At 34.1% G+C, this 109,307-nt stretch overlaps 9 protein-coding genes and 2 long non-coding RNA genes across 15 annotated transcripts; 5 read left to right on the top strand and 6 right to left on the bottom strand.

Annotated features, from left to right (window-relative positions):
* Positions 1-1,849: 1,849 nt before the first annotated feature.
* Positions 1,850-7,599, bottom strand: LOC106381619 (poly [ADP-ribose] polymerase 2). 2 transcript variants are annotated; one of them, XR_007319719.1, is made up of 16 exons: positions 5,285-7,599; positions 5,120-5,201; positions 4,803-5,038; positions 4,534-4,660; positions 4,385-4,440; positions 4,229-4,302; positions 4,114-4,160; positions 3,984-4,033; positions 3,812-3,874; positions 3,183-3,263; positions 2,984-3,094; positions 2,812-2,887; positions 2,588-2,687; positions 2,442-2,515; positions 2,235-2,340; positions 1,850-2,158 (listed from the first exon to the last, which is right to left on the bottom strand). XR_007319719.1 is itself a non-coding variant. In XM_013821542.3 (16 exons), the coding sequence occupies exons 1-16, from the start codon at positions 5,711-5,713 to the stop codon at positions 2,069-2,071; spliced, it is 1,845 nt and encodes a 614-aa protein (XP_013676996.1). In that variant the 5' UTR covers positions 5,714-7,599; the 3' UTR covers positions 1,850-2,068. The 2 variants fall into 2 exon arrangements, 1 of the variants encoding a protein (XP_013676996.1); XM_013821542.3 differs by having other exon boundaries at positions 2,588-2,730.
* LOC111202622 lies at positions 6,923-8,877 on the top strand. Its single transcript, XR_007319720.1, has 3 exons — positions 6,923-7,038; positions 7,234-7,296; positions 8,776-8,877. It is a non-coding gene; the product is annotated as an uncharacterized LOC111202622 (long non-coding RNA).
* A 6,933-nt stretch (positions 8,878-15,810) lies between these two features.
* Positions 15,811-16,736, bottom strand: LOC106381620. Its single transcript, XM_048748986.1, has 3 exons — positions 16,391-16,736; positions 16,153-16,290; positions 15,811-15,944 (listed from the first exon to the last, which is right to left on the bottom strand). Exons 1-3 carry the CDS (start codon positions 16,734-16,736, stop codon positions 15,811-15,813), a joined length of 618 nt encoding a protein of 205 aa, XP_048604943.1.
* A 495-nt stretch (positions 16,737-17,231) lies between these two features.
* On the top strand, positions 17,232-19,556 carry LOC106379593 (protein SENESCENCE-ASSOCIATED GENE 21, mitochondrial). Its single transcript, XM_013819513.3, has 2 exons — positions 17,232-17,468; positions 17,542-19,556. The coding sequence occupies exons 1-2, from the start codon at positions 17,395-17,397 to the stop codon at positions 17,747-17,749; spliced, it is 282 nt and encodes a 93-aa protein (XP_013674967.1). The 5' UTR covers positions 17,232-17,394; the 3' UTR covers positions 17,750-19,556.
* Positions 19,557-19,755: 199 nt separating this feature from the next.
* On the bottom strand, positions 19,756-20,635 carry BNAC02G28130D. Its single transcript, XM_013821541.3, has one exon. It carries the CDS (start codon positions 20,419-20,421, stop codon positions 19,921-19,923), a length of 501 nt encoding a protein of 166 aa, XP_013676995.1. The 5' UTR covers positions 20,422-20,635; the 3' UTR covers positions 19,756-19,920.
* A 482-nt stretch (positions 20,636-21,117) lies between these two features.
* On the bottom strand, positions 21,118-23,711 carry LOC106381617 (exocyst complex component SEC15B). The gene has a single exon (XM_013821540.3). The coding sequence runs from the start codon at positions 23,631-23,633 to the stop codon at positions 21,249-21,251; it is 2,385 nt and encodes a 794-aa protein (XP_013676994.2). The 5' UTR covers positions 23,634-23,711; the 3' UTR covers positions 21,118-21,248.
* A 1,125-nt stretch (positions 23,712-24,836) lies between these two features.
* Positions 24,837-40,415, top strand: LOC125581931. Its single transcript, XR_007319718.1, has 2 exons — positions 24,837-31,729; positions 31,821-40,415. It is a non-coding gene; the product is annotated as an uncharacterized LOC125581931 (long non-coding RNA).
* An 8,307-nt stretch (positions 40,416-48,722) lies between these two features.
* Positions 48,723-51,632, top strand: LOC106381615 (endoglucanase 17-like). The gene is made up of 7 exons (XM_013821539.3): positions 48,723-49,173; positions 49,488-49,895; positions 49,968-50,060; positions 50,147-50,308; positions 50,396-50,507; positions 50,806-50,969; positions 51,059-51,632. The coding sequence occupies exons 1-7, from the start codon at positions 48,901-48,903 to the stop codon at positions 51,389-51,391; spliced, it is 1,545 nt and encodes a 514-aa protein (XP_013676993.1). The 5' UTR covers positions 48,723-48,900; the 3' UTR covers positions 51,392-51,632.
* Positions 51,633-63,393: 11,761 nt separating this feature from the next.
* On the bottom strand, positions 63,394-63,849 carry LOC106378324. The gene has a single exon (XM_013818472.1). The coding sequence runs from the start codon at positions 63,847-63,849 to the stop codon at positions 63,394-63,396; it is 456 nt and encodes a 151-aa protein (XP_013673926.1).
* An 18,558-nt stretch (positions 63,850-82,407) lies between these two features.
* On the top strand, positions 82,408-84,142 carry LOC106379592 (protein SEED AND ROOT HAIR PROTECTIVE PROTEIN). The gene is made up of 2 exons (XM_013819512.3): positions 82,408-82,642; positions 83,657-84,142. The coding sequence occupies exons 1-2, from the start codon at positions 82,468-82,470 to the stop codon at positions 83,977-83,979; spliced, it is 498 nt and encodes a 165-aa protein (XP_013674966.1). The 5' UTR covers positions 82,408-82,467; the 3' UTR covers positions 83,980-84,142.
* Positions 84,143-89,495: 5,353 nt separating this feature from the next.
* Positions 89,496-95,150, bottom strand: LOC106381614 (putative GTP diphosphokinase RSH1, chloroplastic). Of its 4 annotated transcripts, none has more exons than XM_013821535.3 (24): positions 94,894-95,150; positions 94,490-94,668; positions 94,225-94,407; positions 94,081-94,146; positions 93,844-93,936; positions 93,628-93,759; positions 93,404-93,505; positions 93,252-93,329; positions 93,086-93,157; positions 92,820-92,927; positions 92,543-92,640; positions 92,395-92,455; positions 92,217-92,282; positions 92,065-92,121; positions 91,883-91,984; positions 91,600-91,758; positions 91,371-91,502; positions 91,203-91,289; positions 91,009-91,080; positions 90,775-90,861; positions 90,248-90,695; positions 90,094-90,155; positions 89,949-90,017; positions 89,496-89,847 (listed from the first exon to the last, which is right to left on the bottom strand). In XM_013821535.3, exons 1-24 carry the CDS (start codon positions 94,913-94,915, stop codon positions 89,743-89,745), a joined length of 2,640 nt encoding a protein of 879 aa, XP_013676989.1. In that variant the 5' UTR covers positions 94,916-95,150; the 3' UTR covers positions 89,496-89,742. The 4 variants fall into 4 exon arrangements, with proteins under 4 accessions (XP_013676989.1, XP_013676990.1, XP_013676991.1 ...); XM_013821536.3 differs by having other exon boundaries at positions 92,217-92,279; XM_013821537.3 differs by having other exon boundaries at positions 94,225-94,395.
* Positions 95,151-109,307: the final 14,157 nt, after the last annotated feature.

The raw sequence follows: 109,307 nt of genomic DNA, 5'->3' as shown, positions 1-109,307 counted from the left end.
CAGAGATATAAATATTTTATATCATTCATTAAAATTGAAGGTAAAAGTGATGTAGACATGAAAAGTATTAATATGAACGTGATATAAAAATTGTTTAGAAAAAGTGGTACTGGTCTGGCTTTTAAAAAAATTGTTTAGAAAATTTGTTTCATTTTAGGACTTATTTTCGTCTAATCGAACACTTAGAAGCCACCTAAAATGATTTTAGAACATTGGCTAAGAGTTATAAGCTTCAGTCATAATACTGGTTGAAGTAACCAATCCATTGGTTTATAAAGTTTTAGTTCTAAATTTATATAAATTTAAAATAAAATGCATTAAAAATATATAAAATATATTTTTAGAAAAAAAATTTTCTAAAAGATGGATCATTTCAAAACTGAGGTAATAATTTTATCGTAAAGTAGAATATATTATTACATAATTTAATTAGGTAATAATAGTAAATTGTAAATTTTGAAAAAATTAATTATGTTTAATTTTTAAATTTTGATTAGTTAAAATTTGTGGAAAATAGTTAGGGAAAATTTGGAAAAATAGATTTATATAAGATTATAATTTGAAAATTACACCATGATTTATTTATTTTGAAAACTACACTTTTGTATATGGAAATTGACCAAATTATCCAATATCAATATTTAATATAACACTATTAACATTATGTTTTTCAAAATTCAGAAAATGTGCACTAATTCTCACAAATTTCTTTATCTCGATTTTTTATTTGGTTCTGTTATGATTATAGAATATGAATTTGGTTCTCTCATGGTTTTAAAATTAGATTTACCTATTCTAATTGTGCTTGTTGTTTTGTTATCAAGATAGTTCTGCTTTTGTGTTTTTAGGAAATACTAAGCAAAGAGAAAGTGAGTGTCTTAAAGAAGGAGACTTGTCACAAGTAATGATATATTGTTCCTTTCCAGAAACTACATGTCCTTCTATTGAATGGTTTGCCTGAGCTGAATAACATATACTGAAATTCTCTGCCTTTTCAACGTCGGACAGATCTTTATACATAATATAGTTTAAGATCTTTACATTTAGGCAATTGTGAGAATCTGAGAAAGCTTCCTTTGGATTCTAAGAGTGTCTTGAAGGTGAAAATTTTCTTACTTAGACGAAGAATGGATGGAAAGAGTTGAATGGGAGGATGAAGCCACCAAAACCGTTTCTTACCTCACTTAATCACTTCTACTTGCTTTTGGTGTCTTTCACATGGCGTGGAAGGCTTGAAGTTAATCATAGTGTGGTTGGATTTCTCTCTCTTGAAAATGAATAATATATAAGTTCCTCAGGAGATCAATTTCATGAAGCGTATGCCTGACATTGTAGCTCAGGGTTTTGTTACGATAGTTCTTCTCTCGGCATTGGTTCTTGACTCAGGAGTTGGCTCTTGTTCTCTTATGTATAGATAGAAAGGCACAACCAAAATGTTCATCTAACGCAAGTTTCAATTTGATTTGATAGAAGTACACTCTGAATGTTCTTGTTACTATTTGTTAATTGAATTGTGTTAAGCGCCAACACAAAGAGTATGGACAAATTCATGAGTGTTCAAGGCTTCAACGGAATCCACGCAAAAACCTCCATTACAAGATAATTCTAAAAGGAGATGATGATACTTTGTTTGTCAATGTCACATTCATACATGTTCGGGTAACCGGTAAATAAACTCTGAATCAATATGCTTTCTCCTTTTTGATACCGTCTCTTTATTAACATATCTAATTTGGAGAAAAATGTCTTTTAACAGCTAACAAAGTGTAGTTTTCAAAAACTAAAATAAGGAATGCACTTTTTAAAATTTAAACTATAAACAGGTTATTTTTCAAATTGTCCCAAATAGTTAATCATAATCATAACAATTTTAATATATATATTGTTAATATATATGAAAACTAAAAATAATCATTATTTTGAAACAAATGAAGTATTTAAGAAGTAAAATCCAAATTCAGGCGAGATGAAAGCGCACAATACAAAAGCAAGTCGATTAAGCACCACATTGTTGAAATGAAGTGGTTGGTTCATGATCATTAGTTAATAACCAAAAAACTAATGATCATTACTTGTAGTTGAATTTGACTTGGATAACATAACGCATCTTGATTTGTTCCGTGTTGTAGACAATATATTCGTTGTACAATAACATCCCCTGCAAAAAAAAAAAACAATTTATAAATTTGACTTCTTTGTGGACACTGGTTTTGTGAAATGTGTTAAAATAAAACCATGGTGCTTGAATGATCCTCTGGTTTGCCAAGTGGGACAACAACACCCTCTTCTAGTGTCTTAGCCTCTGAACTGTTTGGTGCTGTTTTCCCCACACCTTTTGTGCTGCAACCATCACTTACAAGTTAGGAATCAAGGTTCACATAGTAGAAAACCCATTATTCATAAAGAACTAGTGTGGAATATGACTGAGATTATCTATGTACCTTAGCTTCCCCGTGGGCAAATTATCCGCCTCATAATCCGGATATATAAGCTCATTCACGTCTCCCAATGCAACCTAAGAGTAGTAACATTAAGAAAACATAAAAAGGCAGCTTATGTTCAATGCTAAAGAAAAAGAGAGTATTACCTCGCAGAGGAGCAGAACGCCGTCATTGGAACCACTGTTAGCATAGCAGTAGTTCGCACTCTTGGAGAACATATCGGCAAAGTAAACCCCTTTTCCGAACCTGTAACCAGTTAGAGGCGCTTCACGAGGAGCTATCTGAAGACCTGTTTGGTTGTCTCATAGCACTTCTCTTCACTATGCAAAGAGACCAAAAAAATAATGATAATAACAGAGAAATCTGTTACCTTGAGATAAAATACGAACCCAGTTAGTAAGACGTGATCCATGCCACAGTAGCATCCTGTTTTTCGAACTTGAAAACTACCACAGAAAATTTAAAAGTTTCATAGAGCCAAAATGAGCAATAACTGAGAATGGTAAGTAGTCTAAGGACAAGCTTGAAACACAATAACATACTTGTTGGAATCTATCAGCTTCAACAGCTCTCGAAGCTCTAAACAGTTGAATAATTTCAACTGTGTATCCCGAATCCGCTTTTGCATGAGTGTTCTCCATGTATTTGGCAACCTAGTTTAGGGATAAGGAGAAGACAGCAAAAGATATAAACAATACAGACATGTTTGAGAAACTCTAGTTAGCAAAACCAAAAATATACCATAGAAAACTCTTCTGAATCAGCTCCTACTGGTGTCAATTCACAGTTAAGTTGCTGGTAGTGATAATATAAAGGATCATCCTACAGCCATTGCCAAAAAATAATGCAGATTCGGGTTTAATTACGAGCTTCCAACTTAAAACCAATCGGTGATTAGTGGATTGACCCTAACCCTTTATATATTATTTAATGTCCCTTAGAATTCCCGATGTGTGATATATATCCCTAATACCCCTCTTCGAGATGATGGCTCTTATCGGCCAGAAATCTCGGAACTTTAGGACATTTATACTCGGTCGAGCGAGTTTAACACAGCCTTTATACCCAGTTGGAAGGGTTAATCACGACCTTTATACCCGGTCAGAAGGGTTAATTTTAATTTTAATTAGGAGTTTAGGGTATTTAGGATCTGCGCTCTGATATCATGTTAGATTCAGGTTTAATTATGAGCTTCCAACTTAAAACCAATTAGTGATTAGTGGATTGGTTCTAACCCTTTATATATTACTTAATGTCCCTTAGAATTCCCGATGTGGGATATATATCCCTAATACATAACATTAGAGAACTATACAAAGAAGTTATTTGATGCCTTAAACCCACATAGACACAACACCGACTTCACTTACCTTCAATCCATGATCGATGGACAACAACTTCGTCGCGAATTCGATTTCACCTAATGCTTCAACCTTACATTATATATTGATGTGTTAAAACTTACACATAACATGTAGCACCATACTATGAATTTTCTGAAGGCCAAAACTAGTCAAGTAGTAAACAGTAGAAAGAAATTACCATTTCTATTTTCTGTTTCAACTTTTGGGGAGTGTCTATAACAAACTGACCTTTTACAACTCGCAATTCAGAATTTTTAGTGAATGTTTATTCAATGTTTAGCACATATGTAAAAGGCATATGAGCTTACTCATTTTCTTGAAACCAAAATCATGGGGTATCACAGTATAGAATTCTCTGCATCAATAATGCTACAAAGTTAGACTAAACGCGACACTTAGTCTAGCAATTAACGAGATACATACCCACTCAGTTCCTCAAGCCTTGCTCTATCATACCGCTCAATCATCTCCGATATTCTCTGCAACACTTCATAACCCTAAAGAGATCCAAGAGGAGTTACTATCAGATATCACAACAACATATAATGAGACCAAACAGACCATTTAATAATTTTTTACCTTTGATATTGTGGACTTGCTTAGCTTCTTAAGTGGTAATTCTTTGGCGTTGTATCCTTCAAAGTTCAAATATCGAGAAAATATATGAGAAGCACTACGACAATCTGCCTATGCATGCCCTCACTTAGTGAACTAAGAAAGAGACCAACCTAGTTCCGTCATTTGCTGTGCCATCATGCTTACATTGCATATAAGAGAGATGAATTTGGCAACCTGGGGATCTAGTTTTAATTCATCACGTTTAACTTTAGAAGATGATTTGGTAATATCATTTACCTAAGAGAAAAAAACATTGCAAACTTAGAGAAAGTGTATTTCAACAATGAGAAATCTTGCTAAAAAATGATCTTTAAAGTTGCGATAAATCCAAAATGTATTCTAATATAGAGGCATCAGTCAGGATTCCAAAAAAACTCACAACTGAATCATTTTCTTCTTTGCCATAGTCCACTTCAAGCCATGCATAGGACTTGGGATGAAGGATAAACTCCTTTCTGTCAGACCAATCATTCCTTGTCTTGTCATAGAACTTGTTGCTGAATATTTCTATTGCAGGATCACATGAGTCATAAGGCCCATCTAGTTTACTCTGTCCTTTCACACCAACTCTTCCCCATCTGAAGTGGACCATATATGTTTTCTTGTTATCAGACACTGTCCACAGAAAGATTCATGATATAGAAAGAGATAACAGGCGTCATCTTACTAATCATAATCTGGCCAAGAGGAACCGACCTAGCACTTGTAGGACAAAGAATTTGTTATTATTATCCCTGACATTTGTCTGGTTCAACATGGCATCATAAACATCATCACCCTACAACATTCAACAAAAGAAAAACTCAAGTCAAATGGGCACATTCATGAACACAATAAGATGAAAGAAAAAAAAAAACTTGCCCTTTGTAGAACATGGTACTCGCTCTTTACGTGATCAGGAATCCATTGATCCAATACCGCTGCTCCCTTCTTTGTTGATTTCTCTTCTTCGAGACCATTCTTGTCATCTTGAGCTTCATCATGGCAGAGCCTCTGGAGAAGTTCCTTCTTGGTACCCGTTGTAGCTAAGCCACTCTTGCTAGCTTCCTTCCGCAACTCCTTCACATTCATCGCACGAAACTCGCCGATTGCAATCAACTTGTTCGAGTCATGAGTACTATCCGAAGAGTCTCTGTTTCTTTTCCTCCTGCTCTTCGATTTTACCTTCTTTGCGTCTTGTGCGATAGCCTCTTCAAGCCTCTCCACCAGAACGGGTTTGAGTCCGGTGGTAACAAGTCCACGCTCGGCGAGCTTTGCACGGAGTTCGTTGACTTTGAGCTTCTTCGCCATTTAACCGTCTTCTTCGTGGCCGGAGAGGGTATTATTAGAAAAGGTTGGTTTTTTTATGGTTGACTTGAGAATAGAGTTCGCGCGAGCATTTTTAAAAGTCTTCTCCTGTATCACTGTCTTCCTTTTATAAATTCAGAATTAATTTAGAAAATGATGATTTTTGTGGATATTGCCCAAGTAACTCTCGTTTTTCTTGTAACTTGATTGCCCAAGTAACTTTACATGCTCGAAATGACCCCACACTTTAGGTTAGATTCCTGAATCAACCCCTGACTTTCTTAAATGAATTCAGTATATCCAGTATTTCTTTCCTAATTTCCTACCATTTGTTAATCCATAGTGAACATAATAAAATCATGAAATATATTTTGTGAAAAGAGTTAATTTTTTGTAGATAGATTTTAATTTTTTTAAGACAAATTAAGTTGAAATCTATAATCACACGTGAAATTACTAGTCTAAAACAAAGACGAAAAATACATTTTTTTTAATATCTAAATTTTGATGGATTTAAAATGAAAATAAATTGATACAAATAGTATTTTCGTGCTTAGAGCAGGTTTATTGCAGTGGCTTAAATGAATTGCTTAAGACTAATTGTAATTAAAATAAATGATAAAAGGAAAAAAAGAGAAAAGGTGTTGCTTAATTTGGCACGGGAAGCGTCGTTGCTTCTTTGCCAGGTGTCGCACCGGGACAGGCTGGAGAAAAGGTGACCCTAGCGTCCTTCGCATTTTTTCTTTTCCTTCATTTCTTTCTCTCTTTTTCTTTCCTCGCTACGGCGAAAGGCGAAATCCGATGCGATCGATGGGACTGTTCGACGCCACGGCTGCGTCTCAGTGGGTGGCTGTCGTCGACGACGGCTAACGACGGCCTCTCTATCTGTTGCTCTCCTCCACCAAGGAAAATGGTGACATCTCTCTCTGTTTCCTTCCTCTCCTCGGCGAAAGGGGAGATCTTTCCCGATCGGTGGTTCTGTTGGACGATCAGGCGACGTCTCCGTCGGTGGCTGTCGTCGAGGAAGGGCCACGGCGATCTCCCTATCTGTCTCTTTCCTCTCCTCGGCGGAACTCCTCGGCGGAATCGTTGCGAGCTCTATCTCAGGCGAATCGAAGGTAAAGATTTGTTAATATGATGCATGTATTTGATTTTGATTATGCATGTATTTGATTTAGATTTTCTCGAACAGATCAAGAATTTTAATATGAGGAACATGATAAATTTGGATTTGATTTTTTTTCTGTCATGTTCTTGTCAGATGGAATGATCAAGAGCCAGACGATTCTTCATTCAAAAGGCAGAAGATCAAGGGTTACATGTTAAAGGTAAGCCTTTGTCTTTGGTCGGTTCAATTTGATAAAACCTTTTGTATTTGGTCTGGTGAATTGGATGAAGCATTGTTAATAACATTTGGTGGTTTGTGGTTTGTTATTGTTGTTTTTTATTCTCTAGCGAGCTCGTGTACATATATATAAATCTTTGTTTTGGTTGTGATTTGTTCCTTTCCTCTCTGTCTTTAGGTTGGTTGATCAAGATGCAATGGCAAGGTTCGTGAGATAAAAGCCCTACGCTTGTTGATAGAGGTAAACCCCTCTCTTTGCTATTGTGAATATGATAAAGCATTGTGTGGTAGTGTAAATGTAAATGTTGATGGTTGGGTTAGGTGAACACTGCAATAAATGTGATGGTTAGGTTATGGTTGTGTTAAGATAATAAGTGTAGTTATGGATTGATACATATCGATGGTCTTGTGTGTTAATTGCGGTAGATATATGTCCTCTCGAACTGGTTGTGATCAATGCTTCTCTTCCTCCATTTAAACTCTGTCCTTGGCCTCTCTCTTGAGTCTCATCTCTTCTTTCTCATCTTCGCATCTCTCTTGAGTCTTATCTCTTCTTTCTCATCTTCGCATCTCTTTTGAGTCTTATCTCTTCTTTCTCATCTTGAAGTATGGATTCCTATCCATATAGGCAGAATCCAAAGTTTGTTGACTTACTCAATAGTCAACAAGACATTGGATTTGGATCCTATGAAGATAGTGTAGAGCTATCTTCAACCCAAGTTCCTTTTCTTGCCACTCAAGGTACCGCTGATTCAGCCTTCGACGGCGACACTCCTGCTGGCCATCGTGAACGAAGAACTTGGACACCAGCGGACGATGTGGTGCTGATCAGCTCGTGGTTAAACATGAGCAAAGATCCAGTTGTTAGCACCGAGCAAAAGTCAGGCGCTTTCTGGACAAGAATAGCAGCCTACTTTGCTGCAAGTCATCAAGATGGTGGCTCCGAACAGAGAGGGGCTAGTCATTGCAAGCACCGTTGGCAGAAGATCAATGATCTCGTTTGCAAATTCTGTGGAGCTTATGAAGCTGCAAGGAGAGAGAAGACATCAGGTCAAAACGAAAACGATGTGCTCAAACTTGCTCATCAAATATTTTTCAACAACCATAAGAAGAAATTCCTCCTTGAACACGCGTGGAAGGAACTGAGGCACGACCAGAAGTGGTGTGAGCTTTCATCTGCTAAGAATGAAGGAACCTCTAAAAAAAGAAAGGCTGAGGATGGTGGTGATTCTTCAACATCTCAAGCAGATTTTAAGAAGCGTCCACCAGGTGTTAAAGCCTCAAAGGCGAGTGGTAAGAAGACGTTTGATCCAGACAAGCAAGTAGAGGAGTTTGAGAGGATTTGGAAAATCAAGCAGAAGGAAATTGATGCTAAGGAACGCATGTCTAAGATGAGCATGCTTGATAGTCTTATTGGAAAAAAAGAACCTTTGCTTGAGTATGAAGAATCCCTTAAGAAAAAGCTAATCAATGACTTATTCTGATTGTAGTTCTTGTTCTGTTTGTTGTTTTGTTTGTTGTTGTCTTTCAGTTTCTCGTTTCACCGGATGTTGTTGTTCTGTTTAATTTCTTGTAATGCTACAATGTTAATTTAATCAAGTAACCTTGTAATGCTCTTGTTCTATGTTTTATTGGTTCTGTTGATATAGTTGTTGTTGTTGTTCTTGTTGTCACTTGTTCTATAACACTGATGTTCCTGTTTTATTGTTTTGTACTCTAGTATCACGGGAGTGGCGAGTGGGACAAGAACAGGAGAGAGTGGAGAGTGGAGAGGCAGACAAGACCACACGAGAGTGGAAAATTGTATCACGGGACTTGTTCTGTTTGTATTGTCTTGTTCCTGTTTTGTATTATCTTGTTCCTGTTGTGCATTTGGTCACGGAACTTGTACTAATGCATTGATATGTATTTGGTCACGGGTCTTTGTAAGACTTATAAAATGTATATATCTATCACTTTCTCATTATCACCATTCTTGCAAGTTATAAACAATACACTCTCTTGCTTCATTCTCTCAATTCTCTTCATCAAAACAATCCATTCTCACTCTCAATTCTCTTGATTCAACAATCCGTTCTCACTCTCGTTGATTCAACAATCCATTCTCACTCTCAATTCTCTTGATTCAACAATCCGTTTCTCAAGTTATAAACAATCAATTCCCTTTATCTCATGGCATCTTCCTCTCATAACAATTTCGAAGACTCTACTTATGAAGCGTTCGATCAATATTTTGATCATCAATTCAATGAAGCATTTGAGAATTTGTGCAATACTTTTGGTGATTAAACAGAAGAAAAGAAGACAAGAAAAAAAAGAGTTTTTATCGAAAGAAACCGTGAAGAAGGTCATCTCCGATTATGGAATGATTATTTTAGTGACGCTCCAACGTATCCAGAAAACCTATTACGGCGACGATTTCGTATGAACAAACCATTGTTTATACATATTGTTGATCGTCTCTCAAATGAAGTTCAATTCTTTCGTCAGAAGAAGGACGGTCTCGGAAGGCTTGGTATCTCTACACTTTAGAAGTGTACGGCAGCTATTCGTGTGTTGGCATATGGTTCTGCCCTTGATGCGGTCGACGAATACCTCAGGCTCGGTGCAACCACTACTCGGTTATGTGTGGAAAATTTTGTGGAAGCAATAATAGATTTGTTCGGAGATCAGTACCTAAGAAGACCAACACAAGATGATCTTCAACGTCTACTTCATATTGGAGAGCTTCGTGGGTTTCCCGGGATGATAGGAAGCATCGATTGTATGCATTGGGAGTGGAAGAATTGTCCCACCGCTTGGAAAGGAAAATATTCTCGTGGTTCTGGAAAACCGACTATCGTTTTAGAAGCGGTTGCTTCATATGATCTTTGGATATGACATGCGTTTTTTGGACCTCCAGGTACCTTAAATGATATCAATGTTCTTGATCGCTCACCTGTTTTTGATGACATAATAAATGGTCAAGCTCCGCAAGTGAATTTCACGGCCAACGGAAGAGATTATCATTTGGCTTACTATCTCACCGATGACATTTATCCGAAATGGGCAACTTTTATCCAATCTATTTCAATTCCACAAGGGCCTAAAGCAGTTTTATTTGCTCAACGTCAAGAAGCTGCCCGAAAAGATGTCGAACGTGCTTTTGGAGTCTTGCAAGCTCGATTTGCAATTGTTAAAAATCCGGCACTTTGTTGGAATAAAGTCAAGATTGGAAAGATTATGAGAGCATGTATCATACTCCATAATATGATAGTAGAAAATGAACGAGATGACTACACTCAATACGATGTTTCTGATTTTCAACAAGGAGAAGGAAGCGGAAGTTCACATGTCGATCTCACATATTCAACAGATATCCCTACAAATATCGCCAATCAGATGGGTGTTCGAACAAGAATTCGTGATAGACAAGCACATCAACAACTGAAAGGTGATTTGGTTGAACATATTTGGCGTAAATTTGGACGTGATCAAGATACCAACTGAGTTTGGATGTCTCGTTCAAATTATTATCGTTTATTTTAATAATCTTTGTTTCCATGCTTTTATGTTTGTATTTTAAAATTTATGTTTAAAATGTTATGTTTAACTATATTTTATTTACTTAATAAATTTTATCTTTTATAAAAAAATTATGTTTAAAAATAAATTTAAATTTTTTTATTGTTAAGCACCCTAAGTTAAGCAACTACCAATAAACCAATATCATTAAGTGTTTCTTAATTTGTTGCTTAGTTTTATTTTAATACTAAAAAAATCATTAACAACCACTTAAGCAACACTAAAGGTTGTTAGCAATAAACATGCTCTTAAAGTTTGCCACTATTCACTTACTTTCCACGGTCGTGCCTAGAAATTGCCGTCAACGGATAAAATACTACCGAGTAGCTAACCATTTGATCACAATTCATTTTTCATTAACACAGATAATATTAATCATCTTGAAAAAAACTTTTTTTTTTATGAAATAGTTCAAAGCTGTTGTGTTTTTTATAATTCAGTTTTAGAATTGTGTATAAACGAATTTTGTATAAACCTGACTTTAGCTTCTTCTTTTTAACAGTCTACCCAACCACGATTTAACAAGCTTTAGCTGTACATCGAAGACGGAGACATCGAACCACAATTTACAACAGGATCAAAGATGAGCTTGATCTTGTACGTCAAGACTATAATGAGAATGAAGAAGACGTGGTCTTATTGCGCATGAAGTAAGAGGTTTATAAGCCAAAATTTGTTGCCAAACATACTTGGGAACAGATAAGATCGATGATCAAGTCTAAAGTGTCTTGAGCAAAGGGTATATGGTTCAGTCGTGACACTCTAAAGTTCGCGTTCAACGCATGGGTGACAATTCTCGACAGACTCAAATGTATAAATATATTTATTTTCATTTTTATTTCTGAACAAAAAGGTATTTCTTTAATACTATTGAAATGGTATTGTTTTATTACACAAGTTTAATTATTTTCAAAATGTTATGCAAGAACATATATTTTCATAGACATTGTGAATAATAAAAATTACCTTATCACAAATAAGATATCAAATAAAATCCAAAGGGTATCATTTATTCGGTAATTCAAAACATAGAATCTAGACAACTAATATATAATCATTTCAATTATTGTTGCGATTTCAATTATAAACTAGGCGGTTGCTCGCGAATTCGCGGGGAAAAAGTTATAAAATTTAATTTAATATAATTTTTATGTTTTTGGCATGCTATAATATATATTTTCAAAATTAAATGTGAATCATTTGGTAGATATTTTTTAAATAAACAAATTTTCTATTTTTATTTTTTTTTATTATTTGATTACTTTTTAAAAGTATAAGTATGATATTTTGTAATATTTAATTGGATTTTTTTATCAACAATCATATGTAGCCGATTAAAATTTTTGTCCATTAAAAATTAAATCCTCATTTTTAACATTCCGTCCATAACACATATATATATATAGTTTAATAGGTTTGTAGATCAAATTTTTTCGTATAAATTGTTTTATATTAAAATCCAAAAACATGAATTCATGTGACGAATAAATCCACGATTACAACTAAAGTATAAACACACAAAAATTACTAAGAAGGAAAAAACTGTATATATGTATGGGACCTTGTGGTCAAGTGGTAAAGAAAAGGATTTGGAACGGCAACACGTTTCAGGTTCGATCCATCTGTTGCGTTAAAATAAGTCACATTACTCCTAGACATCCACATGGATATGAGCCATTGGTTTCGATCTATTTGAATACCGGGATAAAGAATCAATCTGCATCTTTCCAGCCTCGACCCATCCATATGCTCTATATTTTGAATGTTCAATAAACGTAAAATATTCGAACGCTTCTTTTTAAATCAGATGTTTCAAATTAAAATTTTATTATTGAATGTGTTTGAGAACAAATTTGTCATAAAATTAAAGATATATTTTTATTCATAATATTTTTTGGTTATTTGGCAACTGATGTAAGTTGGTTTGTGGCTCTTTGCCATTGATTCTGATTTTATAACATATTTATATTTGTTTTTTTTTTGTAACGTAAACTGATATAAAAAGTTCCATTTATGTAAATTTTAATGTATTTGTTTGCAATAATCTAGTCATTTCTTAAAAAAAATGATTTAATTTTCTATAATCAGAAAATAGTCAGATATATTAAACTTTTTTACTTTGTGTTTGAAATGATATATTTTGGCTCTAAGTTTTGAATGTCAAAAAATGTAACATATTTGAACGCTCTTTTTAAACCAGATATTTCAAGTTAAACTTTTATTATTGAATGTATTTGACAACAAATCTGTCATAAATTTAAACATATATTTATATTTATAATATTGTTTTGATGGTTTGACAACTGATGTAAATTGGTTTTAATTATTTTCCTTTTAAATAAAACTAGAATGATCTTTTTTATTTTTGAGATTTTTGGAAAAAGTTTTTGAAAGTGATGAATTTGTGAAAAATAATATTTTGTGATTAATCCTTATTTTATAACATCTTTATAACTTATTATAAAGTAATTTATACGTTTATAAAATAACTTACAAAACTTTTACAAATTTTAAATCTTATAAATAATATCACAGAAAATTAATATAGCCGTATTTTTTTCTCGTAAATGTAAATGACATTTCAGTAGAATAGCTATAGTTGAAAGGCAAATCTCATAAAATATTTTTTTTTTCAGTTTTTGTCAGAAATATTGCAATCAAAAAGAAAACTCTACAAAATATATATTTATTAATCAGTAAAACACTAAATTATCCTACATCTTAAACTCTAAACTCTGATATGTTTGTGTCTTAGCATACAATATAGATATATAGGTTCCCGATGTCTTACCGAGATTACTATCCCCTAAAACTAAACCCTAAACCCAAATGTATAAATATTTTTTTTCATTTTTTTATTTCTAAACAACAAGGTATTTCTTTAATATTATTGAAATGTTATTGTTTTATTACTTAAGCTTAACTATTTTCTTTCCTTTTCCCGAATAAGTTTAATTATTTTCTAAGTGTTATGCAAGAACATATATTTTCATAGACAGTGTGAATAATAAAAATTATCATAGCACAAAGAAGATATCAAATAAAATCCAAAGGGTATTAGTCAATAATTCAAAACATAGAATCTAGACAATTGATACATAATGATGTCAATTATTGTTACGATTTCAATTGTAAATATCTACAAATACCTTTTTTACTAAAGGGACTGCAAACACTTTTAACAGCAAGAATGGATGTTTTTTAATATCAAACCAATATGATCATTAGATTACATTTACCTATCCAGGCCGGCTCATTAGGGGGGACAAGCGGTGCGACCTTTTCGGGTCCAAACCCGTGTCCCCTATATAATACTCCATCTGTTCCTAAAAGATTCATATTCTAGTTTTTTCACATATTTTAATAAAACACATTAAATTTGCATATTTTTTGTGTTTCTTTTTTTCCCATAATTTTAAGCCAATAAGAAATCAATTAGTGCAATTAATTTTTTTGAAGTTTGCAATTAGTTAATAAAACATGTATTGAAAATGTAAAAAATGGATTTTTTTGAAACAAATTTTTTCTCTAGAATATGCATCTTTAAGGAACGGAGGTAGTAATAATTAAGGGGTCCAATTTTTTTATAAATCTATATTTTTATATATATAAAGTTTAAAAATATAATAAATAAAATTGAAAAAAATCTAAAATTATTTGATATGTATATAATTTTATTTTCATTACAAAATATTAATGATTAAAATTTTAAACATTATCTGCATATAAATTTTATTGAACAAATTTTTTTTTTTTTTGTCAAACAGTGTTGAACGGCCCTGTACCTATCATATCGGAATACGTATATAGAAATACATATCTCGAAAATGCCAACATAAAGTTATACGGAAAACAAGATGCCAAAACCAGACAACGACCAAGGAAATTACGAAACAAGATGGGTTGTATATGAAGCTGGGGGCGATACTACGAAGCAGATAAACATTTCACGATGCAAGTGGTCGTCACCAGAACCAATAACGAGGAATATCACCGCCCTCAAAATAGAGATATTAGAGAGGTAAATATCGTAATAGTATTGTGTTATTCTGTACTCTATCTTTTACAAGTAGAAACTTCCACCGATGGCATCTTGACACATGTCTACTTACCGACTAGGTCAATCATTTAGATTCCGTGTTATAGTTTTTTATTATTTTCTAGAAGATTTTCTTTTATTATTAGAAAATATAATTGGATTATATTCGAAATATAATTATGATAGTAATAAATCTGAATTTTTTTTTCTATAAGCTAAACATAATTTTCTATCTGTTTTTTGATTTACATGTTTTACCAGTTAAACAATTTGTCAGTAAGACTATTTTTCAATGTAAAATTACTGTTTTATTTTCGAATTTATAGCTTTGGTTAAATTGGACAAACTGTGGAAATTTTAAACTAAATCTCATGAAATCCCAACCAATAGTTAAACACTATTTTAATTAGTATATATCACACGTTTAAAAACTAATTAAAGATGTTTATTATGCTTTTTTTTGTCAAACCTCGAAATGCTAATTTTGACTTGATAAACCAAAAAATAAAGCAAAAGCTAATAATGGGTCAACGGCCATAATTGACGTAGTCGTTTTTGGAGAGTGAATGACAATTTCTGAGAGCATGTCCAATTGGTTAGAAAACCATTAGTTTAATTATTAAGTGTGTACTTTATGAAGTTAAGAACCCTTGTTAATATAATTAGTTTTGTGAAGGTCCAATGGGACAACTCCTTTGAGGTTTTTAAAAACTAATTTTTTTTTTTAGAAGTTCAATTATCAAATTTAAATGTTTCGGAAACAGAGATGAGCAAAAGTCAATCAAACAACATTTTGATCGTAGGTGCTGCAACATTCAAACGAACATGGCCTATGTTTCACAAACACTAATAATCAAGCACAATGTTTTGTTTCGACAACAAAGTTCCAGAGACAGAGACAGGAAGTCTCCGCCGGCGTCTGGTCTCAATTCCTTCTTAAACCGTCTCAGGGCTAGTGGACATAGATTCTCTTGAAACTAGAACAAAAAAAAGAACATTACCTGGAGTGGGTGCAAGCCATGTTTGCGATGTCCAACTCCCTCAATGGATATTACATGCATTCCTTCTACGGAATAGAGAGGTGCTAAACAAGCGTTAACAGCATAGTGCATGCAATTCAAAGTTATCAACAAGAATCTAAAACTAAGGCAATCAAGAACTAAGATACAGAGCGAGAGAGACGCACACGCATTTGTTTGATGTTCTGTCATAATTAGAGACCATCACCGTGCAAGCCCCACAACCACCTTCACCGCACCCCAGCTTTGTCCCGGTCAGTCCTAAACCTAAAGGAAACAAGAAATTCTTTAGCAAGTTATAAAAAAAAACTTTATATAGTCTTACTGAGATGCATACAATTCATCTTTAAAACTAAGAGACATCTCTAAAGTTGATTTGAAAAATGAACTTGTTGAGTACTTTTAATCATTCCCAAACACTAGAACTTTATCAGAAACCAAATACAAGAGTAAAGTGATCATGTAATATACCCACCTCTGAGGTATTCAAGAAGTGTCATATGAGCCAGGCCATCAGGTAACACTTTGCGAACGCCATTGACATACAATATCGCCTCCATAAACTCGTCTCCCATCTGCTCCATCTCTCCTTCCTTCTTCAATGAACCCATGACTCAATGATTATCTTTAAACTTAAGACATGACTAAGAAAAGCAAGAAGCTGGAGAAACTGATCATGATTAAGTTTAAGTCAAAGATTCAAGCTAACTTACGTTTGAGGTAAGCATCGAAGATAACCTTAACCTCCTTTCTCACTTCTTCAACAGCAACGTTATGATCAGTAGATAACGTTGCAGCACCGCGATCGAATACTCTCCGCCGGCGTGTGGTCTCAACGTTAGAAGCTTCGGGTCCACCATGGCCGTCGTAGAATCCGACGTAAGTAGCGGAGGAGACTTGCAGCACCGCGATCGAATACTCTCCGCCGGCATGTAGTCTCAATTCCGATTGCCAGAGTAAAGCATCGCCGCTCCCTCTGCTTCCTGAACACCACCAAGTACCACAGACACCGTCGACGAGGCCGTTAATCCGATCACCGGTGATACATCCAGCTTCCATAACTTCTTCAGCAACACCAGACCTCCGATTCCGCCTCCGGCCACTAGAACTCTCGGTTTCTTCTTCTCGGTTACTGTCTCATGCTTCTCCTCATCCATTAACAAAGTCGCCGCCTTTACTCCGACCAAAGCTCGACGCTTTCTTAACTCCGACCAAAGACCAACCGACTACGAAAGAGAAAGAGAAAGACACGACTTTTTTCCCTTTCGTATAAAATGAACTAACCAATACCCTTCTGCCACGTCTGGGGTTTTTACCGATCTCAAACTCATCTAATTAAAGACCGGTTCTGCCTAATAACACTATTTTTGATTTAATTTTTTCTCTTTATTATTTTAGAACCTCCTCTTCAGCCTACCCATGGAGGTGGTCTAAGTTACTTCTTTCTCACCCTTCGTCCTTCCTTCTATATAAACCTTCCTCTCCTCGTCCTCTTTTCTCATCTCCTCTAGCCATTTCAAAATCAAATCTAGTTTGAGAGAGATAACACAGACGAAACCAAGCTTCTTTCCATCTCGTTGCCGCAGATCAAACTTTCCTATTCCTCGGATAAACCTCTCCTTCTGAGGCGGCGAAACAGAGGAACAAACCTCACAAACCAACAAAAAAGTTTCAACCTTTATCTTGTCTGTTCTATCTCTCTCTCTCTCTTCCAAGAATGGCTCGTTCTCTCTCTAACGTTAAGTTCGTATCTGCTTTCGTCTCTCAAGAACTCTCAAATGCAATCTTCCGGTAAGTTCGCCTCTGTTTTTCTCTTAACAATTTGTTTTCTAAACGGTGCCGTTTTGTAAATCTTGTTTAACAGACGTGGTTATGCGGCTACGGCGGCGCAGTCGAGCACTGGAAAAGGTAGAGCCGTTGTTTCGGCGGTGATGAAGAAGGGAGTGGAAGAATCGAACAAGAAGATTTCCTGGATTCCTGATCCCAAAACCGGTTATTACAGACCGGAAACCGGTTCCAACGAGATTGACCCAGCGGAGCTACGAGCAGCTCTCTTAGACAAAAAACAGTGATTGATTAATTTAGAAGATGGTCTTTTTGATTAATTATTTGATGTTTATTTTAATGTCTTGAGGGGAGATTAGAGGAAGAGAATAAGATATGATGCGGTGAAACCTATTTTCATCTGCTACGTGCGATTCTGTAATAAATGTATAGAGAAGCCTTTTGGTTTCTTAACATATGGATCGTTGGATGTATGATGTATCCAATATATTTTTCTAAAAATCATCCATTTATCATCAATTTTGCAACTCCTTAATCTAACTTAACATAAAAATGCATCACTTCTTTTTAAAGAATTAATACGTAAGCATATAGAATTATAATGTAAGCCAAACACTCTAAAAATAGACTAAAAGAAAAAAGTTACTCTATATTTAGTGTATTAGAAACTCCACTGCAAAATTTACTGCAAAATGAAGTGGATTATGTAGTTCTGAACAAGAAAAAAATGCATTATTCCATATGCTCTTACTGTTCAGTTTTCTATATTTGGTGCAACATATAGCGCACAATTGAAGTCACTTTTATTCTATATTTTTTCGTTTAGAGGAAAAAATAGAGTACCATTAGAAATATTTTTAGTAGTTTTTTTCTTATTGTAATAAGTGGCCTGCCACAATAAAGTAAACTCAGAAAATTTGTATAAAACTTAATATTTGCACCAAAAAGAAACAATTTAGACTTTCAAATTTGTTAAACTTCAAAAAATAAGAAAAGAACAATTTGGCTCGAGACTTTTGATTTTTTTTAAACTTTTTTTTATACTAACTTCTTCTTCTTTATTCCTTCCCAGAAGGGGTACTGTTTTGAATACAAGAAACTGAAGCAACTTAATTAAACGACAACCACAATGGATGGCTAAAATATAATATAAGAAACACATGTGAAGCTATGATCTGGCGATCATGAATTCCATGGAGCAGACTTTCGCTATGAGTCAGAAATGGCGAAACCAGAGAAGAAGGTATGTTTCCCAATGAGATGAAGAATGCTGCAATCGCCGAGGCCTAGAAGAACCTCTTATCCGATCCAATCCAAACAACTTTGCCTTAACAAGAACCTTGACCTCTTTGACCAGAATATGGGATGGTTTACTAGGGCAGAGTGACATGAGACGTGTCCTGTCGTCTTTTGAAGAGTCAACTATGCTCAAAGGCTCGAGACTTAAGAACGACTTATTGGTAGAGGCAACTTGGTACATGGAATCTATCAGCATTGAATCTTCACTTGACTATAAAAAAGTTGAGTCACCACTTTTGTTGCATGTTCTTTTATTCTTTCGAGTTGTTTGCTAATCCGCATCAAATCATTTTATTTTAATATAGTCATAATTTCATACGACTGCATGCTTTGGATGTTTAAAAATTATTATAGTTCAGCAAAAGTATACGATCATATAGTAATACTAAGGTTGATATGCCTAACAATTGTTCAGCAAAATTATTTTAGCTGGTCAAGAGTTATGGGCCTAACATTTTCTGAAACTTTTATTTTTGTCGTCTATAACTCGCCCACTTTCTCAGATTTGAACTGTGAAATGACACAACAGTAACTTTAGTACAAACCAAAGCAATAGGCTGTAACATAAGCCTTTGTCTAAATCTCCCCGGTTTTGGGAAGAAAGGACCTCTCAACATATTCCCTACTATTAGACTATGTAGAAGCATCTCTAACCTCAAACAAAAGGCAATGCACTGATACAACTAACTCAGTGGTAATGAATCTATTAATTCATTGATCATCAACATAATGGTGTGTAGTAAAGAAACCAATGTAGGTCTCTGAAGAACCATGTCCCCCTGATTCATCCCCAAACCAGTTACCTACCAAAAAGCATCTTAACTAACAATCTCAAATATGTACAGGCAAACTATCTTTCCACCAAAATCGATTCAAACCATCACATTAACTTGATGGATCTTAAATCTAAAAACTGCATCTCAACTGTATCTCTCTGCTCATTCAAACCAAACCATCAAAGAATACAAACAAAAGGAACACACGCAAAGAAAGAGAGAGAGCAAACTCCATCCAGGAACATATATATAAGTTTTGATTCCTCGACCAATGGCAATAAGAGATATACATTCAGAAACTATGATCTTATTGGACAAGAGAGTGAAACATATATATATAAAGACACGATCTTTTCAAAAGGGCACTCATCAAAAGTACCTTTTCAAGAAGAAGAAACAAAAGGTAAGCTTGTGTCATACGTCTCTTTCTTCGATTCCTTGCACTCAAAGCCACAGCCACACTGAGGCGACGCCAAGAACTCATTGATCCCGAAATTCGCCGACGTGATCCCAACGGAAAACTCCATCTCGTCTCCGTTCCTGATGACCTCGACGATGTTGAGCCACAAGAACAGAACTTTCACCTTGATACCAGTCAGCTTCGTGAGCTTGTTCTCGGAGATGTAACCGCTGATCGTCGATTTGTAGTTCAGCTGGTAAGAACCCACGAGCGAGAAGCTGCAGGAGTCTTTGAAATAGGCGTGGAATTTGCCTGTCGATGTATCTAAATCATAAGCGACGACTCCTTTTGGAAGGATTCCGACAGGGAAGTTGTAGCTCTGGAGGAGAGAATACGCCATCGGCGAATCTGTTTCAGCGGCGAGTGGAGAAGGTAGATGGTAGAGGAAGAGACAAGCAGCGATGAGAATCGGGAGACGAGACATTTTTTATTTGATTTCTCCGCTTTTCGATTTCGTTTTGCGGTCGGAGAGCTTTTTTGTATCGGTCGTTGAAAGAAAAGATACGATGGCGTTTCTGAGAAGACAACTGGACACGTGAGTAACAAACAACAACAGGCTGTTTGGGTTTAATGATGAGTCTAATTATTTTGGAAAGGTTTATCTACTGGATTAAGTTTAAATATTTTGCAATAATATGTTTGTTAGTAGTAACACAAGACCAAAGAAATTTCGCACATGATTAATCAACAAAAATTTTATGTATAAATTACCTTACAAATTACCATTTTTCTCTTTTTTTTTTTTGCTTTTATATGTATTGTCTGTGGCCAAATTTTTTTTTGTACCTTTCTGATTGAGAGCATGGGCAAATAGAGCATGACCATGTTCATGATGTGTGGTTCCTCCTTTCTACAATAATGACATGTTGAAGAGTGTGTAGGAAGTGGTTAGTTGTTTGAATCTCTTGCTTGTTACAGCAGTCCGAGAACTAATGAGATATGTATTCCCCCCTATGTCGGTTCTCTGATCATTTCAACTATCGACATACTTTTATTGAAAATTGATTAAAAATATACTCCAACGAACTCATGTTCCAAAGGTGCTGTTAATGGAAATGATACAAATCTTGGGGTGAAAACAGTTTTGCGTTTATTTGCCTTTAATTCAGAGACCAACGAATCATCAACAATGAAGTAGTATTAAGCAAATCATATAATTAACAAACAAATACGGAAAAAGACAAAACAAAGGAGAGAAACAATCAAATATCTTACGCCTCGTGTGTGTTTGTGCTCAAATCATCATCATCATCAGCTCACATCCTTCAATCTCTTTATTAACGTGTCTAACGATTTGTTCTTTGGGTTTTGCCTCGACCCTCTTGTTCCAAACGTCCCGAAGATACTATCTGATGGATCTCTGAGTTTCTCAGACACCGCCGCTACTTTCCTGTAATCCAAAGCGTTGTAGCTTCTTTCTCTGATCACAGGGTTCACAAAATTCTCAGGGTGACTACTCAGAAGCAAGTTTATCAACTGTCTTATCTCGACAAAAGCTGTTTTCATCTCTTTCGCTTCTTTGTCCGTGAGCAATGGCTTTAGTTGTTCTGTAAAAGATTCCAGCAACTGAATATCCACATCAACTCCTTTGATTGCAGCCATGCTCAGTCTTTTCACTACATCCCCACATAACGTTCCGACGATTCTCTCAGAGATGTGAGCGAGGACATCGCGCAAAACTCTTTTCAGGACTTTAGCAGGTAATATCTGTTGCGCGGTGGAGACCAAAGTCTCTAAGTAGATTATTAGTTCGTTCATGTACTCGTTCCCGCCTTGTGGAACATCGTCGCTTGTCCAGTTCACATTCTCGATCAATGTCATGAACCCGTCTATCTTATTCTTAAGCAACCCCGAGAGAGTATCTTCCGCAGCGTTTTGGGACTTGGTTAATGGGAAATGTCTCCTACCTCTCTCCGCCATTCTCAACGGGACTCCTGAGAGCTGTGCAGCGTGACGGAAGAAGAAATCACAAGCACGCTCAAACACAGACATGTTTGCTGCGACCTGCATCGCCTGAGAAACTCCATGAACCGATGTGCTAATCAGCTTCAACAGAGCATCGTCGAGAACTTCCCCTAGAAGCCTATCCAGATACTTCTTAACAACATCATAGAAATCAAGCTGACCTCCATGAGACATGAAACTAACCGAATCCTCGATAAAAGACCGCACGATCCTGCAACAATCCGGCACTGTGGTTGAAAACGGAGCAATGTAAGGGAACGCCGGCGCAATATCCGATGTCTGCAACTGGAAAGAGAGCACATTCATGGAATACTCATACTCTTTCTTCATCAGCATCTGCTCAAACTTATCTGCAGACAAGGCTTCTATCATCTGTTTACGACAATCAGACAACAACAGCTCGTGATACTTGTCCCTATGCTTGCTCAACACTTCGAGAAGGGCGTCAACAGTGTATCCATACCTACGTAGACTCACCCCTAACAAGCTCACGTAATCCTTAATCAACAAGAGATGATTAGCCGTCTGCATCCTAGAGAACTGATCCTCCAACACAGCACACATGTTACCAACAGCAAGATCCCACAGAAACTCAACTTCCTGCCTCGAAATCAACCCTCCTCCGGTCCTCAAAACCCTATCTTCGACAATGAAAAACCCAGCAATCTGCGCGAAAAACGTCTGATGAGACTCGAGAAACGGAGTCATGGAAGAGACCTGAGAGTCAGACTTAAGCTGAAGCTCCCTGTTATCAAAGTAGTAACGCTTGAACCTATCTTCAAGCGAGAGTGTCTGATGAATGTGGTAAGCTCTATAGAGCGGAGTCAAATCAAAGGCATCACTGCCTTCAAGGCCAGACTCATACTCATCATCGTCTTCTTCTTCCTTTAGCGCGTAGACGCAGTCGCGGAGACTGAGTCTGCTCTGCTCCTCTGCTTCCTTCTGCTTCATCCTAAGCTCCTCCTCTCGCTGACGAGCAGCTGAAGCTTCACCGATCGCTAACTGACCAAGATTCCGGCTCACGACACGAATCTCCACCAGCCAATCACCTAACTCCTTGCTCACCTTCCTCTCGACATAGCCTCGAATCTGAGGGATCCTCTTCTCCAGCATCCGCTTCAAAGTCGACGACTGCGTCTTCTCCAAGAAGTCGCTCTCAATCGAGTCCACGCACTTCAAGGCCAGGTAGAAACTCCCGCTCTGGAGATGCTGATTAGCTCGAGAGACAAGCTCCATCACACGAACGCAGTGCGTCACGGCTCTAATCGCCAGATCGACGTTCCTCGAGACGGTCTGCGCCTCGACGAGCGAATCGAGAGACGAGAGGAGCGGGGCAGCGATGGATTGGAGCTTGGAATTGGAATCGGAGAGAGAGGATTTGAGAGATTCGACATCTGAGAGAAGCGACTTGAGATCGTCAACGGCGTTGATGAAGTCTTGATAGTGAGCTTTGCAGACTTCTTCGATCTCTGATTCTTTGGATCGAGCGAACAACTTGAGATGGTGGAGGAGAGTCTCTGGTTTCCCCGTCCCGAACGTTTTCCGCACAAACGGTCCTAAATCCTCGCCGTTACAGATCGCGGAGGATATCAGGAGTTCGTCCAGCTTCTCCCCCGAGTCCGCTCCGGCGGTTGTGGGACCCGGTTTGCGCCGTGGTTTCGGTGAATGCATTATTGCGTACAGCGAAGGAGGAGGGGGGGCAGGAGGAGTTTTGGATTTGGACTACCAATTGATTTGGTGTGTGCAATGTGGTTTGACTAAAATGGCATCGCTCTAGACGCGGCGCGACTCATGAACATGAGGGTCTTTTCGTCTTTTCAATCTCGGAGTGGTTTCTCTGACTTTCGGCTGAATATTTGTCTAACGCGTCTTTTATGTGCGTGATATCACGCGGTCAAGATTGTAAACTATGTCATTAATAAATAAAGACTAATTTAAAAAAAAAAAAAAAATTCATACCTAAACTTTTTTTTGTTACAAATATAGAATTTAAAAATAAAAATGACCAAAATAAATTTAAATGTTTTATCAAAAAAAAAAATATATATTGGGCAAATCTCCAAAATAGCATTTTTCTAAGTTTATATCACAAAAATAGCATTCAAAAACTAAAATGACCAAAATAGCACCTTTCTAAATTTATCATTTGAAAATTTTAATTTTTTTATTTTTCAAAATTTGAAATCTTATCCCCAAAACCTCATTTCTCAACTCTAAACCCTAAACCCTAAACTGTAAACCCTAAACCCTAAATCTTAAACCCTAAACTCTAAACCCTAAACCATAAACCCTAAATCCTAAACTCTAAACCCTAAATCCTAAACTCTAAACCCTAAACCCTAAACTCTAAACCCTAAACCCTATTATCTAAACCCTAAACCCTAAACTCTAAACCCTAAACCCTAAATTCTAAACCCTATCCTTTAACTCTAAACCCTAAGTTTGTGACTTTTGATAAAACATTAAGTGCTATTTTTGTGACTTTTGATCTTGAGTGCTAGTTTGGGAACATAAACTTGATTTAGTGCTATTTTTGTCTTTTTCTCAAATATATACTTATACCCATAGAATTAATTAATCTAGACATTAGGGTTTAGAGTTAAGGGGTGAGGTTTAGGGTTTAAGGTTTAGGATATAGGGTTTAGAGTTTAGGGTTTACAGTTGAGGAGTGAAGTTTTAGGGATAAGATTTCAAATTTAAAAAAATAAAATAAATTTAAAATTTTCAAAATAAAAAATGTTATTTTGGTCATTTTAGTTTTTGAAATCTATTTTTATGACAAAAATTTGAAAAAGATTATTCGAGAAAATTGCCAAAAAAAAAATGAAAACTGAATTTTTTTTTTACACACAGATGTATAAATATCCTGCCAAATTTATGTTACTCAGTTTTTTTCTCCGTCTTGGTTATTTCATTATATATATATTGGGACTAACATTGTTACCATCAACTACAACCGGCCAACAACTACATTCCTCCGTACACCAAAAAACAGAGTTACACAGGGCAGAAGAAACTAGACAAAACAAATGAAGCATTTTTTTCTAATCTCGATCAAACTCGGCCTTTCATCTACCTTTTTTCTCCTCTTTTCCTTGAGAAACCAGTCAAAGACCACGAGTTTCATTAGCAAAAAACTCAAACAGCTAAGAAGGATGACTTCTCGCCACATAAGAGTTTATCAATCTATACTTTGTGACACTTTAGACAGTGAAAAAAGTTTCTCTATTTGCTTCTCTAGTTACCACCAATAGTTCCAATCTTTGATCCCTCACAATTCTTTTCCATCTTAGATCTATTGGAAAGGAATTAAAGAAGGATGGCCACGCTTGCGGTCGTACCGTGGCTCCGAATAAATCTTTAAATTTCCCTGCAAAAATGATTTTTGATTGTCTTTGGCTCCTCATGCTTTCAAGAGCCCCACATCATAGCCACAAACTTTGCATCTTCCCATATATTGATCCCTGAAAAAGTTCTTCTATTGTGACAAAGAACCATTCCTTTTTCATTTCTTAACATCCACACTCCCCCTATTAGACCTTTGCTTTTGGAATACTCCAATCCAACATTATACATCACCCAATCTGATTCCAGTGGAATCCATTTGCGCTGGGTTGAAGGATGCGTTGACATCTCTGCTCTTGAGCATTATTCATCCACCAATTGCGCCACAAACCACTCATTTGCCTCTTGATTCGCATTTTGGACCAGTTCCACATCGTTGTAACATCTCTCTTTAAATAACATCTCATTACTTCTTTTCCAGAGATTCGAAAGGAGCCAAAGCCATACTATTTTGTGTTCATCACTCAAATGTTTGAGAGCCCTCAGATTGAGTAGAAAGTTTAAGTTAACAAAAACAGAAACATCATCAAACTCACTTTTCGGGTTAGGAGTGGTAGATACATCCCATACTTGCCTTGCATAAGAGTATTCAAACAATATATGATTAATTGATTCATCCTCTCCCCCACACGTTTGACATCGTTGGTCTACTTTCATACCTCTAGCATTGATCAAGTCAGCCGTTGAGAGAGCATCCTCATCGATTTCGAGAGAAAAATTCTTATCTTTGAAACCGTTTGAACTTTCCATACTTTCTCTTTCAAGGCACTAAGGGATGGAAGCATGAATAATTCTAGAAGGTTTTTCTCCGCTTTCACAGTAGAGGCGAGCCAATACGCAGATTTCACTGTAAGTTGACCACTTTTATTGTACATCCAAGTGAAATAATCCGATTTCTCCACCATTGGTTGGTTCAGCAAAATTAACTCAACATCTCCTTGCACAAAGACCTCCGCTAGGCTAAAGACATTCCATCTTTTTTGTTTCTGAATCAATGAGCGAATCCACCATTAAGTTTACATTGAACCACTCATTTTGATCCATGGTGCTCTGAGTCCTTCTTCCGGATAATCAACCCACTTGTCTAGCCATACTCTTGTATTTTTTTCCATTTTCTATCCTATGGCTCAGTCCTTTTTTTTAGTAAATCTTGACCAAACATCAGATTTTTCCAAGCAAAGGATGGTCTGTCCCCCATTGACGCTTCTAAGAATTCTCCATTGTTGAAGTACCTACTCTTTAGGAACCGAGACAACAAGCAGTGAGGTTGATTTAATTTTTTCCATGCTTGTTTAGCCAATAAGGCTTGATTGAAACACTCAAGACCTCCAAAACCATCCCTTCAAAATTTTTCGGCAAACACATCTTCCCCCAAAATATTCAATGAATTTTCTTCTTATGTGCGTCAGTACCCATAGATAATCCGCCATCACACTAGATAAGATTTATATTAAGGACTTTGGTAACCGGAAGCAAGACATGGCAAAAACAGGGATCCCTCCAGTTGTTGATTTCAGTAAGACCTCTTTTCCTCCCTGAGATAAATGTTGAAGGTATCAGCCGTCTAATCTTCCTTGTGTTATGTCCTTAATGTATGATAACAGCTCCACTTTAGATCCTGAGAAACACTCTGGAAGTCTTAGACATTTGCTTGCACCACCTTCGTTGACAATTCCCATAATGCTATGAATCTCTCTTCTCACTTCATCTACCACTTTCTCACCAAAGGAGATGGAGGACTTTTGTAGATTTATGTTCTGACCTGTCGTTGCTCCATAATATTGCAAAATTTGATGAAGAACCAAGGCCTGATCCGGAGAAGCTTTGCACCTGAACATGCTGTCGTCCGTAAATAGTAAATGATGAATTGCATGACATTCCACCAAGAACTGCAGACTATTAAACAAGCCATTTCTTTCAACAACATTCAGCAAATGAGTGAGCCTCTCAATGCCTAATACATACAGAAACGGGAACAATGGATCGCCTTGTCCAATACCCCGTTGTGGAGTTATCAACCTAAAAGGTTGGTCATTCATTAAAACTGCAAAGGTGACTGAAGTCATGCACATCATAACCAACTTAATATATTTCTGATCAAAGCCAAGTTCTTGCATTAGATTCCTCATATAGGTCCATTCCACACGATCGTATGCCTTAGACATATCAGTCTTAACCGCCAAGAATTCTTTCGATGACAATGTTATCAGAAATATTTCTCTCGCTTATGAAGGCTGAATAATTTACTAACACCAGGGATTTTAGGAATGATTGAAGCCTTTTAACAAGTATCTTGGATACTGTTTTATATAGCACCGAACAAAGGCTTATCGGCCTCAGATCAATCATGTGCTCTGGTTGTGATACTTTCGATAGTAAGCACAAGTAGTTGAGGTTCCATTTCTTAGGCATCCCCATTTTATCAAAGACTTCATGTATTTCTTTCGTAACTTTTTCTCCAATTGATCCCCAATACTACTGAAGAAGGCTCCAGTCATGCCATTAGGACCCGGTGCAATGTCTGCGTTAATGGAGAAGATCATTTCTTTCATTTCCTTTTTGGAGACTCCTCTCGATAAAGAGTTGTTCATTGCATCTGAAATTTTTGGAGTAAAGCTCTCGAACGTTGGCTCATAGGGACTCAGTTTGGAAGACTTGAAAAGATCAGTGAAATAATCCATAACTATCTCAACTTTAGCCCCATCTGACCATTGATCTTGATTGTTCTTATCCTTTAGTTTCGTAATGTGATTCCTGGATTGGTTGGTTTTGACATAACCATGAAAAAATTTAGAACTTCGATCCCCGAACACTAACCACTTGTCACGACTTTTTTGACGCCAAAACATTTCCTCTTCCTTGTATGCATTCATCAACTCTTTCTGAACAATCTCTATCATGAAACGACATGGGTAGTCACAAGACGTTCCAATCTTTGTTGGAGTAAGTTGATCTTGTCTTTTGCATTGAATTTCCTCTTTCTCTTCCATCTGCTCAACGCCGTCCAGCATTTTTTTATTTTTGCAGACACTTTGCCATTTCCATTCCTGTTTCTTCTATCCATGCCTTCTCAATTTCTTTTATGACGTCCGGCTGACGAAAGAACCTCTTATCAAATCGAAACAGGCCTTTGAGTGGTTCCCGAGAAGCATATAATCTAAGCCAAACTGGCCTATTATCAGATGATCTTTTCTCTAAAAAAGTTTGATTAGTATCCGAGAATAATTCGGACCAAGCTTTATTTCCAAAGATTCGATCCAGACAACATTGAATCCATTTTTTCATCTCTTACCACCTCAAGTAAACCTGTCTCCAACTGTTGAACTCTTCTATCTTACGGCAGTGCAACATTTCAGATAAAGGTTTGAAGGAGGCCTCATGGCTTCTTGGCCCACCTGGTTTTTTTGCCATTGTTTAATATTTCATTAAAGTCTCCTATAATGCACCAAGGTTCCTTCCTGACACAATCCCATCAGCTGAGTGGGAGAGACGTGTTATGGGTGACCTTATTGCATGGTCTCTCCTACACCACATCACGACCTTCAGTTGATGGTTCTCTATATATACATAAGGTGAACTCACCAAACTGAACTGAACAAAATAGTCAGTGATATTCTTATTTGCAAATTTAACATCAATTTTTATGTTTTTTCCCACAAAAGGGTTAATCCTCTACCCAAACCAACAAAATTAATAGTAAAAACACCATCATAACCCAACCAAACTTGCAAACCAACCAACAAATTCCGACAATTTTTTGTTTCCATCAAAAATAAAATCTTCGGGAAAAGATTTGGACGCATTTTCATCAGTCTCTGAATTGTCAAGTGTTGAGGCCGCTCCAATCTTTGAAAATTCTAACTCTTAATGCTCTTTGGGAAGAGGGCAATCCCTCATTTGGGATCACCTTAAGGAATTTGGCCTTGTTGGTGGAGACATCCTCTGCTCCTTGACTTGTCTTCTTCCTCTTTTTGACCCAACTTCTTGTTTCCCTTCTCATCTCACACAACTCTGAACTCCATCCTCTACATTAAGTGCCAACTGATTTCTATGTCTTTGCACTCCTGAAGGTCTTCTTCTGACTGGAACTCGTTTTCTAATTGTCCCGGAAGAGCTAGGTTCCAAGAAACCAGCCCGAAAGACCATTGGACTGTCAGACAACATGCCTTGAAAATTTCCCTCCGAGTTTATTTGAGTCCGTGATGTTACTCAGAGGTACGATTAAGGCATACATGTTTCTGCTCGCTTTCATTGATGCAGCCATGAATTTGTTCGGGTAGACATTAAGATCCCAGTTGCATCTTTCAATCTCTATGTCTCAATAGTCAAACACCAGACCTTTGCCTTTGTTCAGCTCTGTTGTTATGACCGGCGCAGCGGCACTGATTCCAGTGTCCACACTGTCCTTTGCGCGATGAGATCCCTCTCTGCTTCTCTCACTGATATCTTTACTTTGTCAACCTTTATCGCTAAACCTTCACCCGTGTGAGAAATTAGGAAACTTCTCATTTTCTCTAGAACCCTATTTGCTCTTCTTCCAACACTCCAAACAAGGGATAATTGTGATATAGATTTGCAACCACTTTGTTTTTCTAAGCAATAGTCTTTGTTTCACCGCCAAAGGAAAAATATTTTTTTCATGGTTCAATCTCTTGCAGGTAAAGCAGTGTTTCTGCAACTTTTCGTAGTCGAAGTGGATAGTATGCGTTTTACCTCCATCCATGTTAAGAACTTTCGCCACATTGAAGCGAACTTGAACCCTGATAAATGGTTGCGTGATGGGTTTCGACGGATCGAACACAACTAATTTTACCTCCCCTATCATTTCCTCTAGCGTCACCAGAGCAGAAGGAGTATAGTATTTTAAAGAAATCTTGTTCATCTAAACCCATAGTTATATACTTGAGATAATCATCTGGTGGATTCTCCATCCAACCAGAGCCCGCTCATTATAAGTTTGAACTCCTTTCTCTTGCACATCAAGCAAATCATGATCAACTTGGAAGATAAACTAAAAATTTCTTCAGACATAGCCACTCCCCTCACTCTTCTTTCTTTTTGCCACTTTATTGGTATGGTAAGTGAGGATCCTAAAACCCACACTAAGTATTTGATAGTGTTGGAATGTAAAAACTAGGGAAGAAAAAGGGAGTGGGCAACGATATCCTTAGAACACTACTATTTAATCAGATTCCGGTCGACGAAAATGGAATTTTATTGATTAAGTAGGGTTGAATACAATAAGGGAATAAGATCGAGGCTATAATTGAGATTGAGTACAAGAAATTAACTAAAACGAGCTATAGTGAGGTCGATGTATGTAGGTCTCTCTCTAGGGTTTCACGTGTCTTTTCATCTCGATCTTGCCTCCTTCTTATAGTCGCACTGCTCCGAGATCTTCTCAACGATCTCCCTGGTTCTTTGGGATCTCAAATTCGAATGTCGGTTCTGCGCTGCAATCCCTTTCACTCCTTGTTGGGCTCGTCTCTTTTATGAGCCCATGACTTGACCAAAATTGGGTCCAACATTTGTCCTCCAGTCTCTTTCTTTTCAGCTAAGAAAATAAAGAGGCGAGCATTCGATCCAGACCTGGATGAAATCCGATTTAAATGTGATTTCTGGCTACCTTTTATCTCGCGCGTTTCTACCTTTTATCTCGCGCGTTTTTTTTTTGTTTTTTTCTTTTTTGGTCCCAACGGCTATATGTATTATCCTAGGGCGAATCCTAGCTAATCATTAATTTTCTCGATTGTAGCGATAAAGTCGTTTGTAGCCGTTGTGGTCTTTAAATAGCCAACAAGATCTTAGTTTCTTCCTCTCGCTTCAGATTCTCTTTCTTTATCTCTTTATCTCTACGATTTTTGGTTTTTGATTGTTGAGTTTTCTTCAAAATGAAAAAATCGTTCTCTTTTCCTCTTCCAACCATTACAAACGTTCATCTCGAGAATTTGTATAAGACGCATAGTGTTGATCGCGCAGTCAAGTTTGAACTAGCTTCGACGTTTGAAACTTCCGAAACTGTTCGTGGAGGGTACTGTGGAGCCTATCTTACTTTTTTGAGACTTGCGGCCTTTCTTTCCTGATTATGGAGCCTATCCTTAATGTGCTTGCGGAGCTTGGTTTATCGTTTACTCATATGCGTCCTAATTTTCTTAGACATCTCTTAGCACTCATAGTTTGGGCTCGGCAAGAAGGTTTGTTATTTGGTCTTGATGAACTTTGCCACCTCTGTTTGATGAAGCAGAACAATCAGAACCCGGGAACTTTCCTTATGTCTCCTCGTACGGGTCGTCAAATCATAGAAGGGGTTCCATAACGAGATGAAAAGTGGTGAGAGAAACTTTTCGTTTTTAAGGTTGATCAAGCGTCCATGGGAAACTTCGATTTCTCTAAGCTTCCGCGAAGATGGGTCGACGATATAGGTCAGTTCCTTTCTTGTTTGTCTATCTGCTCGATTCTCCTTCTTAGCTTAGATAGTTTGTTAACACCTCTTGATTTTTCTTTTCTTTTTAGTACATTTGGGGAGTTCCCCTATGTCCGCCAAGCTTCGCGGACTGATCGGCGTTCTTCGTGATGTCGTCCTCACTGTTCATCATTCGACCGAGCTCGTATTCGAGCTGCGTTTATGCTTCCATGCGGAGAGGGTATAGCTCCAGCGATCCAGAAAGCTGCAAAAGTATATTAACTCGTCCTTTTGCTTTGGGAGATGATGCAACCCCTTCTTTGCACTCGTGTTCCTCTGGTAGGCTAGAAGGCGGTTATCTACGAGGTCGTCGTTTTGAACTGCCAGATTTCCATCAGGGAGCGGTGCTGCGGAGAAGACTCCTTTAGTATCGATCCACGACTCTGGAGAGGATACTTCTTCTACTGTACGAGAATCTCTTGTTTCTCTAAACTCTGGGTGGCAGAATGAATTCGTTACTTCTAAATGTAAGCGACCTCAATCAACTAAGGCTGTTTCATCAGAGCCGCTTCAGGTCGAGCTCTGGGCCCAAGGGTCGAAGCATTGGGAATTTGCCTCCCCACTGATGGTCTTCTATCTATGACTGAGGATGACCTTGTTCGCCTCGCTCGGTGTACGAGGCCTCAAAGTTGTCGTCCACTCTTGCTTCGCCGGAATAGAGAAGCGCCTATGCTAAGCTGGATGCGGCAAACTCAAAGGATTGTATGTGTGCTCTTCAGGATGAGAAGGAGATAAAGAATGAGAGGTCGGAGATTCAAAGGCTCATGGAGGAGCTTCGGGCTGCTAAAGAAGAAAACATGAAGAAGATCGGTGAGGTATTAATTCTAAAGTATGAGTGGAAAAGGGCCCGTCGTGAAAGGATGCTGCTTGCGGAGCTCTAGGCCGATCGAGATCGAGATGTTCGCGGAGCTTCTCGTGCCTCACGTCCTGAGGTTGCGGACAATTATAGAGAAGTCTTAGTCTCTCTAAAGGAAAGATGGGTGAGTAAGAAGAGAGAAGAAGCTGCGGAGATTTAACTCTATGAAGTTTCCGCGAACATCGATCTGCTGAACGAGATCAAAGACGGAGGGCTGGTCGTAGAGGAAGAGCTCATTCGTCTGAAGTAAATGGAGAAGGATTTCGAGGCCGCAGTCGAATTGGCCGTCGTTCCTGATTGGTCTTTTTCTGGTCTAGGCCTCCCTCAGGTTTCAGAGGATTTGGTTGATGGCAATCGAGCTGGACCGTCGTCCGCTGGAGAAGAAGCCAGTTCTTGTTAACATCTTTGTATTTTTTATTATTGTTTTTTTAGATCGTGTATCGGCTTTTCTTGTTTTCCTCTTCGACTTCATGGATCCTTCCTGATTTTTCTTTTGTCTGAAAGGATAATTGCAGATTTCATGATATATTTCCCTATTAGGTCCTCGAGATTTTATTATCCCCTTTGTTGAAAAGATACCCGAGCATCTTTGGCTTTATAAAAGTCACTGCATCTTGCTTTGGTTTTTTGTTCATAAAGTTCTTCTTCCTTCTTGCAAAAGATAGATGGCATTGAGGAAACGAGTTCGCGAGAATCCGAAAGGATACAAAATCGAACTGGGGGTGCTGGGTCGGAGAGGATTCGATCCAGTGATGTGAGTGATGCGCTCGCAGAAGTCCTTCGTGAAGAGACGCGACTTCCTCGTGCGTCGGCCCACCTGGATGGAAAAGACCTTGATGGAAAGAAGACAGCAGCTCGGCCTAATTCGAAGAGTCTTAATGGTTTGGAAGGGCGATATCGGCCTCCAAAGAAGGCAAATACAACCGGTGTTGACCACAAAACTAACCCTTCGAATGATGGTGCTGGGCCGAAAGCCGTTTCATTGGCAGTTCTCTTATTCCAAGGATTTCCCTATCACCGAGGACCAAGATAGCGTTGCTCATTTGGTAAGGAATTTCAAACCGGCTGGGTGTATGCTCCCTTCTTTATGAAACACGACGGAACGTGAAGTGTACGTAAAGATGGTGGTTGCTCATGCCAAGGTTCAGCTGTATTATTTGGGTCTTGAACTTCTTTGAGTTGTATATTTTCATACTTGTTATCATGTTTTTAAGCCATGGAAGCTAACAACGAATTTGCAGCAACCTTAGAGAACCGTTTGCAGGATGTCCCACGTTCTGACGAACTTTACAAGATCAAGAAAGTCGTCCGCGAGTTGAAGCTTAGTTTGAAGGTGGCCCAGGATCGAGAGCGGGCTGTTGAGAAGCTCGGAAACCAGGCCGCTTCTCTTGAAGCTCGTCTTCGAGTGGTGGGAAACGAAAGGATGTAGGCTTTCGAGCAGGTCTCTTCGTTGGAGGCACATATCGAATCTTTTGCGATCGAACATGCTGATGACCTTCGTCGTGCAACTTATGAGGCCAAGAAGATTTTGGCTGATAGTTATTTGGATGTCTTGATCTCCCTGAAGGAAAAATGGGAGAGGAAGAAGGTCACAACTGATTGCGAGGCTCGTCTTCGAGAGGTAATGGTGAATATTGATCTTCTCAAGGAGATATTGAATAACAACTTGCTGGCTTCGGACGAGTTATCGCGTCTTCGGGCTATGGAGGTCGAGCTCGGGGCTGAACTTGATGTGGCTTTGGTATCGAACTTCTCGGTTGGGAAGTTAGATCTTTCTCAAGTACCAGTGGATTTACCAGAAGAGTTTTTTGCGAAGATCCCTTATGAGGCAGACAATCCGGACGGTCGCCCAGGGCGTTTGGATGGTCGTGGGGATGCCAAATTAGAAGTTCGAGACTAGGAGATTCTGTTTCTTGTTTTTGATTAGAGTTCTTTTTGTATTTTACTTTATTAATAAAGAAAAAGACCCGCAATTTTAATAATGAGGGAGGACCGCAAGTTCTTCTTCTACTTCGTTTTCTTCTGAGTTCGAGGCCAATTATTTTCCTTTTTGGGGCCATAGATCGAGCGAGTAGATATTGCGTCGACGTTGGATCAGTGTAATAATATTTTGACTGACACGTTTTGGCCGCATTGTTGCGGGACTGGTGGTTACTCGATGACTTTATCAAGGTCCCGAGTGGCAATCAGCCGTTGTTCGTTTGAGTTGTTAGACAGATGGGTAAAGCTATAAAGAAATTTTTTGATTTTATCTTAAGAAAAGATCTGTTTATTCTTGATAGGGGATGACCCTTTTAACAGACAAGGAGACTTCTCTTGATTTGCTGTTGAGGTTGAACCTTCTAAAATTACTTCGCTCGAGCTACTCGCCTGGGCTGTTGCCAGTTCTCGCGGTTTCGTATCGAGGTTTGTGAAGTGTGTGTTTTGTGGTTTGTTGTTGGTGGGTGACTGAACTCGTGTTTCGAGCTGCCTACGTACCCTCGGCGAGGGATCAAATCTTATCGTAGTTCGGTTATTTCCTCTGTTATAGGGTCGTTGGGTTCTATTATTCGTGTACTTAAACTGGTACGATTATTTTGCATATATTCAGGGTGATGCTTCAGTTAGGGAGCGAATCGATGTCCTTGAAACTAGCGAGATAACAAGTTTTGGAGTTCTTTTGACTTCCCCAGATGGTTTCGATGCCTTTTGGTGTTGGGAATTTCAGGCATTGGTGATAGGCTGATGGTACTGCTTTCATGTTGTATAACCAGGGTCTTCCTAGGTTGGCGTTGAACGGAGCAGGGCGGTCTATTACGATGAAATCGACGATCTTTCTTACGTCTCCAGCTGTCCCAGCAAGTTCGATCGATCCAAGGGAGTAGGTGATTTCTCCGGCGAAACCGATTAGTGAGGTCCGTTCTTGTTTGAGAAGAGTCTTTGTAAACCTCATTCTTTTGAAGGCGTCATAGAAAAGGACGTCGGAGGAACTGTCGGTATCGACCATGACCCGGGATAATTCGCATCCCCTGACGTCAAGTCGTATAACGAGGGTGTCATCATGCAGTTTGTCGAGGTACGCGGTCTCGTTTTCGTTAAAGGTTATCTCGTGGTCAGGACCTGATAGGGGTTCTCGGATTACGATTCTTTTTTGGCCTTCCATTGATAGGCCTTGATTGAATTGACCGAGTTGCAAAATTTCGAGCCCTCGTAAATGAAGTAGATTTGCCTTTCGGACTTGTTCTTGTCCATTGCTGGTTGTGATTGAATGGTCGCATGTTGGTGCTATTAGCCTTTCTAAGAGTTCTCGGAATCTTTGCACCATGTTGGTGTGTGTTGTTCTGGCTTCTTTCCGAAAGTGTTTCAACTCTTTCAGTTAATGAGATTGGGAGATAGAAGTTTCGTCGTGGTTTCTGAGGTTCTGGATTGTTATTGTGATATTCACATATGCTGCTTCTTTTAACTCGGACCCGGAGTGGTCGTATGTTTCGTGTATGTTTCCCCAGAAGATCATGTAGACTCTTTTCTTGGGTGCTGGAGGAGGTGAATTTGGTGATTAGTTTTCGGCTTCTCTACTCCTTTTGTTAGAGGCAGCTTTTGCTTTTCCGTTATTCTTTGGGGTCGATGGGACCTCTTCCTCCTCGAGATTTTTGTCGTTTTCTTTATTATCTTCTTTGTTTCGGAGTGCTGCTCTGCATTCCTCAGTCGAGTGTCCCTTTCAGTTGTGGAAGATGCAGTGCTTGTTAGGATTGAAAGTCTACGGTTTCTTCTGTGGCAAGTTATTTATTGCAAAGGAATGCTGTCCATGAGTTGCTATTTCTTTGGTTACGGGAATCTTTCTGCTGTTGTGTTTTTTTGTTCGCGTTGTACTCTTCTTTTAGGGCGGCTACTTCTTTTTCGTGGGAAGCGAAGTAGGAGGCCCGATGTAGCGCATCGTCGAGCCAATAAGGAGCTCGGACTAACATTTCCTCCTTGAATTTGAATGAAAACCAAACACCATTTTTCAAGGCTGCTAGAGCCACACCTTCGTTTAGGTATGAAATCTTTGGTTTGATTTCTCTAAACTTGTTGATGTAAGCTCTTAGTGGTTCGAATAGTGCTTGTCTAAGGCTCCAGAGATTGGCTTTGGTGGCTCTTGTTTCTATGAAGACCAAATACTGCTTTAGAATGCAGATACTAGCTGAGTGAAATTGTGAATGGAGTTTCCTTCGAGGCCGACAAACTATTCCAATGCAGAGCCGAAAAGATTTTCTGCGAAGAAGCGGCAATATCCTGCTTCCTTTTCGTCGTCGTGTAAATGTGCCCTAGATATTGCGAGCCTGAAAGCTCGAACATGGGCTTTCGGGTCGGTATTTCTAGAATATTCGAGGAACTTAATTTTCCCTACGTCGTGTAGTGTTACGATTGCTATTCTGTTTGTGAAGGGAGTCCTTCTAGTTTCTTCTAATCCTTTGTCGATGTTGGGAGCTGTGCTTGTTGCCATATGCATGATGTGGTGTATTGTTCTTAGCTCGGCGTTGTTCCTTTCAATGTAGTTTTGGAAGGTACTTGCTTCTTCTGGGATTCTCATTTCTTCCCTTCAAAATGCCGGTGCATCCCGTTTTGCCTTGGATTATAGGCGGGCTTGGTTTGCTGAGTCTGAAATGCATCTCTTATGGGTGGAACCCGATTGTCGGGAATCCTGAAGTCCATTGGGGATCCTCGAGGCCTTGTTTCCTCTGGCCTTTCGGTAGACATGTTCTGGGTCTGGCCCAGATGGCTTTGTGGTCCCTGGGTCCTGGTATGTACCTCGTTGAGTCCGCTGTAGTTCAAACTTTGGTAGGCCAAGCCGGGTTGGGAGGTTTTCTGCGAGCTTTCTCCTTCATAACGTCCAGATCGAGCACACGGAAATTCCGGCGTGCCAAGGACTCTAGCATTTCCAAAGATCGGAGTCCGGTTTTTCAGATCTGGGCAATTCTCTGCTCTTTCTCGTGCTTCGGCTCGATGCGCGTCGAGTTCCCTTTTTGTCTGTTCCAATCGGTTTGCGATGGTGTGGTAAGCGACCTCCTGATCTCGAGACTTGTCAATGAGTGTTGAAACCATTCCTCGGAGTTCAGTTACCTCTTCCCTGGTTTGGGATTTTGCCGTGGGAGAAATCGGCCTTGTTGATTGGTTCCGAGTAGTTGGATCATTGGCGGATTTCCTCTCTCCTGATCGGTTTCAGACTCGCTGCGCTGGTTCGTTTTGTGATCGAGATACCCGTTCCGCCCGCTAGGGGGGGAACTCGTTGCGTCTGGGTTAATTCGGCTTGTCCGATCGGGTTGGTTTGCCCCGCGGGCAGCATTTTTTTTCTTGGATCGGATCTGGTTGGATCGACGTCGGAGGTTCGTGGTTCAATTGAACCAGATTGGTTTTGAGCGGGGATCCATAGTCGTGCTTAGTAGCCTTAGATCGGATTCTTAGCAAAGATGTTTTCGTTTTTCTTACCACAGTCGGCGCCAAAATGTGGATCCTAAAATCCACACTAAGTATTTGATAGTGTTTGAATGTAAAAACTGGGGAAGAAAAAGGAAGTGGGCAACAATATCATTAGAACACAACGCTTTATTAGATTCTGGTTGACGAAAATGGACTTTTATTGATTAAGTAGGATTGAATACAATAAGGGAATAAGATCGAGGCTACAATCGAGATCGAGTATAAGAAATTAACTAAAATGATCTTATAGTGAGGCCGATGTATGTAGGTCTCTCTCTCTAGGGTTTCACTTATCTTCTCATCTCGATCTTGCCTCCTTCTTATAGTCGCACTGCTCCGGGATCTTCTCAACGATCTCTGTGGTTCTTCGGGATCTCGACTTTGAATGTCGGTTCTGGGCCGCAATCCCTTTCACTCCTTGTTGGGCTCGTCTCTTTTATATGCCCATGACTTGACCAAAATTGGGTCCAACAGTAAGAACTAGACCTGACATTTTGTGACATTCAGGGTTAAGAGTTCTCCCTACACTAAGAGTATTTTCTTCTACCGAGCTGAATCCAAGTAACTCAGGCATCATTAACGGCAGATCTTCTTCTTCGAGTGATAGAGCCATAAGAGCTATGTCCATAGCAGCATACATCTTGATTTTTGTCTTAAACTGAAAGATCTCAGATTCAGAATAAATGTTTAACCACCAAGCTTTCAATGCTCAAAAACAAACGAATAGAAACACCTCAGATATTGTGCCCAAAATACAAAATATAGTAATAAAATAAGAAAGTGCTTTTTTTTTAGTTAGTAACGTGTGTAATATGCTTGGCCCAATCCTAGATGTAACAAGACACGAGCCCCAATGTGACTAAACTTAAGCCCACAAGGGTTTATTAGAGAGCACATTTCTCGCTCTACTTTCTCTCCTCTGAGCTATGCTTTATGATCCATAAATCATTTTATACAGTTATACTTGATGAAATATTTACCCCCTATATGTTATAGGAGAAACATTCTTAATAAGTAATCTTTAAAGTGCAAATTATTCACAAGATTGTTATTATGCTGATGTGTTAGCACAAAGGCACTTCTCACATTCTCCATTTAAATTACCCTTCTTTTACTAGAGTATTTGCATAAAATGACATTGGACATCATTAATATAATATCCCTTAATATAAGAGTAATATAAGAATAATTAACACCAGATGAAAGTTTTTTATACTAATGTTTGTTCATTAAATGGTTTTAACATTTTGCAACATTACATTTTTTATCGATTGTAAAATGACGAATACAAATGTTGGTCTCTTAAATGTATCATTGTTGTTGAAGAGTTAACGTATCATGGTTCATTTTAATTATTTTTAAGACTTCACGTGCACAAAAGAAAATTAAGTTTTACCGATGACATAAATCACAAAAACCAGATATTCAGCATCGATTGTAAAATGACGAAAAAGAATTAGGTTTTCTGCTCGCGATTTATTTATTGTTGACTCTCCACAAATGATTATGTGGAAGAGAGAGAATGTGACGTCGAAGGTTAAAAAGTAAAAACTAGAGTATTGAATAATTGAACCACTGTATATAGTTTTATATATTACAAATTATTGTACAAATTAAATACACATATTATCATTCAAAACCCATTAGAATTAGGCTCACACCAAGTAAGAAAGTGCGTTTGAGCAAAGCTTAAATCTAAGCAAGCAGTAGAGCCTGCCACAGTACAGTAGGCTCAGACCACCTTCACGTGTGTATGTATTCCTTTGTTCCACGTATGTTGCTATGCATTGTCTAGATCCCACGAAAACGAATTTCACATGAACAATATCAGCAAAATCTACTATTTCTTAACATTTTTGGCCTCACTGTCCTTGTAGGCACAGTTGTTATTTCTTGTGGGTTTGTGTGCTATCACCAAATTATCTCTTGAGCCCAAATAAAATTCAACATGTAAACAGTTTTCTCTCCATAACAAATAAAGATGATTTCTTCAACTACTCTTTATACTACTACAATGCTTTACATAGAAAAGAAATTACATATATTTTTCTTATATTCGTCCTAGCATTGCTATAAGATAAGAATAATTGTTGGACAACTGTTTATGCAGGCGTGAAAGATAGTGGCTACGTATATAAGGGTAAATCTTTCGTAAATTTTACTAGACCGACCAAACAGCAAACCGTGGCATTGCGAAGCGGTTCTGATCTCTCTGATTTTTAATGTTACACTTTTGAAGGTTACCAAAACACGCTTTAGTTTTTTCTCCACAACAAATAAAGATGATTTCTTTAGTTACTCTTTATATTACTATTATGTTTTACATAGAAAAGAAATTACATATCTTTTTTCTTATATTCGTCCTAGCAGTGTTTTAAGATAAGAATAACTGTTGGACAAAGTTTATACAGGCGTGAAAGATAGCGCCTTCGTAGCTAAGGGTAAATATTTCGTAAATTTTACTAGACCGACCAAACAGCAAACCGTGGCGTTGCGAAGCGGTTCTGATCTCTCTGATTTTTAATGTTACAATTTTGAAGGTCCATTCAGCCAAGCAGTTCTACAAAGAATATTAATATAGATGTATGGTCAAATTCATATGCAGCAACGCGGTCTTGTGTTTCAAAACCGTACTCTCTTTGCTCTAAACCAAACCCTAACCATAAATATGACAAGACTCTAAGCAAAAATAGAAAATATACATAGGAAAAATAACAAAATGAAAAAAAAAATTCATACAATCTTTATGCCATATTCACCCGCTTATGTGGCTTATGCCACAGGCCAGACCTACTCTATACACCGCTCAATGCCGCAAGCAATCGGATCAGCCTACAAGTATCAATGGTTAATTATAGAAACTTAGCCGTTGCTAAGTTGGTCCCTGTAAAAGCAAACTTCAAAATGACAATATTCGGGGCTGACCATTATAAAAAGCGTTCGGCGATCTGGTTGATCCTGCTCGATGGTTGACTCAACCAGCATCTCATTTAATCGCGGCTTCTAGTTGTTAAATTTGGATCGTAAACATGGGATAATGTCGGAATCAGCCAATTCCTACATCAACAAGGACCAACGGTCCCGATCAATACATAAACATGTTACATGTGCGAAAACATACATCAACTAGTACAAAATTTAATTTTCATACATGAACTTTCAAAATTTGGTTTTATCATACATTGACCTAATTTCCGTTCGTCAAACGTTGACTTGTCATTAACCAGTAATAGAAAATCGGCTAATTCATACATCAACATGGGTCAATGGTACAGATCAATACATAAACACTTCACCTGTGCAAAAACATACATCAACTAATACAAAATTTAAATTCAATACATGAACTTTTGAAATCTAGTTTTAACATACGCTAAAGCTTGACATTTACCTAATTTTCACTAGTCAAACAATATCGAAGATAAATTGTCTGTCACGTGTTGATTAAGTAAGATTTTTATTATATTATGTGGTAATTAAACTGTATTACATGGTAATTAAACTGTATTACGTGGTAATTGAATGAGAAAAATAAAACATGTACGTCAAACGATTTATTTCTTGTGTAATTCATTAGTTAGCTTTTCTCTTTATTTTTTTCTTCAACTTTTTCGACAAAAAAAAAACACTAACACCGAGAAAACAAAAGAAGACAAAATTGAACAGAGAGAAAAGAGAATGTCTTCGATAAGCTAAGCATTCTCGTTCCCTTTGTCAACTCCCACCTACTACGGTTTAATTATTACATAATACAATAAAAACTTTACTTAATCAACACGTGACAAACAATTTATTTTCGGTATTATTTGACTAGTGGAAATTAGGTAAATCTATTTTATTAAATTTAAGTACAAAATAAAACTAACATTATTTTCAACAGATTTATTATATCTTTTCTTTCTTTATTTTCACTAAACGTAACTACTTTATTAGTTGCATTTTCCAAATAATTTGACAGCATGTATTAGAGAAATATAAAACATAACTTACCTATATTTAAGTGTTTTATTATATATTTACATTCTTTTTTCATACTTCTTAACTACTTCATTAATTATATTTGTCATAATAATTCGACAACGTTTATTTTACGTGTTAACCATAATAATTCCATATGTTTGAATGAATTTTTTCCATTTGCGACAAGAATTCAAACCAGTTAACAAAAAAACTTTTTATGTCTTGACATAATCAGTTATATATGGATATCAGGTATACGGTTGGGTATGGATTGGTTCTTTCGGATATCGAGTTTTTTTTTTGGGTTTTGAAATTATGCTTTGTGCGGGTATTATAAATTTTCGGGTGGGATTTGAATATAATCTTTTCAGATCCGGGTGGGTTCGGTTTTTATGTGTAGGAACAAAACAATGAACAAAAAATTATATATTTAAAAATGTCATTAAATAATTTATAAAAAATTAACAACAAATATCCACACTGACGCGCATGTCAAGCTTTAGTGTATGTTAAAACCATTTTTCGAAAGTTCATGTATTGAATTTAAATTTTGTATTAGTTGATGTATGTTTTTGCACAGGTGAAGTGTTTATGTATTGATCCGAACCATTAGTCCCTGTTGATGTATGAATTAGCCGATTTTCTGTTATTGGTTAACGACAACTCAACGTTTGACTAACGAAAATTAGGTCAATGTATGATAAAACCAAATTTTGAAAGTTCAAGTATGAAAATTAAATTTTGTATTAGTTGATGTATGTTTTCGCAGAAGTAACATGTTTATATACTGATCGGGACCGTTGGTCTTTGTTGATGTAGGAATTGGCCGATTTCCCGTACAACGTCATATAGACTAATATCTTGTGTTAAAAAAATGCCTTGTACCTATATTCTAGATAAATATTATTACTGTAGGTCCAGTGTGTGTATTTAATATTTTATATATCCAATTCGAAAAACAGAAACATCGTAGCAAGTGAGATCATTAAAATATTATTTATATATATATATATATATATATCCATATTATGGTCGATTGAATTTTCAAATTTAATCTGATAAGTCGAGACTCAAGAGTATATGACAGTTAAAAAAATGATTCATAATACTTTATAAGCATATTTGTTTTTCTATAATATGAATTTAATTCTGGGATAAAAGTTATAACTTTTACCATTTGTTTTCTTCGTTATTCATCAATAATGGAAAAACGTTTTTAAGTTACAAAAAAAATAATGGAAAAAACTTTAACAGAGAAGCAGGAAAAGGAGAATAAAAACATGAATCCAAAGTTTTCTTTTTGTTTGCTCTTTATAGACATCGTGTTTTGTTTTTGGAGGGTCATAGTGCATGTGAAATCATTACAGGAGCGCACATGGCAAGTGCGACATTCCCATCCTCCTCGTTACTATTCAGCGCTACTCTTTCGTATTTCTTTTTTTTTGTCATCTACTGGATTATTATTGAAATAACTATGTCTTACACAGAACCGGTAAAAGAACAAAGCCTTTCTGGAACCATAAGCCGACGAGGTAAAACAACTCCCTTCGGTGCCAAGAGTAAAACAACAACAAAGAACATAACTTATGCTAAAAAAAGAAAGGGATAGATCACTAAAATAAAAGAGAGCACCACCTTGCACTTAAGGACGGGCATACCTAATGAGAACACATCCACAAATAACACCAGAGAAGAAGATCATCGAGGTAGACCGGACGCACACGAGCATCATCAACGCATAAACAGATTCGAGAAATGTTAGAATCCTTAACCGTCGCTGTACACACCCTTCAATCCCAACTAAGACTTGCCATTGGACTTTGATTGTGCTCTATGCGCGCCTCATACGCCCAACACCCTACGGCGAAGCCTATAAAAACATCCCGAACACGTCTTATTCACACAGCGGGTAGCTGGATAAAAACACTACACTCCAAATCCAGGACAATCACGAACAAATCGGAGGCAAACGACCAACAATGGAGCATTGTCTCCTAAAAAACATCTATCTCCCTCCGATTCTCTTCAAAACTAAAATAGAGCTCGTAAAAGGCTCTGGCCCTCAAAGATCAACAACCACAAGAGTTGACTTCAAAGAACAGAGACAGCACACCAAGCCGAACCTCTCCAAGCAGTCCAAAACCAACCAAGTTTCATAAACAGAACGAACGGAAAATTGGGATTCCAAACCCTAAATCTAAAAGTCGACCCCCCACCTAACCTCCATAACTCCTATCGTCTTGCCGCTTCACCAGAGAGGAAGAACGAGTCCCAAAATCAAGATCTACTTGACCAGATCTGAGCGACACAGTCTTCTTCCATCACCAGAGTCGCGAGCATATTGACGAAAGAAAGAGGAGATGGCAGGAAGCAGAAAGAAACAGAGACGAACAGAGCCGAAGCGGGCGCACGCGCCGGAACAGATCTAGGGCGTCGGTGTCTTCAAGAGTCGCCTTCTTTTGGATTTAAAACTCTCTCGACAGATCTAGGGCGTCATGCGCTACTCTTCGTACTTAGGGGTGTCAAAATGTATAGTTCATGAGCTACCTCAACCCAGTTCGTTTTTTCATGAACATGTTCACTATATTTTTGGTTCATTTAATAAATGAATTTAATGACTGAACTTAAATTAGATCACGAATTATATGGGCGATCTATAATGAACATAAACTGGCTTATGAGCTTGTTCATTTTTATACTTACAATTATATATATATTTGGATAACTTCTAATTTCTTATGTAAACAAAAAGATAATTTCTATATTTATTATATTTATCTTCTAAAACTAAAATGTAAAACCAAATCTTCTTAATTATTAATTTTCATATTAATCATATTTTCTATCTCAAATAATTTATTTATATTATACTTTAAGTATGTATAAATGCTTTATTTTACCTTTATGATTTGAGCAGATGAAGACTTTGAAGATGTTGTCTCAAAACTTTCAAGAGGAATAGGGATTTTGGATAATTGATTCGGCATTAATTTAATTTATTTTAGGTGGTGGTTTCATTTAGTATTTAATATTAAGTGTTTTGGATTTTTTAATATTTAATTTCGAATAATAATATAAAGTTATTTTAATATTTTATTTTATAATTATTATTTTTTATAGTATATGCAAGTTAGCTCATTTAACTCATGATCTACATGATATGAGTTTGAGTTTACATATTGAAGTTCATATAATAAATGAGCTGAGCTGAGCTAGCTCATGAAAAATCCGAGTTCGCTATGAGCTGAGCTGAGCTGAGTTGAGCGAGTTAGCTCATTTTGACACTCCTATTCGTACCTATATATAGCTTATTATACATTTACATATATATATATACTTGATAATCCGCGCGCATGCGCGAAGTGAGTTTTTTATACTAATGTTTATTTATTAAATGGTTTTAACATTTTGCAACGCTACAATCTTTATCGATTGTAAAATGACGAATACAAATGTTGGTCTTTTAAATTTATTATCTTTGTTAAAAAGTTAACGTATCACAACTCATTTTAATTATTTTTAAGACTTCATATGCACAAAAGAAAATTAAATTTTGCGGCTGACACAAAACACCAAAACCAGATCGGCAAACATCGATTGTAAAATGACGAAAGTGGATTAGGTTTCTTGCTCTCGATTTGTTTGCTATTCACCCTTCATAAGTGATTTCATTTTCTACCTCTATAAAATTGTGCTTTCGTTCGCGTTTCTGTTTCACTGATATGATTTTTGTTTCTTTTTTTATTTAACTTTTTCTGTGAATTATATAAGTGTCTATTTAAAAAGATGGACATCTGTACAAAAATTAGTTTCACTCCACATACATATCTAAGAATCAAAAATTTGAAGAAAATCACCAGCAAACTCTATTCACGGGTTAATATTCAAATATAATATATCAAACTGTTATAAAATATAAGTTTAAACCCGAAATATAAATGTATGTCTAGTATATATTCACTAGTTCGGTTTAAAAATTATCTAATTCTAGAAGAACAAAATAAATTATTATTTTATTAACCAACACTTTTGAGTTTTAGTTACTTAAAAGTATACCGATAAACAATATATATAATACTTTACCATTCTAGCATATGTAAACTATGTATAAACTAAGAACTGTTTAATTTATTAAATAATAAACCAATTTTTTTTTAATAATAAATAGTTCAAATCTCTTATTTTTACAATTATAATAGCTAGACATGGTATTATGGAGAAACAAATATTAGAAGAATGATCAAATCATTCTTCGAACAAATTTAAAAAGAGGTGATTGGGATATTGTCATGATATTTCATTAAAAGGTTTGTAGGAATAAAAAATCAAGAGTAAAATATTTAAACTGAATGAAATACTATAAATATAAATATATATATATATATATATATATATATATATATATAGTGCTTACAATATTAAAATCATTTCCATTTGAAGAAGTGTATTTCTGAGATTGTGAGGATCAAATGACATATTAGAAACCACTTATTTTAAAACTAATTTGTATACATAAAAGTATATACATTAGAGTAAGCACATTAATCAAGATCAATACCTTTTGTTTATTTACAATCATTTTTTTGGTAAATAAATTAAAAAAAAATTGTTTATTTACTTTATATGGTAAATAATTAAACTTTAGTGATATTGTCATATATATAGCATATTTTAATATAAATATTTATTATTGACACTTCCTACTCATATGATTTATTAACATTTGTATATTTTCTGTAACAAAAATTTAAACTGTTAATCACAAATTTTTTAATGTGATATTTTCCAATAGAAATTTCAAAATTAAAATATTAAGATCTCAATAATTTTTCAATGCAAACTTTGAAATTACCATATTTATATATTTTATTTATATAGTAGATAACTTAATTTAAATGATATATATATATATATATATATATATATATATATGAATATCTATTAATGAAGTTTCATGTTCATACGATTTATGATCATTTGTATCTTGCTTAAACAAAAAACAAATAAACCATTGATCACAAATTTTTTAATGTGGGATTTTTACTATTTTAGTAATTTATAGTCGTTTTAAAAAATTTAGATATAACATATAAAAAATTCTATTTTTATTATATGCTTAATGTGATTTTTTAATTTCTTTTAATAATATAAAATTAAACAAAAAAAAAGGATAAAAAAATTGTTATCAAATATGTATTATTCTTAATCATTAATTGTCATATATATGTTAATTATATTAGATAATTCCGTGGTTTTTATTTAAGAAAATAAATGAGAATATTCTTTTGTATACTACTAATCAATTTTATAGTTAGTTTAATAAAATAAACCATTGGAAAATATGTATTTTCATATTTTGATTTTTTTTTAAATGAATCTTACTATTAGAGATGCTATTATATAAAAAAACACTGCAAAAGTAAATACAATGAGTTATCTTTGAGTATTATCCCCAAAACCCTCTTAGTAAAATAGTTTATTCTGATTTTGGCCAAAAACTATTTCATAAAAGTCTTTTCTCTCTATTGTCTCTAGGGTTGGGCACAAAGCGATTACTTGCTATTTTGCGTGTACTTGCGACTTGACTTGCCTTATACGAGTAATAAAATTTTTGACTTGTACTTGAATTGTTAAAAATGAGTACTTGCTATTTCGAGTACTTGATAAAAAATGAATTACTTACAAGTTCTTTGCCCTGCCCTGTTACTTACTATTTACGAGTACTTGTGAACAATTTACGAGTTTTTCTGAGTATTTAAGAACTACTTACTAAATAATCATCTATTAGAAATAGACATGAAAGTTTGTTTAATTTATTCTAGTTAACATAGCATCTTGGTTACTTAAAACGAAATATTTGTTCAAGAAGACAAATAAAAAGTATATGAATTTATCGATATATAAACATTGTATAATTTTTATGATGACAAAAATGTCTTCTCTAAACAAGTAACATGTAATAACAAGTCATGTAGTTAAATTTTTAATACTTGTTACTATATACTCCTTCTGTTTCAAAATAGATGATGTTTTAGGGAGGTTTTGATGTTTCAAAATAGATGATGTTTTCATATTTCAATGTACTTTTTAACTTTATCAAAAACTGTGTAACTAATCATATTTTGTAGTATGTTTTGTGATTGATTAAATAATTTTTAATTTCTATTTTAATGATATTTTTATAGATAAAATACAAGTTTCTTAATAGTTGTGCTTCATCCTAAAACTTCATATATTTTGAAACAGAGGGAGTAATACTTAACTAGATGACGACAGATGTTTAAAAATCAAGACATATACGAAATAAGTAAAAAGTATAAGAGGAGTAATGAGTATTTGTGTCCAATCCTAAATGCAAGTAAAAGAAAAGACAAATATAAACAAGTATTTAATAGATCATGTAACAAATAGCAAGTAATGGGGCAAGTAACGGAGCGTAACGACTCAAGTACTAAAAATAATAATGATACTTGATACTTGACTTGATCTTGCAAATAATGAAAATTGTAGACTTGTTACTTGTCTTGATAACACCGAATACTTGAATTTCCAAGACGGATACAAGTCTAAGTAACCAGTTTAAGGCGAGGACAAGTAATGATGCCCTAATTGTCTCTACTACATTTCTTTTCTTCTGACAACGCAAGACTTTCAGTTCTAATTTTTACCATATGGGAAACACAAAAAGAGTAGTCAAGAACTTTTTACTTTGCCACAGCAGAGAGGAGAGAGGAGAGAGGAGAGAGGAGAGAGGAGAGAGACAGACATACCTTTCTTCCCCTATAAACAGCAGAGATACTTCCTCTGTTTCCCACAAAGCAGCTTCTGCAATCTGTTCGCCCATTGGTTCATAGAAACTCTTCTCTCTCTCTGAGAAAATGGATTTCCTTGGCTTTTCATCTGCCTCATATACCTTCAGAGTCATCATTTTCCTCTCTCTCTTCTTCTTCCTCTGCAATGGCTTCTCTTACCCTGACTCTTCTCTTTTCTACACCCACCACCATCGTCACAACTTGGCCAAGCACAACTACAAAGACGCTCTCACCAAATCCATCCTCTTCTTTGAAGGCCAAAGGTCTGGGAAGCTACCTCCCAACCAGAGAATGACTTGGAGAAGAGACTCTGGTCTCTCTGATGGATCTGCTCTTCATGTAAATCACCTCAACTTTCCTCAAGGTTTTCAGTTTAGTATGGAAAAGTACGAACTGGGTTTGCTTGTTTACTGACAGATCTCAGCAATGTAGGTTAGATTATGTACTAATATCATCAAAAGATTAAACCCTTATTCATGAGTTTAGTGTGAACAGAACAGAGGATGATATTAGGGTTTTTTCTCTTTCCCTTTTCTATAAACCCTAATTTTTATTTACCTGGGTAGAGATAGATCTAGACAGTGTAAGTTAATTTCTGTTTTAATATCATCAAAATATTCAATGCTTTTCAAATTTTTATATTTCATTTTTAGGTGGACTTGGTTGGAGGGTACTATGATGCAGGAGACAATATCAAGTTCGGATTCCCAATGGCATTCACAACAACAATGCTCTCATGGAGTGTGATTGAGTTCGGTGGTCTCATGAAATCTGAGTTAGGAAATGCTAAAGTAGCCATTCGTTGGGCCACAGATTATCTCCTCAAAGCAACTTCACGTCCTGACACCATTTATGTTCAAGTTGGTGATGCTAACAAAGACCATTCTTGTTGGGAAAGACCAGAAGACATGGATACACAAAGAAGTGTGTTTAAAGTAGACAAGAACACTCCTGGTTCTGATGTTGCCGCTGAAACAGCCGCCGCTCTTGCCGCTGCTGCTATTGTTTTCAGGAAATCTGATCCTTCTTACTCCAAGATCCTCCTCAGACGAGCCATTAGGGTAAGTAAAACTTTTTAAAAACCAAACTTTTTAAGACAGAACTGATTGATCTTTTGTTTTGTTGAATACAAGGTTTTTGCATTTGCGGACAGACACAGAGGAACATACAGTGCAGGATTGAAACCAGATGTTTGTCCATTTTATTGCTCTTTCTCTGGTTATCAGGTAAATGAGTTTCTTTAGTTTCTACACAAGTAAAGATTTTGGAGAAAATGAAATGAAATGAATGCATTTGATTCTTGATTTTGTAGGATGAGTTGTTGTGGGGAGCTGCTTGGTTGCAAAAAGCTACAAGGAATCTAAAATATTTGAATTACATTAAAGTCAATGGACAAATCCTTGGAGCTGCTGAGTATGACAACACTTTTGGTTGGGATAACAAGCACGCTGGAGCCCGAATCCTTCTTTCAAAGGTTAAAAAAATATTTTATAGTTTAATATTCAGAATTTGAGTATAGTCAAGTGTGTGACTTTGATTTGTTGTTGTTGTTGTTGTGAAGACGTTTCTGGTTCAGAAAATGAAGACACTTAGTGAATACAAAGGTCATGCTGATAATTTCATTTGCTCTGTTATTCCTGGTGCTCCTTTCTATATTTCTCAGTATACTCCAGGTTCTTACATCTTTACCCCCTCACTTTTCACTAATTTACATCTTTGCCCCTCCACTTAAGAAAATTACAGATATTTATGGTAATTATTTTCTTATGTTACACTTTCTGGAAACAATATGATTTTTTTCGTTTTTCTTAAACTCCTTTTGCTGATTTCTTTTCCATTTTGGGTTGAAATTTTTGTTGATAAATATGATATTTATAAAACAATGCTAAGCAGAATAAAAGTAATATGGTATGATATTATTTGATTGAATAAATATTAAACTTTGTTACAACTTACACATATATCATGTAGGTGGATTGTTATTTAAAATGGCAGACGAGAACATGCAGTACGTGACGTCAACATCGTTCCTGCTCTTAACCTATGCAAAATACTTAACCTCCGCAAGAACCGTCGTCCATTGCGGTGGCTCCGTCTACACTCCTGGCCGCCTCCGCTCAATCGCCAAGAAACAGGTTTAGTTCATATAAAAAACTATTATTTTCTCAAGTTTTGTTAGAAAATCTAGTATAATTTTAATAACTCTCCCGTGATTAATTAATAGGTGGATTATCTACTTGGAGACAACCCATTAAGGATGTCTTACATGGTTGGTTACGGTCCGAAATTCCCACGGCGAATCCACCACCGTGGTTCCTCCTTACCTCGCGTTGCAAGTCATCCGGCCAAGATCCAATGTCACCAAGGCTTCTCCATTATGCACTCTCAATCTCCAAACCCTAATTTCCTAGTCGGTGCAGTCGTTGGTGGTCCGGACAAGCATGATCGATTTCCGGACGTACGATCTGACTACGAGCAGTCAGAGCCAGCTACTTACATCAATGCACCACTCGTTGGAGCTCTTGCCTACTTCGCTCATTCTTATGCTCAACTCTAGTTGTAACCGTTGACTTCAATCTAGTAACGAATGTATTAGTTAAGCTAAAAAGTAAAACTGAAGGAAGTTAAGCTTTATTATTATTTTTGGCTTTTAGTACTAGTATATATATATTTATCGAAAATAGGATCACATGAAGACATTGGTCCAAGGAATGGGTTTAGTTTGTTCGTTGTTATATAACGTCAAAGTGTAATCTTATCGGTGATTATTAATGTTTATCCCTCGTCCTTTTAAATTATTACATCCATGTTGTTATGTTTTGTATGTTTGTGTTTAATCCAACCGTGTCATTTTAAGTGGTGTTTTGAAGAAAAAAAATTATTTCATTTTAAGTGATGTTTTTAAGTTTTCATACAAAAAGTAAATACAATTTTATGTTTTTGAGTATTAGTATTCTGCAGTATAATTTCTAATTGGTTGAACTATCTATACTTATTGTTGTTTTTATACGGACGATAAAGATTGAATAGAATTTTGTAATTCCTTAATCGGTGTGTAAGAACCTTAAAACTCACTTGTGATACAGTGGGAATAATATTTTTGGGGGACTGGGTAGAATCTCCAGCTGTTTTGCGTTATAATACAATACTAGACGAGATTCTGATTTCTTGATTGGCTCCCAACTTCTTGGGGTTGATATAGAGAAAAAGAAGAAAAAAATCACAACAATTTTAGAACATAAAAATCAGTAACAGTTTGTACAGTTTCATGATTAATTTAGTGATTTTTGTTTTGTTTTGATGTTCGATAATCTTATATATTAAAATAGAAGTCACAACCTTGATTTATGTGTATTTTTTTAAAAAAAATAGATTCAATGGACCTATTCCTAGAAAGTCATGTTACATTTAATCTCCAATCTTATCATTTAAATTTTGGACCTACCATAAATTTTTATTGGGCTATCAATAATTAGATTTAAACAATAGATGATCCATTGGATTTATAGATAGTATAAATTAAATAGATATAATTTAATGTTGTAATATTATATCTCCATATGTTAATTATTTAAATATTTATCGATGTTAACTTTTAAAATTATAAAGATTTTTTTTTAAAATAACAAAAATCAGATTATCTAACAATGATTAATCTTTACTACCTTAAACCAATGAAAATAAATTTTAAACTATGTAGTTTATTTTAAAAATTAAACAAAAACTAAATGTTTAATTATATACTCGATAATATAAATCTATGAAGCGAAAATTTTAATTTTTTAAAAACTTTCTAAATTTGTGAAATGTTACAATATTTTTGAATATGAAAATAAAAAAATATTTTACTAATCTTTATATATATAGTTATGATTTTAATAATGAAATAGTAATCAGAATATATATGTATATATATAAGAAAATACAAATACATGTGAAAGTTTCAAACAATCTATTCAATGAAAAATATATCGCAAACTTATTATAGTTTAAAAATTGATAGACACATATATATTAGTCCATCCGTTTCATATTGTAAGTAGTTTTAGGAAAATGTTTTTGTTTCAAAATGTAAGTAGTTTTCGTATTTCTATGTAATTTTTACATTTATTGAATACAGTGTAACCAATCAAATTAAATAGACTTATTTTTTATTGGTTAAATTATATCTAACCTATTTATTATAAAATACTTTTTAAAAACATAATAATTTTCTTAATCTTCGTGCTTTTAATCAAAACTACTTATATTATGAAACAGAGAGAATATAATATATAACAATTTAGAATTAAAACCAAAATGTTTATATAAAAATAAATGAAAAAAAAATCTGTGCGATTGCGCGAATCAAGATCCAGTAATTAGTTAAAGCAAGCTAAAAGTAGGATGGACAATTCACATAAAAATTAGCAAAATTTTGCTTTTAGCGTGGAGGGACAGATTTACTTTTCGTAGAGAGTTACTTTTCATTGGTTGTTCTATTCCGGTCTGGTTACCCAGACCACTTCAAGCTTGAGTAATAGAATGGCCGTTCGACGTCAAAAAAAAAAAAAAAAAGCGTGGAGGGACAGATTTGCAATAATTTAATTTAACAGCTCAAGTGAAATTTCGAGTTCCGGGATTGGTCTTGTAAACAATTTCACATGTAGTTGAGAGACCGAGATTCCAAAAAGAAAAGTTAATAAATGTGACTGTGTAAATAAAAGGTTCCAACTATATATCTAGAACTTATTTTGTTATGTGTCGCGATTACGTTAACTCTCACGATAATTTATTACATTTACACCTTTAATGAATTAAAAGTATTATTAGTGATTTCCATTTTTTATTATTATTAGTGATTTCCATTAATAACAATTATCTATGTTTTTCTTTTCTTAATAAAACTGTGATTAACTTTTTAATGTAATTTTCCTTTTTATTAAAACACATAAATAATAAAAAAATTATAAAATATAAACATAGAAATTTATACAAAAAAAAGAATTTACTTTTTTTTATTCTTTATGTTTCCTACAACAAAAATAAAAAATTCAATAACATTTTTAAATTTATATTAAATTAACTTCACAAAAACTTAAAAATATAATAATTCAGATATACTTTTCTAAAAGATAATAATATTTTTATTATAAATATCTTTTGATATAATAACTAATAAGAAAATAATTTGAAACAACATAAATGATTATTTAATATCTTATTTTTTCCAAAAATTATTATATCTTATGATTATTTTAAAACCAAATAAATATCAATATATTTTTGATTGAATGATTAGTAACAAGATGAGCTTATTTTAGTTTAACTGTAACCAAAAAAAATTGTGATCAGAAAATTGATACAATTCAATATACTAAATTATGAAAATCAAATCAAACAATTATTAAGATTTAGTGTGTAGTAGTGTTCTGTTGTATGAATTTTCAAAATGTTACAAGTTATGTTTATTAATGCAATTCTGATTTAATATTTATGTTTCCTATTTTCTAAAACAATATATACCCATTTATACAAAAAACACCAATATATTTGCAAATATAAGAAAATGAACTTAACTACATGAAATTAAGAAAATAATAGTCCAATTTTAATATAATTAAAAATCATTGTTTAATTTAAAATAATAGATATAATTTAACAAAAAAATAAATATTTGAAACTATACAAAATATTATATGTGAAATCATATATCCAATTAAGATGGGAACATAATAATACATAACAAACTGAATGTTCAAATAATATTATAGAGATTAAAAATTAACGTAAAAGTTATAAAAAAAAAATTTTCTTTTATCAATTGTTTTAATTCAATCATTACGTAAATTTTTGTATCCGTGTATTAACACGGGAAAATCACCTAGTTTATCTAAATAGGCATATGAGATTTTTTATTTTTTTTTCTCTAAATTAGTTTTCAATTAGACATTTTAAGTGTTACATATAAATGTACAGACTAATAAAAAGGTATCTAGAATTAAATACACATCAGACTATCTCCAATAATACTAGGCCTAGCCTTTATCCCAAACCGAAATCCCGACCTTAACCCAAACAAAAAAAAAAAAAAAAACCGCATCCAAACCATTATATAATATATTCGAACATAACTTAAGAGTTTGGTACTTTCGGAGTTGGAGTACAACCTGAACCGAACCAAACCGAAATCTGAACTAGGATTCAAAAATATCAAAAATAAGTTAATATGTTAATATTTTATATATATTAAGGTAATTTAAATATTTTAGAGTATTTTTTTTTGTACTTTGTTTTATTTTTTATTTTGAATATTTTTAGTTAGTTTATATAGTTTAACTAGTTTTTAATTAGGTTTTTGAATAATTTATATATACTCAGTATTTTTGTTAATTTTTAAGTTTTTAATAATATTTTTTTTACGATTTTAGACAATGGTTATAATCCAACCCAAACCAAATCCGGAAGGATCTAAACGAACCCGACCCAAAAATTAGTAAAATCCGAATGAAACTTATGATCATAGTACCGAAAATCCAAAAATCTGAATCAATCAAACTGTATCCGACGGGGCCACAAACCAGAAATTTTTTTCTCATTAATAGTACATCTTTTTAAGGGAAAAATAAGTATATAAATAGTAGCAAATAAAATCTAATAAAATATAATTTACAAATTCATTTTAATGTTGAATTTCTTTTTCTTACAAGTTGATCCTTAACTTTTTATATAATTTTGTTTATACCTTAAAATATCCATTTTATACTTTAATAAAACTATTAATACTTTTCACTAATACAAGTATAAATTTATATATATCATTACTCTATTAAAATTAAGTTCATGGATATAGTAAATTTCAGTTAAAATAAAACTAGAATTGAGTTATATTTATAAGTTTTAAAAATAATTATTTAAATTTTAAAATAAGTACTAATAAATTAATGCACTTGAAATATTCTATTTTAAGGGGAAAATGAGAGAAACCATTTGATTATTATTTCCATCCAAAATACCATCAAATATTATACTTCAATGTGTAACTACTTATCTGAATTTTTATTAAACTAGTATTTACCGAAAAACTAAACCAAACAGTTTTTGTGTCATGAATTAATATGGTTCAACCGAATTCAACCTGGTTTGATTGAAACAAGACTTAGAACTAAATATATGCTTTATTATTTGTCTTCTGTGAATTTTATATTAACTTAATTGAGTTTAGTTATTGAAATTTATAGTATAAATATCATTAAACAAAATTTAAATATATACCAAACGAAAAATATAAAAATAACTATCTTAACATTAAATATTAGTTATGAATTGTAAAGATTTTCAAAAAATTAAATATAATAAGAAATGTCAAAAGTCTATTTGTAGTAATATTATTTTCTTTTTCTTATATAATAGTTCAAAAGAAATTATGAAGAAGAAATAGTTAACAAATTTAATTTATATTATTGATTACAAACAAATCAATTTTATATTTGGTTATATGGCAAATAAGCCCTTATCAAGGATCCAGAGATATATATCTAGTTTAATTTGGTTTGACCGGTCCGGACCGATCTTAAAAACCGTGGTACTGACTATAGTTGTCTACGGTGATTTCCACATTCATCATATATATTATTATTATTCATCATCATAGATGAATGTATTTTCTGTTAAGCATATATATATATATATTTTTGGAACAAATGAGCGAAGAAAAATACTCACACCATTTCATATTGTAAATAGTTTTAAAGAATTATTTTTGTTTCAAAATGTAAGTAGTTTTCATATTTTTAGATAATTTTTACATTTATTGAATACAGTGTGACCAATCAAATTAAATAGATTTAATTTTATTGTTTAAATTATATCTAACTTATTTATTTAAAATATTTTTCAAAAACATAATAATTTTTTTAATCTTCGTTTTTTTATCTAAAACTATTTATATTATGAAAACCACGGAGTAATAAAAAAGAACGATGATTGATGTTATTGCATCGGGAGAATCATTTTCCAGTACACGAGAAGTGAGTAATTGTCCAGAGCGATAAGTGTCCCGTCCCCTTTCGTTGGTCAAGCTGCTTTTGTCACTCTTTTCTTCTGTCAATTTGTTTTTTTCTCTTCAATATCTTTTTTATTACTATATACTCACGAATCAATTGTGTATCTCGATATTTATCAATAATTTTTTTTAATAATTGGTGACCCATAATGTACGAGCACCTTCGTAAATGAATTTAACAGAATACTTCAATATATATATATATATATATATGTATTCTTGAAAATCTCAAATATTAAAACTTCCAAATTTTGAAATATCCTATCGTATTTAAATATTATTTTAATTTTATCAGTTATGAGATAATTTATTAAGATATTTCAGTCAAGAAATATTTCTTTTTATTTTCAATTTAATATTTAAAAGATTATAATTTATTTCTGTTAAAATATCTTCAATCCACTTCTATTTGTTTATCTCTACAAAAAAAGAAATTCGAAAATAGAAGGTAGTTTTACCAATTTGTTTTTCTATAATAGAAAATGTTATATTCTCTTTTATTTACAAAGAAAGGATACATTTGACTATATATTTTGTTGAAAATAGTGTTTCTTTATAATAAAGAAAAGTACAACATTTTCTATTGTAAAATATACCAGAGAAAAACTTATTTATTTTAGAATTTTTAATTATAGAAGAAAATAATAGATTAGAAATGCTCTTGGTTCAAGTTATCGAGTAACTTTGCTGATAAACGTTCTTCAGAAAAATAATATAAACTTTAGAGAAATCGAATTTTTAATTATCATCTAAAACGTCTACAATGGTTGAAATCGATCTAGTTATATTTTGAAACGACAAAGATGTGAAATGAAATTTTACATCGAAGACTTTTTTATTGTAAGCTACAAACTTCACATGACTTTGTTTTTCAACATGTCAGTCGCACAGAAAAGTACCATGAACACAAACAAGTTTGTAATAACTCCATCCAACAAAGTCATCCTTCCTTACAACCCTTGTTCTAAAAATCGGCCGCCTAGCCGATTAATCGGACGAGTAATCGTAAAGCGGAAGGTAACCGTGGCGAAATGGTTCAATTCGTTTCATTCTACGCTCAACCGCATAACGGACGCGTAGTGCCGTGGAATTAATAAAACGTCCGTTTAATAAGCAAAAACGCTTCGCCCAAACACGTCACTTCCTCGTGTATATATTTTAGTTTGGCCCAAATTTTTGTTAAACACATCTATTTGCCATCGTCCAATCTCCAAACCAATTATTAATCCAATCTTCTCCCAAACTTTATTCCCTATACAAAAAATTCCCCATTTTCTTTGAAACCCTGACTTTGAAAACTAACAAAATCTCATTGGAACATGTATTATATATGTTTGATGTGTAACTTTAACATGTATTATACATAAATACGTATAAATGAAGTGTTATACATATAAAAATACCAAAAATTCCGCCCCGCGTACTCTCCGATTTTTTCCCGTTTTACTGATAACTCGCTAGGCCCGGGTGCGCCGCACGCGTTACGCTTAGCGAGTTTTCGAACAAGGCTTACAACACAACATTTATTCGTCTTTTATTGTTTAAAGTTAAACCAGATCAATCAGTTTTCGGGAATCAAACGAAAAGTTTTCACCTGGAATTGCAAAATCAAGTTAAAGAGAACAAATCATATATATTACTGATGTAAAATCTGTAGCTTTTTTGCCAAAGCATAGCTTTCATAGATATTACTGATGTAAAATCGATCATTAACAAGGCTAATAGCATTTTAGTTAATCCAACTCTAAAGCTTTGATTGGTAACATGTGATATCATTGATTTAGTTTGAGTTAGGAATCTAAATCATTAGTAATTCAAAAAGGTTACCAATCATACATTAAATTTTATTTTTTGATTTTAAGTTTGAGTTAACATGTATCTTTGAGTTAAGATTTTGAGTTACACCCATTGTAGATTTGATACCTCAAAACTTAATGCAACATCAAGGAAAAATCTACGTTTTAGAAGTTGAGTTATTAATGATTTTTTCTATTTAAAAAAAAACCAACGGCAAAAAAGAAAAAAAAATCAAATACAACTGTCAAATTTAAGTCACGTTAGTAGATTCCTCTGTAAGTGAATTTCAAAATTTATTTATGGTTTTATACCTACAAAGTTAGCAATATCTTTAGGAAACTGAAAACAAATAATTTCAAATATTAGTGTAGATAATTAAGTTACGTTTGTATGCTATTTTGTTTGTAAATTTTAAAATTTTATTTATGGTTTTAAACGCACAAATTTAACAATATCTTATGTTTATTATTTTTATTGTAAATTATTGTTTTAAAATTATAAAACATCATGTCACTAGAAAAAATAATATATAATAATATTTTACTTTTAAAATAAATAATAAATAATAATAGTTTTAAATTTTAATATGTGAAATAATGTTGTTAGAGTTATAACTCATTAGAAAATAATACATATTACAACTTATTTCTTGTCAAATAGTATTTCACATATTAAAAGTAAAAAAATATTATTATTTATTTCTATTTTAGAATAAGTTTATGTTTTTTTTTGTTTTTAATAATATTCATTATATATATGTTTATTTGTAATTATTTAATTTAAAAACTATACTGCAACATATACATCAAAAATGTTACCAGTCATCAATTTTAATAAAATTGTAACTTTTGTTTATACTGCAAACTTATCACATAAACTTCATTTTTACCATATAATTTTTATTACAACTTACATCAAATTACAATACATGCTGCAACTCAAAATGAATGCTACATGTCACGAGTCATAGCCTAAATCAAACTCAAACTGAATGCACATTACCTGAGCAAAAGCAACTTTTGTATCGGCCATGTAACGGTACAGCTCACCATTTCGAGCGCCGTTTGTCATGAGTTGCTATCCAACGAAACTGTCTCTCAAGCTTTATAAGCCCATGCATCTTCTATATAGGTCCCTGAGATTTCTTCTCTAGTCTTTGTGGACTTGCTCACATCAATGTTGCCAGCTGTTCAGTTACAAAAAAATGTTACCAGCTGTTACAACCATATTCACCAGCTCCCTTAGCTTAGTGTTCTTACCGTACATCTCAGGTACCTAGATGTTCTTCACTTTGTTCTTCCTCGCCATAGAGAAGAATATTGGCTTTCAACCTATCGCTCACTTAATGTACGTACCCAGTGCCGACCCAAATATTTCTGAGGCTTAAATCATGTTACAATGATGGCCCTTAAATTTATATTTAATACTGCCCCAAAAAAGTTATATGAAAGAGATTTGTAGCATCTAGCAAAGGAGGACACTAACTTCTCTTCTTTAACCATTTGAGCTATACCTAATATTCTTAAATGTGGTCCACATTTTGTTTTTATATTATGTGGCCTAAAGCTATTTCAGAGATACCACAAAGAAAACCATCCAAAATCAAATGGTTTTGACAAAAAAAAGTTTATGATGAGTTCTCAAACCAAAATAAAACGAGTTAATGTCAATACTTACACATGTTCATCAGTTTACTGGTCAGGGCTTTTGAACATTCTTTATATGGAAACATGTAAAGCTGTAAGTCTCTTATAGGGAAATAAGAGACTAAATTGAGACTAATGTAACATTATGGTCCGTAGTATATGACAAAGTTTTAAGAGAATTGATTTGGCTATTTATATTACCAACGTTTATTTATTTTTTCCATCACAAATTCGTTTAAAACTCTAGGATTAAGCGTGCTTGAGCTCGAGTAATAAAAGGATGGGTGACCTATCGGAAAGTAATTCGCGATACTGTGTGAGTAGTGCCAAATCATGGAGAAATGTCATATGGTGATTGCAGGGTCTGTAAACAAGTTTTCGAACTTTTCAAAAATTAATGCACTACCTGTCGCATAGAGTGGGGCCCACAGACCGAGTGAGCGGGCGTGGGAGGTCCATTAGCCATCGGCGGTTGGGGCGTTACAAGTGGTATCAAAGCCGAACCCAGACGAGTGTGGAGTCAGTGAGGGCTCAAACTAACATGGATAACAATCCTGGGGCGCAACATACACGTTTTGTTCTTTGAGAGAGAGGATGAATTGTAATATTCTGGTTTGTGGTATAATGAGAAATGCTTAAGAGAATTTATTTGGCTACCTATTTCACCAAAGTGCACTTACTTTTTCTGTCACACATCCGTTTAGAACTCGAGGGTTAAGCGTACTTGACCTGAAGTAATAGAAGGATAGATGACATATCGGGAAGTGATTCGTGATACCGTATGAGTGAGGCCAAAGCATGGAAAAGATCATGTAGTGATTGCAAAGTCAGTAAACAAGTCTTTCGAGCCTTTCCAAACTTAACACACCGCCTGTCGCTTGGAATGGGATCCACAGACCGAGAAATCGGGCATGTGAGACCATTAGTCGTAGGTGGGTGGGGTGTTACAACTAAATTCTGGTCAGAGCTTTTAAACATTCCTTACATGGAACCATTTCTTAAGAAAAAGGGAAATGAATGGTCATATGAGCTCTGGGGAGACTAAGTTGAATATTGAATCAAACGCTTCGGTGCCATGAAATTCTCGCTCTTCTCCGCTCGATTGGAATATCTGATCTTTGAAGATGAATTGACTGAGTATTCTATGTCACGGATCTATGTGCCATTGGTTTAGTTATTTGAATTTCAAGATTATATGTATATAAATTTTTTCTTTCTATTATTGCAACAACATAAAATTAGTGATAAGGATGCAATGTAACAGACATGTCCTCTATCTTGCTTTCTGATAATCATGCCATGTTCGTTTCTATATTTGATGCAGCATCTGAATACAACATCTAGATATTAATCCAAATATTGTTTGTTTTTATAGTTATATTTGCATCCAGATGCAACATCTAGATCTTAAGTTGTTTGTATTCTTATTTCACAATAGTATTGGAATACTAGTAGTTTTTTTTTGTGCAACGCGGAATACTAGTAGTTAAAATGAGTAAAAGGGGATGATTTTTATTCTTAATAATGAACTAATTATATTATTTAATTATATTATTTTGCATTTTTTGTGAAAGCACGATTTTGCGGATTTTGATGAAAAAATTAATTTTGCGATTTTGACGAAAACATACAATTTGCAGTTTTGGCTGAAAAACACAATTTAACGGAAAACACGTTTTCCAATTTGGGCAGAAAACACATTTCCAGTTTTGTTGGAAAAATGCAATTTTCCAGTTTTAGCGGGAAACAATTTTCCAGTTTTAGCGGTAAAATGTGCTTTTCGCTGTTGGCGGAAAAACACGATTTCCAATTTTTTCAGTTTTAGCGGAATGTGATTTTTGGTGTTGACAGAAAAAGCGTTTTTCCAATTTTGGCGAGAAGACATGTTTTCCAGTTTTGGCAAGAAAACACGTTTTCTCGTTTTGGCTGAAAAAACACATTTTTCTGACTTTGGCAAGAAAACACATTTTTGGTTTTGGCAGGAAACACACGATTTTGGGTTTTGGCGGAAAAACACATTTTTGGAGGTTTGGCAGAAAATAATTTTTTCGATTTTGGCGGGAAAATGCGGGTTTTATGGTTCTAGCGAAAAAAATACTTTTTCCGATATTTGTGGGAAATTGCAATTATCCGATTTTAGCGGGAAATTGCAACACATTTCTGGAGGTTTGGCGGAAAATCAGTTTTTCGATTTTGGCAGAAAAATACGGTTTTTATGGTTCTAACGAGAAAATACTTTTTCCGTTATTGGCGGGAAATTGCAATTATCCGATTTTAGCGGAAAATTGCAGTTATCCGGTTAAAATTATTATATAATAATTATACAACTAATTTAATCAATTTTATATTTGTATTAAGGGTATTTAAGTCTTTTGAATTTTGAGACGCAAATGTTAGCATCCAAACTCTATTTTTTTTGCATCTCAAATATCTAGATACTAGGTAATAACCTACGCTTCGCGCAAGGTGAAATACTTTAAAAATATTAATGTTATATAAATGAAATTTTGTTTATTTTTTTTTAGTTTTAAATTATGTGTTTTCTGGAAATAAAGTTAATTATTTTGGTTTATAACAAACTTTTATCGTATTGTAGACTAAATTAGTGTTTACACGTATACTGAAACTAAAATATTTATGTTTTTTGTATAGTATATATTTTAATTTAAAAGATATTAAAATATATAGAATTTTCAATCTAATAATTATTAAATGAGACTTTTTACTCATATGATTTCACAGTTATTTGTATTTTCAATTAGAAAAATTTAAATCATTGGTTACAACATTTTCAATATGAGATTTTAATAGTTTTAGTAATTTATGGTCGTTTTAAAAAACTCAAAATATAACAAATATAGAAAAATCTAAAAATTTTATTATTTAATTAAGGGGGTTTTTCAAATATGACTCAAAACAAAAATTCAGACACAAAACTAAACCGTGATATTTTTGGAACTTTCATTTGCCCTATCTATCTCAGAAGTTCGAAGTATTTACGAAAATGTCATTTCCTTTTTTTTTTTTTTTTTTTCGGAAAATGAGTGTTTTACTATATCATCTTCATCTTCATCAAATATTTACAATATTGTCATTGCGTTCAACACACCAACCACCATGAACAACTAACTTTCCATATATTGCACTCGGTAAAATGGATGCATACACTTTCCATTCACAAGCTTCACCTTCGCTAACTCCACCAACACATTTAAATCCAATCTTGTCTTTATCGTACCTGTACTGTTTAATGTTTCTGCCTGATTTTAGTGCATAATCAAGGACACATTCCTTAAAAGCTACTCCATTGAAGAATCTCTGGTCTTTGTACAATGTCCCGTTACCACGCCTCGCATAGTTCGTCGACCTCTGTTTCGAAACTCTCTCATCCTCTTTACCCTCGTTATTGCTGTCACTTTCACTTTCTGGAACCTCATCATGTCGAATTGAAGGCTCGTTGACGAAGTCCTCAACCAATTGCTCGATTTTAAATTCGTCTCTCTCCACAGCTTCTGAGACTAACGCCATTGATCTCTTGTCGATTTTGCTTCCAAATCTAAGGAGATTTCCTTTTTTATGGCTCTACAATTTGGGGATTTTGTGTAAGGTCGGGTTTCTGGGTTTACGTTTATAATGTTGGTTTTTTTTTTTGAGTAGTAAGGCTGGGTCTTTAATCGGGTTTAAATCAGTCTTAATTGGATCTTAGTTGGTTAACTGTCAACTTTAAGTGGCTTACGGTTTAGGTTAAAACAGTAAACCGATATTAAACCGTCTAATTCGATGATTGGGGAGAAATAGGTTTCAAACTATATATTCGGGGAGAAATAGGAATGAAACTTTATTCTCGGGAACAAATAGATAGAGGTAATAGTTTTGGAGACATATAGCACTATACAATAGTTCTCGTGGAAAAATTGGTGGTCGACCCATGAAATAGTTTTTCACTTCTCTTATCTCATTTCTTATTCACAAAAAACTACATCTCTTTCACTTTCTCTCTATATTCATCTAAAAACCCCAATATTTTGATTCTAAATTTTGCAAGGTTCATAGATCCACTCAAACTCATGATTCTTGGTCATTAACAAGTTGGTATGTTTCGTGGTGAAGTTCTGTGTGCTAGGAGAAGCCAATCAAGTTATCTCACTGGTTGAAAGTATAAAATTGATAATTTTTTTCCAGATTTGTTCGCCAGAATGCTTACATGTAAGTCTTCTGGTCGTAGAAGACTTATGCGGAAGTTTTCTGGTCAATACAAAGGTTACTTCTACAATTGACTTTATGTGTATTTTATAGACGATTTCTTTGGAAATCTTTCAACTTTTCTTTGTTAAAACAAAATCTCGAAAATACCAGAGAAGACTTTCCGGTAAGCCGTCTAGGATAAATATGTTAGTTTTGCAATTGATAGGATTGTGTCAGAAATTTGACTTTTTCTAGACGACTTATACGGAAGTCTTCCGCCGGCGGAAGACTTCCCTGTAAGTCTTCCGAAATCTTGGTGGAAGTCTTCTCACTATCGGTGAAAGTCGTCTCAGGTTACTTTTGCAATTGAAAAATAAAACTTAAATATTTAATTTTAGTTAGACGACTTCCATGTAAGTCTTCTGGAAGATGACTTACACGGAAGTCTTTCAGAATTTTATTCTGAGATTCCGGTCAAACCTTGGTTATCACAGAAGACTTCTGTGTAAGTCGTATGCCAGAATACTTACATGGAAGTCGTCTAATTAAAATAAAATATTTAAATTTTATTTTTCAATTGCAAAAATAATCTGAGACGACTTACAATGAAGGCACCTAGTTCAATGTAATATTTAAGTTTTATTTTTCTAGTGGAAGACTTTCATGTAAGTCTTCTGGAAAAATCAAATTTCTAACGCAATTCGGTCACTTGCAAAACTAACATTTTTATACAAGAAGACTTACCGGGAAGTCTTCTCTGGTATTTTCGAGATTTTTTCAAAAACAAAAATAAGCCAATATTTACAAAGAAAGACTTCCATATAAGTCTGCTGTAGAGTAGACTTCTTTAGAAGTCTTTCTTTGTAAATTTGCAATTGCAAAAATGACCTAAACGGAAGACTTCCTAGAGTACTTTATGCGGAAGACTTTCGAGTAAGTCTTCTAGTAGAAGACTTTCGTGAAAGTATTCTAAGTCAAAGCTTAATAAACTTTCACTTTCTCTAAAATTATAGACTTTTTAATATTTTCTTGTTAATTCATGTATATTAGTCAATATTGGGGCTACTTAGTGAAACTGATAACTTAATTGGTGGTGATTGTGGGAACCGAAATTCGCACTGTCGATTTCGCTTAAATTAGGAAACTAGGAAAACCCTAATTTCCCAGAGGTCCCGGATATCTGCTAATACCAAACGCCAAGCAATCATAACACGAGATAACAACGATAAAGTATAAGGAATCGTAAAAAGAGAGCAAAGAGAAGTCTTATTCCGAATTTGTGTTGAGCGTTTACAAAAAGGTATTAGCCTGGGCTCGAGAGCTATCGGCGAGATTCCTAGTTCTAAAACCCTAAGACAGCAAAAACCAAATTGAGTCGCAGCTCGAATAACAAAAACGGAAAATTGCCTAAAATTGCTCTAAGTGCTAAATTTGCTGTGTCCAAGTTCTCTCCTTGTGCCTCTCGCCGAGGACTCCTTATATACTCGCTTCTAGGTCGGTTTACGCTTTTCTCCTTCTGCCCTTAAGCCGCCATAGCTTAAAAATGGAGATATTCCATTTTTCCCGATCTTCGTAATTATCTTCCAAAACTTTGTATTTATCCGCGGAAACTTGACATTTATCTTTCCTTGCGAACCAAACATAAACCGTCCTACGGTTTACGGGCTTTTGGTTAAGAAATCGTAAGTGGGCTTCGAGTCACGTCTTAGGTCTCCTTGGGCCGTCTTTTGACTCGAAACGTTTATTACGGCTTCTTTCGATAAAAACAAACTTTTCACAGTTTTTCTCGTAAAGTTCGATTGATGACTTCAAATGACGAGAAACATGAAATGAGTTTGCTACGGTTTTCGGGAGATAGCATTAAAGAGTAGACTAGAATGCATGGATTCGTGTTGTATCGACGTTTCGGGAAAGCTCGATCGCTTCGTAACGATCAAAACGTGCACGTGCTCGATCGCTTTGGCTCGAGCTCGGTCGCTACGTAGCGACCGAGCAGTGTGCATGCTTGGTCGCTGCGTAGCGATCATGCTTGGCTTGTCTGTGGTCCGATCGCCATACTCGAGCTTGTCCGTGGCTGGTTTAGATACGTGTCTGTTGCCTTGGGACAGCCGGTATTTGATTCAATCGAGACTTGAACAAGGTTTTATCGCGAGATTCTTTGTAAAGATTCTTTGTAAAGATTCTTTTTACGAAGAATAACTTTCGTAAAAAATGTTCATGCTGATTTTTACGGAGATTTGGATGTTATCTTCGTCGTGACCGTTTTTGACCCCAACAGTTAGCCCCTCAGCCCGTTAGAATCGTGGATCATTGATGAGATTCTAGCGTGCGGTTAGGCGAGTTAGGCATGTTGGACGAAGTTTGTATCCGAAGATCCGTAGACAAACATTGACGAAGAAAAACTTATGCATAAAAAGAAAGGTTTTTTTTTTTAAATGGGGCTGCGCCTTATGAAGGCTGCCTACGAACCCTTGTCGAAGGGATCAAGCCTTTCGTAGTTCGTTTTAGAGTTAAGGTGCTTACAATCTGTTTTCCAATGACACATTTAAGGTTTAGTTATGTGTCATGTAGAGATTATCAGGCATGTTGCTGCCGATGGTATTTTATATGGGCGTAGAGGGAAGACTACGAGTTGTCATCTCGTAATCTAACTCTGTGTGAACTGCTATATCCGTGATCTGTTTCGAGAGTTTTCCGCAGTGTGTAAACTTGTGGGATTTCTGAAGACGCTCGAATATTGGCCAAGAGACAAATTTTGGGATCTCGTATCAGGGTGTTTGATACTATGCCTAGAGATGTTAGAGACCAGTGCGCTGGGTTTAGGGCAAGACCTAGGTCTAATCACGGCTTTAGGGGGTGCGGTGACTACTTCGACTTACGTTTCCCGTATCGTTTTCGACCTGATTCCATCCAGCTTTAAAGTCCGCGATATGTTCTCGGCTTATGTGGCTTGTATGGTAGGAATCGAGCATCTCTTCGAGGACAATTTTTAAGTCTCTCGAAAGTGCTGACCAAAATTTTGGATTTTTTATATATAGCGCTATTACCCTTGTGTCGGGTGTACGAGAGCTATCTCTAGGAGATGATAAGTCTGTTTAGGACGTTAAGAGTTTGTTGTGATCAGCAACAAACTTATCGGTAGATATTACCGTTTTTGAGTCTTTGCGAAGAATACGTGTTTGAGAAGATGTTTAGTATGTATGACTGTTTAGTCTTCCAAGAAGGTGCCTTTATCGAGGAAGGAAATTTTGTCGAAAAATGGTTCTTCAGGCATCTGCGACGTCTCGCAATGCTGAAGATTGATTTTTTTTTTTTTTGTATGCCGCGTTTCGTGCTTGAAATGTTCGCGGGCTTGAATATGTTTCGCGATATTGCAAGGGTTTAGTCTTAGCCCTGCGTTTGAGAAACATTCTGGTTTGTCCACGGATGTTCGCAGCCAAAATTATTGTTCCTGTTTGGATTTGATTTGCGATCGAGGAGTTAGGACCAAGGGGTCATGTAAATTTGTCCCGGAAGGAGGCATCCTCCTATACCATGCTTTGTGAGGTATTGGCCTTCCGAGATTTCTTTCGTGTCTATTTGAGGGTGTTTCGTATAGCTATTGGAGCTCTGTTACGAGTTTACCTTACATACCACATTTTACGAGTAAAACACAGCGGGCTTAAAGTGAATCATAGTATATGGAACTTGTCGATTTTTGACAAGTGAAACCTTTCTGTTAACTGTTTGGTTGTTAGGACTGAGTTTTGTTATGACGAATTTACCGTATGATTCCCATTTTTGGGTCATACGAGAATTGTTTGTGTAATCGTTACTTGGCGTTTCAAGAAAAATTGCGGATTACCGTTTAGCCGTCAAGTTATTGGAGCGGTGGTCGCTCAATTGTTTTGGCTTTGCATGAAGGCTGTGCTCAACTTTATAGCCAAGGACGTTGTTGCCAAAGGATTAGACCATGACACTTTCGTGCTATCAATAAGGTCAAGTCGGTTAGAATCGTCCTTAAAGGGTATGCTGTAACCCAGTTCGGCTTCGAAGGAAAGGCGTAATTGGGCGAGGGACGAATGGCGTTTATCGAGTTTGATAGGCCGAGTATGCCCATGGTGGTAGAAAACGTTTTCCTCTTTAGGGTTAATTTATACGATGAAAGTTTCGTATAATGTTTCATTTATTCGTATGGAAGTTGTTTCCTTTGTTTTCGAGGGAGATAAAGCCTAAGAAGCTCGATACAGAGCCCGTGCGGAGTCAGTTGCGGGGTGATTTCCTGCTTGGACGTGACCAACCGGAATGAGAGCGGATGCCAGTGAGTCGCAGGGCTAAAGAATGAGACCTTTCAGATCGTGGTGCGAGGAAATAAAGTTTAGATTGGTCGTCCAATGTCGGATCAGACAGCTTGGTTTTTGCTAAAAGGAAAGTACTTTTTCGTAAAACTTGTTACGTTTACTTTCGAAAGTTACTTCGTATGACATGATCTGATTATACGAAGGATTTTTTGCGTAAGTAACGGACAACCGTTTTTTACGAATTTAGTAAATTGACGCGACGTATGGAGATGTCAAAATAACGATGTTTCCGCAGATTTTTGAGAAACGTTTCCGCTTTTGTTTTTATTCTTCGGTTAAAGTTTCTTTGAGTCACTCATAGAGTTTTACCAAAGGTTATTTCACCGAGATCTAGTCGCGAAACATTTTTGCAGGTTTCTTCAGCGAAACAAATCAGTTAAATAGCGATAGACTTAGTCGACGAGCGGGGAGGACTTTTTCTCTTTGTCGTATTTTCTGTTACTTTTGTTCTTGATTTTGCTTTGTCGCAAATGTTTTTGATGTTTTTCCGTGAGTCGGTTGGTTCAACGGAAAATGAGAGCGATGCTTGCCTGAAGATTTCTCGTATAATGACTCTTATACGAAACTCGTTTAATCAAATCGGAAAAGATCTTTATGACTTCAGCGAATCATCGACATTCATTCTGAAGTTTGGCAGAGGTTTTCTAAACGAATGATTGCGATGATAGATGCTGTATAGTCTTTGAGAAATTTTTCCAAGATGGTTTGGATCAGTTCCTAGCGTTTAGACGAATCTCAGATTGTCGTTTGCTTTTAGGATGATCTTGACGAGACATCGCATTGTTTGAATATATTTCCGCATATTTCTACGAGAGTTTGCTTTGTCGAAAGCGTTTTCTTGTCGAAAGTGTTTTCTTGATCTTGACGAGACATCGCATTGTTTGAATATATTTTTGAAGTATGAGAGTATACGAGTATAGTATACGCACCTACTCCGTCCCTTTTTTCTCGAGGAATAGAATGATCGACAGTCCGGGTCGTTTTGAAGACGACACTAGGATTGCGACTTGGTGGTTTTCAGGTTGACAACTTGGAATATGTCAGTTTTTAAGAAAGTTGCTAGGAACGAATCGATTTTAAGACGATGTTCGTGTCTCTAGTTCTTTCTTTTTCTTTTTCTTTTTTTGGGAAGCGAGCTAAGTATGCGTGGCAATCGTTTCTTGATTTTCGGAGAGTTTAGATCGGCTTGCAAGATCTGGATGAATAGTTATGGAACAATATATCGAAACAGGAAAAATCGCTTTAGACTTAGTTCGCTAGACTATCCACCTAGGTTTTACGCTCCCTAAAGTTCTATGGCAGTCTCAAAGGCGTTTTTATTTCTTAGTAATTTCCTACGAAGATTCCAAGTCTGATTCCAAAATTTTCAAGTCGGAAATACCTTAGTTCTCTCGAAGATGCAGTTTTGTCTCTTCTCAGTTTTGCTTGCTCATTTCCCCTTCCTCCTCTCGTGTATGTTCGCCATTTTCGATATTGGTGTTTATCCTTTGAAACACGACATTTATCTTCCGAACTTGACTGTTATCGTCTCCTTAGATACGACGTCAATTTTTATAAAAAGGTTCAACGTAATCGTATAGTTGAGGCGGCTAAGTTGTTAAGTTAACCGTTGCCGTTTTATACAATTAATCTGAATCCATGCGAGAAAACAAGTCTTTGCGGGTTTTTTTTTTATCGTAAAGTTTCAATGGTCACTCCAATTGAGACGAAACAAGAGACGTTTCGATCGAGATTTGAAGGAGAACACAAAGATTGAGGTAAGGGCGAGTAGGAGCAAGCGAAGGAGTTTAGACGAGTCTTACTTGTTTTCGTCGTAAAATCTCAACGGAAACTCCGATTGAGACGAAACGAAAAGCGTTTCGATCGGGATTCGAAAGAGAACACAAAGGAGGAGCTTTTTGAGGCCTGACAAGTCGCTATCTAGCGAGCTGGAGGTCTGACAGTTCGCTATGTAGTGAGTAGAAGTAAGCCAAGAAGAGTCCTACTTGTTTTCGTCGTAAAATCTCAACGGAAACTCCGATTGAGACGAAACGAAAAGCGTTTCGATGAGGATTCAAAAGAGAAAAAAAAGGAGCATTTTGAGGCCTGACAGGTCGCTATGTAGCGAGCTGGAGGTCTGTCAGGAAGCTATATAGCAAGTAGAAGTAAGCCAAGAAGAGTCATACTTGTTTTCGTCGTAAAATCTCAACGGAAACTCCGATTGAGACGAAACGAGAAGCGTTTCGATGAGGATTCAAAAGAGAACGCAAAGGAGGACCTTTCTGAGGCCTGACAGGTCACTATGTAGCGAGTGGAGGTCTGACAGCTCACTACGTAGTGAGTAGAAGAAAGCCAAGAAGAGTCCTACTTGTTTTCGTCGTAAAATCTCAACAGAAACTCCGATTGAGACGAAAATAAAAGCGTTTCGATGAGGATTCAAAAGAGAACGCAAAGGAGGACCTTTCTGAGGCCTTACAGGTCGCTACGTAGCTAGTGGAGAGTTGGCACACGGCTCGGTCGCTACGTAGCGACCGAGCTTGGCTTGAGCTCGGTCGCTATGTAGCGACCGAGCCGTGTGCGTGCTCGTTCGCTACGTTGAGACCGAGCCGTGTGCGTGCTCGTTCGCTATGTTACGACCGAGCCGTGTGCGTGCTCGGTCGCTACGTAGTAACCGAGCTATGTAATCGATTTGTTGCGCTTCCTTTTTCCGCGATTAACCGAGGGGTTTTCTGCGGTTTTTTGGAGAACCAGTTTTACCCTTCCGAAATGTTTTCGGAAAACGTGTTTGGGTAAAATCCTTACGCATTGAGATTGCTTTTGTTTGGTAATGATCCAAACTTACGGGGTTTGGTTAGATTTATCGTTTCCCTTTATGTTTAGAAAGAGAAATCGCGTGCTCGTTTCATTGCACTTCCTGTGGCAAAAAGTCACAGCAAGGTTTTCTATTTTCTCAAGAACTATGGCGTTTGCGTAGGCGCAGTGGCGGCTGGGGTTGTCTTACCAGCGTTATTGCGAACTGCAATTTTGTCTTTCGTATTTCCAGACATTGTTTTGATCAAGCGTTTTGTGGCTAAGAGTTAGATTGATCCATACCCCCCCTCCTTCTAGCGCCAAACTGTGGGAACCGAAATTCGCACTGTCGATTTCCGTTTAAATTAGGAAACTATGAAAACCCTAATTTCCCAGAGTTCCCGGATATCTGCTAATACCACACGCCAAACAATCAAAACACGAGATAACAACGATAAAGTATAAGGAATCGTAAAAAGAGAGCAAAGAGAAGTCTTATTCTGAATTTGTGTTGAGCGTTTACAAAAAGGTATTAGCCTGGACTCGAGAGCTCTCGGTGAGATTTCTTGTTCTAAAACCCTAAGACGGCAAAAACCTAATTGAGTCGCAGCTCGAATAACAAAAACGGAAAATTGCCTAAAATTGCTCTAAGTGCTAAATTTGATGTGTCCAAGTTCTCTCCTTATGCCTCTCGCCTAGGACTCCTTATATACTCGCTCCTAGGTCGGTTTACGGTTTTTCCCTTCTGCCCTTAAGCCATCATAGCTTAAAAATGGAGATATTCCATTTTTCCCGATCTTCGTAATTATCTTCCAAAACTTTGTATTTATCCGCGAAAACTTGACATTTATCTTTCCTTGTGAACCAAGCATAAACCATCCTACGGTTTACGGGCTTTTGGTTAAGAAATCGTAAGTGGGCTTCGAGTCACGTCTTAGGTTTCCTTGGGCCGTCTTTTGACTCGAAACGTTTATTACGGTTTCTTTCGATAAAAACGAACTTTCTTCGGTTTTTATCGTAAAGTTCGATTGATGTCTTCAAATGACGAGAAACATGAAACGGGTTTGCTACGGTCTTCGGGAGATAGCATTAAAGAGTAGACGAGAATGCATGGATTCGTGTCGTATCGACGTTTCGGGAAAGCTCGATCGCTTTGTAACGATCAAAACGTGCACGTGCTCGGTCGCTTTGGCTCGAGCTCGGTCGCTACGTAGCGACCGAGCAGGACGCGTGCTCAATCGCTACGTAGCGACTGAACTTGGCTTGAGCTCGGTCGCTACGTAGCGACCGAGAGGGACGCGTGCTCGGTCGCTATGTAGCGACCGAGCTTGGCTCGAGCTCGGTCGCTACGTAGCGACCGAGCTTGGCTCGAACTCGGTCGCTTTGTAGCAACCGAGCGGGACGCGTGCTCGGTCGTTACGTAGCGACCGAGCTCAGCTCGAGCTTGGTCGCTACGTAGCGACCGAGCTTGGCTCGAGCTCGGTCGCTACGCAGTGACCGAGCAGTGTGCATGCTTGGTCGCTGCGTAGCGATCGTGCTTGGCTTGTCCGTGGTCCGATCGCCATACTCGAGCTTGTCCGTGGCTGGTTTAGATACGTGTCTGTTGCCTTGGGATAGCCGGTATTTGATTCAATCGAGACTTGAACAAGGTTTTATCGCAAGATTCTTTGTAAAGATTCTTTTTACGAAGAATAACTTTCGTAAAAAATGTTCATGCTGATTTTTACAGAGATTTGGATGTTGACTTCGTCGTGACCGTTTTTGACCCCAACAATGATAATTATAAGGTTACCGATATTCATGGTTATTAGTGTTTCTAGCTAATGAGAGAAGACTTCCGGAGAAGTCTTCTTCGTTATCTTTTGTAAACTTGTACTTTCAACTTCAAAATATGTTTTTGAACTTTCAAAAGTGAAATAACTTCAAGAATATCAAGTCATGTGGTTTAATGTGTCTTTTTAGATCACAAGATATACTTTTTTAACTTTCATGAGATTTAAAATTTCAATTTTCACTTAAAATTTAATTTTCCCGCCTATGTTTAATTTCCCGCTTAAAATTTCCCACTTATATTTTAGTTTCCCTATTAAAATTTCCTGTTTAAAATTTAAGTCTTCCAAGAAGTCTTTTGTGAAGTCATCTGAGAAGACTTCCTGGAAGTCAGGAAGTATTCTGTAGACTTTTCAGAAGACTTCTAGTGAAAGGTGTTATATGTTTGAACTTATGTAATGTTTTTTTTTTTTTTTTGTGAATTTGACTAAGTTTTTTAGAATTCTTTTCCCTTAATTTTAGTAAGTTTGACTAAATTTGACTTAATTTTTGTGTTATTGTGTTTTGCTATTGAATTTGTATCAATTACTTTAATAAAGTCAAGTAATTTGGGCAAGATAATATTGTAGTCATGAACAATTTGCTAAAAAAATTTTTATTAATAATTCTTCAAATTTACAAAAGAATTCACAAATAAAAGATTACACCTACAAATCACAAAACATACCATAATCAAAATTATTATACATGGAGTTAGAGATTATTCCTCTATAAAGAGAAGCTTAGACTCTACTTGACAAGGGAGAAGACTCTGTCAGAAGACTTCCGGAAAGTCTTCTAGGGCATTATATTTTAGAGGACTTTCGAGGAGACTTCCAAAATCTGACTGAGATTTGAAAAACCTGCATACCCAAAAACATTCAAATGACTTCAAAATAGAGAAAATTAGTGGAATATTAGATTGATCTATCTTTATAGAGCACACAAAAATAGATATCTAAAATTTATAAATCTACCTTTAAAGGAGTGGAAGATAAGAACCATGTGACAAAAAACCTGCAAAAATAAGATAAATTAGTGAGAAAGACATGAGACAAAAAAAATGAGAAATTGATATAAAATTTGATGTTTTCAAGTTCAAAAAGATAAGAGATATGTTGGAGAGTTTTGGTTGGGGAAAAAAGGTAAGAATTTTATGCAACAAGAGCTTACCAAATGAAGAAAAATCATACATGGAAACTTGCTAAAACGCTCAGATCTATTATGAAAGAGAAGACATGCTCAAAAGATTTCGAGGAAATCTTCCAAAGTCTGATCCATATCCGAAAAATAAACATATCCAAACCAAGATCTGAAAAACCTGCATATTCAAAACCGTTCATATGGCTTCAAACAAAGAAAATGAGTGAAAGATTATATGGATCTACCTTTATAGAACACACAAAAATACATATCCAAAATTTATAGATCTACCTTTAAAGGAGTGGAAGATGAGAACCATGTGATAAATAACCTTCAAAAATAAGATAAATTAGTGAGAAAAACATGAGACAAAAATGAAAAAATCATATATAGTTTGGTGTTTTCAAGTTTAAAAAGATTAGCGAGAGGTTTGAGAGTTTTAGTTTGCAAAAAACAAATGTAAGAGTTTTAAGCAATAAGATGTTACCAAATGAAGAAAAAAGAGACATATATATTTAGCAAAACGCTCAAATCTATTATTAAAAAAGGTGAGATAAGAGAAGATTCCGTCAGAAGATTTCTCATTATATATTAGAAGACTTTCGAAAAAACTTCCGAGAAGTCTTCCAGAGTTGAGTCTGACCCAGATCTGAAAAATTTGCATATCCAAACTCAGATATGAAAATCCTGTATATCCAAAATCGTTCAAATGACTTAAAAAAAAGATAAAATAAGTGGAAGTTTAGATAGATTTACCTTTATAGAATACACAAAAATATAAATCCAAAATTTATAGATCTACCTTTAAAGGAGCGGAGATGAGAACCATGCAATAAAAACCCTACAAAACAAGATAAATTAGTGAGAAAGGCATGAGACAAAAAATGAGAAATTGATAGAAAATTTAGTATTTTCAATTTCAAAAATATTAGAAAGAGGTTGGAGAGTTTAAAAGTGAGAAGCATTACATTTTTGTTGCAGTCATTTGAGAGGAAGAAATAGTGTGTGTAAAAAAATTTGGAAAAATTGCCAAAAGAGAACAAAAAACAACATAGTTGTCCATATGGTATAAATCCATTTTTTACCATTTTTTCTCCCTTTTACCCTTTCTATATGTTAAAATTAATGAAATAAATAGTTTTAAGAATCAAAAAAATTATTAAAAATATAAACAATTAATAAAACACCCATTTACACAAACACATATTTTTTTGGGTTGAAAAACAATAATAAATATTTTTTTCAAATTACGTTCTACTAAAAGTAGAATTTCTTTTCTACACAAAACGTGTGAGTAGAAAATGAATTCTAGAATGAACATATTCATCTACTTTTTTTAGAACGTACAACCTACTTTTTACTATAATTCTAAATATGGAGAATACGAATTCTACTATTTGTAATGATCGCTACTTTTATTTAGAAAGATGTTTTTACTTTTATGGAGTATTCTAAGTTATCAGGAATGCAAAATCTAAACCATACACGAACGTCTACAGAGTGTAGAAATTACATTCTGGAATTTTGTTATGTTCTACACAATGTAGAAGGTGCTTTCTACGGATAAAAAAACTGTTTTTTCGAAAATTAAGGAAGTTGCAGTTTTAAAAATATTCTAAAAATATTATAACTTCCTTAAACGTGTTTTCATTGATATGCTTCGTGAAAAATCAAAAACAAAACGATTTTGAATGTTCTTCTTCACCAATCTATGATTTCCCCATGATTTCTCTTTAGTTTGTTTTGTGATTTTCACAAACTCTTGTTCTATGATGCATATCTATACAACATGTGGTGTTTGAGAGTTTGGCGCAACCACGGAGAGGCGGAGACAAGCAGAGAGAGGCGGAGAGAAGCGGAGAGACGGAGAGAAGGGGAGAGACGGAGAGGTGGAGAGAGAAGCACTGAAATCTATTTTGCGTTTGTCTAGAGAGAAAGAGATCCAGAGAAAAGTATTAGAACAAGAAGAAGAAAGGAACAAAATTTATGACTGAAATTGGATGGAGAACTTTGGTGTTTACCTTCGGTATGTAGGAGAAAAGAAAGGGGTTCCACCGGTGGCTGCAGTCGTCGTTGATTTCACCGGATAAAACACAAAGGAGAAGACACAATCGCCATCTTGCTCGCCGTGGAAGAGAGAGTCGGAGAGATCGATGTTAGGGTTACGGGAGTTAGGGAAAGTTAAATGTTTAGATCCCTTTTTTTTTTTAATTTGTTTCCCTTTTGGCAACTATATTAAACCAACCTTTTTCCATTTAAAAAAAAAAATTCAATTAATTATGTTTAATGTGATTAATCAAAGGTTACTTTTGGCATTATGGAAAACATTATACTACATGGACAACTTGAGGTTAGATTTATACCATAGGGACAACTATGTTGTTTTTTTGTTCTCTTTTGGCAATTTTCCCAAAAATTTTTATGTATGGAGACAAAAATTTCTATTTAGGTTAAATATTTTCGATTCAGAAGACTTTCAAGAAAGTCTTCTAACTCCTAAATATACTACTCGCCCAGAAGACTTCCAGGAAGTCTTCTATCCCCTAAATATAAACCATAAACGCAAATAACTAACTAAATAAAAATAAACACTTCACTAAACTTAAAATAAACTTTAAAAGTGTTTAATATACACAAAAGTAAACACATATATGTCAAATTTTATTTTATTTTTTAAAATGTTAAGCTTCCAAAATCTAACCTTAAAAATACAAACAATATTACAATTTATTTTGCCAAAACCTAAACCAAAGAATACAATAACTCACTACATTCACTCATTTGTGTTGAAAACTTTTCAATTTTACTATATCTTAATTTATATCAATTACAAATATTTATAATTACATGATTTCAATTTTTCCCCTATCACCATATTTTTTATAAAATTTATAAATCATTTTTAAGATCTACAGTATGAGAAGACTTCCTGGAAGTCTTCTCGCAGAAGACTTACAAAATCCTCAGAAGACTTCGAAGGTTATTTTGATAAAAGTACATTCTGTTTTTTTGTTTGGTCATAAGGGGCTACTTGTAATTTCACTAGCATTTTGGGTTAGTTTTGCATTTGATTCAAGTTGGGTATACTTTTGTGTTTAAAATCAAGTTGTGGGTCATATTTGGCAATTTCCCGTTTAATTAATGTAAAATTTTAATTTATTTTAATAATACAAAATTAAAATAAAATGATAAATGATATACAGATTTTTATTAAATCTATATTACTCAAAATCATTAATTGTCATATATATACTCTAGTCATATTAGGTAATTCCGTAATGTTTATTTATAGAAAGAATGAAGACCATTAATAATTTATTTTATGGTTAGTTTGATAAAAAATATTATATATTTAGATGAACAAACATATTTTTCTAGGGACTTTGAGAAATATTTTAGTGATGACACGTGTTATAAATAAAATGTTGTAATGATTCTCAAATAATATATAAAGGATTATAGATATTGTATGTTGATGTTGATGTAATAGTGTCCAAAGAAACAACGTCTGATTACTATCATCCGTATGCAGCCTCTGGATACAGAAACGAATATGGCTTAGTAGAGAAAGGCATTACAACATATCTAATGGATTCTTGAGAAAAACCCAAGGGACCTGATCATGCATAACCTTAAGAAGAAATTTCAAAAACTGTAGCGCATAAAAGTCCATTATCATCATAATGATTTGGTCTTGTTTATATATTTATGTTGAGGTTGAATCTGTCCAGTGATGACATAATAAAAACATAAAAACCTCCTTAAGTTTACAATATTATATGATACAAGAAAAAACTATAGTTTTTAGTTAACCAAGAGAAAAAAACTACTTATAGAAAACTTAGATAGATTGAATTGTTTTTTGACTGAAAACTTAAATAGATAATTTATAATAACATATGATATATCTATAATATTATTTGAGAAGTCTAGCACGAAGTGTCAGAAAACAACTGTGTTTCGTCGTTCACATAGATGCAAAGTTACCGGTTTGGTTTACAGAGTCAGTACGAGTCTGTAAACGGTGATAACAAAAAAAAATATTTAGGAAGTCATTTTCATACGTGTCGCACTCACGTTAATTCTTACGACGGTTATTTACATAAGTACCTTAATGAATTAAAAATATTGAATTTAAATGTTATGATTAATTTTTATTTTGTTTCCATTTTAATTTTTCCAAATAAAATATATAATAAAAAGGAAAAATTTATAATTTTTTAAAACGAATTGAAAAACAAAATATATTTTGTATAATATGATTTCATTAAAAAGGAAAGTTCACAAAATAGTAATATTCCGTTTAAAATATATTATTACATAAAAAAATATTTTCAAAGTAATAAAAAATACTTTCTTTATATCTATATTTTTTCTTAGGTGAAAACAAAAATATATTTTTATATAATATGATATTTTCCCTTTGGGCTCGATATTTGCTAATATGGATCATCTGTTTTGGAGAGTTAATCCAAAAATGGAGGATCATCAGTTTGCATGGATTCTATGGTACATTTGGAAGGGTCGGAATAATAAAGTTTTTAGTAATATTGATGTTGACCCGAGAGAAACGCTAAACTTAGCTGAATTGGAATCAACACTTTGGGCGGAGGCACAAAAATTGTTAATGATTCCAGGATGGCCCCTGAAGCGCAGTTCAGAGTTAACTCACAGACTACAGGAAGATGGTGTTTCATTGACGGTTCTTGGAAAGACAAGGATTATTTCTCAGGACAAGGCTGGTTCAGCACGCTTCCGGAGTTTGAGGGTTTGTTAGGGGCAAGAAATGTAAGGGCAAGTCTTTCACCTCTTCATGCGGAGTTGGAGGCTCTAATTTGGGGCAATGGAGTGTATGAAGAACTTACGACAGTACCGGGTCACGTTTGCAACGGATTGTTCTCAATTGGTGAAGATGGTTTCTGAACCAGAAGAATGGCCGGCATTTGAAAGCTACCTGGATGACATTAAGTTTTTGAGAAGAAGCTTTACCAACTCAGAGATTGTTCATGTTCCAAGGACGGAAAACATAAAGGCGGATCGCTTGGCACGTAGTGCTCGGACACAACCGTCTTTCGTCGTACACATGGATGCGGAGTTACCACATTGGTTTACAGAGTCTATATGAGTCTGTAAATTTTCTTGCTGTCAAAAAAAAAAAAAAAAAATTTTTATATAATATGATTTCATAAAAAATTTCACAAAGATAACCTTTTAAAAAATAAATATTATTCCTTTGAAACATACTTTATACAATATAAAATAAATATAATTTCAGAGTAATAGATATATTTTTTTATCTATCTATTTTCTTAGATCATTAGATAAAATAATTAAATAACATAAACTGATATATGTTTAATTGACTAAAATAGTTTATAATTATTATTATTGAAATGTTTTTTCATAATCTTTAGCTGACTATAATATCTTACAACTATAGCAAAAAAATACCTATAAATTATATTCTAATTATATAGTATGATTTCACAAAAAACAGTCACAATTTTTGTGCTGATTTTGAGATATTAAAAATGGAACTTAAAAAATATTTTTTTTTATGATAAGCATATTTTGATCAAATAGTTACAAAATATTATATTCTTAATATTTAGTTTCTTTTTAATTTATGTTTTTCTTTATGTTTGTAGAACTTAATATACCTATAATCAAAATACCCAAGAAAATCTGAATTCTCCTTTCTAAAATTATTTGAAATAATTTTCAGTTTACCATTCAATAAATCTAACGCGTACAATTATTTAGAAGTTACATAATATTTTAATTATTGTAAATATTGATATTTGCTCATGAGCTTACAAAAATTTAGCAACTATATTTATGTGTGTAATTTCCTATTGATCATCTCTTTATTTTCTAATATTTTTAAAATCAACATATAATTTTGATAAATATTACAAAAATATATGCACATTTAAGCGAGAAATAAACTAATTTGATTTGACTTAATTAAAATAAAAAATAATTATACTTGAGTTTGAATTTGAAAGAATATATGTAACTCAATATACTCACAACATGAGTGACTCGACTAAGCCAACTTAAATCAAAAATCAAGATCTAACTACAATAAGAAATATAACTTTATAATAAGAATCTATTTATTTTATACATATAAATTACATGATGACTCAAAACATATTAATGATTAAAAAAATAAAATATTAACAAATTATTACAATATAACTTTATATATATGCATGAGACTTCAGAATATCATCGTTATAATCATTTATGTAATTTTGAATCAAACACTTTAATTTATTTTTTATTTAATTCTAAGCACAATATATATTACATTATACATAATTTTACTAAAATATATTTACATATCAAAGAAAATAACCAATCTAAATGCAAATAAGAATTTAATCAAAATTAAATATATTTAGAATAAATAGTTAAATTTAGAGAATTAGATGTCATCTAATATACTCAAGTGATAAACAAATCGAGAAAACAACCAAACCAACTAGATATAACATATCCAAAATTATATGTCTAATTAAAATAATATAATATTATTAATACAAATTATGCATATAAATTATAAATTGATTTAAAAAAAATTAAAAGTAAATATCAATTAATTATAATATATTATTTATAATGATTTATATCGGTGCATGTGCACGGAAGAATCACCTAGTATTAAATATAAATACACATATATGTATCATATCCCCTAGACTATATTTGCGAAGTGATTTATACACATGTCATCACTATAATCATTCTCGCTGAAAATAGATGACATGGTTTTAGAAAATAGTGACATGACACTTAAAATAGATGACATGGTTTTAGAAAATAGTGACATGGCATCACATTAATTGTGAAATGTAAAATTTTCTTATAAAAATTTAAATTTTTTTGCAGAGATTTTAAATATTGTAATAAAAATAACTCATATATTATCATTAATGTCAATTTTCCATATAAATATTTATATATGGCAAACTATTAAATATATTAATAATTCATATATCACAATTAAAATAATAATATATATGTATATATGTATCTCACATTAATAAAAATAAATTAAATAAAGTAACACTAATCCAAAAAAAATTGGATAGTTAAATATTTAAATATTATTTTAATTTATCTGTTCATCTTCATCATTTAAATTGACAAAATATTTTTCAGTTTAACTAAAACAAACAAAGTCTCAAATTTATTAGAATTTATATTTATATGTAAATATATATATATATATATATATATATATGTATATATTTAAAATTAGATGGGAAGATATATATATATATATATTTAAAATAAATAATCATTAAACACAATAATATAATTAAAACTATTTTTATAAAATCTAATTTTATCTTTATTAAAATTTAAATAAAATAAAATTTAAATAGTTATACCAAATCAAAAGAAATAAGATTACAAAAATACGTTTATGACTTTTTATAACTATTGAAGTTAAAATATAAATTAATAATTTTCTTTTGAAATAAAAAATGTTAAGTGAAAAATTACTCGGGAAAACTCCTGTAATTTATACATGTAACGAGTGCTTACATATTTTATAACAGAAAACAATATAAAACTTCACCACATTTTATAATATTCCAAAGCCGGTTTCACGATACATTGGAACCGTCTATGGAATTGGTAAATCCAAATCCCACACACTATTTTATGCTTATCACGTCGGAACAGTGACACTGTAAGTCGTGCATACACGTTCATATTCCAAGTTGCTCATTATTTTGTTACTCAAACCATTAAATATATTTAGAAAAGTAACCTTCTTTGTCAACGCGATTAACCTATATAAACACATGAAACTAGTTTTCAAAACTTCACTTGCTTTTTCTGCAATCTAACACATAAGCAAAGCAAGCCAAAAGAAAATAAAATGGCTTTCTCACGCCTTTCCTTTGCTGCTTCTCTCGTTGTCTTCTCATCCCTAATCATATCCTCAGTTGCTAATTACGGCAACGAAGTCAACCCCGATACCGGAAAATTTATTCCTGTCGCCGTTGAAGGTGTCATCATGTGCAAGTCCGGTGACAAATCTTACCCAATTCAAGGTATATATATTAATTCTTTAACTTGTAACCAAGACGAATTGTTCTAATGGTAGAAGACTACTGCGAGACGTCATTTTATCATGTGCAAGTGAAGTGGTCGAAGGTCCTAAATTTTTTTCTTTTCTAAACAGATATAAATTAGATTCTAAAACTTTAATTTTTAAATATTTCTAAATTTAGGATTTATAATTTCAGAAAAATATATATGAATGAATCTATCCTATTAAAACTGAAGTACAAAATAATATTTACCAAATTTAACTGTTTTTTTACAGATTTCCATTCTTTTTTACCTAATTCTAACCATTTTATTTATTCTATTTTCTAATTAATTCGACCGCATTTTTTAACTTACCTATTTTAAGTGTTTATTAAATATTTAAATTCATTTTTCACTTTAATTAACTACTTCAATAATTTTCTTTCTCGTAATATTCAACATTTATTTTACATGTTAACCATAATAATTCGAAATGTTTGAATGAAATTGCTATATTTGTGACAAAATTCAATACGGTTAACAAAATTTTTTTTTGTTTGTTCATAAAGTTAGTTTGGCATGGGTATTCACTATTCAGGTACCCGTTTGGGTACTAATCATTTATTTCGATATCGTTTTTTGAGTTTTGAAATTAACCTATGTTTGAATATTATAAAATTTTGGATAGATTTTGAGTCAGAACCTTTATGATCTAGATAAATTTGGTTCTCATATGTATAGAAACCTAAAAATATCCAAATAATTTATATGTTTAGAAATGTCATTAATTAATTTATATTTTTAAAAAGTAAAAACCAAAACCCGTACATCCACGTGTGGGTCAACCTCTAATTAACTTTTAAAACAATATCATCATTGTTTAAATATATGGTTAATATTTACATGAGTTTAAAATAATTTGAAACGGACTGATTATTGTAACATTACAAAGTCATCATACCATTTACATAGCTCTCCACCATAGGATTAGAGTTGTGAGGAAAATAAATAGATAAATCGTCTGCTTACGACAGGTGCTACGGCAAGAATTGCATGTGTGAAGACAGACGCATATGGCAAAGAAATAGTTCCAATCTCAATAATGAGCAGCAAAACTGATGCTAAAGGTTACTTCTTCGCCACGTTATTCCCTTCACAGCTTCGTGCAGGAAGGACGGTCACCAAGTGCAAAGTTTTCCTTTACCAGTCTCCAATCGCTGATTGCGATTTCCCGACCGATGTGAACAAGGGTGTGAGAGGAATGTCATTGAACAAATACCGTGTTCTTGAAGACAAGAGCTTCAAACTTTACTGGGCTGGTCCTTTCTTCTACACCTCTGAACCTACTTACTACTAAAAAAAGCTTCTTTTGATTGACGTGAAATGTAACTTTGAGAGTCCTTTTGTTTGTTTGATTCGTTGTCTGAAAATGAGCCGAGACTTTTTATGTTTTTATATTGTCTTTCTTGGAAACTTTTTAACATATATATAAACCGTGTTGTGAAGTACATCCATATTTACTCTTATGTGCAAGTATAAGGTTTTACAGGAGCGTGTATCTACATATTACATGTGTTGTTCACATCCCTAGAGGGAGTGTCGGCCAACCCTAGAGAAAGAGACGGCCGCGTGAAGAGAAGAGGAGAGAGAGATGGTTTAGGAGAAAAGGAATTTTTTTTCCTTTTCCTTGTATTTGTACACTTTCCATATTATGTCTTTCCTTTTATCTATCTTGTAACCCCTATATAAAGGGAACACTTATGATTAATGAAATACACAAAAACTTACAGCTCTAAATCCTAAATTTCACAACACGTTATCAGCACGACAGCCTCTAACACTCTGAGCCTAAAACCAAATCGCTAAAACCCTAAAACCCTAAACGAAGAGGAATCTGCCTCGGAACTTCAAAGAGGCCGTTCTCCCAAACCGTGAGGACCCAGAAAACGATCAAGATATCAAATCGAAGCCCTTTCCGAGACGAATCAGCCAGTGCAAACCGCTTGTCGATCTGACCACCGACGCGCCCTCACGCACAGATATAGTACGCGTCGATTTGCTTTGGAACCCTAATCCGAACCCGACGAACCTTAATCCGTCCCCGCGTCTGTTCCAGCTCGTATCCACCTGATCAGCTCCAGCCCCAAGGCGTTCCTGATCCTAGACGAACTCAGCTCCATCTTGATCCAGGACAGCTCGCGTTCCAGACAGCAAAGCTTCCCGTTCGCGTCAGAGCCGCTCGCAATCCCGACTGCAACAGCTCTCGTTCGATGATCAGCTGCTCGCATCTCCAACCTCAATCTGTTCGCGTCCAGGCCAGCTCGTGTCCAGCTCGCGTTCCTGCCCAGCTCGAGGTTCATTCTCTTGGTGGTCCGGTTTCAACAATCTACAAACCTAAAGGTATTTCGAATTCTAAGAACATAGAATCGAATTTGGATTGATTGTAAAGAAAGAAACCCTAAAACCTAATCTCTAAGATAAAGCCATAGGATAATAGATCAAACCCTAGATGAGTAAATCGAAGCTCTATAAGTTCGATCCCCAAACCTAAAACGAGATTGATCCATTGATCAATTAAAATCAAAGCCTTAATGGTTTTGAACCTCAAATCAAATTCCTTTGATCTAAGATCAAATTTTCGAAAATCCTAAAACCCTAATTCGAAAACTATTGATAGATTGCTTGCTTGATATAATCCGAATTTGATTGATTGATCTGATTAGGATTGTTGCTAGAATTGATTAATTGCTTACTGTTTTAAAATCCGAACCTGATCATGATTGCTTAAATAATTAAACCTGAATCTGATTGTTTGTGATTGAATTGTTTCTGAATATGAATCACCTAGAAACCGATTGCTAGGATCTTATACTGAAATTTGATTGTTTGAATTAAATTAATTGCTTGAGATTTCATGCTTTCATAATCACTTAGAAACCTGATTGCTAAGGTGTTTAAAATTGGTTGCATTATGATCATATAGAAACCGATTAAGATTGTTCATGCCATTAGCTGTGTGACTTGTCTTGCATCCGTGATGATCACTTTGAAAATTGTTAGGATTGATTTTATTGCTTATAATCATCTTGTAGCCGTGTGGCTTGCACCAATATAACTAGGATAAGTAAATCATCTTGTTTGGTCGTGAGACCAGTAATGCATTATACACTGATCATTTTGTTTGCATATGATACTTCTTAGAATTTTTTTTTTCTGATCCGTGTGACATAAACTATTATTATAAAGCTATAAAAATTTTCTAAAAGTATTAATAATTGTTTTTAGATGTCGAAAATCAACAACTTGGATTTTGTTGCCCTAAATCTCTCAGAAGATAATTACTTGCAATGGGTGCTTGATACTAAATTTGTATTGAAATCCAAGGGTCTCGGTGAATGTATTGCCAAGGACAACAATGCAAGTAAGAAAGATCGATACAAGGAAATATTAATTATTCGCCATCATCTTATAGAGAGTCTCAAAGATCAGTACATAACTATTGAGAATCTTCTAGATCTTTGGAACAAGTTAAAACAAAGATATGATCACCAAAGGTTGGTGTTACTGCCAAAGGCTAGATATGATTGGATGAGTCTCAGGATCCAGGACTTCAAGTCCGTGGATGAATATAACTCAGAAATGTTCAAAATTGTTTCTACATTGAAGCTGTGTGGTAAGGAGATCACAGATGAGGATATGTTGGAAAAGACATTGTCCACCTTCCACATAAATAATATGGTGTTAGGACACCAGTACCGTGAAAAAGGCTTGAAGAGTTATGAAGGTCTGATTCCATGTTTGTTGCGTACTGAGCAAAACAATGAGTTACTAATGAGAAACAGTGAGATGAGACCTCCAGGATCCACACCATTACCTGAAGCACATGCAGCCGAAGAAGCTATGAATGAATCTAACCATGTCCATCATGATAAACCACACGGCCATTGCCGTGGTGGATGGAGAGGACGTGGCCGCGGCCAATACAACTTACATGGCCGCAGGAATAGCTATGGAGGAGGCCGTGGATATCAATTTCATTCAGGCCGTGGTCGAGGCAGAATCTGTGGTGTTTCTAAACCACAACACTCGACCAGATCAGTGTGTCATAGGTATGGAATAAGTAATCATTGGACTAAGAATTGTAGAACTCCCAAGCATCTAGTTGATGTGTACCAAGAGAATTTTGAAAGGGAAGAATCCTGAAGCCTACACGATCTTATGGAATATGAGACTTCTAATTGTCTAAAAGAATAAGTTGATTTCGATGTCTTGTTTTGATTTTATGATTTCTTTGTCTTTATGACTTATTTGAATTTATTATATAAATGAAAGTTTTTATTTTAAAAATCCTATCTCAAAAAATCTGAAATAAGTATAATAAAATCTATAATAATAAATCACTTAAAATTTCTTCATTCTTAAATAATGGATAAATGGTTTCAAAATTGAAACCATGGGCATATGGAACAAAGAATTCCTTTACATCGCCCAAAGAGATAAGAAATATAGTTGCGGGTATAGCCATTCCCATGAAAAGCTACGGCCAGACTAAAGAGATCTAATGATTTATACTCACCCATAGAAGCCCATTGAGTTTAAAAGACATAAGAATGGTTTCCATATTGAAACAATGGGCAAAGGAAATAAAGATTTCCTTTTAGAATTCACTCAAGATCATAGAAAAATGGCCGAGACTGTACCTGCATTCTCTACTGGTCTATACTATGCAAAGATTAGTATGATAGAGGCAAATGCCTGCGAACTTTTCACTCTATGGCATAACCGGATTAGCCATTCTGGTTCAAACATGATGCAAAATGGGTACACATTGAAAGAAAGAAAGAGTTATCCAATAGAATCTCACAAGGGAAACTCATTAAGCCATAATTATAGTATGTCCATGAGGGGGCAGTGTGGACAAATCCGTGGCACATGTCCATACTATAAACGGCTTGGCCGAATCCTTTTATAAACCGCATAGGCCATTACTTATAAGGTCAAAACTCCAAATCTAAAACTTGGGGACATACGAATTTTACATGCATCTAAGTTAAAAGCATCAGGCCATTTAGTGATCATAGATATTCCCTCTCGATTAGATAACGGGTCAAGAGCCAGACATATTCCATCATTAAAGACATTTAGATGTGCCAATTGCTCCACCACAGAAAACTAAGATGAGACCTCAAAAGGAGGATGAGGATATATGTTGGATATGAATCTCCCATGATAATGAAGTACCTTGAGCCAAATATGGGTGATCTATTTAGTGGCCAAGAACACAGATTGCAAGTTTAATGAATCCGACTATCCAACATTAGGGAAAAAAATAATAAGCTGGTAAAAGAAACAAAATGACATCGACCATCATTGTCTTGGCAAGATCCTCGGACTAAAGAATGTGAAATAGACGTCCAAAGATTATACATTTACAAAGCTAGCTAATCAAACGCCAGACACATTTGCTGACCCGGAGAAATGACTAAGTCATATATAAACCAGCTTGTAAAGCACCAACGAAAATGATGTCCAAGAGAGACAGTCAAGTTGCTACAGAGTCTATACAAGATAGACCAATAAGTTCCAAAAAATTAGAATCCTCGGAAACAAAAGAAAGGTGCAGATAATGATAAACAGATCCAAATCTGAGGTTACTAAGGAAACCATCTCAGACATAGAGATAAGGCCGGCCGGCTAAACATCTAAGGTACCAAACAATGTAGCTTGGGACGCCAAGCTGCAAGGTAATAAAGGTCCTTTATAAAATAAAATCTCAATCGATTATATCATGTCTGGAACATTATGGAACACATAAAGAATGTCGACATAAGATGATTTTAGTAGCACTTGAAATTATGAATATAAACGAGGATCATGAACCCACGGATCCTTTGATCCCAAGAAGGACAAGGGATCTGTCCTTGGTCCGGAAAAGTTCTTAACCCAAGTATCATTGGCGCCTTGATGTAATAGGCAAGCTATACTAGGCTGGACATTTGTTTTTGCCATGAATCTCTTGTATATGTTTAGATCATGTCCGATCATGAGGTTATCTATCAGATCCACATCAAGTTCGATCACAGACAGGATATGTCTTTACACATGGAGGTACGGCCATATCATGGCGTTCCATGAAACAAACCATCGCGGCCACATCATCTAATCATTCGGAAATATTGGTCATACATGAGGCCAGCCGCGAGTGTGTTTGGTTGAGGTCGATGACCCAACACGTCCGAGCTGATTGCGGGATGGCCGAGAACAAAGAGCCAACCGTGATGTATGAGGATAATGTTGTGTGCATTGCTCAGCTCAAGGACGGTTACATAAAAGGTGATAGGACGAAGCACATATTGCCTAAGTTCTTCTTCACTCACGAGCTTCAAAAATCCGGTGAGGTCCAGGTCGTCCAAGTACGATCCAGTGACAATTCAGCAGACCTATTCACCAAAGCACTTCTTACCTGCACCTTCAGGAAGCTCACACATCAGATTGGGATGCGTAGGCTGAAGGACCTCCACTGAGGTTTCACATCAGGGGGAGTAGTGCGTGTTGTACTCTTTTTCCTTCATCATGGTTTTGTCCTACCGGATTTTCCTGTTAAGGTTTTAATGAGGCAACATTAAGCGTATTACAATCCTTGTATGGTTATGGCATACAACGGGGAGTGTTATAAATCAATTTGGTGGATGTTCATAATCGGCCCAACACCTAGAGAGAGTGTCGGCCAACCCTAGAAAGAGAGAGACGACCGCGTGAAGAGAAGAGGAGAGAGAGACGGTTTAGGAGAAAAGGAAACTATTTTTCCTTTTCCTTGTATTTGTACACTTTACATATTATATCTTTACTTTTATCTATCTTGTAACCCCTATATAAAAGAAACACTTATGATTAATGAAATACACAGAAACTTACATCTCTAAATCCTAAGTTTCACGACATTTGACTCCCTTTATATGGTTTTGTTTTCTAAACAAAATGATATATATAATTATATTTATAAGAGCTCTCTACCTCTACTTTGAGCAACCATTACCAGACTCTTTCTCTTGTCAAGTTTGATAATCTTTTCCAGAGAACATGACAAAACTTCATGACCAAGAACATGAGTGCTTTAGCTTTAACACTCAAGAAATTGAGCATTATTTGTTGATTTTGGCCAGCTGCAGCCACTGGACCATCCCAGCACACCCAAAATAAGATCCACCTTTGCGCATACAGTAACCTAGAAGTTACAGATACATATAAAAACTGGTTAGGTTTACTGATCCAAAGCCTAAAAAAGGACTGAAAAGAAAGCATGACATTGGGACGTGTATATATTACCAAACTTTCAATGTTTGCTTCTATTTGAAACAACATAACTGCTAATCCTCTTCCTCTGTCAATCTCGGCCTGCAAAGAAAGCATGACATTTGTCAGCTGAGTCGTTAGACACTACAAAGTAAGATTTTACAGTTAAAGCACGCACCACGCAAGAACATACTGCGATGCCTTCAGCTGCAAGGACTGTTGTAACCTCTGCTATTATGCCTGTGATAATATAACCAACAGTTTTGATTTGACTATTTCGACAAAGAGAGGTGGTTTTGGATTCATAACCATAAAGCAAGTGAAGAACATACCTTTACGATCCATGAATACAACACATAACCAGTCGATAGAGTGACCTTCGAGATGATGCCATGAGTCGATTTTACTGGCTCTCCAACTCTCTAAACCGGGCAACACTTCTTTATAAGGAGGGATGTTAGCAGGAAAAATCTTGGCAATTCCATCTCCAGGTAAAAAGAACTCTGGATTCTCCAAACTCGAGTTTTTGATGGCTTTGTTGTGTTTCCCATTCACCTTTGGGACCCAAACGCTCCCGTTTTGAGAAACGGGTGTTAGGTTTCTGCTTTTATCTTGCGACTGAAACTGCTTCACATTAACGAGAATCTTCTCCCACCACTGTAGGCTCTTTCTTGAATCTTCTGTGAGATCTTCCACGTCACTTTCTGAGTCCGCCACAAAGTCATTCACTCGATCTTGGGTTATTTCTGCAGCACACTGCGCAGCTTGCTCCCTTAGGAACTGGAAGATGTTGAGGAGACAACAATCAGTAATAGTGAGCTAAATAAGCATAAAGTAAAAGCAAATAAAAATAACATACCCTCATAATCTTATGTCTTGCACTCCTTGTTTTCGCATGTTGCAACCACTGTTTATGTCTCTGGAAAGCAGATTTGCTTGAAAGGGCCTGTGATGTGCAAAAATAATAAAACATGAGAGAGCTCATAGAACCTACGTAGTAACTAGAGTATGATAAAGCCAATTAAAATTTCCCTAAGCAAGAACAAAGAAAATTAGAAATGACAAACACGTGCAAGATAGAAAAGGTACACACGTTATAGGTGAGTATCTCCACGACCTCGGCATTCTCCAGAACGTGCGTTGGAGAGACAAGATTACCATTCACCTACAGTTTCAAGCAATGAATTATCCTTAACCTCTTATACAGTTGTTGTTCGTAATCAAAGATGATGATAGATAGAGAATTCAAATAGAGCATGGAAAGAATGACAGGAAAGTGGAAAACACCTTCGCTGCTACCATCTTGTTTCCGATTTCCGTGTGAATCAGATAAGCGTAGTCAACAACGGTGGCCCCTTTAGGAAGGTTCTTTATCTGCAAGTAGAGAATACTTCAGCATCTAAGCAAAGACGTGAAAATTTAAAAATGGAAGTTTCAGAGCTTAAGTCTTTTTACCTCTCCTTTAGGTGTGAACACAAACACACGACTACCTAAAAGATCCCTCGTAATGGTATCCACAAATTCTCTAGAGCTCATGTTACCCACAAACTCCTCTTGCCATTCCCTAATTGCATTTAGCCACCCGATCTGGAAAATGAAACTGTCACGACATAAATATCACTGCCTACTACTGGAACGTATCTCTGCATTTTTTTTTTTACTTGAGAGTGTGGTAAGAAAATACCCTGAGTGCAAAATCTGCATTGTTCAGACAACCTGTCTTCCCCCTTGAATTTCTACCTACAGGAATCTGACTTCCAGCTAATCCAGCAGAAAGAGCCCTTCCATTATAGTAAACAGCAATCCCCCTTTCAGCTATCAAGTCCATCTCCTCGGTTCTGATCTGCAGAGAGAAATGTAGTTTTAATACCCAATCAAACCAGCCTTTTAAAATTAAATCTAACTCAAAATGTTAACTATATTTGGCGTTTTCCTAAGAACTGTGGTTAAACAATATCATCAAATACCTGAACCTCCAGCCGAAACATGCTCTCATACAAGAACGGGATCACAGTGGTATGGAGGCTCTGGTAGCCATTAGGCTTCGGTGTCGCAATGTAATCTTTTACCTGTAACAAAACGTAAGACATATGCTCTGATGTAATGTAGTGAAAATATATCCTGAACGAACAGAAGGTCAGATACATACAGTTCGGGGAATAGGTTTCCAGATCTCATGAACTAGCCCAAGAACATGATAGCATATCTGCATTAATGACAGAGTGAGGAAGTTAAGTGGCACACCAGAACGTATCGGAACAAAAGATACCCATACCCATATCCTTATCATTGGGGTTTCACCTGTTGTGGACTGCATAAAGGCCCGACCCCAACAGAAGGTTTTGGCTTTACAACAATCCTTAACTGCTAAAATAAACAATTGTAGAGAAGCAATATTAACAATCATATTAGGATGGCAAATGGAAGTTCTGTATTCGAAACCTTTGATACAACTTGGAGATGAGTGTACAACACAAACCTGAGCAATCTGGTTGTAATCATTAATTGATCCTTTTGATTTGAGCGCAGCTTTGTATATGCTGCATGCAAAAAATAAGAGTCTTCAGATGCTGAAGAAAATGGTATGTTACAGAGTATAATGAAGAAGTAACTTGACGGATTTTCACCTGTAAGTTTCCTTGCAAACAGATCGAACATCAGTATTCACAGTAACAAGGTCCAAAAACTCATCATCTTCAATCTTTTTCACCAAAATTCTATTTGCCTAAGATACACAGTAGACTCTGTGAACACATATGGATTAAATAGACGACCAGATGATTTCACAGTTCGAAAAGTCAAAGAGGTTGTAGGTTGACATGAACATCCTTCTCTAATTTTCTTTGCCGTTTCAATCAACGTTTTGGCAATTTAACCTAAGATCCAATAATAAGTTGAAGTTACCTCACTTAGTTCTTTCTCATGCTCTTTGTAGAGGTTAGCGATCCTGCTTGTCACTCTCTCATAATCTTCAGCACTTACGTACATGAAAGATAGATTTTCCAGTTCAGACTGCAAGATTAGAACCACAAAACTCAGAACGCCGAGGGACACAACAGTGAGATAACTAGCTTTCATACACAGTAAAATGCATTTCAACCAAATTGACTCATGGCATAATATTTGTTTTAAGAATAAAAGGAAGCAAAAACAATAAGTCAGGGTTATACCTTTATTGAATACATTCCAAGCAATTTCGCTAAAGGAGCAAAGACCTGCAAAGTCTCCGCTGCAATGCTGGACTGAACAAAATTCACAATATCAGTAGTTAATCACAAATGAAACATAGAGATGAGAGCTGTATGGGTACAAATCTCAACTACTTGAAGGAATCACCTGCTTATGGGGAGGCATGTGGCAGAGAGTTCGCATATTATGCAACCGGTCAGCTAGCTTGACAATAATGACGCGGACCTGGAATGAAGCAGTTAGTCTGCTGATGAATAATAAAACCACATAGCTGAAACACAATCTTATAAAATTGAAACCTCGTCCGTCATCGCCAGAAACATCTGCCGCAAATCATCTGCTTTAACATCTTGTATTGATTCACTTTCGGTTTTACACTTCAATTTTCCCAGTTTTGACACCTAATAGAGAAAATTCTTTTTTATGAATATAGATGGAAGTTCATGTCAAATGAAGCGTAGAGCTGTTTCTCTATACGGTAAGCAGAGAGGAAAAATATTGTAGCAAACACAAATATGCAGACCTTAGTCTCCCCTTCTACAATGTGGCGTACAGTTGAACCAAACTCTTCTTCTATCTTCTCAAAAGTAATAAAATTTGTATCCTCGACCGTGTCATGAAGTAATCCAGCAACAATAGACTCCCAATCCAATTCCTAAACAAGAACAAAAACAACTGAACAAGCTTTTTCCAACTAATTCTCAAGTGAAGCATATTAATAATGTATGACGCAACTCACAAGTTCCCCAAGGATACGAGCAACTGCAACTGGATGTATAATGAATGGCTCCCCACTACGTCTCTTTTGACCATGATGTGCCTCAAACGCTAACTGCGCAGACCTTTCTTAATGAATTAAGAGATGAATAACAGAAAACTGAAATATACTCCAATAAAATAACACGTCAAAGAGGCGATGATATAGGATATAGATGAAAGAGGCCTTTTGAATATTAAGAAACATATATCATCATACCTTGAGGCCCTTTTGAACATACTCTAATTCTTTACATGATAAGTAAGATATCGATGGGAAAAGGTCCTGCAGAGAAAACCACCCATCAACGTGATTAGAGTATTAATAAGTGCCTTTAAAAAAGAAGAGGGCAGGGTCTACTACCTCCCATAATGTGTCCGCAGTAACATCCTCAGAAGCCCCAGAAGATTCAGATGAAGATAAGCAATACAGTTCACATCTTTTATGAGCACCACAAGAAGATCTGGAACTCAATATTCTTTTCACGTTTCCAAAGTGATGAACATCGGAGAAACCTACTTCAGATTCATAACTCTGCCAAGCGCACTACATTATCCAAAGAAAGGAAACTGAAGAAAAGCAATATGGGGCTTAAACAATCCATTGAAGCGCAAGAAGGAAGGCTTACAGATTGGATTCTAGTCTTTCTGCGGCAGAGATAGAGAGGTGGATGAGTAGTGGTAGCGAGAAAGCCAGTTAAGGCTCTAGGAGCTTTCCAAGCACAGGAGAGAGCACTGCAATCACTTCTTTCACTTGCATTCCCGTCTCCTTTCGTCAGATTACGTATGTTCACACATTCCACAGACACTGCGATTAATTCAACCCAAACGATTTTAGATTTTGTTTAGTTGGGAGGCAGATGAAGAGTTACTTAAAGAATCGAATTCACTAGTCTACAACCTAATCATTCTTCCCAACGAACACACAAGCACAATGGCCAGGAAACTAGGTTTCAACACCAATCGTGAAAAGCTGAGAGAATCAACATTTCGCTAGACCGGAACTCAAATCAGAGAGGAAGCAAGCACGCACCGGACATGGAAGAAGAAGCCATTGCTAATGAAGCAAAGCAATCGTACTGAATCGATTCAACATTTGATCAAACAATTATTCAATTCCCCAGATTCAGAAACCCCAGACGCGGAGATTGACAACTCTTAAGCGATTGAGATTTCCAAAGGATAGACGCGCACAGTGATGTGAAGATGAAGAAGAAGAGACACATAATCAACTCGCTCAGAGGTAGCCCTGAGTCCTAAACCACACAAATGTCGTCCTTTTTAAATAATGACTAAATCGAGAATACACATATATTTTTTTTCCCTTTCTAGTAAATGTTAAATATAATTTTTTGTCAACTATTTTTTTTTTCTTTTTTTTTTTTACAATTCTCTCAGATAATTTTTCTTAAATTTTTGTCGCAAAATAACAAGAAAGAAAATGATCAAAATAACCTCTTTTTATTTTGAAATTTTTAATATTTATTTTTTATTTTTTAAAATTTGAAACTCTATCCCAAAACCTCGTCCCTTAACTCTAAACTCTAAGTCTAGATTAATTAACCCTGTATCTTTACCCTTTAACAAAATTTATTTTGATCATTTTCTTGGGTGCTATTTTTGTGACAAAAACTTAAAAAAGACTATCTTAGAAAAACGATTATTGTGATTATTTGAAAGCATGACAGGTGTCCCCGCTATCACCCGCATACATAACTTTTGCGGTTGATAACGGGTGTTGGTGTTTTTCAACAGTCACTCAAATCGCTCTAAACCGCTAAAATATATTTATTCTATTTTAATTAAATTTATATTATATAATTTTAAAATAAAATATTTTCTATAATTTTTAAAAATTTAAAAATATAATTTTATATTTATTATAGTATTATGATGTTTAATATTTTTATAATTATATAAAATGTAAATATTGTTAATTTATTATTTAACCGCTGTTGTATTTGGTGGTTAACCAGTCATAACTATCTCGCAAGCGCACTAATTTCTAACCGCAGTATCAGTCGTACAAATATCTAAAAACTGCTTAAAACTGCAACCACCCGCATATCTTATATATTAAAACGGAAGTCACAACCTTGATTCATGTGTGATTTTTTTAAAAAATTGACCTAATGGACCTATTCGTAAAAAGTTATATTACATTTAATATCTAATCTTATCATTTAAATTTTGGGCCTTCTGGAAATTTTTATTGGGCTATCAATAATTGAATTTAAACAATAGATGATCCATTTGATTTATAGGTAGTATAAATTAAATAGATATAATCTAATGTTATAATATTATACCTCCATAAGCTAAATATTTAAATATTTGTCGATGTTAACTTTTAAAACTATAAAGATTTTTTTTAAATAACAAAAATCATATTATCTAAAAATAATTAATCTTTACTACCTTAAACCAATGAAAACAAATTTTAAACTATATAGTTTATTTTAAAAATTAAACAAAAACTAAATGTTTAATTATTTACTCGATAATATAAATCTATGAAGCGAAAAGTTTATTTTTTTAAAAAAAATTCTAAATTTGTGAAATATTACAATATCTTTGAATATGACAATAAAACAATATTTTACTAATCTTTATATATATAGTTATGATTTTAATAATGAAATAATAATCCGAAAATATATATATATGGAAGAAGATACAAATACTTGTGAAAGTTTGAAACAATCTATTCAATGAAAAAAATATACAGTAAATTTATTATGTTTTAAAAATTGATAAACATTTATATATTATAATATATACCAATTTAGAATTGAAAACAAAATATTTATATAAAAATAAATGAAAACAAAAATCTGTGCGGTTGCGCGGATCGAGATCTAGTATTAATTAGCAGAGATTAACAAAGTCAATCAAAATTTAAAATTTAATTATCAATCAATTGACTCAGTCTAACGTAAAATATACTTTTCAAAATAATAATTATACATAGATTGTAAGGAAAATAAAATCACACAACAAGCAATCAAAAGTTGGTTAAAGAAAAACTAACAAAATATTCAATAAAAAGAAATTAATTTAATATTTATATCTAATTATATAATTTAAATTTAAATACACAAATTTATATTTAAAAAAATTGGCTATGTATTAATCCGAGAACAAGGTGCAGAATATCAACTAGTTATATTATAAACATAAATTATTTAAACTGACACATTGTTAATACCACCTTTTATGTTTATTTTAACCAAATTTATCTTTACTTTTAAAAGCTAAATATGGGCTTGACGTTTTTACCCAAACTGAAACCTTGAACTTAATTCAAAATGAGGAACTGAAACTGTATCCGAACCGTCATATAAAAATACCAATGAGAGTTAAGAGTTTAGTACTTTCGGGTTCGGGTACAATCAAAACTGAACCAAAATCCGTACATATCTAAAATTAGTTAAATATATTAATGTTTTATATATATTAAGGTAATTTAGATATATTAGGGAGGCTTATTGTATCAAGCATTTAGGAAAATTTAAGATTTAAGTAAAATCGAGAAAATTCAAGATTTGAGTAAATCCTAAAAAAATTGTTACAAGTTTTAAGGGTTTTAAAAAATTTCCAAAGTTTTTGAAAAAACGCTTTTTAATTTTAAATATTTATTCATAAATTCATCATTCAAGAGGCAGAGATTTAGAAGAAAAAAATCTGTTTATGTTTCATGAATTTGTGTTAGAACTTATTTTATATAAATAAAAATACCATTTTGTAACTTATTCTTTATATAAAACTTCATAATTCTACTCTTTTTTGAAGATTAACTTCTTAATCTTACTTTCGAAAAATTTGTCATGTCAAAACGTAGAATGTATATGTTTATATTCATTTATAGATAATATTAAAAAAAAAAAATTTAGTTTTAGATTACAACTTAAATAAAAATACGTTAATACCAATTAAAATATACTTCTACTAGTTTAGGTAAGTTATTCTAAAAATTTAAATACTTAAAATAAGCAAAAAAATTTAAATTTAATCATTTACTAATTTAATAAGGCAATTTATTATGACAAGTATGAATTTCATGATTTTTCAAGCTATATAAAAATGTGTATAGTCGAAAAAATGATTATATGGTAACTTTAAGAGATCTTAATATGCATGTGCTTATTGCTAAATCACACGCACATTCTTCTTTAGTGCATTATTTGCATTTTATGCCTTCAAAAGAATCGATCTTTGATGAACTTGAACAATGAAACTTTCTATTTCCTAATCTATTTGTATTTTTATTTATTTATATGCTGTTGTTTTAACTTGTGATTTGTCATTACCAAAATTCTATATATAGAAGAAGGCTAAGGGTTGCAATAATTGACAACCAAACATTGCAGTGGTTATCTAATAGTTGCAATGACTAATACTAAAAGTTGTAAAAACTCATACCTAAATTCTACAATTACCAACAATTACAATGGTTCATGACCAATGATTGCACTAATCCATCACCAAAAGATGCAATATCCAAAAGTTGCATTGTTATTTTTAATCAGTTTCAATTTTTCATTTAGATTAATGTAATCTCCTATATATTAATAGATAAATATTTAAAAAGTTATAACCTATCCCTTTATTATTATTTGAGGAGCATTAAAAATAAATAACCTTTAGTTCATGTGTTTATTACAAGTGTGTCATTTCTTACGTGGCAACTCCACAAGCTCCCTCACCTATTCTATTAAAAACCCTTTTGTTAACTAGAGTAATTACACAACATGCCATTGATCAAAACTTTATAATTTCCTTAGTTTTGTCTACATTTGTCACATATATACGTTGATACGTATTACATCAAACCTTATCATTTATTTCTTGCGTTAGTTACCTTAACCGAAGTTCTACGTATTATATCAAAGATTTTAAAATTATGTTAATTACCTTGACTGAAGTTTTTTCATTAATTTGTTTCAATACAAAAACATTACTGACATACGTAGTGGTCTAATTTTTTATTCAAAATGAATATAGATGCGAAAAAATTAATGTACGATTATCAATCAAAGTTTGTTTTCTGAAAAATCCTAAAAAGTATTTGATGATCAATACGTGCTCAAGTGATTGATTTTCTTAAAAATACGAAAAAATATTTGTTCTCTTAAAAATATATCAAGAGGAAAACTTTGTTTTAAAATAGTGAAACAGAAGAACCATGCATATGGCATATACTTGCCCTGTTTCATTAAATTGTTAGATGATCTCCGCCTTGCGATTGTAGAAACTAAGGTAAAATACGATTTTCTGGCATACAATTATAAAAACTTACCTTATATGATCTATCGTAATTAAGATTTTAACGCCAGCTTGCATAAAGTAAATAATGGCAGAGCAAATTGCCCATGATTTAAACGTGATTTGCAAGGAAGAAATTGAATGATGATTGGGAAAAAGGAAACTTCTAATAACTTTGATATATTTTTAAATTACAAATTTGGTAAATTGATGGTAATAATATGTGATTTCTGAGGACTTGACTTTTGTATATAAGAAACGTAGATTAATGTTCAAATTATTGTAATCAATTAATAATCATGAATTTTCTTGAATTTGTTCAATTGCGATTGATAAAAGGAAGTTTGCATTAACTATTTAAAATATTAAAGTAATTCTCGACTAAGATTGGAGCGCAAGTTATGTGTAATATTCGATTTAGTTACGGCCATTATTTTGAATCCATATGACCGACCCCATGGCGATTCCTTTTTAGTATAAATATACGGCTTCTATAATTTAGAAAACTCACCACACTTTTCTTCTCGACTTTGCTCATATCAAAACATTCTCTCAAGCAATCAAATGGCTAGCTTTAACTCTGTTTCCGATTTGAAACCATTCAAGACATTGTTTCTTTTATATTTTATTAGTCTATTGCTTATGTTTCGTTTTATTTTATATTTATAATTTATTTTATGCAAACAAATATACAATTTTTAAACAAAAATTCCGCAGCTTAATTTAGATTGACATACTAAATTTCGTCTAACCCTTACTTTATAACATATAGTATTTCTTGCTATGACTTTAACTTTTATTATGTCTACAAATTAAAAGTGATAATATTTTGAAATCTATTTACTCCGCGCAGGGCGCGGGTTATCACCTAGTAGTTTGTATTAATTAAAAAAGTGCCCTACTGAGTTGTCACGTAATTGGAATGCTAATTTTGCTTACGTGGCGGCTTGAGAATCAATTGAGAATTTTGTTAGTCCAAAATTAAATTGTTAGAGAATGTTATATTATATAGTATGTCCATTATGGATCATTCATTTATCAAATTGAAATTATTATATATTCTTTCCTTAAATAAAACCTACAGAATTACCTAATGTGATTAAGATATATATGGTAATTAATGATTTTAAATAATAAAGATTTGCTAACAATCTATATACTTTCTAACATTTTTGTTTAATTAATTATTATTAAAATAAATTACACAATTACATTTTTTTTTGTATATGTTGTATTTTGAATTTTTGAAAATGAGTATAAATTATTAAAACTGTTAAAAGTCTCACATAAACTTTTGTGATCAATGTTTAATTTTTTTTCTATAATAAGATACAATGATTATAAAATCATATGTATAAATAATTTTGTTTCAACAGGTGTTTATGTTAATATATATATATATATATATATATATTTCATATTGTTTAAATTAAACTATACATCATATGAAAATACATACTTATATTTTGATATCTGCGTTGAACATATATTGAAAAGTTAATATTTTAATTTTGAATATTCATTGTTTTTTTAAGTGATTATCAATTATTGAAACCACTAAGCATTCCACATTAAAGAAAATCGTGGGTATAAAATTTTGTTACACAAATATGCAAATAATCATAAAATAATATAAGTGGAAACCTCATTTAATAAATATTCATATTAAAAGTATACTATATATCTAGTTAATATCATTAAATTTAATTATATATCATATACGATCAAGAATATAAATTTTATTTTTCCATGCGATATTTCTTACATAATTTTCATATAAATTCACCATGCGCAAGGCGGAAGTCTTATCCTAGTAGTTAACTTAAAACGATTTCAAAGATTTACTTAAAATCTTAGACAATCTTTTCTCATTCAAATGTAATTGGAGATTCAATTAATAAACAACACATCTATAAAACCCAAGCATAAATTTTAATATGCATAAATAAATATAATTGTTTTAGTTTCTATTTTATTAATACTTATCTATTAATAAATACAATTTATTTAAATAAGTCTGAACATTTTATTTGAAACATGAATAAAATACCCAAATAAACCAAAAACGCACCAAAACATGTTATAAACCATTAAAAAATATAATTTAAAACAATATATTAAATTTGTAAATATATAATATTATAAAATAATAAGTTACCCAAAAATTAGAGTTATCCAAATATTTTAAAGAAATTTTATGATTATTCTAAAAAATAGATATAAATAGATATGAAAGTAAAATAAAAAATCATTAAAACCTATGCAGTATTTAGAATGAATATATGGTTTTTTGCAAATATGACTCAAAACTTGAAATCAAACGCAAAACTAACCCATGTAGTATTTAAAATGAATAGAGAGGTTTTTGCAAATATGACTGACTCAAAACTTGAAGTCAAACACAAAACTAAACCATGTTTTTTTTGGAACTTTGATTTGCCTCTTTCATCCCCAAAGTTCAGATTATTCACGAAAATGCCATCACTTTTTTTTTTCTTTTTTCGAAAATGCATATTTTACTCTATCACCCTCATCTTCCTCAAGTATTCACAATATTGTCATTGCCATCAATACTACAACCACTATGAACAACCAATTTGAAGCTCTTAATGCACCTAAAAATCAATTTAATTCTTTTTTTCTCAATTCTTATGAACTAAAAACAACATCTCTTTCACTTTCTCTCCATATTCATCCAAAAAAACCCAAGATTTTGATTCTAAAAATTTTATGGTTCATAGAGCCATTGAAGCTTACAATTCTTGGTGGGTCACTTTTGTTTGATATTCTGGGTGCTTGTAGAAGACTTATGTGTGCTAAACAAGTAATCTCACTGGTTGATACTATGGAATCAGTTTTTTTTCCCCAGATCTGTTCGTCCAGAGTGGTTGTAGACGACTTACATGGAAGTCTTCTGGTCAATGCAGAAGTTAGTTTTGCAATTGACTTTTAAATGTGTTTTTATAGACGACTTACATGGAAGTCGTCCATCTTTGTTTGTTAAAAAAAAAATTTTGAGACGACTTCCATGTAAATCGTCTAGGGTTAACGGGTTAGTTTTGCATTTGACCGGATTGTGTCAGATATTTGACTTTTTCTGGATGACTTACACGTAAGTCGTCCAGTAAAAAATTAAAAAATCAATATTTTGTTATACCTAGACGACTTACATGGAAGTCGTCTGAGGTTAGTTTTGCAATTGAAAAGTAAAACAAAAAAAATTATTTTTTTCCAGACGACTTACACGGAAGTCGTCCGTCAGACGACATACATTGAAATCGTCCATGATTTTATTCCGAGATTCTGATCAAACCTTGCTTATCTTGGATGCCTTCCATGTAAGTCATCGGATGGACGATTTCTGTGTAAGTCGTCGGATGGACGACTTCCGTGTAAGTCGTCGTTTGGACGAATTCCGTGTAAGTCGTCGGATGGACGACTTCCGTGTAAGTCGTCGGATGGACGACTTACGTGTAAGTCGTCTAGAAAAAAATATTTTTTTGTTTTATTTTTCAATTGCAAAACTAACCTGAGACGACTTTCCTAGGTATAACAAAATATTGATTTTTTAATTTTCTATCGTGTAAGTCGTCCAGGAAAAGTCAAATTTCTGACACAATCCGGTCAAATGCAAAACTAACCTGTTTTCCTAGACGACTTACGTACATGTAAGTCGTCTCGAGTTTTTTTTTTTAACAAACAAAGATGGACGACTTCCATGTGAGTCGGCTAGGTTAAAAATCAATTGCTAAACTAACCTAAATGGATGACTTCCTTGAAGTCTACCAGATGACCTCCGTGGAAGTCGTCTGCGTCAATGTTTAATAAACTTTCATTTTCTCTAAAACTATAAAGACTTTTTATTTTATTTTTTGTTAATTCATGTATATTAGTCAATATTGGTGCTACTGAATAAAATTTATAACTTAATTGGTGATATTTATGAGGTTACCAACATTTATGCTTAGTAAAGTTTCTAGCTAATTGAGAAGACTTCCACGGAAGTCTTCTACGTTAGTTTTTGTAAATTTGTTAAGTAACTTTAAGATATGTTTATTTAATTTTCAAAAGTGTTAAGTAACTTCAAGAATATCAAGTAACATGGTTTGATGTGTCTTCTCAGATCATAAGATATACTTTTTACTTATGTATCTAATGAAAGTGTTCTAGCTTTGAACTTATGTAATGTTTTATCTTTTGTGAATTTGACTAAGTTTTCTTGAGAATTATTCTCCCTTAGTTGTAATAAATTTGATTAATTTTCTGTGTTATTGTGTTTTGCTATTGAAGTAGTATCAATAATTTCAATTATGTCAAGTAATTTTAGCAAGAAAATATCGTGGAAAATGAACATATTTACCAAACTTTTTCATTAATATCTCTTCAAATTTACAAAAAAAGCCACAACTAAAGGAGTACACTTGCAAATCACAAAATATACCTCAAACAAAACTATTATAGATCATTCCTCTACAAAGACAAGTTTAGACTCTACTTGATATGGAAGAAGACCCCCGCCAGAAGACTTCTTGGAAGTCGTCTGGAAGTCTTTCTGGAAGTCTTCTAGCGCATTATATTTTAGAAGACTTCTGAGAAGACTTTCCATAGGTCTTCCAAAGTCTGATCAAGATCTGAAAAACATGTGTATCAAACCCATATCTGAAAAACCTGCATATCATATCAAAAAACGTTCAAATGGCTTAAAAACAGAGAAAATGAGTGGAAAATTAGATAGACATACTTTTATAAAACACGCAAAGTACATATCCAAGTGGAAGATGAGAACCATTTGATTAAAAACCTGCAACAAAAAGATAGATTAGTGAGAAAGACATGAGACAAAAATGAAAAATTTATATAAAGTTTAGTGTTTTCAAGTCAAAGAGATTAGAGTGGATTTGGAGAGTTTTCGTTTGGGAAAAATGTATGAACTTTATGCAACAAAAGGTTATCAAATGAAGAAAAATTAGACATAAAAACTTACCAAAACGCTCAGATCTATTATGAAAGGGAGACATGGGAGAAGACTCTGTCAGAAGACTTCCTGGAAGTCGTCTGGAAGTCTTCCTGGAAGTCGTCTGGAAGTCTTCTAGTCCAGAAGTCTTTCAGAGATGAAAAACCTGCATATCCAAATCCAGATCTGAAAAACCTGCATCTCCAAAAACGTTCAAATGACTTAAAACCAGAGAAAATGAGTGGAATATTAGATAGATCTACCTTTATAGAACACACAAAAATACATATCTAAAATTAATAAATCTACCTTTAAATGAGTGGAAGATGAGAACCATGTGATGAAAAACCTGCAAAACAAGATAAACTAGTGAGAAAGACATGAGACAAAAACAATAAATTGATATAAAGTTTGGTGTTTGTAAGTTCAAAGAGATTATAGAGAGATTGGAGAGTTTTAGAATGAGGAACATACCATTTTTGTTGCAGCCATTTGAGAGGAGTAGAGAGAATGTGTAAATTTTTCTTTATACATGGAGACAAAAATTCCAATAAGGTTTAAATATTTTCGATCAGAAGATTTACTAGACGACTTACTTATAAGTTGCCCATAAGACTTCAATATTTTTAGCGGGAAACTAAAATATTTTTAGTGGGAAACTAAAATATTTTTAGCGGGAGTTAGAAGACTTTCAGAGAAGTCTTCTAATCACCAGACGACTTATATGTTAGTCGTTTAGACCCTAAACATATCCCCTAAACTAAATTAACTAACTAAACACTTCATAAAATCAAATTAAACTTTACTATACACAGAAATAAATCACATGTAGGTAAAAATTTAATTTTTCAAAAAAAACATTTAAGCTTTCGAAAATCTAACCCTAAGAATACATACAATATTACAACATATGTTGCCAAACCCTAGACCAAAGAATATCATGATTCACTACTTTCACTCATCTATGTTGAAAACAATTCAATATTATTATATCTTAATTTATATCATATAAAATTGTTTATAATTACATGATTTTAGTTTTTCGCCTATCAATATATTTTTTACAAAATTTATATATTATTTTTAAGATCAACTATACCAGACGTCTTCCGTGGACGTCGTCCACAAGACTTAACAGAATCTCAGAAGACTCAGAAGACTCAGAAGACTTAGCAGGACTATATTCGTAAAAATGAGTTCTGTTTTTTGTTTGGTCACAAGGGGCTGACTGTAATTTCACAAGGCTTTTGATTTACTTTTGCATTTGATTCAAGTTTGGGTATACTTTTGAAATCAAAATCAAGTTTTGAGTCATATTTGGTAAATCCCCCATGAATATAACCATTTTCAGACCTTTTTAGAACCTCTTAAATATCTATTTAATTTTTAGAATAAAAGACACATTATCAAACGAAAAGATAACTCTTTAAAAAATTATATTGTTCTTATAATGAAAGATACATCATTGTAAAAAGATGCATCATTATATATTTTTATTTTAAAACTTATAAAATTTTATGATTAAAAACAAATCATTTTAACATTTGTTTGAAAAGACTCATCAATGAATGTGATAATGAAAAAACACATCAATTTTAAGACACATCATTTAACATGAAAACTTGTGTCTTTTTATTTTTATTTTGCTCATATCTATTTAGTACTTCACATAAATATTTACAATTATTTTATATCTAAAAGTCAGTGTATTAGTATGATAATTTGAATCTCTTAAATTATTTTACATGAAAACTTGTATCTCTTAATTTTTATTATGAAAAGTTGCATTTATCAGATAAAAAGTTGTGTCTTTTCGTTTTACGTTGCTCATATCAATTTATTAAAACTTCATATAAATATTTGAAATTTTTATCTATAAATCAGTGTATAAAGATGAAAATTTAAACATCTTAAGTTTTTTACATGAAAAGTTGCATCTCTTAAGTTTTTTACATGAAAAATTGTTTGTATTATTTTTTGAGATGAAAATGGTGTCTTTTCACTTTAAATTTGCTTATATCTATTTATTTATTAATATTTCACATAAATTTTTTTAAAAAATTATATTTAAAAGTCAGTGTATTAATATAAAATGTCGAATCTCTTAAGGCATTTACATGAAAAGTTATATTTATTAATTTTTTATATGAAAAGTTGCATCTATTGGTTATGTATTTTCAAATATATACATATATTTTTTATTTTATAAAAAAACAATACAAATCATATTTACATTGGCTCTCTAACTACTTTGCTAATATCCATTTATTAATACTTCATATATATATATATATATTTGCAATTGTTATATCTAAGTCAGTGTATTAATGTGAAAATTTGCATCTCTTAACCTGTTTACATAAAAATGTGCATTTAATCAGTTTTGGATATTAAATATGAATCTATCGTTTATATCTTTTCAAATATATATTTATTTTTTATTTTATAAACTTTATAATACAAATCATTTTACTTTGGCTCTCTAACTATTACCATTTGAAGTTTGTGTTTGCTCGGTTATAATTGGAATCCCGAAGAATGAATAGATGTGTTTTTCATTATAAATTTGCTCATATGCATTTATTAATACTTCACATAAATATTTACAATTGTTTAGTTGCATCGCTTTAGGTCTTTACATGAAAAGTTGCATATATTAATTTTTGAGATGAAAAGTTATGTTTTTTTCTTTTTTACTTTGCTCATATCTATTTATTAATACTTCACAATTTTTTTAAAAAAATTTAAATATAAAATCCAGTGTATTAAAATAAAAATTTGAATCTCTTAATTTTTTTACATGAAAAGTTGCGTCTCTTAATTGTTTTACATGAAATTTGCATTTATTAGGTTTTGAGATGAAAAATTGTGTCTTTTCACATTTACTTTATTCATGTCTATTTATTAGTATTTTAGATAAATATTTAAAATTGTTTAATATCTAAAATTAAATGTATTGATATGAAAAAATCGAATCTCTTAGGCTTATATATGAAAAGTTGCATTTATTAGTTTTTGTGATGGAAAGTTACATCTATACCTTATGAAAAGACACAACTCTTAAAATAAATACATTTTAAAAATGAAAAGAATAAAAACACACAACCTATCTTATTATATAAAAAAGAGTTTACTCTCTGCTTAGAGAGACACCTAGGATGCCACATAGGAAAGTCATCTTCTAACAGCTCGACACGTGTCCCTCTCTTCAAAACCTCACCGTTTCATTAACTTGGTAAACCAATTGAGGTGGCTTATCTATATGGTAAACCAATGGAATGCACTCTACAAACGATGAATCTCCAGCTATAGAAAGATGAACCTTCATCCCGTAGACAGATCACCTTGTAACGAACAATTAGTGGAAAAAGTCTTCGTTTTTCATGTTTTACAGTCTGATTCCATCTCACTCCTTCTGCAAGAAGGCACCGACGAGATCTCCAGTGACTAATGAAAACTCCACGCCGAAGAGATTCTTCAAACGGCCGTTTTGTCATCTGTCTCCGGCTAAACGCATCATCGCGATACAGCACGGCTCCGTGAAGCCGAAGGAGTTAGCGTGGGTTTTGGATAAGAGCTTTGATTCTCCAAGAGTTTCTCTAGGAAGTACGAGCTCGGTTATGAAGTTTGTCGTAACCAGTGCTCTTAAGTTTAAGAAAGGTGATAACAAGTCGCTGTTAATGTTATTCACGAAGCAAAGTTTAGTGCTTTTTGATTAAAAAGTGTTTTTTGATTTGATGTCTTTTGGTTATGTATCATCTGTTAGATTGTTTGTAATTGTTGTGTTGATTAGGACGGCTATTGCCATTGAAAAGTGAGGAAAGAAGTGAAGATATTGAAAACTTTGTCTGGTCATGATAATCTCCTCATTTCTATGATGCATATGAGGATCATGATGCATTGTGATGGAGCAAGCTCTCTTTTAGCTCAGACTTCCTTGGAGAGTCTTAAACAAGTGGTTTCTTGCTTTAGGCTAGGCTATGTGAAGAAGGTTTTGGAGATGTCTAGCAACAGAGCAATAACAACAGTTGTAAGAAAAGATTTAGAGCCAAATTCTCTAATGAGAAACTTAAGAGCCAATCTTCATGCTAATAATATCTTTTATGTTTTCAGGTTCTGAGCCAACATTACAGATGAAGCTTCAGCCGTGTTAAGAAGGTGTTCTATTTTGTTTTAATAACATGCCAATGTTTTTATCCCTATCTATATATCTGATATGACCTTCTTTTTTTGTTTACTGATTTTGATTCAATCAATGTAACTCAATCAAATCCTTTTGAAGTTAAACCATTTACGTTGGATGTTTAATTCATTTTTGATCAAATACTCGAAATAGCAAGTACTCATTTTTAACAAGGCAAGTACAAGTCAAAAATTTTATTACTCGTACAAAGCAAGTCAAATCGCAATTACACACAAAATAGCAAGTATTCGCCTTGTGCCCAGCCCTAGTTACAAATACTTTGAAGATATTCAAATGAAATGTTGCCAACAAATAACTGTTGGAAAGATCATTTGTGTTTGGGAAGCAAAAATCCTAAACAAAATAATAAAGTTATTAGTCTTAATTTTATTCTACTAGATGAAAATTTGTATTTTTCTTTCTTACAATTTTTTTCCTTGAACACATATTTAGATTACCCGGACGACATTGGTTTCGACGTTGGTCATCGTAATTTCATTTCTTCTTTGTGTCTTCAGATTTAATCTCTTGATTGCACTTTTTCGTTGCAATTTTTTAATCACATCCTTTCATCTTTATCAAACTCTTTCATCAACCAATAATCCCAATATCATCACATTAGTTTTTTTAGTGATATATCAAATCCTTTGTTTTTTTACTCTCGTCCGATTCCAAAATCGTTTTTAGCTTTCCATCATAACCACTATCGGTGAAAACATCATGTATGTTCTTTCTATGTCCATCATTGTCTCAACTAGGAGGAAAACACAGGCTTCATATGCGTTAATGAGCTTTTTTGTATTTGAAATAATACTTAAACTAATTTATTTTAATAGCAAAAAACAAGTGTTAAAATTAATATAATTGAGTTTTTTTTTAATGAAAATACACAACTTTTTTATAATGAAACAATACAACTCTGAAGATGAATACATTTCAATTTTTATGAAAAGTACAATTGTCAATATTATTTAGGATTCCTATTAATAGTACGAATTTCATTTAATGTCAAAGATAGTGTCTTTTAATTTAAAAACTGAAATTA

This window comes from Brassica napus, chromosome C2 (genome assembly GCF_020379485.1).
Source record: "Brassica napus cultivar Da-Ae chromosome C2, Da-Ae, whole genome shotgun sequence".
In the NCBI taxonomy this organism is placed as follows: Eukaryota; Viridiplantae; Streptophyta; class Magnoliopsida; order Brassicales; family Brassicaceae; genus Brassica; species Brassica napus.
This window is presented reverse-complemented; position numbering and strand designations above follow the sequence as displayed.

What these genes read in the sequence shown, in the direction of transcription:
- LOC106381615 (XM_013821539.3), top strand. Translation starts at nt 48,901, where the DNA reads ATGGATTTCCTTGGCTTTTCATCTGCCTCATATACCTTCAGAGTCATC. An exon ending in TCCTCAGACGAGCCATTAGG is followed by an intron (nt 49,896 to 49,967) that starts GTAAGTAAAACT and finishes GTTGAATACAAG; the next exon opens with GTTTTTGCATTTGCGGACAG. An exon ending in CCCGAATCCTTCTTTCAAAG is followed by an intron (nt 50,309 to 50,395) that starts GTTAAAAAAATA and finishes GTTGTTGTGAAG; the next exon opens with ACGTTTCTGGTTCAGAAAAT.
- LOC106378324 (XM_013818472.1), bottom strand. Translation starts at nt 63,849, where the DNA reads ATGGCGTTAGTCTCAGAAGCTGTGGAGAGAGACGAATTTAAAATCGAG.
- LOC106381617 (XM_013821540.3), bottom strand. Translation starts at nt 23,633, where the DNA reads ATGCATTCACCGAAACCACGGCGCAAACCGGGTCCCACAACCGCCGGA.
- LOC106381614 (XM_013821535.3), bottom strand. Translation starts at nt 94,915, where the DNA reads ATGGCTTCTTCTTCCATGTCCG. An exon ending in ACATGCCTCCCCATAAGCAG is followed by an intron (nt 93,158 to 93,251) that starts GTGATTCCTTCA and finishes AATTTTGTTCAG; the next exon opens with TCCAGCATTGCAGCGGAGAC. An exon ending in TGTTTCGGCTGGAGGTTCAG is followed by an intron (nt 91,759 to 91,882) that starts GTATTTGATGAT and finishes TTCTCTCTGCAG; the next exon opens with ATCAGAACCGAGGAGATGGA.
- BNAC02G28130D (XM_013821541.3), bottom strand. Translation starts at nt 20,421, where the DNA reads ATGTCTCGTCTCCCGATTCTCATCGCTGCTTGTCTCTTCCTCTACCAT.
- LOC106379592 (XM_013819512.3), top strand. Translation starts at nt 82,468, where the DNA reads ATGGCTTTCTCACGCCTTTCCTTTGCTGCTTCTCTCGTTGTCTTCTCA. An exon ending in CAAATCTTACCCAATTCAAG is followed by an intron (nt 82,643 to 83,656) that starts GTATATATATTA and finishes TGCTTACGACAG; the next exon opens with GTGCTACGGCAAGAATTGCA.
- LOC106381619 (XM_013821542.3), bottom strand. Translation starts at nt 5,713, where the DNA reads ATGGCGAAGAAGCTCAAAGTCAACGAACTCCGTGCAAAGCTCGCCGAG. An exon ending in TTGCCCACGGGGAAGCTAAG is followed by an intron (nt 2,341 to 2,441) that starts GTACATAGATAA and finishes TGATGGTTGCAG; the next exon opens with CACAAAAGGTGTGGGGAAAA. An exon ending in AGGATCATTCAAGCACCATG is followed by an intron (nt 2,159 to 2,234) that starts GTTTTATTTTAA and finishes TTTTTTTTGCAG; the next exon opens with GGGATGTTATTGTACAACGA.
- LOC106381620 (XM_048748986.1), bottom strand. Translation starts at nt 16,736, where the DNA reads ATGGAAGCTGGATGTATCACCGGTGATCGGATTAACGGCCTCGTCGAC. An exon ending in CTTCGATGCTTACCTCAAAC is followed by an intron (nt 16,291 to 16,390) that starts GTAAGTTAGCTT and finishes ATAATCATTGAG; the next exon opens with TCATGGGTTCATTGAAGAAG. An exon ending in ACTTCTTGAATACCTCAGAG is followed by an intron (nt 15,945 to 16,152) that starts GTGGGTATATTA and finishes TGTTTCCTTTAG; the next exon opens with GTTTAGGACTGACCGGGACA.
- LOC106379593 (XM_013819513.3), top strand. Translation starts at nt 17,395, where the DNA reads ATGGCTCGTTCTCTCTCTAACGTTAAGTTCGTATCTGCTTTCGTCTCT. An exon ending in CTCTCAAATGCAATCTTCCG is followed by an intron (nt 17,469 to 17,541) that starts GTAAGTTCGCCT and finishes CTTGTTTAACAG; the next exon opens with ACGTGGTTATGCGGCTACGG.